The sequence below is a fragment of the Phyllobates terribilis genome, unplaced genomic scaffold, assembly GCF_046119375.1.
Source record: "Phyllobates terribilis strain yellow unplaced genomic scaffold, ASM4611937v1 Scaffold_3__8_contigs__length_932513732, whole genome shotgun sequence".
Lineage (NCBI taxonomy): Eukaryota > Metazoa > Chordata > Amphibia > Anura > Dendrobatidae > Phyllobates > Phyllobates terribilis.
Genome location: NW_027362763.1, coordinates 278,993,666 through 279,137,844, shown reverse-complemented (window position 1 = coordinate 279,137,844; position 144,179 = coordinate 278,993,666).

Below are 144,179 nucleotides of genomic sequence, written 5' to 3'. Positions count from 1 at the left end.
TATGCCCCTGAGATGGGCACGACAGTCCCTGTCCCTGGCTGGAGTGGGGGGAGGGAACACTGAGGAAGGGGAACCCTGTAGTGCAGGAGCAGGGAGGAAGCAGTTCCTGGGTGCATTGAGAAGGGAGTATAAAAGGTGGGCACCATCTTAGTTCAGTGCAGAGAAGTCTGAGCAGAAGTGGCAGGGAGCAGGGGCTCTGCATGAGCTCTGCTCCGGAGGCGGGCCTAGTAACAGAGGCCCAGGCCTGCAAGAGGGAGAAGGAAGGAAGAGGAGCGGAGAAGGCTCCAGGAATGAGGAATGAAGGGATCCCAGGGGTGCGGACGGGCGAGTCGCCACCGCACGCCCGAATCCACCTGCGTGGAGGGGTCAGGCCAAAGGGGGAGACCGGTCCCCGAACTAGTGGAGGCAGGAAACGACCCTCAGCTAGAAACCGGAGGCTCTGACATTTTATGTGGCGCAGCCCCTTGCTCCACCCGCTAGGAAGGCACCACATAGGGTCAGGGAAACTGGCGCCAAGTTTACCAAGAGGAGGCCCGAGGCAGCCGGACAGAAGTGTTGGTAAGAAAGGCCAGACAAAGGACACACAAAGGGGGTCCTGTGAAGCGCTCCAAAGTTATCTGGGAGTTGTCTGAGCCCCTCACCTCGTGAGCACAGTACGACGTGGGCAGCCGTTACCTGCAGACGTGGTCTGGATAATAAGAACTGTGAGTAAAGGCCCTGAACTGCATCACTGACTCCGTGTCGTTACTGCTGCTGCCCTGCACCATCACCCCCATCCTCCGCATACACTGCCCTGAGGCTATACTCCTCCCGTGGGGAGTTATGCTACGCTCTGCTGCACCCACAACACCAGCCTTAGCGGTCTGCCCTGTAGCGGCGGTTCACTCTGACCGCAATCCACGGGTGGCGTAGTCGGACATTTAAACATCAAAACCACATAAATAGTTCCGCCACTGGTTTGACTGCCCTGAGCCACGGAACCGGATCGCCGCCACGAAGACTACAACCACCAGCATCCACCAAAAAGGGTCCGGCTCCGGGTGTCCCAAGGCCCAGGGGGTGCGTCAGAACATTTTCATCACCTTTCACAATCACCAATGGGACAAGGCAGGGATGTCCTCTGTCCCCTCTCTTATACATCCTAGTGACGGAGCACCTTCTCTCATCAATTCGCCATAACCCCAATATTAGGTGGATTGAGGTGGGAGGCACCGAGTACAAGTGCTCTCTATTTGCTGATGATGTCCTAGTATATATCACTCAATCACATATATCCATCCCTGCTGTTATGGCTGAAATAGATCACTTTGTTACATGGTAAAATTTTAAAATCAATGCAGCGAAGTCTGAGGCCCTCGATGTCTCCCTCCCTAAATCCATATAGGATTCCATCCAGTCCAACTTTCCCTTTGCCTGGCCCTCACAGGGTATCAAATACTTAGGAATTCCTATTCATAGAGACCTCTCCCATCTATGTTATCTTAATTTTGGGCCCTTTATTGAACAATTCCATACAGACCACGGTTGGCAAGTTAGAACTGTAAGATTCACTACGTGAACCACTGGTGTTTTGTGGAAAAGCACATGTACACCGCGTTCCAAATTATTATGCAAAAAGTGTTTAGGAGTGATAAGGGAAGAATTTGTTTGTTTGTCAGTTAAACTCATTGATGGTGATGTGTGTCAGGGCTCTTTATATCACTGTAAGCAATTGCAGACACCTGTGCTAATTAGTTTGGCAGGTGTGTCCAATGAAAGGCAAGACTACTTAAGAAGGCTCTCTCACATTATTAAGCAGCTTACATTTTCTGCCAAAATGGGAAAGAAAAAGGATGTGTTGGCTGCTGAGAAGCAACAAATTGTGGAGTGTTTAGGTCAAGGCATGACTACAATCAACATTGTGCGATGGTCAGGATGAAGTGTCTTGGCAATCAAGAAGTATGTAGCTGATTCACAGTACACACGTGTGCGTGCTGATAAGGGCAAATTGAGGACTCTTTCCTACAGGCAATTACGTCAGGTTGAAAGAGCAGCGGCAAAAAAGCCTTGTCATAGCAGCAGACAAGTTTTTGAAGCTGCTTGTGCCTCCAACGTCCCCCGAACAACAAGATGCAGGGTCCTTCAGAGGTTTGCAGCTGTGCATACGCCATCCTGTCGACCTCCTCTATCCACTTCACACAAGCAGAAACGGCTCCAGTGGGCCAAACATTACATGAAGACTGATTTCAAAACTGTTTTGTTCACGGATGAGTGCCGTGCAGCGCTCGATGGTCCAGATGAATGGAGTGGAGGATGGCTGGTTGATGGACACCCCACGCAAACACGGCTACAGCGCCAACAAGGAGGAGGTGGAGTAATGTTTTGGGCTGGAATCATGGGGAGAGAGATTGTCGGCCCCTTTAGGATCCCTGAAGGCGCTAAAGATGAACTCCATAATGTATGTGGATTTTCTCAAACAGCACTTCCTGCCATGGTTCAAGAAGAAGAACCGTGTATTTCACAGCAAGATCATTTTTCTGCATGATAATGCACCATCTCATGCTGCACATAAAACATCTGCATCTCTGGCTGATATGGGCATAAAAGGGGACAAACTTATGGTGTGACCCCCATGCTCCCCTGACCTCTACCCCATTCAGAACCTTTGGAGCATCATTAAAAGGAGTGTCTATGATGGCGGGAGGCAGTTCACATCTAAGCAACAGCTCTGGGAGGGTATTCTGTCCTCATGCAAAACAATTGAAGCAGAAACCATCCAAAACCTGACAAATTCAATGGACGAGAGAGTTCAGAAGCTCCTTTCGAACAAGGGGTCCTATGTGAAAATGTAACATCACCTAGAATAAAGTTTTGAGTTGAAAACTGTTTGATTTCAGTTTCTAACAACCTGCTAATGCTTATAATTTCAAAAATGACCATTTTTTTGGTCTTTATTAAAATGAAAAGGTTGATCGAAAAGTTTGGGGGATCTAAGAGTGTGGCAACCCAGTAGTCATGATTACTTCGAATTCTGACAATATGAGGGTCATGCTGCAGGTAGTGCAGCAAGAAGGCACTTATGTGTCTTGCGCATCTCGGAGCCCCAAAATTATTTTCCGGGCTAGATGCAGCTAAAAATTATTTTTAATTTTAAATCTTATGAAGCTTATTATAGATGGCCTAATAGGATCAGTGCTGCACACTGCTACAAAGCCCAAATTATTTTCCAGTCAAGATACAGATAAACATGATTAGTAATTTGAAAGCTTAAAACGGTTGGTAGGGTGATTTTAACCAATCATCAAGCTTTTACTCTCCCCAGGATGACACAGGGGTAGAAAAGTCATTTCGGATCCATGATTTGTTCATCTTTATGAACGTGAGTCTGTCTACATTATCAGTGGAGAGCCGCGTGCGCTTATCTGTCAGCACACCACCAGCAGCGCTGAACACACGTTCAGACAGAGCGCTGGCTGCGGGGCATGACAAGATCTCCAAGGCGTAAGTGGCTAGCTCCGGCCATTTATCCAGATTGGAAGCCCAAAAAGAGCAAGGGTCCAGTGACACAGTCGTGGCTTCAATGTTTACTTGGAGATACTCCTGTACCATCGTCTCTAGGCGTTGACTATGTGTCAGACTTCTTGTCTCCTGTGGCCTTGCAAAGGATGGGCTAAAAAAGTGGTGAAATGATTCCGCAAAATTGATGTTACCAGCAGATACTGTGGTTCTGTTACGGTCTGAGTGCTGAACACTTGACGGTCCCACGGTTGGCAAGTTGGAACTGTGAGATTCACTACGTGCACCACTGGTATTTTGTGGAAAAGCACATGTAAGATTCTGCAACAGTCTCTGCTGATACTCCTGCATGCGTGCATCCCTTTCTATGGCAGGAATAATTTCTGCAAATTTACTTTTGTACCGGGGATCTAACAGTGTGGCAACCCAGTAGTCAGGATTATTTCTAATTCTCACAATTCGAGGGTCATGTTGCAGGTAGTGCAGCAAGAAGGCACTCATGTGTGTTGCGCATCCAGGAGCACCAAGTCCCTGTTGTGTTGGTGGCGAGGTAACAATCATGCTTCCTTCCTCTGTCCTCTCCCCCCAACCTCGCACAACAGAAATGTGATCAAGGTCTCCCTCATCTGATGAGTCTTCCATCAGTTCGTCCTCCACTTCTTCCTGGGCTCCTGCACCTTCCTCACTAGTTTGGCTGCTACCATGCGCCCTGGTAAAATCATCTCCCCCACCCTCACATGCCTGCCGCCTTGGTGCTGCCGACCGTCTGGACCTTGCAGATGTTAGCCCTTCCGCATACAACTCCTCCTCCTCTACTTCCTCCACCTCCTCTTGTGCCACCACCTGACTCCGAATTCTGTTTAACATGTGCTCCAGCATGTAAATCACCGGAATAGTCATGCTGTTAATGGCATCATCAGCGCTAAACATCTTCGTCGCCATTTCAAAACTGTGCAGAAGGGTGCATAGGTCCCTGATCTGAGACCACTCCTCCAGCGTGATTTGCCCCACCTCTGAATCTCGTTGGCCCAGGCTATACGTCAGAACGTATTGCACCAGGGCTTGTCGGTGCTGCCACAGTCGCTGCAACATGTGCAGAGTTGAATTCCACCGGGTAGGCACATCGCATTTTAGCCGGTGAAGTGGCAGGCCCAACGACTTCTGTAGAGATGTAAGTCGCTGAGCTGCGGGATGCGAACGTCGGAAGTGAGCACACAGCGACCGTGCCCTCTGCAGAAGGCCATCTAGTCTGGGATAGTGGGCTAAAAATTGCTGGACAACCAGGTTCAACACGTGAGCCATACAAGGCACGTGTGTGACATTGCCCCGGCGAAGGGCCGCACCCAGGCTTGCAGCATTGTCGCACACGGCCTTCCCTGGTTTCAGGTCCAGTGGAGACAACCATTCGTGAAATTGGTTCTCCAGAGCTGACCACAACTCCTCAGCTGTGTGACTCACATTTCCCAGACATTTCAATGTAAAAACCGCCTGATGACGTTGAGCCCTACTGCCAGCATAGTAAGGAGGTGTGCAGGATCCCTTCTGCGCAGTTAGAAAGCTTGTGGCATGACCAGACAGGCTTTGGGTGCAGGTGGAAGACCGAGAGGAGGTTGAGGAGGCAGAAGCAGTGGAGGAACTTTGACATAAAGAGGATTGACGCACAACTCGTGGGGACGGCAAGACTTGGACAGCAGCCCCTTGTCCTGCTGTCACCATAGTTACCCAGTGCCCAGTCAGCGACATGTAACGCCCCTGTCCATGCCTACTCGTCCAAGTGTCTGTGGTGAAATGCACCCTGTCACACACAGAGTTTCTCAAAGAAGCGGTGATGTTGTGTGCGACATGCTGGTGGAGCGCAGGCACACCTTTCTTTGAGAAGTAGTGCCGACTGGGCATCTGGTACTGGGGCACTGCGACGGACATAAGGTCTCGAAAATCCTCTGTGTCCACCAGTCAGAAAGGCAGCATTTCTGTAGCCAAGAGCTTGCAGATGGTGAAATTCAACCTCTTAGCTTTCTCATGGCTAGGAGGAAATGGTCTTTTACTTGTCCACATCTGAGGGACCGAGGGCTGGCTATTGTGCTTAGACGGGGTTGATAAGGGTGTCCCCGGCAAACTGCCGGTCTGTGAGGAAGATGCAGGCGGACATGTTAGGTTGCCTTGATCCAAAGGTGGTGCTATCGATGTCGGACAGCGCTCAAGACCAGCTGGTGTTACCACCTCCAAAGAAAATGATGACCTGGCAATCACGCTGGCTGTTGCGGGTAAAGAGGTGGCAGGTCTGCGCCCCAAAACAGGTGTGACTGCTGTCCCCCCAGTCACAGAGGATGAAGAGGCCGCGGATGCACAAGATATGGCAGACGGTGGTTGGCCCGGCCGGCTAGGCCGCATTGTAGCACACTGAGTTTCCCACTGCAACTTATGCTTCATGTCCATGTGCCGGTTCATGCATGAAGTACTCAAACTATGTATTTTTTGGCCTCTACTTAGCTTTTGCTGACAAATGTTACAGATAACACGAGTTGGGTCATCTTTATCGATCTGAAAAAATGCCCAGGCTATGCAAGGCTTAGCACCCATGCGACCTGAAGAGCCACCACGACTTGTGGTGAGAGGCAGAGTTGTGTTTGAGGATGCAGTTGTTGACGTGCTTCCAGTACTACGTCTCTGTCCAGGAACGCGCAACCTGACCTCGTCGTCACTAGCATCTTCCTCCACCTCCTCTGCTGACCTCATCTCTTGGCTGACTGTGGGTTGACAGTAAGTGGGATCTCCGACCTCATCATCATCACCCTGTGCGTTATCACACCCGTCGTCCTCAGAGCCAACCTGTTCCTGCCCTGACAAAAAACTAAAGTTGTCGCTCCAATCAGGTATTTGAGTCTTATCATCGTCTTCCTCATTGTCTCCACCAACAGGAGTTACAGTTTGGGAATGAGGGTCTACATTATGGTCAGAACCTTCTGCGTCTGGTCCTGGATCCGACTCATAAAGATTCTGGGCATCAGTGCAGATCATTTCCTCGTCTGGATTCACAGAAGCGCTGGAGTCGACCTCTGATTCCCAGGCTATAGTATGAGTAAAAGGCTCTGCAGACTCAACCATCTGTTCTACCTCATACTCAGACGGGCAGCTGGAGATTTGGGAGCTGTCAGGAAGCAAGTGCGATTTGGGTGACACCTTTGAGGACTGGAGTATTTGTGATGTTGAAGTTGATGTGGAGGAGAGCCCACTTAAAGGAGCACTTGATATCCGTTGAAGCACCTGCTGTTTTTGTGCCTCATCTGGAATTTGTAGCGATTGGCGTGGCCGTAAGAAAGGGATCTTATCACATTGTCCGCTAAAAGAAGTAGACATTTTAGTTTGGCTGGAAGATGGTCTTTCTTCTGCACCTACCCCACGGACACAACCTTTTTTCCCCTTCCCAACACGCCTATTCCCCTTTCCACCAGCAGCAGGCCTTTTTCCACTCATTTTGGTGGTTAACTAATTCACAACTCTGGAGTTGTTTGCACAAAAAAACAATGGATGGTAACCGAGCAGAGCTGAGTGGCCAAACTGTGGTATTAGGCCAAAACTATTGGCTGGGTTAGATGCAGAAAAAAATTATTTTTAATTTGCAACCTGATGGAGGTCAGTATAGATGGACTAATAGACCAAGTACCACACACCGCTAGAAGCCCAAATATTTTTTCAGAGCTAGATGCAGAAAAAAATTATATTCAATTTGCAACCTGCTGGAGGTCAGTATAGAAGGACTAATAGAACAAGTCCCACACACTGCTAGAAGCCCAAATATTTTTTCAGAGCTAAATGAAGAAAAAAATTATTTTTAATTTGCAACCTGATGGAGGTCAGTATAGATGGACTAATAGATAAAGTCCCACACACTGCTAGAAGCCCAAATATTTTTTCAGAGCTAGATGCAGAAAAAAAATATTTTTAATTTGCAACCTGATGGAGGTCAGTATAGATGGACTAATAGAACAAGTCCCACACGCTGCTAGAAGCCCAAATATTTTTTCAGAGATAAATGAAGAAAAAAATTATTTTTAATTTGCAACCTGATGGAGGTCAGTATAGATGGACTAATAGACCAAGTCCCACACACTGCTAGAAGCCCAAATATTTTTTCAGAGCTAGATGCAGAAAAAAATTATTTTTAATTTGCAACCTGATGGAGGTCAGTATAGATGGACTAATAGACCAAGTCCCACACACCGCTAGAAGCCCAAATATTTTTTCAGAGCTAGATGCAGAAAATTTTTTTATTCAATTTGCAACCTGATGGAGGTCAGTATAGATGGACTAATAGACCAAGTCCCACACACTGCTAGAAGCCCAAATATTTTTTCAGAGCTAGATGCAGAAAAAAATTATTTTTAATTTGCAACCTGATGGAGGTCAGTATAGATGGACTAATAGACCAAGTCCCACACACTGCTAGAAGCCCAAATATTTTTTCAGAGCTAGATGCAGAAAAAAATTATTTTTAATTTGCAACCTGATGGAGGTCAGTATAGATGGACTAATAGACCAAGTCCCACACACTGCTAGAAGCCCAAATATTTTTTCAGAGCTAGATGCAGAAAAAAATTATTTTTAATTTGCAACCTGATGGAGGTCAGTATAGATGGACTAATAGACCAAGTCCCACACACTGCTAGAAGCCCAAATATTTTTTCAGAGCTAGATGCAGAAAAAAATTATATTCAGTTTGCAACCTGATGGAGGTCAGTATAGATGGACTAATAGAATGATGCTATGCCCAAAAGATTTTACTTCACTAGGTGCAGTAAAAAAATTGGTATTCTATACACAGGTGGTATATCTTGCAACACAGATAGGCTACTCCACTGACTAACACACTCTGCAATAGGCCAAAAAGGATTAGCTTTGCTAGATTCAGCCAAATGCTGTGAAAAAAACTTGCACAGCACTGGCACAGACCTGCCTGGCAAAAACTGATAGGAACTGAAGTAACCTAGTCCTGAAAAGGACTCCAATTACAATTAGTCTTTACTCCCACAATCTATCTATTTAAGAGCACAGACCTGCTTGATAAAAGTCGTAGGAAATGCTGTAACCTAGTCCTTAAAAGGACTGCAATCACAACTATTCCCTACTCCCAAGCTATCTGTATATTTGTGCGAAAATTGGCTTGAAATTAACAAGGTATAGCGCACACAGCAACAGCGGTGCCGTCTAACATGCAGCTGCAGCAGTGAGAAAATGGTGGCGACAGGGAAAATGGCTTGGTCTTATAGGGCAAGGACATGTGACATACACTGCCAATCACACATGCCCTTGCTTGTGTGAAAAAAAGCACTTCGCTCCGTGTGTGCGCTGCTGATAGGCTGACAGATTGCACCTCCCCACTGCAAATGCGGGAAAGAGAAAAAAAAATGGAGATCTTCATTGTTCCTGCAGAGATCCATCCCCTGCCCCTCCCCCCGCCCCGCTGTACACTCAAACTGCGTATTAACATTAATTTTCATCATTACTGAGAAAAAATCCAGTTACGATTTTGGTGCACGAACAGTTATCGAACATAACCTCGAACAGCCGAATTTTTCTCAAATTGTTCGTGTTCGCCGACCGGCTCGAACACCGCCCAAAACAGCTCGAATTTGAGATTGGCGAACAGTTCGAGTAGAACAACGCTCATCTCTAGTCTGAACTTCAACTGCATCTGAATTGTTTCGTTTAAAATTCATTGTGGTAATGTCTAGAACCAAAATTAGAAAAATGTTGTCTCTGTCCAAATATATATGGACCTAACTGTATATATATATATATTGTGGAATACCTATACTAACTATAAACAAGCAAATCTCTCCCTGACTCAGCAGCACCTCTCCCTACTTTACATGTTTCCGGGTAGACTGTGGTGAGCATAGCGGCACCCGGTCTTGTTTAGACCTGATGATGCTGTACGGCCAGGCAATCACTGTAATGCCCACAAACAACATGGCTATGGCATTACAGTGCGTGTCGGTAATCCCTGCATGTTCATTGTCTCTCTAAAAAGTGCAAACTTGCAGGAAGCATGCCTGAGTAACCCAGAAATTCTCGTCGAGCTTGTCGAGCACCGTGATGCTCGAGCAGCGGCGAGCACGTTCGCTCATCAATAATGGTAATCAATACGGATAGTGCATGTATAATGTCATTTGTGATTATGAAAGCTTGATACTTATCATTTTGTATCTTAAAAGCATTATATATAAACCATAGCTCCCAATGCGTTTCTCACTCTATTTCAAGTGGTTCATCAGGTGAAAGGTTTCAAATACATAGACCAAACGACCAATATAGCTTAGGTCCCACTGGATAGTCGATACTTCAGTATAACCTAAATATAGATTACCAGGGGTAAATCTGAAGCCAGTCTCAGAAAGTAATCCACGTTACTAATTGCAGGGTGTAAAGTGCAATTCCTTATTGCTCAGTACTCACTCAGTGGTCCTGTATGCACACTCTCATATTGCGCTCAATGCTGATGCACATATGACCAGAAGTCGCCAGTCACGTGTTTAAGAAGGTCCTAATGGACCGCATATGCGTTCCACCATGCGTTCCACCACTCGCTGCGCTGGAAGTAATGGCGGACGTGTGACCGGATGAATCCGATCACATTATCAAAGGTCCTTTACATAGCAAACATAGAAAATATCCTAAAGCTTATTCATTTGGAACACAATTGCGCCTCAAGTGCGCTGATAATGAGGCTGCTCCCTCAGTATCTAAGCAATATGTATCACAAGGGTTATTATTTTGGGGGGCAAATAAAAGAGAATTAGATAGAGAATATGGCATTATATACCCAATTATATCCAGCCTATAATGCCACAAGAATAATAATAACATAGAAGATGGAAGAAATTAATGTATGAACCAGATACCTGTGTAGTTAGGAAACCTATACACCAAGGCTACAACACTCTCTAAAAACCTGAGTTAATAGACATAGATAAGGGTTACAGAAAGCTGATGAAACATCCACCTTGCCTCATGTTGTAGGATCCTTCTATCCAAGTTACCCACTCTCACTGAAGGGGGGATAACCTCATTGATTTTAAAAGAGATCTCATTAACGTTAACCCCTTCATGACGGGAGCATATTCCGTTTTTGCGTTTTCATTTTTTTGCTCCCCTTCTTCCCAGAACCATAGCCTTTATATTTTTCATTCAATATGGCCATGTGAGGGCTTATTTTTTGCAGGACAAGTTGTACTTTTAAACGCCATCATTGGTTTTATCATATCATGTACTGGAAAACGGGAAAAAAATTCCAAGTGCTGTGAAATTTCAAAAAAAATGCAATTTCACGGTTGTTTTTTGTTTTCTTTTCTTACCACATTCACTGAATGCTAAAACAGACCTGCCATTATTATTCTCCAGGTCAATACAAGTTTGTAGACACCAAACATGTATAGGTTCTTTTTTATTTAAGTGGTGAAAAAAAAATCCAAACTTTGATGCAAAAAAAAGGCGCTATTTTCCGAAACCCGTAGCGTCTCCATTTTTCGGGATCTGGGGCCAAGTGAGAGCTTATTTTTTGCATGTCGAGCTGACATTTTTATTCATACTATTTTGGGGCAGATGAGATGTTTTGATCGCCCGTAATTGCATTTTATTTCAATGTTGCGACGACCAAAAAAACGTAAATCTGGTGTTTAGAATTTTTTTCTCATTACGCCGTTTGCCGATCGGATTAATTCTTTTTTTATATTGATAGATCGGGCGATTCTGAATGTGACCATACCAAATATGTGTATGTGTTTTTTTTTTTTATTATTTTATTTTGATTGGGGCGAAAGGAGGGTGATTTAAACTTTTATATTTTTTTTATTTTTTTCATTTTTTTTAAAAACATTTTTTTTTCCACTTTCTGCATGCTTCAATAGTCTTCATAGGAGACTAGAAGCTGCAGTTGCCTGATTGGCTCTGTTACACAGACGAGATGAGCAGATCGCCTCTGTGTAGCAGAATGCTCATGTGCTATGGGCGCCGACCACTAGGTGGCGCTCATAGCAAATGAGACATGACAACCACAGAGGTCTGCTGCAGACCCAGGGTTGTCATGCCAACCCATCGGTGATCCGCAATCACGAGACGGGGTCACCGATGGGCGGGGCTAATGCCTCGCTACCGGAGAAGTGATGTACCGTACCTGCCAACAAGCACTTGTCCATGTGTCCGTGGTTAGGTGGACTTTCCCAGTAACTGCATTGTTGAGGGCACGGCTAATGTTGTGGGACACGTGGTTGTGTAATGCTTGGACGGCACACCGGGAGAAATAGTGGCAGCTGAGGACCGAGTACCGAGGGACGGCCGCCGCCATCAGATTGCGGAAAGCATCCGTCTCCATGATCCTAAAAGACAACATTTTGATTGCAAGCATTCGCAAAATGTGTGAATTTAGTAGTGTTGCCTGTGTGGCGTTAGCTGCGTATTTGTGCTTGCGTTCCAAGGACTGGGTTAGGCACAACTGAACGGTGCGCTGGGACAAGGACGTGGACGTGCTTGCTGATGGTGCTAGTTGAGAGTGTTCAATGACAGGTGCAGGGGAGTGGGAGGCATCTTGGCATGTGCCATGGACAGGGGATTGGCATGCACGCACAACAGCAGAACAAGCAGTGGTGTCACCCGCAGACACTGTTACTGGACCCTGGGGTTCGGCCCACTTAGTCGGGTGCTTTGCTGTCATGTGCCTGATCATGCTGGTGGTGGTCAGACTGCCAGTTTTGCTACCCCTGCTGATGCTGGCCTGGCAGGTGGTGCAATTGGCCTTTTTGAGGTATTCGGCAGAGTCTTTAAAAAACAAACACACTTGGGAAGACCTAACAGTTGTACTTGCAACTTCCGTCGTGTTGATGTTACAGGGAACGGTTGCCCGTCTTCTGTCTGTGACCAACTCACTTCTTGTTCTTGCCTGTTGTGGTGCTACGTCTCACTCCCCCCGTGTGCTGCTGTCTTCGCTCTGCATGTCACCTTGCCAATTTGGGTCAGTGACTTCATCGTCCACCACCTCATCTTCCACTCCCGCACCCTGGTCCTCGTCCTGACTTTCTGGCAATTGAGTTTCATCATCATCCACCTCTTGTACAGTTTCCCACCGTCACCTTTGTGTGACCGTGGCTGCTCAAATGTTTGGGCATCACTACATGCGATCTCCCTTTGCCCTACTTCAAGTGGACCGGGCAAGAGGACCGAATCCTTAAATGGAAAAGTGAACAGCTCTTCAGAGTGTCCAAGTGTGGGATCAGTTGTCTCTGGGCACTGGGCATGGTGGGAGGAAGAAGGATTAGGGTAAGGAATATGAAGTCCAGATTCACGGCTACTGAGTAGAGATGAGCGGTGTTCGACTAGAACTGTTCGCCAATCTCAAATTTGAGCTTTTTTGGGCGGTGTTCGAGTTGTTCGACGAACCCGAACGATTTGCAAAACATTCGGCTGTTCGAGGTTATGTTCGATAACTGTTCGTGCACCAAATCGTGTCCTGCATGTCTGGTGCTATTTAGAGGACCAATCATGCAGGGATTGTCTGTCACTCACTGTAATGCCACAGCCATGGTGGTTGTGGCATTAGAGTGATTGCCCAAATCGATGGGAACTGTGCTCACAGTGAAACATGAAAAGACGGCAATTCAGCAGCGGCGTACACCGGTACCCGACAATTTAGAACCGAAAGAATAGAGCTTCACACATAGATTAGATAGATAGAAACATGTCAGTCACATATATAAGAAGTACAGTGACAGTGTTGCTTACTGTACTTGTCATTTAGTGTAAAGGATTTATTAAAAAAATATATTAGTGTTTTCATGCACCGTCTCTTTAAAAAAGCCGGCCGGCAATTCAGCAGCGGTACCCAACAATTTAGAATGGAAGGAATAGAGCATCACACATAGATTAGATAGATAGAAACATGTCAGTCACATATATAATAAGTACAGTGATAGTGTAGGTTACTGTACTTGTCATTTAGTGTTAAAATAAAGGATTTATTTAAAAAAAAATTGGCGTGGGGTTCCCCGTAATTTTAGGCTCTAGCGGAGGTTAAGCAGACGGCTGGGGCAGATGTTTGAAGCCTGGGAAGGGGGTAATACCCACGGAGCTTCCCAGGCTACTAATATCAGCCCCCAGCTGAATACCTAGCCTTTACTAGCTATTAAAATGGGGGACCCCCCAAAAAAATGACGTGGGGTCCCCCCTATTTTAATAGCTAGCAAAGGCTAGGCAGACAGTTGGGGGCTGATATTAATAGCCCAGGAAGGGTGCCATGAATATTGGCCCCCTCCCAGGCTAGAAACACCAGCCGTCAGCCGCCCCAGAAATGGCGCATACATAGGTTGTGCCAATTCTGGCACTTAGCCTCGCTCTTCCCACTGCCCTGTAGCGGTGGCAGTGGGGTATTTGGGCTGGGGTTGATGTCAGCTTATAATGCCAGCTGACATCAAGCCCAGGTTAGTAATGGAGAGGCGTCTATAAGACACCCCCATTACTAACCCCGTAGTCAAAGTTAAAAAAAAACACAAACACCCAGAATAAAGTCCTTTAATTGAAATAAAGACACAATTCTTTATTGTTCTAAATTAAACCAGACTTACAATCACGCCCTTTCCAGCTGAAGCCAACGATCCCCTGCAATAAAAGAAAAATAATAAAGCAACATAATCCTTACCTTTCCATGGTTCCCACGACAGCTTCAGCTCTGCTACATCGAGATGACAGGCTGGACCGCAGCAGAAAGCTGCCATCCAGACTGTCATCCCGCAGACACTGAGAAGCGCAGGCTTGCTTGCGCTCCTCAGCGTCTCTCTGTGACGGCATCCAGATGAGCCGAGTTCATGTCCAATGAACTCGGCACACCTCATGCACGTCACTGACAGCGTGGGATAATTCTCACGCTGAAGCGCTGAGTGCAGGAGAATTCTCCCACGCTGTCAGTGATGTGCATGAGGTGAGCTCATGTCCAATGAACACAGTTCACCTCATGCACGTCACTGACAGCGTGGGAAAATTCTAATGCACTCAGCGCTTCAGCGTGAGAATTCTCCCACGCTGAAGCGCTGAGTGCAGGAGAATTTTCCCACGCTGTCAGTGACGTGCATGAGGTGAGCCGAGTTCATTGGACATTAACTCGGCTCATCTGGATGCCCTCACAGAGAGACACTGTGGAGCGCAAGCAAGCCTGCGCTTCTCAGTGTCTTCGGGATGACAGGCTGAATGGCAGCGTTCTGCTGCGGTCCAGCCTGTCATCTCGATGTAGCAGAGCTGAAGCTGTCATGGGAACCATGGAAAGGTAAGGATGAGGTTGCTTTATTATTTTTCTTTTATTTCAGGAGATCGTTGGCTTCAGCTGGAATGGGCGTGACGGTAAGTATGGTTTAATTTAGAACAATAAAGAATTGTGTGTTTATTTCAATTAAAGGACTTTTTTCTTGGTGTTGTGTTTTTTTTAAATACTTTACTAGAAATTCATGGTGGTCATGTCTAATATTGGCGTGACCCCATGAATTTTGGGCTTAGGGCCAGTTGATAATGCCAAGCTGGCCCTAACCCCTTTATTAATCAGTGAGCCACCGCACCAGGGCCCTGGATGAGTTGGGTACAGCGCCAGAAGATGGCGCTTCTATGAACGCGCCATTTTCCGGGGTGGCTGCGGACTGCAATTTGCAGCGGGGGTGGCCCAGAAAGCTTGGTCCTCCCTGCGCTGCGGATTCCAGCCCCCAGCTGCCTAGTTGTACCTGGCTGGACACAAAAACAGGGCAAAGCCCCACGTCAATTTTCTTTAAATTATTTCATGAAATAATTAAGAAAAAAAGGGCTTCCCTACATTGTTGTGTCCGGCCAGGTACAAATAGGCAGCTGTTGGTTGGGGGCAGCCCGTTTCTGCCTGCTGTACCTGGCTGGACCCAAATATAGTGCGAAGCCCCACGTCAATTTTTTTTTAATTATTTCATGAAATAATTAAAAAAAAAAGGTCTTCCCTATATTGTTGTGTCCGGCCAGGTACAAATAAGCAACCGGTGGTTGGGGGCAGCCCGTTCCTGGCTGCTGCACCTGACTGGACACAAGTATAGTGCGAAGCCCCACGTCAATTTTTTTTTAATTATTTCATGAATTTCCTGAAGTAATTTAAAAAAATTGAAGTGGGGCTTCGCACTATATTTGTGTCCAGCCAGGTACAGCAGGCAGGAACGGGCTGCCCCCAACCACCAGCTGCCTATTTGTACCTGGCCGGACACAACAATATAGGGAAGGCCTTTTTTTCTTAATTATTTCATGAATTTCCTGAAATAATTAAAAAAAATTTAAGTGGGGCTTCGCACTACATTTGTGTCCAGCCAGGTACAGCAGGCAGGAACGGGCTGCCCCCAACCACCAGCTGCCTCTTTGTACCTGGCCGGACACAACAATATAGAGAAGGCCTTTTTTTCTTAATTATTTCATGAATTTCATGAAATAATAAAAAAAAAAATACGTGGGGCTTCGCCCTATTTTTGTGTCCAGCCAGGTACAACTAGGCAGATGGGGGCTGGAATCTGCAGCGCAGGGAGGCCCAAGCTTTCTGGGCCCCCCCCCGCTGCAAATTGCAGTCCGCAGCCACCCCGGAAAATGGCGCGTTCATAGAAGCGCCATCTTCTGGCGCTGTACCCAACTCATCCAGGGCCCTGGTGCGGTGGCTCACTGGGTAATAAAGGGGTTAGGGCCAGCTTGGTATTATCAGCTGGCCCTAAGCCCAAAATTCATGGGGTCACGCCAGTATTAGACATGACCGCCATGAATTTCTAGTAAAGTATTTTAAAAAAACACAACACCCAGAATAAAGTCCTTTAATTGAAATAAACACACAATTCTTTATTGTTCTAAATTAAACCATACTTACCATCACGCCCATTCCAGCTGAAGCCAACGACCTCCTGAAATAAAAGAAAAATAATAAACCAACATCATCCTTACCTTTCCATGGTTCCCATGACAGCTTCAGCTCTGCTACATCGAGATGACTGGCTGGACCGCAGCAGAACGCTGCCATCCAGCCTGTCATCCCGCAGACACTGAGAAGCGCTGGCATGCTTGCGCTCCTCAGTGTCTCGCTGTGACGGCATCCAGATGAGCCGAGGTCATGTCCAATGAACTCGGCTCACCTCATGCACGTCACTGACAGCGTGGGAAAATTCTCCTGCACTCAGCGCTTCAGCGTGAGAATTCTCCCACGCTGTAAGTGACGTGCATGAGGTGAGCTGAGATCATTGGACATGAACTCACCTCATGCACGTCACTGACAGCGTGGGAAAATTCTCACGCTGAAGCTCTGAGTGCAGGAGAATTTTCCCACGCTGTCAGTGACGTGCATGAGGTGAGCTGAGTTCATTGGACATGAGCTCACCTCATGCACGTCACTGACAGCGTGGGAGAATTCTCCTGCACTCAGCGCTTCAGCGTGAGAATTTCCCCACGCTGTCAGTGACGTGCATGAGGTGAGTTCATGTCCAATGATCTCAGCTCACCTCATGCACGTCACTGACAGCGTGGGAAAATTCTCCTGCACTCAGCGCTTCAGCGTGAGAATTCTCCCACGCTGAAGCGCTGAGTGCAGGAGAATTTTCCCACGCTGTCAGTGACGTGCATGAGGTGAGCCCAGTTCATTGGACATGACCTCGGCTCATCTGGATGCCGTCACAGCGAGACACTGAGGAGCGAAGCAAGCCTGCTCTTCTCAGTGTCTGCGGGTTGACAGGCTGGATGGCAGCGTTCTGCTGCGGTCCAACCTGTCATCTCGATGTAGCAGAGCTGGAGCTGTCCTGGGAACCATCGAAAGGTAAGGATGATGTTGGTTTATTATTTTATTTTTATTGCAGGAGATCGTTGGCTTCAGCTGGAATGGGCGTGACGGTAAGTATGGTTTAATTTAGAACAATAAAGAATTGTGTGTTTATTTCAATTAAAGGACTTTATTCTGGGTGTTTGTGTTTTTTTTAACTTTCACTATGGGGTTAGTAATGGGAGTGTCTTATAGACGCCTCTCCATTTCTAACCTGGGCTTGATGTCAGCTGGCATTATAAGCTGACATCAACCCCAGCCCTATTACCCCACTGCCACCGCTACAGGCAGTGGGAAGAGCGAGGCTCAGTGCCAGAATTGGCGCATCCTATGGATGCGCCATTTCTGGGGCGGCTGACGGCTGGTGTTTCTAGCCTGGGAGGGGGCCAATATTCATGGCACCCTTCCTGGGCTATTAATATCAGCCCGCAGCTGTCTGCCTAGCCTTTGCTAGCTATTAAATTAGGGGGGACCCCAGGTCATTTTTTTGGGGGTCCCCCATTTTAATAGCTAGTAAAGGCTAGGTATTCAGCTGGGGGCTGATATTAGTAGCCTGGGAAGCTCCGTGGGTATTACCCCCTTCCCAGGCTTCAAACATCTGCCCCAGCCGTCTGCTTAACCTCCGCTAGAGACTAAAATTACGGGGAACCCCACGCTAATTTTTTTTTTAATAAATCCTTTATTTTAACACTAAATGACAAGTACAGTAAGCAACACTGTCACTGTACTTATTATATACAGTACAGACCAATAGTTTGGACACACCTTCTCATTTGAAGATTTTTCTGTATTTTCATGACTATGAAAATTGTACATTCACACTGAAGGCATCAAAACTATGAATTAACACATGTGGAATTATATACTTAACAAAAATGTGTGAAACAACTGAAAATATGACTTATATTCTAGGTTCTTCAAAGTAGCCACCTTTTGCTTTGATGACTGCTTTGCACACTCTTAGCATTCTCTTGATAAACTTCAAGAGGTAGTCACCGGAAATGGTCTTCCAACAATCTTGAAGGAGTTCCCAGAGATGCTTAGCACTTGTTGGCCCTTTTGCCTTCACTTTGCGGTCCAGCTCACCCCAAACCATAGCGATTGGGTTCAGGTCTGGTGACTGTGGAGGCCAGATCATCTGGCGTAGCACCCCAATAGCCCTTACACAGCCTGGAGGTGTGTTTGGGGTCATTCCGGATGGAATAGCATGCCGCTGCAAGATGCTGTGGTAGCCATGCTGGTTCAGTATGCCTTCAATTTTTAATAAATCCCCAACAGTGTCACCAGCAAAGCACCCCCACACCATCACACCTCCTCCTCCATGCTTCACGGTGAGAACCAGGCATGTAGAGTCCATCCGTTCACCTTTTCTGCGTCGCACAAAGACACGGTGGTTGGAACCAAAGATCTCAAATTTGGACTCATCAGACCAAAGCACAGATTTCCACTGGTCTAATATCCATTCCTTGTGTTCTTTAGCCCAAACAAGTCTCTTCTGCTTGTTGCCTGTCCTTAGCAGTGGTTTCCTAGCAGCTATTTTACCATGAAGGCCTGCTGCACAAAGTCTCCTCTTAACAGCTGTTGAAGAGATGTGTCTGCAGCTAGAACTCTGTGTGGCATTGACCTGGTCTCTAATCTGAGCTGCTGTTAACCTGCAATTTCTGAGGCTGGTGACTCAGATAAACTTATCCTCAGAAGCACAGGTGACTCTTAGTCTTCCTTTTCTGGGGCAGTTCTCATGTGAGCCAGTTTCTTTGTAGCACTTGATGGTTTTTGCAACTGCACTTGGGGACACTTTCAAAGTTTTCCCAATTTTTCGCACTGACTGACCTTCATTTCCTAAAGTAATGATGGCCACTTGTTTTTCTTTACTAAGCTGCTTTTTTCATGCCATAATACAAATTCTAACAGTCTATTCAGTAGGACTATCAGCTGTGTATCCACCAGACTTCTGCACAACACAACTGATGGTCCCAACCCCATTTATAAGGCAAGAAATCCCACTTATTAAACCTGACAGGGCACAGCTGTGAAGTTAAAACCATTTCCGGTGACTACCTCTTGAAGCTCATCAAGAGAATGCCAAGCGTGTGCAAAGCAGTCATCAAAGCAAAAGGTGGCTACTTTGAAGAACCTAGAATATAAGACATATTTTCAGTTGTTTCACACTTTTTTGTTAAGTATATAATTCCACATGTGCTAATTCATAGTTTTGATGCCTTCAGTGTGAATGTACAATTTTCATAGTCATGAAAATACAGAAAAATGTTTAAATGAGAAGGCGTGTCCAAACTTTTGGTCTGTACTGTATGTGACTGACATGCTTCTATCTATCTAATCTATGTGTGAAGCTCTATTCTTTCTGTTCTAAATTGTAGGGTACCGCTGCTGAATTGCCAGCCGGCTTTTTTAAAGAGACGGTGCATGAAAACACTAATATTTTTTTTAATAAATCCTTTACACTAAATGACAAGTGAGGTAACCAACACTGTCACTGTGCTTCTTATATGTGTGACTGACATGTTTCTATCTATCTAATCTATGTGTGATGCTCTATTCCTTCTTGTCTAAATTGTCGGGTACCGGTGTATGCCGCTGCTGAATTTGCCGGCCGGCTTTTTTAAAGAGAGTGTCTTCTGAGCAGTTTGTCAGCTTTTGGACACCTTTGAAGGTGTTTTCTATGTGTTTTTGTTTGCCTGCCATTGGTTTTAACGGTGTTCGACGGTGTTCTAAGGTGTTCGACGAACAGTTCGACGAACAGTTCCTCGAACATCCCGGTGTTCGACGAACCGAACCGAACCCGAACACTATGGCGGTGGCTCAACACTACTACTGAGACTTGACCGTGTGGAAGACAGGGTGGTGGTGGTGGCTAAGTGACTGGAAGCATTATCCAACCAATAACCTTTTCACACTGCTCTGTGTTCAATAGTGGTGTTCTGCGGTCCACTATTAATTGGGACAAGAAGGTTGTGGCACAATTTTAGCCTGCCCACGGCCTCGGCCTCTGCATGCACCATCACCATCACGTCCAGTTCCCCGTCCCTTGCCACGTGCCTTGCCCATTTTAAATGGAGGCCAGAAATGGCTGAATTTGGAGCGAACTTATATGTGATACGTGTGACGGAAAACCACAGTTTTAAATAGCTGGCCTGTAGGTTACTATTTTTCACAGCGACTTTGTGTCATTAACTTCACTGACACACTGCAACAAAATTTAAATGGAGGCCAGAAATGGCTGAATTTGGAACGAACTTATATGTGATACGTTTGATGGAAAACCACACTTTTAAATAGCTGGCCTGTAGGTTACTATTTTTCACAGTGACCTTGTGTCATTAACTTAACTGACACACTGCAACAAAATTTAAATAGAGGCCAGAAATGGCTGAATTTGGAACTAACTTATATGTGATAAGTGAGATCCAAAACCACAGTTTTAAATAGCTTGCCTGTAGGTTACAATTTTTCACAGCGACCTTGTGTCATTAACTTCACTGACACCCAAAAGCAAAATTTAAATGGAGGCCAATATTTTCCACGTTCACTACAAATTTCTGGATTTTTATCACTGTAATATGAAAAGAATCTGGCTGTATTCTGCTGTGGCAACAAGCAAATGGAGCAGAAAAATGGTGTTCTCTGGATTGCTTTTTAAGAAAATAATCAGGATTAAGATCAAAAAAATAATTATCCCTGGCCCCTGATACCTGGGGCTATTTGTAGAGATATCTGTAACAGAAGCAGATAGAACTGGAATAGAGCATCTTGTGCTGTATTATACACTACAGTCTGCCACATAGACTGCCAGCCTGCCTAGCTCTGATATACCGTATATACAGTACAGACCAAAAGTTTGGACACACCTTCTCATTTAAAGATTTTTCTGTATTTTCATGACTTTGAAAATTGTACATTCACACTGAAGGCATCAAAACTATGAATTAACACATGTGGAATAACATACTTAACAAAAAAGTGTGAAACAACTGAAAATAAGTCTCATATTCTAAGTTCTTCAAAGTAGCCACCTTTTTCTATGATCACTGCTTTGCACACTCTTGACATTCTCTTGATGAGCTTCAAGAGGTAGTCACCGTAAATGGTCTTCCAACGATCTTGAAGGAGTTCCCAGAGTTGCTTAGCACTTGTTGGCCCTTTTGCCTTCACTCTGCGGTCCAGCTCACCCCAAACCATCTCGATTGGGTTCAGGTCTGGTGACTGTGGAGGCCAGGTCATCTGGCGTAGCACCCCATCACTCTCTCTCTTGGTCAAATAGCCCTTACACAGCCTGGATGTGTGTTTGGGGTCATTGTCCTGTTGAAAAATAAATGATGGTCCAACTAAACGCAAACCGGATGGAATAGCATGCCGCTGCAAGATGCTGTGGTAGCCATGCTGGCTCAGTATGCCTTCAATTTTGAATAAATCCCCAACAGTGTAACCAGCAAAGCACTCCCACACCATCACACCTCCTCCTCCATGCTTCACGGTGGTAACCAGGCATGTAGAGTCCATCCGTTCACCTTTTCTGCGTCGCACAAAGACACGGTGGTTGAAACCAAAGATCTCAAATTTGGACTCATAAGACCAAAGCACAGATTTCCACTGGCCTAATGTCCATTCCTTGTGTTCTTTAGCCCAAACAAGTCTCTTCTGCTTTTTGCCTGTCCTTAGCAGTGGTTTCCTAGCACCTATTTTACCATGAAGGCCTGCTGTTCAAAGTCTCCTCTTAACAGTTGTTGGAGAGATATCTGCTGCTAGAACTCTGTGTGGCATTGACCTGGTCTCTTATCTGATCTGCTGTTAACCTGCGATTTCTGAGGCTGGTGACTCGGATAAACTTATCCTCAGAAGCAGAGGTGACTCTTGGTCTTCCTTTCCTGGGGTGGTCCTCATGTGAGCCAGTTTCTTTGCTTGATGGTTTTTGCTACTGCACTTGGGAACACTTTCAAAGTTTTCCCAATTTTTCGGACTGACTGATCTTCATTTCTTAAAGTAATGATGGCCACTCGTTTTTCTTTACTTAGCTGCTTTTTTTTTGCCATAATACACAGTCTATTCAGTAGGACTATCAGCTGTGTATCCACCTGACTTCTGCGCAACACAACTGATGGTCCCAACCCCATTTATAAGGCAAGAAATCCCACTTATTAAACCTGACAGGGCACACCTGTGAAGTGAAAACCATTTACGGTGACTACCTCTTGAAGCTCATCAAGAGAATGCCAAGAGTGTGCAATGCAGTCATCAAAGCAAAAGGTGGCTACTTTGAAGAACCTAGAATATAAGACATATTTTCAGTTGTTTCACACTTTTTTGCTAAGTATATAATTCCACATGTGTTAATTCATAGTTTTGATGCCTTCAGTGTGAATGTACAATTTTCAAAGACATGAATATACAGAAAAATCTTTAAATGAGAGTATATATATATACTGTATGTTGTGGAATACCTAGACTAATGGGATATTCAATGGACCCTCTTGCTATATGCACTCCAGTCTGCCACATACGCCGCCTGCCTGCCTAATTCCTGCTATCACCACTGATTATATGCAGCTCGATTAGTCCTCAGAAGTAGTGTTGGGCAACCCCTGTAGTGTTCGAGTTCGGTTTGGTTCGTCGAACACCCGTATGTTCGCTGAACTGTTCGTCTAATTGTTCGTCGAACACCTTCGAACACCGTTAAAACCAATGGCAGGCAAACAAAAACACATAGAAACACAGAGAAAACACATAGAAAACACTTCAAAGGTGTCCAAAAGCTGAAAAACTGCTCAGAAGACACAACTAACTCATGGAAAAGTGACAAGTACATATAGTCATGCGAAAAGAAAAGAGGTGGAGAAGTAAAAGGAGGGGGAGACACAGATATAGGCATGTCATGCCCTTCTAAAACCAAAAATGTGCGAAGTCGACACGGCCAGTCCATTCCTGCCCGTGCGACCTCCATGATGCCGGGTTTGTGCCAGAGCTGCGGTGAAACCTGACGGCCAGCCCCCCTCTCCCAATACTGGTGCATGTCTGCTGGTGGGTCGAGCAAGCCCCCCTGCGGTGGAGGCAGGTCTAATCTATTTAATTTAAATTGTCTCTCTAATTTGAATGAGTACACTTTAAATCCTTTTACAAGGATCTATTGGAGGGCAAGTCTCATGCCAGCAGCCGTAGTAATTCCAACTCCAGTAGCGTCCACTAAAGCTGCTGCAGTTAAAAAGGTTTTATAAGGATCGAGCTTGGTGGTCCACCGCAACGCGTCCTACCGCCAGTCCCAGCCCCTGTGCTTTGGGGTCTCTCCCCGATGCTCTTCACTGAATGTCCCGGGGGCCCGCAACCATTTCCTTTGAAAAAATAAAGTGCCCAAACTACAGGTGGTGTAGCTTGCTTAACAGCTGGGTTAATCCGCTGACTAGCAGATACTGCTACTAGGCCCAAAGTATTGCTTGATCTACATGCAGTTAAAATTTGTAATTAGATACTCTCTTTGGATGCTGAGAAAGCATTTCATAGAGTCTCCTGGCACGCCATATATTATTCTCTTAAAAAGCTTGGGGTAGGGGACCCTTTTATAGCCAAAATCATGGCCCTGTATCGCAATCCGTCAGCTAGGCTGATGATAAATAGAACATTATCATCACCTTTCATAATCACCAATGGGACAAGGCAGGGATGTCCTCTCCCCTCTCTTATACATCCTAGTGATGGAGCACCTGCTTTCATCAATTCACAATAACCACAATATTACGGGGATTGAGGTGGGAGGCACCGAGTACAAGTGCTCTGCATTTGCTGATGATGTCCTAGTATATATCACTCAACCACATATATCCATTACTGCTGTTATGGCTGAAATAGATCACTTTGGTACATGGTCAAATTTTAAAATCAATGCAGCGAAGTCTGAGGCCCTTGATGTCTCCCTCCCCAAATCCATACAGGATTCCATCCAGTTCAACTTTCCCTTTGCCTGGCCCTCACAGGGTATCAAATACTTAGGAATTCGTATTCATAGAGACCTCTCCTGTCTATTTTATCTTAATTTTGGGCCCTTTATTGAACAACTCCATAGAGATCTTTCTTCTTGGCCGGTGAAGGATTTTTCCTGGTTCGGCAGAATAAATATACTAAAAATTAACGTCCTACCTAAACTCTTATACCTCTTCCAAACCATTCCCGTGGTAATTCCCTCAATTTTTTGGAAAAGTAGCTTTTGCAGATTTATCTGGGCAATTGGGCGTCCACGCATTCGGGGGAACGTTCTGATCAGACACAAACAAAAGGGGGGCCTTAGCCTTCCGGATTGTAGAAGGTATTACATGGCAGCAGTACACACTAGAATCCTGAACTTCTTCCATCATTCGGAGGGGAAATTGTGGGTCAAAATAGCTCAATCCATTTGTCCTAAAGCTCTTACCATTCTCCCATGGTGCGGCCATTTAATTTTCCCCTCTCTTGGACTCATGTCATATAGTACTTATGCCACTGCTTGGGCTTTGAGATCCCCCAAAAAAAGCTTATCCTCAATCGACCCCCAGGGCCCCTTGCTCCCGATTTCAGATAATCCAGATTTCCCAATAGGACTATCTGCAAATAGATTTCTCGGTTCAAATAAATCCCATAAGATATTATTTTCTCATGTCATCTCCAATACTTCGCTGCTCCCCCTCAATGACTTGTTACAGGGAAGAGCCTCTTCCCCGAAGGCTAATTTTGAATATAGCCAGTTACAACACTTCTATTCAACTGTGAAGAAGTGCACACATCTTCATAGAGATCTCACAAACTTTGAAAAATTGAGCCTATCATTGTCACCCCCTACACACTCCATCTCCCTACTGTATAATCTCCTCATTGCCCAGGTAACTGACAATAGGCCATTATTCTGCGGTGCATGGGAAAGGGAACTGGGGAAGTCCTTCTCTGACTCACAATGGGATAAATGTTTCTTCCTAATGCATAAAACCTCAATAGGGTCCAAAGCTCAGGAAACCACCTTCAAAATTATCTCTAGATGGTACCGGGTACCAGCAGTCCTTCATAGATGGTATCCAGTGGTCTCAGATAGATGTTAGAGATGTGGGGAGGGGGAAGGGACAATGTCACACATATGGTGGGTATGCCCTATAATAAATGCATTTTGGGCAAAGGTGGTTCCCATGATTGAGAAAATAACTGGTTTGACTATCCCTAATACGCCAGAAGCCCTCCTTTTATCAATGTTACCAATAAGTAAACGTAGTTATAAAAGGTCATCAATAGGCTACCTAATACAGGCGGCTAAGAATGTCATTCCACGACACTGGAAAAGCAGAGACCCACCCACTGTGGAGGAATGGTTTGCGGAGATCTCCCTCCTTAATAGGATGGAGCATCTGATTGCCATCTCACCGGCTGATGTTGATAGATACTGTGTGATTTGGAGGGATTGGATTGATTTGCAAAACTCTGACGCCTACCATCTAGCCCCCAACTAAAGTTATCCGTGATGTCGGCATAACAATGATCATATTCGCACTCTATTGATTGGTGGTCTGCCGTGGTCCGCTCCCTCTCTCTCTATCTTTCATATGGAAAAATACATGCTTGATCTGGATATTGATGGAAAACCCTCCCTGTACCCCCCAATGTACTGTCGCTATGCATAGATTTATAGTTATACTACCCCTTTTACTATGTATATTGTATTTTCTTGTACTTTTTCAACCCAAAAATAAAAAAACACTTGAATTTGAAAAAAAAAATTGTAATTAGATCTACAGGTGGTGGCTACTCCGCTGACTAGCAGACACTGAAGCTTTGGAGCAGACCTCTGATTCCTAGGCTATAGTATGAGTAAACAGCTCTTCAGACTCAACCATCTGTGTTACCCCAGTGTATGTCGTTTCTTACGGTTAAAAGGGGAGGGGGAGACCCGACCCACCTGGAATTGACGATGGCAACGTCATGTAAAACACAGCAAGGGGACTCCAAAAAGAGTCTCCATTTTTTCCCAAAATTGTGGCACAGACACCACTTAAGTGGCATCAATTGTCCCAGAGTTGCTTAAAATAGTTGGTGTGGTGATTTTCCAAAATCCTCAAGCTTTTAGTCTCCCCAGAATGACACAGGTGGGGCAGATGGAGGTTGTCCCAGCGCGCTAGGCCGCATTGTAGCACAGTGAGCTTTGCACTGCAACTTATGCTTCATATCCGTGTGACGGTTCATGCATGAAGTACTTAAACTATGGATTTTTTGGCCTCTACTTAGCTTTTGGTGACAAATGTTACAGATAACACGAGTTGGGTCATCCTTATTTACCTGAAAAAATGCACAGGCTATGCAAGGTTTAGAGCCCATGCGACTCTGCTACTAGCAATACTATCAAATGATTTGCTGGGTTAGATGCAGAGCGTCTGGGTTTGGTTGTGGGTCCCCACTGTCTGCCTAGGCTAGATGCAGTTAAAAATTATTATTAGATACACAGGCGGTGCAGCTTGCTTCGCAGCTGGGCTAATACGCCCAAAGTATTGGTAGACTCTATACAAAATAAGGAAGGATTCACTGACTGTGGTGTCCCCTCCGTGGGCCGTGGCGAATGGTGGAGATTTGGTGGATGATTATAGGAGAAAGCTCCTTAATAGAGAAAGTTGGTGGATTTATACTTTAAATACACGTATACCAGCGGGTTTAAACATCAGACATGATTTGATGTATCATTATGAATGATCATTTATAGATTATTATTACATATATGTTCCTTTTTTCTTCTTTTCTTTTTCTTTTGGATTATTTACATTTATATGCATTGTTTCTATGCTATACGATTTTAACATGGTATGTGTTTTTAAATTTCTGATTAACTCAGCCTTGAACAGGTCAATAGGAGGACATGACATATAAATTCCACTTCCTTGCTGTTTTTTTGCTATGCAATGATTAAGAACCTTTAGTTCGAAACGCGTTTGCTGTTCTTCTTCAAGGTGGACTTTTAAAATATTTTTTGTATGACCAAATAAAAAGTGGATTTTAGAAGATTTGTTCAGCTGGATCTTCCTGATTCCTCATGTTCGTCTGGTAGCACTCCTTGCTCCGTGCTTTTGATCTTCTAGGTGGGTGAGCTGATTTTTTACTTTCTTTTTATGCCATGTGGCGATTGGTCATCCACTTTCACTGCCCCTTACTCAACGAATTCACAAACATCTCCCGTCGGTTTGGAGTCCCATTATGCCCAACCAAAAGCATAGGCCCCACAACTAAAAAAAATCGTTCTTAGGCATCGAAATCGACACCACTGCAAGGTTGTTCCTCCTCCCATGGGAAAAAATACCAAAACATTACACCTGATCTAGGTTTTTTGCGCAGTATGGAAAGTAACACAACAGCAGATGCAAGTATTAATAGGTCTCCTCGTGTTTGCGAGTCGGGTGATGCCAGTCGGAAGGGTTTTTTCTCTTCATTTATCGCCTGCAACAAAAGGGGCATCTAAACTGAGTCATACAATCAGAATCAGCAGGCAGCTACGGGCGGACTTAGAGGTGTGGAAAACCTTCTTATAATCATTCAACGGTCACACGTTATTTATGTCAGCAGAACAGTCCAACATTCAACTAAGATTATTCACCGGGGCGGCAGAATCAGGCGGATATGCAGCGATACTAAATAACCAATGGTGCACAAGCTTATGGCCTCCGTATTGGGCAGAACAAGTGCTGACAAAAAAACAGACAGTCCTGGAACTGTTTCCAATAGTGGTAGCAATAGAAATAAGGGGGGGCGTGCCTGGCTAACAAAAATATACTCTTCATAAGAAAAAACACCAGCCTAGCGCACTGCATTAATAATATGGCATCATCGTCTCTCCCAGTGCTAGGCCTACTACGCCGGCTAGCATTCCTGTGCCTAAAACACAATGTATGGGTCCACGCTAGCCACGATGTTGAGGGGTCTAACGCTGCTGTTAACGCTTTATCACAAGTCAATTGGCAGATTTTCACAGAGCTCCTCCCCAACGCCCACCCATCGGGCAACAGTTGCCCAGCCTCCCTATGGGATATAGTGGAGAATAGTTGATGCCATTAATCAGAGCGTCAGTTGCCCCGTCGATGTGGCAAGCATACGGTAAGGCATGGGAACAGTGGACTCGACTAACAGCAGGCAGACGGGTTGACCAATGTGAACAAGCCAGATTACAAGTCACCATAGAATTTCTCCACCAGCTAATGATGAGGGGCATAGCAGGGGCGTCAGCGCAGCCGTGGCAGACCAGAGTAGCATTTCACTTCCAACTACTGAATTGGGGACATGTGACAAAGAGATTCATCATCAGACAATCCATAAAAGGGTGTAAAAGGGGTCAGCCAAGTCAGGAGTGTAGACGTCCCGTCCCGTGTCACTAAAACTGATTTCTCACATCATATCCCTAACACCATTAACATGATACTCACAATTTGAAGGAACACTACTGTCTACTGTATTTGCGATCGCCTTCTTCGGGGCACTATGCATAAGCAAATTAGTCCCTCAATCCAAAATTAACACCAGTGGAGGCTTATTACACCAGGACGTAGTCATAGCCAATAATGCAATACATCTATGCATACGCAAATCGAAAACGGTTCCAGAGGGCAGGGGCACTTGGGTACTTCTACAACCGACAAATGGTACGCTGAGTCGAGTAATAAAGGAAAAAACATATATAACCATCCGATCACAAAGTAATTTCTTCCTATCACACATTGATAGGAACGCCATTATCAAGATACCAGTTCCAAGCTATATTTAATAAATGCATAACATCGGCAGGGAACCACCCCAAAGATTATGGGACACACTCAATCCGCATAGGCGCGGCCATGAAAGCAGCAAGAGCAGGACTGTCACAAACGGAAGTTCAGAGGATAGGGAGATGGCGATCCATGTGTTTGACGAGATACATAAGACCGGACTTGTCATCCTAACGTGGTTTGTTTTTTTACAGGTGACGCTAAACCAACAGTGTGGGTGATAGGCCACTCGTATATATATTGTGCAGAAAAAAGGGCGAAAGTCCGCCCATGCGGGAGGAAATTTGAGTTTCATAACACATATTTCAATTGGAGAAGTATTAGAGGCCTGCAATGGCCACAGGTACTAATGGAGGTAATCAATCAAGAGAGGCAAGAGGTCCGGTCATCTTAGTTATACAGGCTGGGGGAAATGACCTAGGTTATCACAAGAGCGCATAACTAATGGCAATATTGAAACTAGACACTGAGCGCTTCAAAGAATTTTTCACAAAAATAGAGATTGTGCCGAGCGCGGTATGGCAAGGTGCCCGAGACATCATGGCCTTCGAACGGACAAGGCGGCTAATAAATATTTGGATGCCAAAATTTATAAGAGACAGAGGCGGACAACTGGAAGGAGATAAAGCAGGCCTCATACGGCCCGACGGTGTTCACTTAATGGATATTGGACTGGACATATTCCTGTCAGGACTCCAGGACGGAGTGGAACAAGCGTTAAGAGTGATGGATGGGAGTCAGAGTCCTGCATACGAGTACGCAGGATCCTCCGTGGCCTGGAAATAGAAAGGACATGTGTTATGTTCTGCTACCAGAGCTAAGGAAAGAGAGGAGATCTGTCCCTACGATAGAACTCAGCTTGATCCCTACGATGTAACAGGGAACCTGATCCTGCGATCAGACCTGCTAAAGTCCTCAGCTAGTCTGTACGGAGACCTATAGATGTGGGGGAGGAATCCCTACAAGTACTAGGGACTGGGAGCAAAATGGACACCTCCTAACAGAAATAGTAGCAGACAGACGAACAAACAAACAATATAGAACACAGAGGTCCGAAGACCAAGCAAACTAACAGAGTTAGATACTGAGCAATGGCTAGCTAAAGAGTAGTAATACAATGAAGTCCAGCAAAGCCAGAAGGGCGGAGCAAGACTAAATAGGCCAACAAGGTCATGTGACCAGCAATAGAAAAAACCTAAGAGCAAGGTTCTAACAGTACCCCCCCCTTCTAAGAGGATCCTCCGGATCCCCTAGGACCAGGCTTATCAGGAAATCTCCTGAGAAACGCTCTGATAAGTCTGGACGCGGAAACATCCTCCGACCTCACCCATGAGTTATCCTCGGGTCCGAAACCTTTCCAGGCCACGAGATACTGCAAACTACCTCAATACCGTCTAGAATTAAGGATGCGAGAAATTTCATATTCCCCGTCCTCCACCACCGGAGGAACAGAGGCAGAGGCGTCACAATCCGACACAACAGCTTTTTTCAACAGAGAGACATGAAACACCGGATTAATTCTCCAGGAGGTAGGAACCTCCAACTTAACAGCAGATTGGTTGACAACCTGAAGCACCTTAAAGGGCCCTACAAACTTGGGACCCAATTTCTTAGAAGGAATCCTCAACCGCAGATTCCTAGAGGACAACCAAACCATGTCACCAACAGCGAACAAAACCTCCTGTCATTTCCTATCAAAGTAGGCTTTAGATTTTCTGTTAGCCTCCTGAAGATTACCACGTACATACGTCCAAACTCTCTCCAAATCGCCGGAAAAATTCTCCTCCTCAGGCACGGCAGATACCAACTTGGAGAACGACCCAAACGACGGATGTCTCCCAGAACAACAAAAAAAAGGCGAACAACCAGCAGAAGAAGATGTATGATTGTTCAGAGCAAATTCAGCAAGTGGCAGAAACTCAGACCACCCCTCTTGATTGTCTGCCACAAAACAACGCAAGAACTGCTCAACATCCTGGTTTTTCCTTTCTGTCTGGCCATTAGATTCAGGATGATATCCGGATGAGAACGACAAATGAACTCCCAACCTGTCACAAAAGGCGCGCCAAAAACGAGCCACGAACTGAGGTCCCCTATCAGAAACAATGTCAGTAGGAACGCCATGAAGTCTGACAATTTCCTTGACAAAGGCCTTAGCGAGAGTCTTAGCGCAGGGCAGTTTGACGAAGGGAACCAAGTGACACATCTTGCTAAAACGGTCCACGACCACCCAGATGACAGTAAAACCCTCAGAGGGGGGAAGGTCAGTTATAAAGTCCATAGCCAAATGTGTCCAAGGAGCACTGGGAACCTCCAGAGGGCAAAGTAACCCCGCAGCAGGAGTACAGTTATATGAAAAAGTTTGGGCACCCCTATTAATCTTAAGCTTATTGTTTTATAAAAATTGGTGTTTTTGCAACAGCTATTTCAGTTTGATATATGTAATAACTGTTGGACACAGTAATGTTTCTGCCTTGAAATGAGGTTTATTGTACTAACAGAAAATGTGCAATCTGCATTCAAACAAAATTTGACAGGTGCATAAGTATGGGCACCTCGCCAGAAAAGTGACATTAATATTTCGTAGATCCTCCTTTTGCAAAAATAACAGCCTCTAGTCGCTTCCTTTAGCTTTTAATGAGTTCCTGGATCAAGGATGAAGGTATTTTTGACCATTCCTCTTTACAAAACAATTCCAGTTGAGTTAAGTTTGATGGTCGCCGAGCATGGACAGCCCTCTTCAAATGATCCCACAGATGATCAATGATATTCAGGTCTGGGGACTGGGATGGCCATTCCAGAACATTGTAATTGTTCCTCTGCATGAATGCCTGAGTAGATTGGGAGCGGTGTTTTGGATCATTGTCTTGCTGAAAGATCCATCCCCTGCGTAACTTCAACTTTATCACTGATTCTTGAACATTATTGTCAAGAATCTGCTGATACTGAGTGGAATCCATGCGTCCCTCAACTTTAACAAGATTCCCGGTGCCGGCATTGGCCACACAGCCCCAAAGCATGATGGAACCTCCACCAAATTTTACTGTGGGTAGCAAGTGTTTTTCTTGGAATGCTGTGTTTTTTTGCCGCCATGCATAACGCCTTTTTGTATGACCAAACAACTGAATCTTGGTTTCATCAGTCCACAGAACCTTCTTCCAAAAAGAAATTGGCTTCTCCAAATGTGCTTTTGCATACCTCAGCCGACTCTGTTTGTGGCGTGCTTGCAGAAACGGCTTCTTTCGCATCACTCTCCCATACAGCTTCTCCTTGTGCAAAGTGCGTTGTATAGTTGACCGATGCACAGTGACACCATCTGCAGCAAGTTGATGCTGCAGCTCTCTGGAGGTGGTCTGAGGATTGTCCTTGACTGATCTCACCATTCTTCTTCTCTGCCTTTCTGATGTTTTTCTTGGCCTGCCACTTCTGGCCTTAACAAGAACTGTCCCTGTGTTCTTCCATTTCCTTACTATGTTCCTCACAGTGGAAACTGACAGGTTAAATCTCTGAGACAGCTTTTTGTATCCTTCCCCTGAACAACTATGTTGAATAATCTTTGTTTTCAGATCATTTGACAGTTGTTTTGAGGAGCCCATGATGCCACTCTTCAGAGGAGATTCAAACAGGAGAACAACTTGCAAGTGGCCACTTTAAGTAGCTTTTCTCATGATTGCATACACCAGGCTATGAAGTTCAAAGCTCAATGAGGTTACAAAACCCAAAAAAGTGCTTTAGTAAGTCAGTAAAATGTAGGTAGGAGTATTTAAAAAAAGAAAATGATAAGGGTGCCCATACTTATGCACCTGTCAAATTTTGTTTGAATGCAGATTGCATATTTTCTGTTAGTACAATAAACCTCATTTCAAGGCAGAAACATTACTGTGTCCAACAGTTATTACATATATCAAACTGAAATAGCTGTTGCAAAAACACAAATTTTTATAAAACATTAAGCTTAAGATTAATAGGGGTGCCCAAACTTTTCATATAACTGTATGTGAGGACTTAGATCTAGCACATATAGTACATTGACGCACCCACTTAATGACTTCCTTCTGCCATCCAGGCCACCAAAAACTGCGACCCACCAGTCTCTTGGTCTCAGAGATTCCGGGATGACCTGCCAACCGAGATTTGTGACACTCAACAAACAAATCTCTCCTAAAGGTCCCAGGCACAAACAACCTCCCATGGGGAGTGTTAGATGAGGCATTCTCCTGTGCTTTAAGAATCTCATCTTCCAAAACGGAGTCCAAAGCAGCTATCACAACACCTTCTTGTAAAATGTTCTCCTCTTTCTCAGCACCGACTATGGGAGAAAAACTGCGAGACAAGGCATCCGCATTAACATTCTTAGTACCTGGGATGTAAGTAACGGAAAAATTAAACCGCGAGAAAAACAGTGCCCACCTAGCCTGACGGGCATTCAGGCTCTTGGCAGCATCAAGATATATCAGATTTTTATGATCCGTAAAAACCTGAACGGGAAATTCAGCACCTTCCAAGAGGTGGCGCCAGTGTTCAAATGCGAGTTTAATAGCCAATAATTCCCGATTACCAATATCGTAATTCAGTTCAGTCTCCGAAAATTTTTTTGAAAAAAAGGCACAGGGATGTACTCCATCCCCGTTATCCTGAGACAATACTGCGCCAACCCCCACAGAGGAAGCATCAACCTCAACCAAAAACGGCTTAGTCACATCAGGCTGCATAAGGATGGGAGTAGAGGTGAACCTCTCCTTGAGATACACAAAAGCTTCAATGGCCTCAGAAGTCCACTGAACCGCATCAGCACCTTTCCTGGTGAGATCGGTCAGAGGTTTGACAATAATAGAAAAATTTTTAATGAATTTTCTATAATAATTGGCGAAACCCAAAAACCTCTGTATCGATTTCAAACCAATAGGCCTAGGCCATTCCTGCACAGCTTGAACTTTAACCGGGTCCATCTCAAAACCTTCACTGGAGATAATGTAGCCCAAAAAACTAATTCTCTGTACAGCAAACTCACATTTCTCCAGCTTAGCAAAAAGCGAATTGTCAATTAATAACTGTAATACTTCACGTACGCTCCGCCAATGAGACTCCAGATCCGGCGAATGAATCAAAATGTCATCCAAATACACAACCACATTTTTGCCGATCAAAGGTCTAAGGATGTCATTAATAAGATTCTGAAAAAATGCAGGAGCATTAGTAAGACCAAAAGGCATAACCAAATTCTCAAAATGACCCACAGGAGTGTTAAAAGCAGTCTTCCATTCATCACCCTCCTTCATGCGCAACAGATTGTATGCCCCCCGAAGGTCAATTTTAGAGAACCACTTGACCCCCACTAACTGGTTAAACATATCAGGAATCAATGGCAGTGGGTAAGGATTGCGTACAGTAATTTTGTTAATCTCACGAAAATCCAGACAAGGACGTAAACCGCCGTCCTTTTTTTTTACAAAAAAAAAAAATCCAACCGCCACAGGAGACTTAGAGGGCCTAATGTGACCGGCGGCCGAACTTGTCTGTAAGTATTCCTCCAAAGCCTTTCTCTCAGGAATAGTAAGGTTAAATAAACAACTTTTAGGAAGAGTCACTCCAGGGACAAATTCAATAGTACAATCATAGTCTCTATGGGGAGGCAAAACCTGCGATTCCTTCTCAGAAAAAACTCTCCAAAAATCCTGAATAGGAACAGGCAATTCCCCCCCTATCCACAGCTGCAATACGCCCGTTACAACACTTGTCATAACATTTATGGCTCCAGGATTTAATTTCATTGGTAGACCAATCCAGTACAGGATTGTGCAATTTTAACCAGGGCAATCCCAACACCACCGGAGAAGGCAAGTTATTCAAAACTACCAAATCCAATTTCTCATGGTGAACACCATTAATAGTGAGGGGAAACTCACAGACCCTGAGAGTAACATTCTTCAAAGGGGAGCCATCCACAGAAACCACAGCAATGGGGGATGACAAAGGTTCGGGTTTTAAATTGAGTTTTTCCAAGAATCCCCCATCAATTACATTCAGAGTAGACCCACAATCGACAAACACCCGAAATTCCATTAATTTTTCCTGAGCAATAGTGGAAGCAGCTAAAAATACACCCTTGGAATTTAAACAGGCAATACGGGCATGACTGACCATTTTTTTTTCTTTCTTCATACGAAGCACACAGCTTTTAATGAAATGACCAGAATTTCCGCAATAGAAACACAAACCTTCAGAAAATCTGCGGTCCTTTTCTTGAGAGCGAGGTGCCATCGCTCCAATCTCCATCGGCTCTCCACTGTCAGTACACACATTCTCATGAACAGAAACTGACATAGCAGAGGATTTGCTCTCATTAACCCTTGCACGCAGTCTCCTATCCACCCGTATAGCTAATTGCATAGCCTGTTGCAAATCTTCAGGTGTGGGATAAGCAATTAGCAGGTCTTTAACCCTTTCACTAAGCCAGGCAAGAAACAGACTCTTCAGAGCAGAATCGTTCCACCCTATTTGAGTAGACCACCGACAGAAATGAGTACAATATTTTTCCACATTACCTGATCCCTGTCTCAAACGTCTCAACTCAGTCTCAGCAGATGAGACACGGTCAGGATCATCATATAATAGCCCCAAAGCAGAAAAAAAACTATCCACTGATCTAAAGCATGTATCACTAGGTTGCAAAGAAAAGGCCCACTCTTGAGGCTCTTTGCGCAAAAGTGACATTATGAACCCTACGCGCTGGGATTCATCCCCAGAGGACCTGGGTCTCAAACGAAAATACAATAAGCACGCATTTTTAAATGAAAAAATTCTTGGTGTTCACCAAAAAATAAATCAGGCAAACATACCTTAGGCTCCAAGAAATGTGCTCCAGGACAGTTACTCACGTGCTGACGGAGCTCGGCCACCTCCAGAGAGAGTCCCTGCAGGCGTTGAGCCAAATCCTGAACCGACACCATGATGGAACAGAAAAATCTTTCCTTAGAGAATTTGCAGGCTGGACTTACTGTTATGTTCTGCTACCAGAGCTAAGGAAAGAGAGGAGATCTGTCCCTACGATAGAACTCAGCTTGATCCCTACGATATAACAGGGAACCTGATCCTGCGATCAGACCTGCTAAAGTCCTCAGCTAGTCTGTACGGAGACCTATAGATGTGGGGGAGGAATCCCTACAAGTACTAGGGACTGGGAGCAAAATGGACACCTCCTAACAGAAATAGTAGCAGACAGACGAACAAACAAACAATATAGAACACAGAGGTCTGAAGACCAAGCAAACTAACAGAGTTAGATACTGAGCACTGGCTAGCTAAAGAGTAGTAATACAATGAAGTCCAGCAAAGCCAGAAGGGCGGAGCAAGACTAAATAGGCCAACAAGGTCATGTGACCAGCAATAGAAAAAACCTAAGAGCAAGGTTCTAACAACATGTTGGAGAGTTACACTTGTTGGCCAACTTGCGGTTGTGGAGACTGGAGACACAGGGCATGCTGCAACAAGCTGAATTATTTTCGAAATAAAATGTCTTTCTAATGTAATGAGTATAAACAGTTAATAAAGCTGTGACCGATCCTCACCCATCCAGTTGTAAGAGTTACATGATTGTATTGTCATTGAAAGGGGAGCTGTAGGGGGCTGAGCGTCAGGGTTTGGTTGGGGTCACCACAGTCTACCTAGGCTAGATGCAGTTAAAAATCATTATTAGATACACAGGCGGTGCAGTTTGCTTCGCAGCTGGGTTAATGCGCTGACTAGCAGACACTGAAGCTTTGGAGCAGACCTCTTAGTAAACAGCTCTTCAGACTCAACCATCTGTGTTACCCCAAGCCATAGTGTATGTAGTTTCTTACGGTTAAAAAGGGGGGAGGGAAAGACCCAACCCACCTGTAATTGACAATGCCAACGTCACGTAAAACACAGCAAGGGGACTCCAAAAAGAGTCTCCATTTTATCCAAAAATTTGGGGCACAGACACCACTTAAGTGGCATCAATTGCCCCAGAGTTGCTTAAAGCGGTTGGTGAGGTGATTTTAACAAATCCTCAAGCTTTAACTTTTCCCAGGATGACACAGGGATAGAAAAGTCCTTGCGGATCCATGATTTGTTCATCTTTATGAACGTGAGTCTGTCTACATTGCCAGTGGACAGCCGCGTGTGCATATCTGTCAGCACACCACCAGCAGCGCTGAACACACGTTCAGAGAGAGCAAAAATTATTATTAATTTGAAAGCTGGTGGAGCCTAGTATAGATGGCCCACTAGCATGAGTACCACACACTGCTACTATGCCCAAAATTATTTTCCAGACAAGATGCAGTTAAAAATTATTAGTAATTTGAAAGCTGGTGGAGCTTGGTATAGATGGCCTAATAGAATGAATACCACACACTGTTACTATGCCAAAAATTATTTTCCAGACAAGATGCAGCTAAAAATTATTAGTAATTTGAAAGCTGGTGGAGCTTAGTATAGATGGCCTAATAGAATGAATACCACACACTGCTACAGGCCCAAAATTAATTTCTGGGCTAGATGCAGCTAAAAATTATTATTAATTTGAAAGCTTAAAATGGTTGGTTAGGTGATTTTAACACATCCTCAAGCTTTTACTCTCCCCAGGATGACGCAGGGGTAGAAAAGTCCTTGCGGATCCATGATTTGTTCATCTTTATGAACGTGAGTCTGTCTGTATTGTCAGTGGACAGCCGTGTGCGCTTATCTGTCAGCACACCACCAGCAGCGCTGAACACACGTTCAGAGAGAACGCTGGCTGCAGGGTATGACATGATCTCCAAGGCGTGAGTGGCGATCTCCAGCCATTTATCCAGATTGGAAGCCCAAAAAGAGCAAGGGTCCAGTGACACAATCATGGCTTCGAAGTTCACTTGGAGATACTCCTGTACCATCGTCTGTAGGCGTTGACTATGTGTCTGACTTCTTGTCTCCTGTGGCCTTGCAAAGGATGGGCTAAAAAAGTGGTGAAAGAATTCCGCAAAATTGCTGTTACCAGCAGATACTGTGTTTCTGCTACGGTTTGAGTGCTGAAGACTCGACAGTCCCACGGTTGGCAAGTTAGAAATGTGAGATTCACTATGTGCACCACTGGTGTTTTGTGGAAGAGCACTTATAAGATTCTGCAACAGTCTCTGCTGATACTCCTGCATGCGTGAATCCCTTTCTATGGCAGGAATTATTTCGGCAAATTTACTTTTGTACCGGGGATCTAAGAGTGTGGCAACCCAGTAGTCAGGATTATTTCGAATTCTGACAATTCGAGGGTCATGTTGCAGGTAGTGCAGCAAGAAGGCACTCATGTGTCTTACGCATCCAAGAGCACCAAGTCCATGTTGTGTTGGTGGCGACTTAAGAATCATGCTTCCTTCCTCTGCCCTCTCCCCCTAACCACGCACAACAGAAATGTGATCAAGGTCTCCCTCATCTGATGAGTCTTCCATGCCCGTCGCCAGTTCGTCCTCCACTTCTTCCTGGGCTCCTGCACCTTCCTCACTAGTTTAGCTGCTACCATGCGCCCTGGTTAATCCCTCTCCCCCACCCTCCCATGCCTGCCACCTTGGTGCTGCCGACCGTCTGGACCTTGCAGATGTTAGCCCTTCCGCATACAACTCCTCCTCCTCTACTCTCCTCCACCTCCTCTTGTCCCACCACCTGACTCCGAATTCTGTTTAACATGTGTAAATCACCGGAATAGTCATGCTGATAATGGCATCGTCAGCACTACACATCTTCGTCGCCATTTCAAAACTGTGCAGAAGGGTGCATAGGTTCCTGATCGGAGACCACTCCTCCAGCGTGATTTGTCCCATCTCTGGATCTCGTTGGCCCAGGCAATAAGTCAGAACGTATTGCACCAGGGCTTGTCGGTGCTGCCACAGTCGCTGCAACTGTTAGAACCCTCCTGCATCGTAGGGAATCAGCTTAGTCCTATTGTAGGGACAGTTTACCTTTCTTTCCTTAGTTCTTGTAGCAGATCATAACAGTAAGTCCAGCCCAATACAAAAGAAATTCTAAGGATAGAAATCCGGAGATCAGCATGGTGTCTGTTCAGGAATTGGCTCAACGCCAGCAGGGATTGTCTCTTGAGGTGGCCAATATCCAGGAACACGTGAGTAGCTGTCCTGGAGCGCATTTTGTGGAACCGAAGGTAGGACTGCCTGATTTTCTCTATGGTAAACAACAATTTTTTTTTCATCTAAAAATGCTTGTTTATTATATTTTCATTTGAAACCCAGGTCCTCTGGGAATGAATCACAGCGCATTGGGTTTATCTTGTCACTTTTGCGCAAGGAACCACAGGGATGGGCCTTTAGATCAGTGGAGGATTTTTTTTCTGCTATGGGGTTGTTGTGTGACGATCCTGATCGAGTCTCATCTGCTGAGACAGAACTGAGACGTTTGAAGCAGGGGTCAGGTGATGTTGAAAATTATTGCACACACTTCAGAAGGTGGTCTTCTGAAGTGGAATGGAATGAATCGGCGTTAAAATGTTCGTTTCTTGCTGGTCTAAGTGAAAGGGTTAAGGATCTGCTGATTGCTTTTCCTGCACCTGGAATCTTGCAAGAAGCCATGCAATTAGCTATACGTGTGGACAGGAGACTGCGTGTCAGGGTTAATGAGGAGAAAACTCCTGCTATAGCATCTCCTAGTCAACAGAGGGTCTGCTCGGACGACGGAGAACCGATGGAGATTGGGGCGATGTCACTCAGCTCTCAGGAAAAGACCGCAGGTTTTCCAAGGGATTGTGTTTTTATTGTGGTAAATCTGAACATTTTATTAAGAACTGTGAGCTTCGGTTAAACAAAGAAAAAACAAAGGTCAGTTACGCCCGTATTGCTTGTTTAAACTCTAAGGGAGTATTTCTTTCAGGGAGTACCTCAGTGCAGGAGGAGGTGATTGAATTTCAGGTATTTGTGGATTGTGGTTCAACACTGAATGTGATTGATAAGGGATTTTTGGAAAAACTTAAATTAGAATCCAAACCTTTGTCTTCTCCTATTTCTGTGGTTGCTGTTAATAACACTCTTTTGAAATGTATTACTCACAAGGTTGCTGAATTTCCCCTCACTATTAATGGTATACACCAAGAGAATTTGGATTTGGTGGTATTGGATAATTTACCTTCTCCAGTAGTTTTAGGTTTGCCTTGGTTAAAACTGCACAATCCTTTACTAGACTGGTCTACTAATGAGATTAAGTCTTTGAGTCCTAAGAGTTATGATAAATGTTGTAACGGTCGCATTGCTGCTGTGGAAAAAGGGGAATTACCTGTACTCATTCAGGATTTTTGGAAGGCTTTTTCAGGGGAGGAGTTGCAATTCTTACCTCCTCATAGGGATTATGATTGCACCATTGAGTTTATTCCGGGAGCTACTCTTCCCAAGAGTCATTTATTTAATCTGACTATCCCTGAAAGAAAGGCCTTGGAGGAATACATAAAGGCAAGCTTGGCTGCTGGTCACGTTAGACCTTCTAAGTCACCTGTGGCTGCTGGATTTTTTTTTGTAAAAAAAAAGGACGGCGGTTTACGTCCATGTCTGGACTTTCGCGAAATTAATAAAATTACCGTATGCAATTCCTACCCACTGCCGTTAATTCCTGACTTGTTTAACCAGTTAGTGGGGGCCAAGTGGTTCTCTAAATAGATCTCCGGGGCGCATACAATTTGTTGCGTATGAAGGAGGGTGATGAATGGACAACTGCTTTTAACATTCCGGTGGGTCATTGTGAGAATCTGGTTATGCCTTTTGGTCTTACCAATGCACCAGCATTTTATCAGAACCTTATTAATGACATCCTGAGACCTTTGATTGGTAAGAATGTGGTTGTGTATTTGGATGACATTTTGATTTATTCGCCGGATCTGGGGTCTCATTGGCAGAGCGTACGTGAGTTATTGCAGTTATTAAGTGACAATTCAGTTTTTGCTAAGCTGGAGAAATGCGAGTTCGCTGTGCAGAGAATTAGTTTTTTGGGCTACATTATCTCCAGCGAGGGGTTTGAGATGGACCCGGTGAAGGTTCAGGCTGTGCAGGAATGGCCTAGGCCTATTGGTTTGAAATCGATACAGAGATTTTTGGGTTTCGCCAATTATTACAGAAAATTCATTAAGAATTTTTCTTTAATTGTTAAGCCACTGACCGATCTCACCAGGAAAGGTGCGAATACGGTCCAGTGAACTACTGAGGCCATTGAAGCTTTTGTGTATCTCAAGAAGAGGTTCAGTTCTGCCCCCATCCTTATGCTGCCTGATGAGACCAAGCCTTTTTAGGTCGAGGTTGATGCTTCTTCGGTGGGGGTCGGTGCGGTTTTGTTTCAGGAGAACAAGGATGGAGTTCTTCCCTGTGACTTTTTTTCGAAAAATTTTTCTGAACCGAACTTAATTACGATGTTGGTAATCGGGAATTGCTGGCTATAAACCTCGCATTTGAACATTGGCGTCATTTCTTGGAAGGTGCTAAATTTCCCAATCAGGTTTTCACTGATCATAAGAATCTGATCTATCTAGATGCTGCCAAGCGCTTGAATGCCCGTCAGGCTAGGTTGGCACTTTTTTTTTTGCGGTTTAATTTTTCTGTGACTTACATCCCGGGTACTTAGAATGTTAAAGCCGATACTTTATCTTGCAGCTTTTCTCCCATGGTTGGTACGGAGGAGGAGGAGAGCATTTTACAGGAAGGAGTTATGATAGCAGCATTGGACTCCGTTTTGGAAGATGGGATTCTGAAAGCCCAGGAGGATGCCCCATCTAACACTCCCCATGGAAGGTTCTTTGTGCCTAGAACCTTTAGGAGAGATTTGTTTGTTGAGTATCCTGAGTCTTTGTTGGCAGGTCATCCAGGAATTTCTGAGACTAAGAGACTTGTAGGTCGCAGTTTTTGGTGGCCTGGGTGGCAGAAGGAAGTCATTAAGTGGGTGCGTCAATGTACTGTGTGTGCTAGATCAAAGGCTTCACATGCTCCTGCTGCGGGGTTGCTTTGCCCTCTGGAGGTTCCTAGTGCTCCTTAGACGCATCTTGAAATGGATTTTATTACTGTCCTTCCTGTGTCCGAGGGTTTTACTATCATCTGGGTGGTCGTGGTCCGTTTTAGCAAGATGTGTCACTTGGTTCCGTTCAATAAACTACCCTGCGCTAAGACACTCGCTAAGGCTTTTGTTAAGGAAATTGTCAGGCTCCATGGCGTTCCCACCGACATTGTTTCTGATAGGGGACCTCAGTTTGTGGCTCGTTTTTGGCGTGCCTTTTGTGACAGGTTGGGAGACCATTTGTCATTTTCATCTGGGTATCATCCTGAGTCTAATGGACAAAAAGAAAGGATGTTGAACAGTTTTTGCGTTGTTTTGTGGCAGACAATCAAGAGGGGTGGTCTGAGTTTCTGCCACTTGCTGAATTTGCTCTTAACAACCATATATCCTCTTCTGCTGGGTGTTCTCCATTTTTTGTTGTACTGGGAGACATCCGTTGTTTGGTTCGTTCTCCAAATTGGTGTTGGCTGTGCCGGAGGAGGAGAATTTTTCCGGTGATTTGGAGAGAGTTTGGACTGATGTACATTGTAACCTTCAAGAGGCTAACAAAAAGTCCAAGAAGTATTATAACAGGAAACGTCAAGAGGTTTTGTTTACGGTTGGTTACATGGTTTGGTTGTCCTCAAAGAATCTGCGGTTGAGGATTCCTTCTAAGAAATTGGGTCCGATGTTTGTGGGACCATTTAAGGTGCTTCAGGTGGTGAACCTGTCTGCTGTTAGGTTGGAGGTTCCCACATCCTGGAAGATTAATCCGGTGTTTCATGTTTCCTTGTTGAAAAAAGCTGATGTATCGGATAGGGATGCCACTGTCACAGTTCCTCCGGTGGTGGAAGACGGTGAATACGAAATTTCTGGTATCCTGAATTCCAGAAGGCATAGAGGGAGATTGCAGTGTCTTGTTGCTTGGAAAGGTTTCGGTTCTGAGGATAACTCCTGGGTAAGGGCGGATGATGTCTCTGCTCCTAAACTTATCAGAGTGTTTCACAGGAGGTTTCCTGATAGGCCTGGGCCTGGATGATCCAGAGGATCCTCATAGAAGAGGGGGTACAGTTAGAACCCTCCTGTTAGTTGTTTTCTATTTTGTGGTCACGTGACCTGCCGCCTATTTATTCCAGCTCCGCCCTCCTGGCTTTGCTGGACTTCAGTGTTACTTTGACTCTTAATCTAGCCTGGTGCTTTGTACCTATTTCTTTAGTTTGCTTGGTCCTTGGACCTCTAAGTACTTTTTGTCTGTTTGTCTTTTTGCTCCGCTACAACTTCTGATAGGAGGTGTCCAATTTTGTCCCAGTCCTTAGTACTTTTAGGGACCCCTCCCTTATAGCTATAGGTCTGCGTTCAGACTAGCTGAGGACGATGGCGGGTCTGTTCACAAGGAACAGGTTGCCCTCTGCATCGTAGGGAATCAGCTTAGTCCTATTGTAGGGACAGTTTTCCTTTCTTTCCTTAGTTCTTGTAGCAGATCATAACAGAAACATGTGCAGAGTTGAATTCCACCGTGTTGGCACATCGCATTTTAGCCGGTGAAGTGGCAGGCCCAACGACTTCTGTAGAGATGTAAGTCGCTGAGCTGTGGGATGCGAACCGCTGAAGTGAGCACACAGAGACCGTGCCCTCTGCAGAAGGCCATCTAGTCTGGGATAGTGGGCTATAAATTGCTGGACAACCAGGTTCAACACGTGAGCCATACAAGGCACGTGTGTGACATTGCCCCGGCGAAGGGCCGCACCCAGGTTTGCAGCATTGTCGCACACGGCCTTCCCTGGTTTCAGGTCCAGTGGAGACAACCATTCATGAAACTGGTTCTACAGAGCTGACCACAACTCCTCAGCTGTGTGACTCACATTTCCAAGACATTTCAAAGTAAAAACTGCCTGATGACATTGAGCCGTGCTGTCAGCATAGTAAGGAGGTTTGCAGGATCCCTTCTGCACAGTTAGAAAGTGGGTGGCATGACCAGACAGGCATTGAGTGCAAGTGGAGGACCGATAGGAGGTTGAGGAGGCAGAAGCAGTGGAGGAACTTTGAGATAAAGAGGATTGATGCACAACTTGTGGTGACGGCAAGACTGGGACAGCAGCCCCTTGTCCTGCTGTCACCATAGTTAACCTGTGCCCAGTCAGCGACATGTAACGCCCCTGTCCTTGCCTACTCGTCCAATTGTCTGTGGTGAAATGCACCCTGTCACACACAGAGTTTCTCAAAGAAGCGGTGATGTTGTGTGCGACATGCTGGTGGAGCACAGGCACACCTTTCTTTGAGAAGTAGTGCTGACTGGGCATCTGGTACTGGGGCACTGCGATGGACATAAGGTCTCAAAAATCCTCTGTGTACACCAGGCTGAAAGGCAGCATTTCTGTAGTCAAGAGCTTGCAGATGGTGAAATTCAACCTCTTAGCTTTGTCATGGCTAGGAGGAAATGGTCAATTACTTGTCCACATCTGAGGGACCGAGGGCTGGCTGTTGTGCTTAGACGGGGTTGAGTAGGGTGTCTCCCGCAAACTGACGGTCTGTGAGGAAGATGCAAGCGGAAAAGTTTGGTTGCCTTGATCCAAAGGTGGTGCTCTCGATGTCGGAGAGCACTCAACACCACCTGTTGTTTCCACTTCCAAATGAAATGATGACCTGCCAATCACATTGGCTGTTGCGGGTAAAGAGGTGGCAGGTCTGCGTCTCAAAACAGGTGTGACTGCTGTCCCCCCAATCACAGAGGATGAAGAGGCCACGGATGCACAAGATGGGGCAGACGGTGGTTAGCCCGGCCCGATAGGCCACATTGTAGCACAGTGAGCCTCCCACTGCAAGTTATGCTTCATATCCATGTGACGGTTCATGCATGAAGTACTCAGACTATGGATTTTTTGGCCTCTACTTAGCTTCTGGTACCAAATGTTACAGATAACATGAGTTGGGTCATCTTTATCGATCTGAAAAAATGCCCAGGCTATGCCAGGCTTAGAACCCATGCGACCCTGAAGAGCCACCACGACTTGTGGTCAGAGGCAGAGTTGTGTTTGAGGATGCAGTTGTTGACGTACCTCCAGTACTACGTCTCTGTCCAGGAAGGCGCAACCTGACCTCGTCGTCACTAGAATCCTCCTCCACCTCCTCTGCTGTCCTCATCGACTGGCTGACTGTGGGTTGACAGTAAGTGGGATCTGTAACCTTGTCATCATCACCCTGTGTGTTCTCACAACCGTCGTCCTCAGAGCCAACCTCTTCCTGCCCTGACAAAAAACTCAAGTTGTCGCTTCAATCAGGTATTTGAGTCTCATCATCGTCTTCCTCATTGTCTCCACCAACAGGAGTTACAGTTTGGGAACGAGGGTCTACATTATGCTCAGAACCTTCTTCATCTGGTCCTGGATCCGATTCATAAAGATTCTGGGCATCAGTGCAGATCATTTCCTCGTCTGGATTCACAGAAGCTCTGCAGCCAACCTCTGATTCCCATGCTATAGTATGAGTAAACAGCTCTGCAGACTCAACCATCTGTTCTACCCCATAATCAGACATGAGCTGGAGACTTGGGAGCTGTGAGGAAGCAAGTGCGCTTGGGGTGACACCTCTGAGGACTGGAGTATTTGTGATGTTGAAGTTGATGTGGAGGAGAGCCCACTTAAAGGAGCACTTGATGTCCGTTGAAGCACCTGCTGTTTTTGTGCCTCATCTGGTATTTGTAGTGATGGGCGTGGCTGTTAGAAAGGGATCGTATCAGATTGTCCACTAGAAGAAGTAGACTTCTTAGTTTGGCTGGAAGATGGTCTTTCTTCTGCAGATGTTACTGTTGCTTTAACACCTACCCCACGGACACAACCTCTTTTTATCTTCCCAACATGCCTATTCCCCTTTCCACCAGCAGCAGGCCTTTTGCCACTCATTTTGGTGGTTAACTAACTGACCACTCTGGAGTTGTTTGCACAAAAAACGATGGATGGAAACCGAGCAGAGCTGAGTGGCCAAATTGTGGTACTAGCACAAAAGTATTGACTGCTTTAGAGCAGTAAAATAATTTTATTAGATACACAGGTGGTGGAGCTTGGTAAAGATGCCCTAATAGAATGAGTACCACACACTGCTACTATGCCCAAAATTATTTTCCGGGCAAGATGCAGCTAAAAATTATTAGTAATTTGAAAGCTGGTGGAGCTTAGTATAGATGGCCAAATAGAATGAGTACCACACACTGCTAATATGTCCAAAATTATTTTACAGGCAAGACGCAGCTAAAAATTATTATTAATTTCAAAAATGGTGGAGCTTGGTATTGATGGCCTAATACAATGAGTACCACACACTGCTACTAAGCCCAATATTTTTTTCCAGACTAGATGCAGCTAAAAATTATTATTAATTTCAAATCTGGTGGAGCTTGGTGTAGATGACCTAATACAATGAGTACCACACACTGTTACTAAGCCCAAAATTATTTTCCGGGCTAGATGCAGCTCAAAATTATTATTAATTTCAAAGCTGGTGGAGCTTAGTATAGATGGCCTAATAGAATGAGTACCATACACTGCTACTTAGCCCAAAATTATTTTCAGGGCTAGATGCAGCTAAAAATTATTATTAATTTAAAAGCTGTTGGAGCTTAGTATAGATGGCCTAATACAATGTGTACCACACACTGCTACTATGCCCAAAATTATTTTCCGGGCTTGATGCAGCTAAAAATTATTATTAATTTCAATGCTGGTGGAGCTTGGTATAGATGGCCTAATAGAATGGGTACCACACACTGCTAATATGCCCAAAATTATTTTACAGGCAAGATGCAGCTAAAAATTATTATTAATTTCAAAGCTGGTGGAGCTTGGTATAGATGGCCTAATACAATGAGTACCACACACTGCTACTTTGCCAAAAATTATTTTCCGAGCTAGATGCAGATAAATATTATTAGCAATTTGAAAGCAGGTGGAGCTTATTTTAGACGGCCTAATAGAATGAGTAACACACACTGCTAATATGCCCAAAATTATTTTACAGACAGGATGCAGCTAAAAATTATTAATAATTTCAAAGCTGGTGGAGCTTGGTATAGATGGCCTAATACAATGAGTACCACACACTGCTTCTTTGCCCAAAATTATTTTCCGGGCTAGATGCAGCTAAAAATTATTATTAATTTCAAATCTGGTGGAGCTTGGTTTAGGTGGCCTAATACAATGAGTACCACACACTGCTACTATGCCCAAAATTATTTTCCAGGCTAGATGCAGCAAAAAATTATTAGTAATTTGAAAGATGGTGGAGCTTAGTATAGATGGCCTAATAGAATGAGTACCACACACTGCTAATATGCCCAAAATTATTTTACAGGCAAGATGCAGCTAAAAATTATTATTAATTTCAAAGCTGGTGGAGCTTGGTATAGATGGCCTAATACAATGAGTACCACACACTGCTACTATGCCCAAATTTATTTTCTGGGCTAGATGCAGCTAAAAATTATTATTAATTTCAAAGCTGGTGGAGCTTGGTATAGATGGCCTTATACAATGAGTACCACACACTGCTACTTTGCCCAAATTTATTTTCTGGGCTAGATGCAGCTAAAAATTATTATTAATTTCAAAGCTGGTGGAGCTTGGTATAGATGGCTTAATACAATGAGTACCACACACTGCTACTATGCCCAAAAGGTTTTACTTGGCTAGGTGCAGTAAAAAATTTGTATTACATACACAGGTGGTGTAGCTTGCATCACAGATAGGCTACTCCACTGACTAACACACACTGCAATAGGCCCAAAAGTATTTGCTTAGCTAGATTTAGCCAAATGCTGTGAAAAACTCATGCACAGCACTAAAACAGATCGCCTGGCAAAAAGTGATAGGAACTGATGTAACCTAGCCCTCAAAAGGGCTGGAATTACTACTAGTCACTACTCACAACCTATCTGTCTATTTAAGAGCACAGACCTGCCTGCTAAAAGTGTTAGGAACTGCTGTAAACTAGCCCTCAAAAGGGCTGCAATTACAAACTAGTGCCTACTCCCTAAACCTTTCTGTCTATTTAAGAGAAAATTCGCTTGCAATTCAGTTACACAATATAGCGCTAACAGCAGCAGCAGTGCCATCTAACACTCAGCTGCAGCAGTGAGAAAATGGTGGTGATGGGGAAAATGCCTCAGTCTTATAGGGCAAGGACATGTGACATACACAGCCAATGACACATGCCCTTGCTTGTGTGAAAAAAAGCACTTGGCTCCGTGTGTGCGCTGCTGATAGGCTGACAGACTGCACCTCCCCACTGTAAATGCGGGAAAGAGAAAAAAAAATGGAGATCTTCAATATTTCTGCAGAGATCCATCCCATGCCCCTCCCCCCGCCCCGCTGTAAACTCAAACTGTGTATTAACATTGATTATCAGCATTACTGTGAAAAAATCCAGTTACGATTTTGGCGCACGAACAGTTATTGAACAAAACCTCGAACAGCCGGATTTTTTTCAAATCGTTCGGGTTCGTCGAACGTCTCGAACACCGCCCAAAACAGCTCTAATTTGAGATTGGCGAACAGTTTGATTCGAACACCGCTCATCTCTACTCAGAAGGACTGTAAGTTCAGATGGATATTATATATATATGTTGTGGAATACCTATACTAACTCTTAACAAGCAAATCTCTCCCAGACTCAGCAGCACCTTTCCCTACTCTGCCTGATTCCGGGGTAGACTGTGACGAACATGGTGGCGCCCGGTCTTATACACACCTGATGATGCTGTGCGGCCAGCCAATCAATGTAATGCCACAACCAACATGGCTATGGCATTGCAGTGTGTGGTAGGCAATCCCTGCATGTTTATTTCTCTCTAAAGAGCGCCAAACATGCAGAGAGGGGACCCGAGCTCCCACCCTAGCAACCAGGAAATACTTGAAGAGCACCGAGAATCTCGAGAAGTGAGATGTTTTGGCGAGTACTGAGGAGTGGCGAGCATGTTCGCTCATCACTAATACCTACCTTTCAAGTGTGTCATATTTTATACTTTTTAGGAACGATTGAATAATTTGGATTAAAATGATTGACAAAACTTGAATTAGTTAATAAAAGTAAAAGTGGCATTGTTAAGGGGAGTGAAAAAGAAAAACCACACTGCTAAGGCTGACTATGTAGGTGCTGCTAGCAGCTAGAGATGAGCGTTGTTCTACTCGAACTGTTCGCCAATCTCAAATTCGAGCTGTTTTGGGCGGTGTTCGAGCCGGTCGGCGAACACGAACAATTTGAGAAAAATTCGGCTGTTCGAGGTTATGTTCGATAACTGTTCGTGCACCAAAATCATAACTGGATTTTTTCTCAGTAATGATGAAAATTAATGTTAATACGCAGTTTGAGTGTACAGCGGGGCGGGGGGAGGGGCAGGGGATGGATCTCTGCAGGAACAATGAAGATCTCCATTTTTTTTTCTCTTTCCCGCATTTGCAGTGGGGAGGTGCAATCTGTCAGCCTATCAGCAGCGCACACACGGAGCGAAGTGCTTTTTTTCACACAAGCAAGGGCATGTGTGATTGGCAGTGTATGTCACATGTCCTTGCCCTATAAGACCAAGCCATTTTCCCCGTCGCCACCATTTTCTCACTGCTGCAGCTGCGTGTTAGACGGCACCGCTGTTGCTGTGTGCGCTATACCTTGTTAATTTCAAGCCAATTTTCGCACAAATATACAGATAGCTTGGGAGTAGGGAATAGTTGTGATTGCAGTCCTTTTAAGGACTAGGTTACAGCATTTCCTACGACTTTTATCAGGCAGGTCTGTGCTCTTAAATAGATAGATTGTGGGAGGAAAGACTAATTGTAATTGGAGTCCTTTTCAGGACTAGGTTACATCAGTTCCTATCAGTTATTGCCAGGCAGGTCTGTGCCAGTGCTGTGCAAGTTTTTTTCACAGCATTTGGCTGAATCTAGCAAAGCTAATCCTTTTTGGCCTATTGCAGAGTGTGTTAGTCAGTGGAGTAGCCTATCTGTGTTGCAAGATATACCACCTGTGTATAGAATACCAATTTTTTTACTGCACCTAGTGAAGTAAAATCTTTTGGGCATAGCATCATTCTATTAGTCCATCTATACTGACCTCCATCAGGTTGCAAACTGAATATAATTTTTTTCTGCATCTAGCTCTGAAAAAATATTTGGGCTTCTAGCGGTGTGTGGGACTTGGTCTATTAGTCCATCTATACTGACCTCCATCAGGTTGCAAATTAAAAATAATTTTTTTCTGCATCTAGCTCTGAAAAAATATTTGGGCTTCTAGCAGTGTGTGGGACTTGCTCTATTAGTCCATCTATACTGACCTCCATCAGGTTGCAAATTAAAAATAATTTTTTTCTGCATCTAGCTCTGAAAAAATATTTGGGCTTCTAGCAGTGTGTGGGACTTGGTCAATTAGTCCATCTATACTGACCTCCATCAGGTTGCAAATTAAAAATAATTTTTTTCTTCATTTATCTCTGAAAAAATATTTGGGCTTCTAGCAGCGTGTGAGACTTGTTCTATTAGTCCATCTATACTGACCTCCATCAGGTTGCAAATTAAAAATAATTTTTTTCTGCATCTAGCTCTGAAAAAATATTTGGGCTTCTAGCAGTGTGTGGGACTTGGTCTATTAGACCATCTATACTGACCTCCATCAGGTTGCAAATTAAAAATAATTTTTTTCTGCATCTAGCTCTGAAAAAATATTTGGGCTTCTAGCAGTGTGTGGGACTTGGTCTATTAGTCCATCTATACTGACCTCCATCAGGTTGCAAATTAAAAATAATTTTTTTCTGCATCTAGCTCTGAAAAAATATTTGGGCTTCTAGCAGTGTGTGGGACTTGGTCTATTAGTCCATCTATACTGACCTCCATCAGGTTGCAAATTGAATAAAAAAAATTTCTGAATCTAGCTCTGAAAAAATATTTGGGCTTCTAGCGGTGTGTGGGACTTGGTCTATTAGTCCATCTATACTGACCTCCATCAGGTTGCAAATTAAAAATATTTTTTTTCTGCATCTAGCTCTGAAAAAATATTTGGGCTTCTAGCAGTGTGTGGGACTTGGTCTATTAGTCCATCTATACTGACCTCCATCAGGTTGCAAATTAAAAATAATTTTTTTCTGCATCTAGCTCTGAAAAAATATTTGGGCTTCTAGCAGTGTGTGGGACTTGGTCTATTAGTCCATCTATACTGACCTCCATCAGGTTGCAAATTAAAAATAATTTTTTTCTTCATTTATCTCTGAAAAAATATTTGGGCTTCTAGCAGCGTGTGGGACTTGTTCTATTAGTCCATCTATACTGACCTCCATCAGGTTGCAAATTAAAAATAATTTTTTTCTGCATCTAGCTCTGAAAAAATATTTGGGCTTCTAGCAGTGTGTGGGACTTGGTCTATTAGTCCATCTATACTGACCTCCATCAGGTTGCAAATTAAAAATAATTTTTTTCTGCATCTAGCTCTGAAAAAATATTTGGGCTTCTAGCGGTGTGTGGGACTTGGTCTATTAGTCCATCTATACTGACCTCCATCAGGTTGCAAATTAAAAATAATTTTTTTCTGCATCTAGCTCTGAAAAAATATTTGGGCTTCTAGCAGTGTGTGGGACTTGGTCTATTAGTCCATCTATACTGACCTCCATCAGGTTGCAAATTAAAAATAATTTTTTTCTGCATCTAGCTCTGAAAAAATATTTGGGCTTCTAGCAGTGTGTGGGACTTTGTCTATTAGTCCATCTATACTGACCTCCATCAGGTTGCAAATTAAAAATAATTTTTTTCTTCATTTATCTCTGAAAAAATATTTGGGCTTCTAACAGCGTGTGGGACTTGTTCTATTAGTCCATCTATACTGACCTCCATCAGGTTGCAAATTAAAAATAATTTTTTTCTGCATCTAGCCCAGCCAATAGTTTTGGCCTAATACCACAGTTTGGCCACTCAGCTCTGCTCGGTTACCATCCATTGTTTTTTTGTGCAAACAACTCCAGAGTTGTGAATTAGTTAACCACCAAAATGAGTGGAAAAAGGCCTGCTGCTGGTGGAAAGGGGAATAGGCGTGTTGGGAAGGGGAAAAAAGGTTGTGTCCGTGGGGTAGGTGCAGAAGAAAGACCATCTTCCAGCCAAACTAAAATGTCTACTTCTTTTAGCGGACAATGTGATAAGATCCCTTTCTTACGGCCACGCCAATCGCTACAAATTCCAGATGAGGCACAAAAACAGCAGGTGCTTCAACGGATATCAAGTGCTCCTTTAAGTGGGCTCTCCTCCACATCAACTTCAACATCACAAATACTCCAGTCCTCAAAGGTGTCACCCAAATCGCACTTGCTTCCTCACAGCTCCCAAATCTCCAGCTGCCCGTCTGAGTATGAGGTAGAACAGATGGTTGAGTCTGCAGGGCTGTTTACTCATACTATAGCCTGGGAATCAGAGGTCGACTCCAGCGCTTCTGTGAATCCAGACGAGGAAATGATCTGCACTGATGCCCAGAATCTTTATGAGTCGGATCCAGGACCAGACGCAGAAGGTTCTGACCATAATGTAGACCCTCATTCCCAAACTGTAACTCCTGTTGGTGGAGACAATGAGGAAGACGATGATAAGACTCAAATACCTGATTGGAGCGACAACTTTAGTTTTTTGTCAGGGCAGGAACAGGTTGGCTCTGAGGACGACGGGTGTGATAACGCACAGGGTGATGATGATGAGGTCGGAGATCCCACTTACTGTCAACCCACAGTCAGCCAAGAGATGAGGTCAGCAGAGGAGGTGGAGGAAGATGCTAGTGACGACGAGGTCAGGTTGCGCCTTCCTGGACAGAGACGTAGTACTAGAAGCACGTCAACAACTGCATCCTCAAACACAACTCTGCCTCTCACCACAAGTCGTGGTGGCTCTTCAGGTCGCATGGGTGCTAAGCCTTGCATAGCCTGGGCATTTTTTCAGATCGATAAAGATGACCCAACTCGTGTTATCTGTAACATTTGTCAGCAAAAGCTAAGTAGAGGCCAAAAAATACATAGTTTGAGTACTTCATGCATGAACCGGCACATGGACATGAAGCATAAGTTGCAGTGGGAAGCTCAGTGTGCTACAATGCGGCCTAGCCGGCCGGGCCAATCACCGTCTGCCATATCTTGTGCATCCGCGGCCTCTTCATCCTCTGTGACTGGGGGGACAGCAGTCACACCTGTTTTGGGGCGCAGACCTGCCACCTCTTTACCCGCAACAGCCAGCGTGATTGGCAGGTCATCATTTTCTTTGGAGGTGCATCCGCAGCTCAGCGACTTACATCTCTACAGAAGTCGTTGGGCCTGCCACTTCACCGGCTAAAATGCGATGTGCCTACCCGGTGGAATTCAACTCTGCACATGTTGCAGCGACTGTGGCAGCACCGACAAGCCCTGGTGCAATACGTTCTGACGTATAGCCTGGGCCAACGAGATTCAGAGGTGGGGCAAATCACGCTGGAGGAGTGGTCTCAGATCAGGAACCTATGCACCCTTCTGCACAGTTTTGAAATGGCGACGAAGATGTTTAGTGCTGACGATGCCATTATCAGCATGACTATTCCGGTGATTTACATGCTGGAGCACATGTTAAACAGAATTCGGAGTCAGGTGGTGGCACAAGAGGAGGTGGAGGAAGTAGAGGAGGAGTTGTATGCGGAAGGGCTAACATCTGCAAGGTCCAGACGGTCGGCAGCACCAAGGCGGCAGGCATGTGAGGGTGGGGGAGATGGTTTTACCAGGGCGCATGGTAGCAGCCAAACTAGTGAGGAAGGTGCAGGAGCCCAGGAAGAAGTGGAGGACGAACTGATGGAAGACTCATCAGATGAGGGAGACCTTGATCACATTTCTGTTGTGCGAGGTTGGGGGGAGAGGACAGAGGAAGGAAGCATGATTGTTACCTCACCACCAACACAACAGGGACTTGGTGCTCCTGGATGCGCAACACACATGAGTGCCTTCTTGCTGCACTACCTGCAACATGACCCTCGAATTGTGAGAATTAGAAATAATCCTGACTACTGGGTTGCCACACTGTTAGATCCCCGGTACAAAAGTAAATTTGCAGAAATTATTCCTGCCATAGAAAGGGATGCACGCATGCATGAGTATCAGCAGAGACTGTTGCAGAATCTTACATGTGCTTTTCCACAAAATACCAGTGGTGCACGTAGTGAATCTCACAGTTCCAACTTGCCAACCGTGGGACCGTCAAGTGTTCAGCACTCAAACCGTAACAGAACCACAGTATCTGCTGGTAACATCAATTTTGCGGAATCATTTCACCACTTTTTTAGCCCATCCTTTGCAAGGCCACAGGAGACAAGAAGTCTGACACATAGTCAACGCCTAGAGACGATGGTACAGGAGTATCTCCAAGTAAACATTGAAGCCACGACTGTGTCACTGGACCCTTGCTCTTTTTGGGCTTCCAATCTGGATAAATGGCCGGAGCTAGCCACTTACGCCTTGGAGATCTTGTCATGCCCCGCAGCCAGCGTTCTGTCTGAACGTGTGTTCAGCGCTGCTGGTGGTGTGCTGACAGATAAGCGCACGCGGCTCTCCACTGATAATGTAGACAGACTCACGTTCATAAAGATGAACAAATCATGGATCCGAAACGACTTTTCTACCCCTGTGTCATCCTGGGGAGAGTAAAAGCTTGATGATTGGTTAAAATCACCCTACCAACCGTTTTAAGCTTTCAAATTACTAATCATGTTTATCTGTATCTTGACTGGAAAATAATTTGGGCTTTGTAGCAGTGTGCAGCACTGATCCTATTAGGCCATCTATAATAAGCTTCACCAGATTTAAAATTAAAAATAATTTTTAGCTGCATCTAGCCCGGAAAATAATTTTGGGGCTCCGAGATGCGCAAGACACATAAGTGCCTTCTTGCTGCACTACCTGCAGCATGACCCTCATATTGTCAGAATTCGAAGTAATCATGACTACTGGGTTGCCACACTCTTAGATCCCCCAAACTTTTCGATCAACCTTTTCATTTTAATAAAGACCAAAAAAATGGTCATTTTTGAAATTATAAGCATTAGCAGGTTGTTAGAAACTGAAATCAAACAGTTTTCAACTCAAAACTTTATTCTAGGTGATGTTACATTTTCACATAGGACCCCTTGTTCGAAAGGAGCTTCTGAACTCTCTCGTCCATTGAATTTGTCAGGTTTTGGATGGTTTCTGCTTCAATTGTTTTGCATGAGGACAGAATACCCTCCCAGAGCTGTTGCTTAGATGTGAACTGCCTCCCGCCATCATAGACACTCCTTTTAATGATGCTCCAAAGGTTCTGAATGGGGTAGAGGTCAGGGGAGCATGGGGGTCACACCATAAGTTTGTCCCCTTTTATGCCCATATCAGCCAGAGATGCAGATGTTTTATGTGCAGCATGAGATGGTGCATTATCATGCAGAAAAATGATCTTGCTGTGAAATACACGGTTCTTCTTCTTGAACCATGGCAGGAAGTGCTGTTTGAGAAAATCCACATACATTATGGAGTTCATCTTTAGCGCCTTCAGGGATCCTAAAGGGGCCGACAATCTCTCTCCCCATGATTCCAGCCCAAAACATTACTCCACCTCCTCCTTGTTGGCGCTGTAGCCGTGTTTGCGTGGGGTGTCCATCAACCAGCCATCCTCCACTCCATTCATTTGGACCATCGAGCGCTGCACGGCACTCATCCGTGAACAAAACAGTTTTGAAATCAGTCTTCATGTAATGTTTGGCCCACTGGAGCCGTTTCTGCTTGTGTGAAGTGGATAGAGGAGGTCGACAGGATGGCATATGCACAGCTGCAAACCTCTGAAGGACCCTGCATCTTGTTGTTCGGGGGACGTTGGAGGCACAAGCAGCTTCAAAAACTTGTCTGCTGCTATGACAAGGCTTTTTTGCCGCTGCTGTTTCAACCTGACGTAATTGCCTGTAGGAAAGAGTCCTCAATTTGCCCTTATCAGCACGCACACGTGTGTACTGTGAATCAGCTACATACTTCTTGATTGCCAAGACACTTCATCCTGATCATCGCACAATGTTGATTGTAGTCATGCCTTGACCTAAACACTCCACAATTTGTTGCTTCTCAGCAGCCGACACATCCTTTTTCTTTCCCATTTTGGCAGAAAATGTAGGCTGCTTAATAATGTGAGAGAGCCTTCTTAAGTAGTCTTGCCTTTCATTGGACACACCTGCCAAACTAATTAGCACAGGTGTCTGCAATTGCTTACAGTGATATAAAGAGCCCTGACACACATCACCATCAATGAGTTTAACTGACAAACAAACAAATTCTTCCCTTATCACTCCTAAACACTTTTTGCATAATAATTTGGAACGCGGTGTACATGTGCTTTTCCACAAAACACCAGTGGTTCACGTAGTGAATCTTACAGTTCTAACTTGCCAAACGTGGTCTGTATGGAATTCTTCAATAAAGGGCCCAAAATTAAGATAACATAGATGGGAGAGGTCTCTATGAATAGGAATTCCTAAGTATTTGATACCCTGTGAGGGCCAGGCAAAGGGAAAGTTGGACTGGATGGAATCCTATATGGATTTAGGGAGGGAGACATCGAGGGCCTCAGACTTCGCTGCATTGATTTTAAAATTTTACCATGTAACAAAGTGATCTATTTCAGCCATAACAGCAGGGATGGATATATGTGATTGAGTGATATATACTAGGACATCATCAGCAAATAGAGAGCACTTGTACTCGGTGCCTCCCACCTCAATCCACCTAATATTGGGGTTATGGCGAATTGATGAGAGCAGGTGCTCCGTCACTAGGATGTATAAGAGAGGGGACAGAGGACATCCCTGCCTTGTCCCATTGGTGATTGTGAAAGGTGATGAAAATGTTCTGACGCACCCCCTGGGCCTTGGGACACCCGGAGCCGGACCCTTTTTGGTGGATGCTGGTGGTTGTAGTCTTCGTGGCGGCGATCCGGTTCCGTGGCTCAGGGCGGTCAAACCAGTGGCGGAACTATTTATGTGGTTTTGATGTTTAAATGTCCGACTACGCCACCCGTGGATTGCGGTCAGAGTGAACCGCCGCTACAGGGCAGACCGCTAAGGCTGGTGTTGTGGGTGCAGCAGAGCGTAGCATAACTCCCCACGGGAGGAGTATAGCCTCAGGGCAGTGTATGCGGAGGATGGGGGTGATGGTGCAGGGCAGCAGCAGTAACGACACGGAGTCAGTGATGCAGTTCAGGGCCTTTACTCACAGTTCTTATTATCCAGACCACGTCTGCAGGTAACGGCTGCCCACGTCGTACTGTGCTCACCAGGTGAGGGGCTCAGACAACTCCCAGATAACTTTGGAGCGCTTCACAGGACCCCCTTTGTGTGTCCTTTGTCTGGCCTTTCTTACCAACACTTCTGTCCGTCTGCCTCGGGCCTCCTCTTGGTAAACTTGGCGCCAGTTTCCCTGACCCTATGTGGTGCCTTCCTAGCGGGTGGAGCAAGGGGCTGCGCCACATAAAATGTCAGAGCCTCCGGTTTCTAGCTGAGGGTCGTTTCCTGCCTCCACTAGTTCGGGGACCGGTCTCCCCCTTTGGCCTGACCCCTCCACGCAGGTGGATTCGGGCGTGCGGTGGCGACTCGCCCGTCCGCACCCCTGGGATCCCTTCATTCCTCGTTCCTGGAGCCTTCTCCGCTCCTCTTCCTTCCTTCTCCCTCTTGCAGGCCTGGGCCTCTGTTACTAGGCCCGCCTCCGGAGCAGAGCTCATGCAGAGCCCCTGCTCCCTGCCACTTCTGCTCAGACTTCTCTGCACTGAACTAAGATGGTGCCCACCTTTTATACTCCCTTCTCAATGCACCCAGGAACTGCTTCCTCCCTGCTCCTGCACTGCAGGGTTCCCCTTCCTCAGTGTTCCCTCCCCCCACTCCAGCCAGGGACAGGGACTGTCGTGCCCATCTCAGGGGCATATTGGTCGCCCTGCCCCACGGCAATGTGGTGTAATGCATGCAGGTGTCGGGTCCTGATCCACACTCCATCCTTATCTGAGAGTGAGATATCACACCTCTGGGTGAGGTGCAATACGTCTGTAGCAACCGAGCCCTCGGTGCTACAGTTCCATTTATCTTCAGCCTAGGTGACGTATTGTGATACAGGGCCGTGATTTTGGCTATAAAAGGGTCCCCTAGACCCCTACCCCAAGCTTTTTAAGAGAATCATATATGGCGTGCCAGGAGACTCTATGGAATGCTTTCTCAGCATCCAACGAGAGTATCTACTTACAAATTTTTAACTGCATCTAGCCCAGGAAATACTTTGTGCCTAGTAGCAGTGTCTGCTAGTCAGCGGATTATCCCGGCTGTTAAGCAAGCTACACCACCTGTAGTTTGGACACTTAATTTTTTCAAAGGAAATGCTTCGGGACCACGGGATACTTAGTGAAGAGCATCAGGAGGCACTCCAAGGCATAGGGGCTGGGACTGGCACTAGGATGCCTTGCGGTGGACAGCCGAGCTCGATCCTTATAAAAGCTTTTTAACTGCAGCAGCTTTAGTGGACGCTACTGGAGCTGGAATTACGCGGCTGCTGGCATGAGACTTGCCCTCCAATACATCCTTGTAAATGGATTTAAAGTGTATTCATTCAAATTAGAGGGACAATTTAAATTAAAAAGCTTAGAGCTGCCTCCACCACAGGGGGGCTCTCTCGACCCACCAGCGGACAGGCACCAGTATTGGGAGAGGGGGGCTGGCCGTCAGGGTTCACCGCGGCTCTGGCACAAACCCGGCGACACGGAGGTGGCACGGGCAGGAGCGGACTGGCCGTCTCGGCTTCTCACTTTTTGGATTTTAGAAGGGCATGACATGCCTATATCTGTGTCTCCCCCTCCTTTTACTCCTCCACCTCTTTTCTTTTCGCATGACTATATGTACTTGTCACTTTTCCATGTGTTAGTTGTGTCTTCTGAGCAGTTTGTCAGCTTTTGGACACCTTTGAAGGTGTTTTCTATGTGTTTCTATGTGTTTTTGTTTGCCTGCCATTGGTTTTAACGGTGTTCGAAGGTGTTCGACGAACAGTTCGACGAACAGTTCGGCGAACACACGGGTGTTCGACGAACCGAACCGAACTCGAACACTACGGGGGTGGCTCAACACTACTAGCAGCATCAGCTCACCACCACTGACACCAGCCATTTGAGCAGTACTACCAAACACAAAATCTCAATTACCTTTCTTTGCCTCTGGCAAGACTAATAGTAGACAGGGATCAGAGGACATTATGGAATATATGGCACATCATCCATCTTAGTCACAGCAGGATGATAATACTTTTGAAAGCGACATCTGTTTGAGTCACTGTTCTTCACAGTTGTCCTTTGGTGCCATAACTTTTAACCTTTTACATTAACGAATTTCAATTTTTAGAAGGACACCTCAATATGATGTCCCAAAACCACAGCCCTCTGAAGGCTGAGAAAGATATTTAAACGCAATAACATCTTACTGTTGGTTTAAAAGATGAGATAATCAGTAAGTTTTTGTACTAAGATGATATGGGTTTGGAGAATACGTAGTTGTGTTGAGACAACTGTCAGCCGAGTCAAGGATAATGCTGACCATGATGATGATGATTAACTAGGAAGTATAGCTCCTCCTCAACACATAAAGTGGCTTCACTTGCTATTTCAGGAAAATAAAACTGTCCACCATTGTGTTGTCAGGTAGCCATATGTGTGCTCATGAAATGGTATGCCGTCATGTTTGTGTCAAAAACTGAACACCAACATGTCCAAATTTGTGTTCTCCAGAATATAGATATTTTGTAACATAAAGGTCAAGTCAAATTGTTAAAAAAATAGTAATAATAATACTCACCTCACCACTCACCTGTCCCAGAGATCTCACTGCTTATTTGAGATAGACCAGGAAGTTTCCTCATGCCTCTTGCTCCCGGAAAAATTGCTGCACTGTCTGAGCAGACCGATCACCGCCACTCCACCAGCATTGAGTATATTATCACACTTGCCCTGTCAGCAGCTTCATTATCTATCACTATCATACTGGTCTTTGCTATTTTAAAGTAAAAAATGTAGGGGTAAATTTTGTTGATAAGTACTCTTTAAGTCCCCTTCACCACTCTAGATGGTTTACTATAAATAAATGTGACAAACTCTCATTTAAGATGCTTATATAAATCTAAACTTATGAGAGATAAGCGAACCCCCTGAATTTCATTTTGAGTAGATTTGCTTGATTCGTCTGGCAGGCTCAATTTGGTCTGAATAAAATTGGTCCTAATGCAAATTTCCCCAAAAGACATTTAATATGCTCTGAAGTATCTCCATACCATAAAGCATAATAAACATAGGGGAGGCAAGGAGTCAAAAAATAGCATTTCATACACTCATCTCTCTTAGGCTCGTCCTTGATCTGCCTTTACACAGCCAAAGTTCCTAAGTATTCCATACCTGTCTTCCAGTCTCCCTTCGTGCACTAGACAGGTGTGGGAAAACAGACAACATTGACATCAATGACTTGTGTTACACTACAGTCTTGTAGGGGGCCATGCGCATCATTGATGTTAATGATGCCAGCTAGCTGCTATTTTATTACATTCTTGAGAACTGAATCCCAAAAGTTTTGGATTTTAAAACCACTTCGGTCACTACACAAGGGAATCCCAGTGTTATCCTTTATTAATGCTAATAAATGTGCATGATCTCCACCTACTACTCTATATAACAATTAGTTTTTGACTTAGCTTTAACTGTAGAGATCATAACAATGTATCCTACTCATGAAAGACACTTTATATCTTAAGTTTTTCAGTTGGACTGGTGAAACCATCTGTGCAGTAGACAGATGTGATCAAACATGGTCCCAAGTGTCATGGAGTTACTGATGTTACTTCTGTTACTATTATTACAGCTGCATCCTAGGTTTGTCTGCTATTCTAGGACAAATGACAAGTATTTTGTGTGACATGAAACATGCTGTCAAAACTTCATACTGATTTAAGAGATTCCCGGAGATTCCTTACTTACATTGATGCAGTTTATCACTTTACAATAAAGAGGATCACACTTAAAGCGACAGAATATCTTCATCAACATATGCTTATTTTTCTAAATGTTACCAAAGCCATCTGTCATTGCAGAAGTCACATTTAGCTGTGAAAAAAAAAGAGATATGAGCTTTAATTCAGCCGGCTGCCTGTATTGAAATGATAGTGTCTCCACTAAAATGTACTTAGACACAAAAAATAAAGATACAGAGTATTTTCTGATGACAGTTTGCATTCATGCCCTCAGATGTTTTCCAGTTTAAGCCTCTTATCTCCATGGTAAATAATTAGAGATTCTGTTGATTGATTGAAAAGTCTCCAATATCCATCAGCATTATATGAATTCAACTAGCTGAAAACGAAGATGCAGCAGAAGACGGAAGACTAGCCTGCACTTCCTATGGCATACATTAATATATTAACGTAAAGAAATAGTATTGTCTCTAGAAATAGTCGAAGATCCTAAACTTCTCAATTTTTAAAACATTTTTGTGTAAGAAGAAAAGCAAAATCGATATGGATTATTATGATACATATACAGTAGTAATGACAGCCTAATTACTGCTTATGTATAATAATAATTATAATGATAAAAATTGTAAAAATGTAGATACTATAACTAGATAGAAGAGATGAGCAAATATTTTGAATTCTAATTCACCAGCTTTGCAGATTATTTCCATAAAATTTGATTTACGGCAAATTGATTTGTCATGAATCGTAAGTATTGGAAACCTTCTGATTTCCCTGGAAAGTTGTGTGCACAACTCTGTGGAAACTTAGAACTCTCTTAAACCCTTTTCAAGCTTTTTTTTTTTTTGTCTCAAAGTGGCCTCATCACATAAAGAGACTGCAGCTAATAGTAACTAATAGCCCATTGAAAACACGACACAGATTTTTGATGCTTAAAATTAAAAAACAGTGCAGTTTTTGTTGTCATCAGGTAAACTGATCTGTCGTTTATTATAATTTAAGGGGAACAACTAAAATTTCCTGCACAGCGGCCTGCTATGAATTAATCTGCCAAGGCTTTTGGTCCATATTAAGCCAGATTTGATCATGCATTGTTATAAATGATGCATGCAGGGGCCAGGACAAGAGGATGACAATTCATTTTTGGTAGATACAATTTTGGAAGGAACATTTGTGACGAATATATTCGACTTGAATCTCATTGCTGATTGTTCTCTGGCAAAAACCTGTACAATGTAGGACTCTATTATACCCCTTTTGTGTTCTTTAATACAAACTTACCCTTATTAAACCCTTTTGGACTTCTGCTATACATGTACAGTAAAGGCCCCGTCACACTAAGCGATATCGCTAGCGAGATCGCTGCTGTGTCACGGTTTTGGTGACTCACCAACGACCTCACCAGCGATGTCGCTATGTGTGACACTTTGCAACGATCAGGCCCCTGCTGTGAGGTCGCTGATCGTTGCAAAGTGTCCTGGACCATTTTTTGGTCGTTGGCCTCCCGCTGGCCAGCACACATCGCTGTGTGTGACCAGCGGGACCAACGATCTGGCTGGTAACCATGGTAAATATCGTGTTACTAGGGGCACGCGCGCACTTAGTAACCCGCTGTTTACCATAGATACCACTCTGCTACGGTGAGCGGAGGCTTCAGCGCACCGTAGCAGAGTGGTATCCATGGTAAACAGCGGGTTACTAGGGGCACACGCGCACTTAGTAACCCGATATTTACCATAGTTACCAGCCTGCTCCTGCTTAAGCAGCAGGCTGGTAACGGGAGCAGGACATCGTGGAACGATTCTTTCCACGATATCGCTGCTCCCCTCATCGCTGGTGAGCCTGCCTGTTTGACAGCTCACCAGCGATGTATTAGCGATGCAGCAACGATCCCTGACAGGTTGTATCATTGTCGGGATCGCTGCTGCATCGCTTAGTGTGACGGGGCCTTAAGGCACAAATCAGGAGCTGGTGTATGGAGCTGGCTCACAGGCTGAGCCCATGCTATACCAGGCAAATAATGGCTGCATGTCACATCCAGTATCTGTTTCTAACAGCATGAGGTGGAGCAGAGTTCCACCCACAACTGTTAACCTGTTAAATGCCACTGACAATCTCTAACAGCATTATTAACAGTGCATCGGGATGGAGCATGTCATTCTGTGTGACCATTAACTACCCCGAGACCAATGAGTTGATATGTTAGATGGGAGATTTTTGCTTGCCATCACTGAATTGCGTTGAAACCAAGACTGTGGCTGGCTTTCAAACTAGATCATTATTTTTAATATATTCAGCAATACTGCAGTATAACTGTATATAGTACAAGCTGTCGAATAACCACAGCTTCAAATCCCCTAAAAAACTAACAAATACAATAAAAAGTTTATTAAAATAAATGTAAAAAAAATCTGTAAAATAAAATAACATAAAAATTTTAATCAGCTCCTTTTTGACCCATTAAAAATAAAGATATTACAAAATTAGTACACAAATTTGGTATTTCTGCATTGATTAAACTCGGATATATCAAAATCTAAAAATAATGAACCCGATTGGTAAACACTGAAAGAACAGAAGCATTTTAAAAATAGCAAAATTGTGATTTTTATTTTGGTCACTGGAAAAATTTAGTTAGAAGCCATCAAAATTTCATATCTACCCCAACATGGTATCAATAAAAACATCGGCACACCCCACAAAAATCAAGGCCACTAACAGCTCCATCGATTGAAATCTAAAAATGTTACATGTCTCAAAAAATGTCAGTAAGATATCATACCTGTCTACAGGAAAACAGATGGCAACCAGTGGTAACCAATATCCTATTTACAGTATAATTCTTTTTAGACTACTTAAGTTGCAAAAAAAAACAATAGAAGCATATCCCTTTTTGGTAGCAGATCCATGCCTTGCTGTTTCATACACAATCAGTGCAAATAGAAAAAGCTGTGGATTTTTTAAGCAGGGTGTTGCAAAAATTATCTATATTTAGGAAGTATCAGCAGCTTTGCACAAAGGAAGCAATAGCTTTTCACAAGCTTTCCAAAACTGACTCCTATGTTTAGGGAGAAAATAAAGGTGTGCAGTTCTTAAAGTGGAGAATGTCTTCTCAAATAGAAGTGAAAAAAATTATACCTTTTTGGGGATCCACTACAGGTTTTTCAAAATGATTAAGCAATTCTGAAGTATTTTTATCAAGGTGTACAAAAACTATCCCCTTTTTTATGGTGCAAGGATAGGCCAGCTGATTTCCAAATAAAGAATCAATGGCTTATGAAGCCTTTCAAAAAGTTATTCATATTTAAGAATAGTTTCACAATTGTGCACCATCAATAAAATACAGCTGGATTGGCTGTGTAGTGGCAAAGTCAGTGGCAGCAGCTGCACTTTAACACTTTAACAAAATAATAAGAGGCAATTAAGGAAAGGTCTGTCAGTTCATGGCCAACATCAGCAGCAATGGCAGCAGCAGTACTATATAATAGATTACATATATGACAAGGAATACAGTAGATGCCCAGATGAGCGTTGGCCATTGGCACTGGCTGCAGCACAATATTGTAGATGTCAGACAATGGACAGTGAAGCAAGAAGATGGTATGGCCAATTTAATCATTGGCATCATCCGTAGGTAAATTAAAGGCTACACTGATTGATACTTAATTAATTTTGACAAATGTTAGGTTTTCCATGTTTGTGGTGGATAACCTGGACTGGTTGGTATGATAAAACCACTGACTGTGCTGAATATCTTTCAGAGATTACACTGGAGGCTGAAAGGATTTCAAAAGCAAACTGAGGCAGTTGATGACACTGGTCTAATATGCTGACCCAGCGAACCTTGCTATCGGGGCTCAGGGTATCAGCCTGAGGAAGGACAGAGCTAAGGATGACTAGCCTGGTTGTTCAGCTGGTGTGTCAATCTCCTTATTGTTGCCTTAATGCAAGCAGAGTTGGTGGAGCATTGTCTGCGGGATCATAGAGGTTCTGCTAGTCATTGGTTTAGGCAGCAGTTATCCCCTTGGCATAAGCTTCCCAGAACATTTAACAGAGCCTATCAAGATAATAAGCCAATTTTGACTCCCTTTCATAAGACATAGAAAAATTCTCAATTTTGCTTTCATAGTCTTGGTCTAAATGCATATATTATATTCATCCCTTTTCATGATGGTAACAATACACTTGTCATCCAGATTTCCGAGCTGACCAGCATGACTGAGGGTACCATTTGTTCATTTTCATTCCCCCACTGTGATGTTGGGTTGTTATTGCAGGCATCATTGATATTGGCATTTCCACTATGACTGTCAGCCTCATCCCCTTAATTATGCTAACTCTGTTTCCCTCCACATTCACCTGCTGCTCCTCCTCCCTCTCATATTCCTCCTCCTTCAAATCCTGCAGCAAGTAACATGGACCTTCAGGATTCACAGCAAACATAGGGTAGCGATGAACATGTGCAAGTTCTGTTCATTCTTCATTTCGATTTGCATTCTAGTGAATTTTTTATGCCAGTATAAATATGAGAGGGATTACATAATCCATTTTAATATTGTCCCTATTGACAAATTTTGAGGCTTTTTAAATAGGTGACACACATATCTCTTCAGCTAAAATTTGGCTGGTGCATGATATAGTCCATCTCTGTTTTAGGTTGCTAGTACAGTATTTCAGCAGGTTGCAATATCACTAACCAAGTGGTATCCTGTCAAACAAGTCTGATTTTGCAAAGTTAGGAGTGCAGGCTTTTCCTTGTAAAAATGGCTGAAATTATTATTATTATTATTATTATTATTATAGCGCCATTAATTCCATGCTGCTTTACATGTGAAAAAGGGGTATACATAGCAAACAACAAGTATAATAGTTTGAACAAAAACAAGTCACCGACTGGTATAGGAGGACAGAAGACCCTGCCCGCGAGGGCTCACAATCTACAAGGGATGGATGGGGACTTGGTAGGTGAGGGTAGAGCTGGTCATGCTGCGATATGCTGCAGCGAGGGTTAATGGAGGTTGTATACTTGTCAGAATAGGTAGGTCTTCAGATTCCTTTTGAAGGTTTCCATGGTAGGCGAGAGTCTGACATGTTGGGGTAAAGAGTTCCAGAGTAGGGGAGATGCACGGGAGAAATCTTGTATGCGATTATGGGAAGAGGAGATAAGAGGGGAATAGAGAAGGAGGTCTTGTGAGGATCGGAGTTTGTGTGCAGGTAAGTAAAGAAAAGCTAGGTCACAGATGTATGGAGGAGACAAGTGGTGGATATCTTTGTATGCTGAGGTTAGAGTCTTGAACTGGAGTCTCTGGGCAATGGGGAGCCAGTGCAGGGATTGAAAGAGGGGAGAGGCAGGGGAATAGCGGGGGGACAGGTGGATTAGTCAGGCAACAGAGTTTAGAATAGATTGGAGGGGTGTGAGAGTGGTAGTAGGGATGCCACAGAGCAGGAGGTTGCAGTAGTCGAGGTGAGAGATGATGAGAGCGTGCACTGGTGTTTTTGCAGATTCGTGGCTGATGAATGTGCGGATCCGGGAAATATTTTTGAGTTGGAGTCAGCAGGAAGTGGAAAGGGCTTGGATATGAGGTTTGAAGGAGAGATCAGAGTCAAGAGTTACCCCAAGGCAGCTCGCTTGCGAGACTGGGGAGAGTTGACAGCCATTGACTTTGATAGGTTAGGTGAGGGGGTTGAGTGAGATGGGGGAAATATGATGAATTCGGTTTTATCGATATTAAGTTTTAGGAATCTAGCAGAGAAGAAAGATGAAATAGCGGATAGACATTGTGGGATTCTGGTTAGTAGGTGGTAATATCAGGTCCAGAGAGGTAGATCTGTGTGTCATCAGCATACAGGTGATACTGAAAGCCGTGAGACTCTATGAGCTGCCCCGGCCAAAGGTATAGAGTAAGAAGAGCAGGGGTCCTAGAACTGAACATTGGGGGACACCGACAGAAAGGGGTCGAGATGAGGAGGTGGTATGAGAGTGGGAGACGCTGAATGTCCGGTCTGTTAGGTATGAGGAGATCCAAGTTAGGGCCAAGTCCATGATACTGAGGGATGAGAGAGTCTTTAGTAATAAGGAATGGTCCACTATGTTGAAGGCAGATGACAGGTCCAGGAGGGGGAGGACAGAGTAGTGTTGCTTGGATTTGGTGGTTAGTAGGTTGTTGATGACTTTGGTCAGGGCAGTTTCAGTGGAGTGATGTGGTCAGCAGCCAGATTGTAAGCGGTCAAAGAGGGAGCAGGAGGAGAGGTGTGAGGACAATTCAAAATGGACATGTTGTTCCAGTAGTTTGGAGGCTTAGGAGAGAAGTGATATGGCGTGATAGCTAGACAGAGAGGATAGGTCAAGTGAGGGCTTTTTGAGGATGGGTGTGATAGAGGCATGTTTGAAGCATGAGGGGAAGACGCCAGTTGTCAGTGACAGGTTGAAGATGTGGGTTATGGTTGGGATGAGGACTGCGGTAAGGTTTGTGATGAGGTGGGACGAGATTGGGTCAATTTCACAGGTGGTGAGATGTGACTTGGAGAGTGAGGAGGAAGGTTAATCTTTCATGATGGCGGCAAAGCTAGTTTTGGAGGACGAGAGTTGAGTAGCTATGAGAAAGGGCTGTTGGGGCTTATGGCCAAAGCTTTGCCTTATGTTGTCAATATTCTGCTTGAAGAATGAGGCAAAGTTTTCAGCTCAGATGAGTGGAGAGAAAGGGGGAGCTGGGGGACGAAGGAGAGAATTGAAAGTACTGAATAGCTGTTTAGGGTTGTGTGACAGGGAGGATATGAGAGATGAGTAGTAGGTATGTTTTGCTGCAGTGAGTGTGGACTTGAAAGTAGTGAAGGACTGTTTGAATGCCATGAAGTGCTCGTTGGAGTGGGACCTTTTCCATCTCCGTTCAGCAACCCTAGAAGCCAGCCTCAGTTCTTTAGTCATGCTGGTGTGCAAGAGTTGCCTGTTGATTGTGGAAGCTTTGGTATGTGTGAGGGGGGCAACCGATTCAAGAGCTGCAGCTGTTGAAGTGTTATATAAAATGGCAGCAGCATCTGCATCATGTAAGAAATTTATGTCTGTGAGAGGGAGAAGGGATTCTGCGAGTGAGTGTAGGTCGAAGTGTTTGAGATTTCTGCGAGGGTATGCAAGTTTCTGAATGGGAGACTGTGGAGATGGAGATGAGAGAGAAGAGAATGTAAGTACGTTGTGGTCAGAAAGAGGGAGAGGTGAGCTAGAGAGGTTGTATAGGGAACAGAGGCAGGTGAAGATGAGGTCAAGTGTGTGGCCATCTTTGTGAGTGGCTGCAGAAGACCATTGAGCAAGTTCGAAGGAGGAAGTGAGAGATAGAAATTTAGATACAGATGAGTAGGAAGTGTCAATGGAGATGTTGAAATCACCCATGATGATAGTGCGGATGTCATTGGAAAGGAAGTGAAGTAGCCAGGTGGTGAAGTAGTCTAAGAAGGTGGTGACTGTCCCTGGGGGGCAGTAAATGACAGCCGGTTGGAGGGGGAGTAGATGCACACAAAGTGCACCTCAAAAGAGGGGAGGGTAATGGAGGGTGGCAGTGGGATATGTGAGAAGGAGCAGTTATCTGACAGGAGAAAGCCAACTCCTCCACCATGCTTGCCGCTGGGGTGGGGAGTGAGGGAAAGAAGGAATCCACCATAAGAAAGTACAGCTGGAGAGGCTGTGTCAGAAGGGGTGAGCCAGGTTTCGGTAATGGCAAAGAAATGAGCTGATCCTTTTTTTGCCACAGCCAACACTTTATTAAAGCGTGGAGCGATGCGGTGCCCATGTGACTATTGGTGCATTTGGAGCAACACCTAATTTTAAAGGTATTTATCATTAATTTATTATATGTACCAATATCCTGCACATCTATCCCACTTTACTATGCATGCATTATGGCATCCTATTGGCTGACTTGCACCATTTCCATTGCTGCACTTGTTTTTGTGGTTTCATACTACTTTATAGGCAGTCTCCCCATCCCTTTCAGTGAGGCACTAGTGTTTTAACATTCTTATTTCAATTTCTGTATTTAATGTATACTAATAGACCTTTATTATTTTGGATTCTTTGATTCACTTATTTTCTTTAGGGAACTTTGCTTCATTCACTTGAATATGGTCATATATATAGTGCTTGGCGTGCTATCCTTTATAGCTATATTACATCTTTAGGGACAATTTTTGTATGTAGGGGTCTGAGGGCTGCCAAGGTCAAAGGGTTCAAGAGGTACATCTCATGCCATTGTCTGTTGGAGGTGTCATGTCCCTGATCATATACCAGCTTATTGTTCGATGTTCTCAGAAAAAATATACTGCAGCATAGACCGGCGCTACTCATACCTTGCCTTACATGCCTGCAGTGCTGTTCCTCATCCTGGCGTGGAGCCTTGGGCATGCCAGGTGATTGTGAACAGTGTCCAAGTGAGGAGACTCCTAGACTCAGGGATTTTGGCGACCATCGTAAGGGTGTCACTTCTGCGTGTGCTAGTCCTTAGGAATGAGGTGAGGATAAGGTATATCCATGGAGATGCCAAGAACTGTCCCATGGCCAAGATCAACATACTAACAGACTGTGGTTATATAGGTTCTGTGTGTTGGCAGATGGTGCCCAGCCCCGGATTTGGGCAGAGGGGAGGATATATAGAAAAGTCAGATAGTACAGGGTTAAAATCTAGCACTGTAGGTCATGATTACCTACACATGGCTAGTTATGTCTAGAGCCAGGCTCTGTGTTCATTATTAGTCATCTGGGGGAAGCTGAGCAGTCTGTGTTGGAGCTGGTGAGTGACCAGCAAATTGTGAGCTGTCTATAAAGTGAACACTTCTGTTTGGTACTGGAGCTGAAGAGAAGCCAGTGTTGATTTACACACTGTGCCTAGTACAACTAGTGCCCGTGCTGGTTGTGAGTATAACCATGTTAATTTACTGTGCTTACCCTGTCAAAAGGATTGTGTGTGTTATTATACATTTTGGGCTGAAGAAAAGCACTTATGTTTTGATTTTCTTATGCTAGAGAAATCATTTTCATTTGGAGTGAAGAAAAGCGCAATAAACATTTACTTATTTTGCACCAAGACCTGTTCCTAGGTTAAGTGAGGGCCTACTGCTGTTACGATACTGGCATAGTACTGCTGAAAACCAGTGGCCAAAGGAGCACAAGCAGGAACAGCAAGCGGTACTAGAAGTTCTTGTAGTTAGCAAAAGGAGTTGTAGGAAACAATCTGTAGATACTAGATAGGTGAAAACAATCTAGGTAAGAAAGTTCAGGAGCTTGGAGACAGTAAACTAGGCTATCAGCTAGACACAATATTCAAGCAATGAGTGAGAGTTCTAAGCGGCTTTAAGTAGGCCCAACCAGGAAACAAGATGAATCCCTCAAGTTCAGAATCTGCCATCTTAGTAAAGGGCAATTACAGAAGAGCAGCCTCTAGTGGTAAGAAGTGGGATTTCAGTACAATTATTAAGGAGAACAATAGCAGCCACTAGTGGTCAAACTTTAGAAGCACAACTGGAATTCTGACATTACTCCCCTGTTATGATACTGGCCAAAACAGGAAACAAGATGGATCCCTCAGGTTCAGAATCTGCTATCTTAGTAGTAAAGGGCAATTGCCGAACACAACAGCAGCCTCCAGTGGTAAGGAGTGGGATTGCAGCACAATTATTAAAGTGAACAATAGCAGCCACTAGTGGTCAAACTGTAGAAGGACAACTGAAATTCTGACAACTGCTGTGCGTGAATCCTTACATACATATATCTATGATGTCTTGTTTTTAGCCTGTTGAAGGAAAACAGAGCCTCAAAATGCGTATCCGTTTAAGACAATGCATCTTTTACCTTATCTGTAAACCAATGATAACATTCTGTTGGAGTGAGAGCGCCAAGTATAGCTTATTTTTTCTACTATATACGTGGCTACTATAGCGTGAGGAGAAGTCCAAAGAGGACAGCTTAAGCCTTGCTGATATTGTTCGTCTTCTTGCTTTTTCCTCATGATCACATTATGTCTCTTCATTTTCTGATGCAAAGCTCTAGTTTTTAGTCTATCCGAGTCATGATATCCACCATATATTTTCCTTCTGAAGAGCCTACACATTGCAAAAATTCATCGACTGGCAACATGGAAAATTATTGCCACTTGTAAGATGCCCACGCATAGGAATCTCCACCATTACAATTGTGAACATCAAAAGGAGACATCACCTGCTACCCGAATGGCAACAATAAAAGCAAATCTTATACCTTAAGATCTTTCACTGGCTCTGTTCTTTATCGCCCACGTCAACACCCTTTTTTTATGATGAAATCACTTCGTTGTCAATCATGTCTCCTCAATACAATTATCGTTATCTCAGACTTGGCTAAGAGTTTTCAGAATGTTGGAAATGACGTGAAATTCCCTTTCCTACCTCTTAATTTGACTTGACACAGAGTGTCATTACAACCATGGCTGCCACTGCCAGTGCCCTTACAACTACAAGTAACAAAATCATCAAAATAGCCAAGCATTTAAATCATGTTTATTGATGAGCGAGCATACTCGCAAGTACTCGGTACTCGCCCGAGCATCTCAGTACTCGAGATGCTCGGAGCTCGCCGAGTACTTGCGAGAAGCTCGGGCAGATGCTTGGGTCCCCTCCCTGATTGTTTGGCACTCTTTAGAGCGCCAATTAACATGCAGGGATTGCCAGACATATTTGTTGTGGCATTACAGTGATTGACTGGCCGCACAGCGTTATCAGGTCTATATCAGATCTGGCGCCGCTGTGCTCGTCAGTCTACTCCGCAATCAGGCAGTGTAGGGAGAGGTGGTGCTGAGCTAGGGAGAGATTTGGTTGTGTATTAGGTAGTGTAGGGAGAAAACAAGTACATTACACATCCATCTCAATAAACAGTCCTTCTGAGGACTAATCCATCTCCAGAGATATCAGGCAGGCAGTGTATATAGGAACAATAAACCCAAAAACATGATTGATGGGGACACGTCAATTCCTATGGGTACCTATGGGTACGCACGTGTCGTGCCAGCAGCATAGCTCCAAGATATACATGACAACAGAAGACAAAAATAGCTTTTAAATGCAATTAAGGAAATACTTTATTAATTATATTAATATAGTAAAAAATTCATATAGAGTCCATAAAAGGATTTTGTTAAACTATGTGTTCAGAAGAAGAGCAGACACCCCATCAGAGTAATCAGCCCACAGTATGGAGTGCAGGATAAAAGGAGATTATAATAATGCACAACCAAAAGTCAGCACATTAACCACCTGGCCAAATGAAGGCTTAAGAGACAGGGAAGCAGACAATGCTTCTAAAATACCCCACAATAAATCAAAACCAAAAAGACAAGGGGTACCAGGTAGTAGTCATATTGAAAAACTATGCTGAAAATGGAGCATGGAAACAAAGGGTAACAGAGCACTTACCCAAGGGCTGAGAACCCCCCCAATGGAGATGAAAGGGTGCTTGGACACCTAGCCAACGCGCGTTTCGTGTGGACAATGCATTGCCTTCTCAGTGGATATAGCAGACTGCTGTACATATAGCACAAAAGGCTCCATTCCAGTTCTGCCTTCTGCTGCTGTTAGACATTTCTAAACAAAGGCCCAGGTCTCAGGTGCCAGTAATAATTTTTTGGGGATCTTAATCTATGGTTTGTCTGTCACACGGATCACATTCAATTGCGCTGAAAATACTGCAATTTTTGGCCTCCATTGAAATGTTTTTTCAATGCGTCAGCAAAGTTTTTGACACCGGTTTGCTGTTCAAAATAGTTATCTACAGGCCAAGTATTTAAAGCTGTGGTTTGTCCACCATACGGATCACATATAATTCTGCTGAAAATACTGCCATTTTTGGCCTCCATTCTAATTTTTTTTCAGTGTGTCAGCAAAGTTTTTGACACCGATTTGCTGTTCAAAATAGTTACCTACAGGCCAGGTATTTAAAACTGTGGTTTGTCCGTCACACGGATCACATATATACGATTTCTGAAAATTCAGCCATTTCTGGCCTCCATTCTAATTTTTTTTCAATGTGTCAGCAAAGTTTTTGACACCGGTTTGCTGTTCAAAATAGTAACCTACAGGCCATGTATTTAAAACTGTGGTTTGTCCGTCATACGGATCACATATAATTGTGCTGAAAATACTGCCATTTTTGGCCTCCATTCTAATTTTTTTTCAGTGTGTCAGCAAAGTTTTTGACACCGGTTTTCTGTTCAAAATAGTTACCTACAGGCCAGGTATTTAAAACTGTGGTTTGTGCGTCACACGGATCACATATAACTTCTCTCCAGATTCAGCCATTTGTAGTGAGTGTGGAAGATATTGTCCTCCATTTAAAATGGGCAAGGTGCGTGGCAAGGGACGGGGAACTGGACGTGATGGTGATGGTGCATGCCAAGGTCGAGGCAAGCTGAAATTGTGCCACAACAAACACCCACATCCTCTAGCCCGACCTTCCTTTCCCAAATAAATGGAGACCACAGAACACCACTCTTGAACACAGAGCAATGTGAAAAGTTTATTGGTTAGATAGCAGATAATGCTTCCAGTCACTTAGCCACCACCACCACCACCTTGTCTTCCACACGGTCAAGTCTCAGTAGCTGTGAGTCTGGACCGCATATTCCTCACCCTTACCCACCTTCCTGCCCGGAGACAACTGATCCCACACTTGGACACTCAGAAGAGCTGTTCACTTTTCCATTTATAGATTCGGGCCTCTCACCCGGTCCACTTGAAGCGGGGCAAGAGGAGTTCGCAAGTAACAATGCTCAAATATTTTAGCAGCAACGGTCATACGAAGGCGATGGTGGGAAAGGGTCACAAGAGGTGAACGATGATGAGACACAATTGACAGAAAGTCAGGGTGCGGAAGTAGAAGATAGGGTGGTAGATGATATAGTAACTGACCCAAATTGGCAGGAGGACATGCAGAGCAAAGACAGAAGCACTCAAGGGGAGGGAGGCAGAGCACCCCAACAGGCAAGAAGAAGCAGTGTGGTGGCCGCAGACAGAAGGCAGGCAACCGTTCCTCTTTATACCAACACAAAGGAAGTTGCCAGTACAACTGTTTGGTCTTCCCGAGTCTGGTTGTTTTTTAAAGACTCTGCCGATAAACCCCAAAAAGGCCTTTTGCACCAGCTGCCATGCCATCATCAGCAGGGGTGGCAAAACTAGCAGCCTGACGACCACCAGCATGATCAGGCACAAGTCAGCAAAGCACCCGACTTTGCGAACCGAACCCCAGGGCCCAGGAACAGTGTCTGCGGGTGGCACCACTGCTTCTTCCGCTGTTGTGCATACAAGCCAATCCCCTGTCCATGGTGCATGTGAAGATGCCTCCTGCCCTGCACCTGTCATTGCACACTCTCAATTAGCAGCATCAGGAAGCACGTCCATGTGCTTGTCCCAGCATAGCGTTCAGTTGTCCATACCCCAGTCCTTGGAATGCAAGCGCAAATAAGCAGCCAATGCTCCACAGGCCACACTACTAAATTCCCAAATTTCACAACTGCTTGTGCTCGAAATACTGCCTTTCAGGCTTGTGGAGACAGAAGAATTCTGCAGCCTGATAGCGCTGGCCGTCCCTTGGTACTCGGTCCTCGGTCCCCAGCAACCAGCCACCACTATTTCTCCCGGGGTGCCGTCCCCGCATTACACCAGCACGTGTCCCAAAAATTAACCATGCCGTCACCAACTCAGTTACCGGGAAAGTCCACCTAACCATAGACACGTGGACAAGTGCTTGTGGGCAGGGAGGGTACATCTCGCTGACTACACACTGTGTTAACATAGCGGATGCCGGGACCAAGTTGGACCTTCGTACGGAACACGTCCTCCCGACGCTAAGTATTGTGGGCCCTCGGTCAATCAGGGTTGCCCCCACAGTCTAGAGCTCCTGCACCTCAGTCTCCTCAGCCTCCTCCTCCTCTACAGCTGCCATCTCCAAAATGACCACATCAGTCACAAGCTGGAGGCACTGCAGCACTGCCACGGCCAAGTGGCAGCAGGCTGTACTGAAGCTAATATGCTTAGGTGACAAACCACACAATGCTGAAGAGTTGTGGACAGCTCTGAAAGAGTAGGAAGATCTGTGGCTCACACCGCTGAACCTACAGCCAGGCATGGTCATGTATAACAATGGCCGGAACCTGGTGGTGGCTTTGAGGCGAGGCAAGCTCACACACGTTCCATGCCTAGCCCATGTGCTTAACCTCGTGGTTCAGTGATTTCTCAAATCCTACCCAGAGCTGCCGGTTCTGCTTGTTAAAGTACACTGTGTTCCAAATTGTTATGCAAATAATATATTCTCAGGTTTTCCCAAATTACCTATATGAATTGCAGTCATTGTAATTTTCCAGTCAAATAACTATTAGAGTACAATTGACAGGTTTTTGTACAAACTGCCTATGATAACAGCATATCTTTTAAAAAATAAAACACTCAAACTGCACTCAAAATGCATGTTCCAAATTATTATGCACAGCAGAGTTTTCAACGTTTTCATTTTAATAATGAACAAAAAAATGGTCATTTTTGAAATGATAAGCATTAGCAGGTTATTACAAACTGAAATTAAACAGTTTTCGACTCAAAACTTTAATCTAGGTGATGTAACATTTGCACATAGGACCCCTTGTTCGAAAGGAGATTCTGAACTCTCTCATTCTTTGAATTTGTCAGGTTTTGGATGGTTTCTGCTTCAATTGTTTTGCATGAGGACAGAATACCCTCCCAGAGCTGTTGCTTAGATGTGAACTGCCTCCCGCCATCATAGACACTCCATTTGATGATGCTCCAGAGGTACTCAATGGGGTTGAGGTCAGGGGAGCATGGGGGCCACACCATAAGTTTGTCCCCTTTAATGCCCACAGCAGCCAGAGATGCAGATGTGTTATGTGCAGCATGAGATGGGGCATTATCATGCAAGAAATAATCTCGATGGTCTAGATGGATGGAGTGGAGGATGGCTGGTTGATGGACACCCCATGCAAACACAGCTATGGCGCCAACAAGGAGGAGGTGGAGTAATGTTTTGGGCTGGAATCATGGGGAGAGAGATTGTCAGCCCTTTTAGGATCCCTGAAGGGGTAAAGATGAACTCCATAATGTATGTTGAGTTTCTCAAACAACACTTCCTGCCATGGTTCAAGAAGAAGAACCGTGCATTCCGCAGCAAGATCATTTTCATGCATGATAATGCACCGTCTCATGCTGCACATAACAAATCTGCATCTCTGGCTGCTGTGGGCATTAAAGGGGACAAACTTATGGCGTGGCCCCCATGCTCCCCTGACCTCAACCCCATTCAGAACCTCTGGAGCATCATCAAAAGGAGTGTCTATGATGGCGGGAGGCAGTTCACATCTAAGCAACAGCTCTGGGAGGGTATTCTGTCCTCATGCAAAACAATTGAAGCAGAAACCATCCAAAACCTGGCAAATTCAATGAATGAGAGAGTTCAGAAGCTCCTTTCGTACAAAGGTTCCTATGTGCAAATGTTACATCACCTAGAATAAAGTTTTGAGTTGAAAACTGTTTGATTTCAGTTTGTAATAACCTGCTAAGGCTTATAATTTGAAAAATGACCATTTTTTTGTTCTTTATTAAAATGAAAAGGTTGAAAACTCTGCTGTGCATAATAATTTGGAACATGCATTTGAGTGCAGTTTGAGTGTTTTATTTTTTAAAAATATATTGTTATCATAGGCAGTTTGTACAAAAACCTTTCAATTGTACTCTAATAGTTATTTGACTGGAAAATTACGATGACTGCAATTCATATGGGTAATTTTGGGAAAATCTGAGAAAATATTATTTACATAATAATTTGGAACACAGTGTACACTGCCTGTTTACCCATTTTAGAGAGTCACGTACAGCTTCCGCAGCCCTTGCCGTGTTTCAGCAGCGTTTGCAGCTTCCGGCTCACAGACTGGTGTGTGATATCCCCACACGTTGGAACTCTATGCTGCAGATGTTGGGAAGGATTTGTAAGTAGAAGAGGGCAGTTGTTGAGTACCAGCATCAACAAGGCCGTAGGTATTCAGTTCAGACTCCACACATAAGACCTCAGGAGTGGACATGGATGTCAGACATATGTACCATCCTTCAAAACTTTGAGGACTCCACCAAGATGGTGAGCGGTGATGACACCATAATTAGCATCACCATCCCGCTTCTCTGTCTTATGAAACGCTCTCTGCTCACAATCAAAGAGGATGCATTGCGGGCGGTGCTTGATGAGATCGAGCAAGGAACCATACAGGGTGATAACACACAGCCCAGCCTCATCTCATCCCAACGTGGATTGGGTGACAACGAGGAGGAGGAGGAGGAAGAACAGGAGCTAGTTTCATGCGCTATAAATGGTTCTACCTGCACAACTGTCATACCGTCTGTTCAGCGTGGATGGCCTAAGGACAGAGAGGAGGAGGAGAGAATGGTCATTCATCCTCTTAATGAGGACACGGAAGTCTTGCCTGTTAGCAGTCTGGCACGCATGGCTGAGTTTATGTTACGCTGCCTTTCAAATGACCCTCGCGTTCTCAAAATTTTGGGTGACAGTTATTACTGATTGGTGACACTTCTAGACCTACGCTACAAGGAGAACTTTATATCTCTTATTCCTGAGGCGGACAGGTCTAAAAAAATGGGGCAGTACCAGAAGGCCCTTGTTGTGCAACAATTAAAAAAATTACCATCTGAAAACGCTGGCAGCAGAGGTCACAGTTCATTGAACAACCAAGGAGTAGAGGCTAGAGAGACAACTTCAATCCAGCCATGGCAGGGGAACACTGTCAAAGTTCTGGGAGAATTTTATCAGCTCCTCCCATTGCACAGGCCCTGAGGCACGGAGTACTCTTACAAGGAGTGCAAAGTTTGGGAAGATGCTAAGGGAGTACCTTGCCAACTGTACCAACGTCCTCCCTGTTTCCTCTGTGCCTTAAAATTATTGGGTATCCAAGCTGGATACGTGGAATGAACTGGCTCCCTACGCCTTGGAGGTCCGGGCCTGCCCTGCCGCTAGCGTTTTATCAGAGCGGGTTCTTAGTACCGCTGGTGGAATTATTACTGATAAGAGAATCCGCCTGTCAACTGAAAATGCTGACACGCTGACTCTTATAAAAATGAACAAGGGTTGGATTGGGCCAGACTTCTCAACACCACCGAATCATAGCAGCGTAACATAAACTCAAATCCAGTGTCTTTTTTTGGGAGGTTTATTCCCATGCACTGCTTCACACCCACACATGTGTATATGCTTTCTGATTTTGTCTATTTGCTCTTGTCCTCCTCCATCTCCTCATCCTCCACCACCATATCATCAGGGTGACCGTGGTCCGTGATGCAACACCCACATAATTTTTTAAAGGGTGTTTATGATGCACGTAAAAAATTTTGTTTATATAGTATGTTCATGTATACCCCCAGGGTTAAATGTTAGTCAGCGCATACACTTAGTGCATGGGCATTGTAAGTATTGGAGCCCGCTCCTTTCTAATGGGAACATTTTTTTTATGAGGCCCTCCTCCATGTCTCTTCTAAGGGGCATTGGAATGCCTCCCAATTTTTGGCAACCCTTGCATTCACTGTGTAGGCCAACACTATGGGAGACCCACTTCCTAATAATGGGAAAAAAAATTTCAGGAGGCCCTCCTCTACGTCTCTTCCAAGGAGCATTGGAGTGCCTCCAAATTTTTGGCAACCCTTGCATTCAGTGCATTGGCAAACACAATGGGAGACCCACTTCCTAATAATGGGAACATTGTTTTCAGGAGGCCCTCTGACCTTCACGTCTCTTCCAAGGGGAATTGGAGTGCCTTCAAATTTTTGGCAACCCTTGCATTCACTGCATAGGGAAACACAATGGGAGACATACTTCCTAATAATGGGAACATTGTTTTCAGGAGGCACTCCTCTAAGTCTCTTCAAAGGGGTATTGGGGTGTGTCCAAATTTTGGGCATCCCTGCCACTCACTGCATATGCAATAACTGAATTGGAGACCTACTTTTTAGTAATGGGAACAATAAAACTTAGCAGGCTGATGGCTCTCTAAGAATAGTGAGGGCCGATGGCTGGCTTTTTAAGAATACTAAAGGCCGCCTGATGGTCCTATAAAAATAGGCTTTGTGACTTTCAGAGTCCCTGTGTAGCATTGGCGTCTCTATCTCCTGCCGGGCAGAGATGCCGTTCCCCTCACCGCTGCCGTCCCGGTCAGGCATCTTCCTGCTTCCCTGCCGCTGTTGTAGCGCGCACAGCACGCAGATTCCCGCGCACTGTGCTTAGGGCGCGGGTGCTCTCCCTCCCTCTTAAAGGGGCCGCGCGTTCCGTCCTAAATAGTCCCCGGACAATGGCCGGAGAACTCCCCTTTATAAGGCACCTCCTCCAAAATGGAGGTGCCTGTGCAAGGTTGTTGTTTCGTGTGTTAACACTTTCCTCTGCCCTCAGGTACCGCTGCCTGTCAGTCCTGCCCACCAGTTTGTCTAACAGTCCAGCCCGCACGTCTGTCTACAGTCCAGCCCACCAGTCTGTCTACAGTCCAGCCCGCCAGTCTGTCTACAGTCCAGTCCGCCAGTCTGTTAAACATTCCTGCCCACCAGTCTGCCAGTTACCTGCCGCGCCCGCCAGCCTGCCTACATGCAGCATCTGCCTGTCACCTGCCGTGCGCTCCAGCCTGCCTACCCAGAGCACCTGACAGTTACCTGCCGTGCCCACCAGCCTGCCTACCTGGAGCACCTGCCAAGTAACCTGCCATGACCGCCAGCTTGCCTACCTGGAGCACCTGTCTGGCTATCCACCCTACCCGCCTGTTTGCCTACCTGGAGCACACGTCTGGCTATCAGCCATAACTGCCTGCTTATCTACCTGGACCACCCACCAGCCTTCCTGCCGTGCTCTTCCGCTGTACCGGTCAGCTCCTGTCATCTGACCCATTGGAGTCACCTGCTCTCACACAAGGTCAGTCCCAGAGTGGCACATGGTTCACCTGCCCGGTCCCTCCCTAGCTCACGGAGTCGATTAAGCCGCCGTGGGACCTGGGTCAGTCCGAGTAGGCACTTACTCACGCCCCTCTGATCCCTCCTTGCACCGAAGCACAGAGGTTCCACCACCCGGACCTGTAACAGTTTGCACAGGCCATGGAACCCGGTGGCTCCCAGGTTCCTTCGCTCTCAGACCTGTATCATGAGGTCTCTCGCCAGAGATTCCAACTGGATACTATCCAGTCCTATCTGCGGACAGTCAACTCTCGCCTGGACGTGCTTTCCACCCCGACTGTTTCCGTCTCTAACCGAGCGGCACCCATTCCAGCGGCACCTCAACCCAGAGGCGCTGTGGCACCCGGCTTTGGACCCCGGCTCTCTGCACCTCCACGTTTTGGTGGTGATACCGTCTTATGTCGAGGCTTCATAAATCAGTGCACGCTGCACTTTGAACTCCTGGCACCCAAGCCTGGCATGGCTAAACCCTCTGTGGGAAAGAGGGGATTCCCTGATGTCCAATCTTCTGGCTGTCCTCGCTGCCTTCTGGAAGGTCTTCGATGAGCCCAGACGAAAATCTTCTACTGCCTCCTCATTTCTCCGTCTCTGCCAAGGGAGTCTCACTGTGGGCAGTGTGCCATAGTTTTCCAGACCCTCGCATCTGAACTTGCCTGGAACAATGAGGCCCTGGTGTCCACCTTTTGGAAGGGTCTTTCCGTCCGGATCAAGGATGAGCTAGCTGGTCGTGACATCCCTTCCACCCTGGACGACCTGGTGTCAATCGCTACGCGATTGACATCCGTTTTCTGGAACGTGATGAGGAGGAGACCCGAGAGAGAAGATTTCCAGGTCTCGCTCCAACATTCCAAAGGTCAATCCCGCAACCAGCAATTCGCCGGATATGTTTGTCAGAGCCTATGAAAATTGACCAAACCAAGATGGTCAAGTCTCGCATGGAGATAAGGCGAGCCGAGGGGAGTTGCTTCTACTGTGGCAGTATTGAGCATCTGATCCGTTCCTGCCCAGTGAGGCCGGGAAGCTCCAGTGTCTAGGACCGAACGGAGAGGTCGTCCTAGGCAAGAGTAAATCCTCTCGGTCCTTGACTCTGTCTGTTTCTATTTTCCTGTGGTAAGACCCGCTTCTTTGAGACTGCCCATCTGGATTCTGGAGCCACTGGGAACCTCATTCAGTAGGCTGTTTTGGAGCGGTATCAGATTCCTACCATACGTATGGCTGAAGGTTGCCTCCATGGATGGGAGGCTTCATCCGGAAACCATCTTGCTTGTCACAGAGCCTGTAACCCTTCAGGTGGGAATGCTGCACTCGGAGAAGATCTCCTTTCATGTGCTGTCCGGTCTCTCTCACTCCCTCTTGCTTGGTCTACCCTGGTTACAAAGACATGAGCCAGTCCTGAATTGGAGATCTAGTGAAGTGCTCCATTGGGGTCAGGAATGTCATGAGTGCTGTCTGGATCCGGTTCATCCTGCTCGACTCCCATCTACTCCGGCTAATCTACCTGGTCTGCCGGCACCCTACTGGTCCTATGCGGACGTCTTTGACAAGAAGGAAGCGGAGACACTACCACCTCATAGGCCATATGATTGCCCCATCTACCTGGCACCAGGTGCTTCTCCTCCCCGCAGGCGAATCTACCCCTTGTCGCTGGCTGAGACCCGGGCCATGTCTGAGTACATAGAGGAGAATCTTGCTAGGGGATTTATCCAGAAATCCACCTCTCCAGCTGGAGCAGGATTCTTCTTCGTCAAGAAGAAAGACGGCTATCTATGTCCCTGTATCAATTACAGGGGCCTAAACCAGATTACCATCAAAATAAGTTCCCCCTTCCTCTCATCTCGGACCTGTTTGACCGCCTTAATGGCGCGAAGATCTTCACCAAGCTCGATCTTCGTGGGGCGTACAATTTGGTCCAGATCCGCCAGGGAGACGAATGGGAGATGACATTCAACACCCGGGACAGTCACTACGAATACCGGGTGATGCCCTTTGGTCTCTATAATACTACAGCCGTCTTCCAGGTGGTGGTGTGCCTGAATGATATCTTGATCTTCTCTCCGGATCTGCCCTCACACCGGAGGGATGTTTGTTAGGTTCAGCTAAGGCTCCGGAAGAATCGCCTATTCGCTAAATACGAGAAATGCCTCTTTGAGCAGACCTCTCTGCCATTCCTGGGCTATATTATCTCCGAGACTCGTCTGTGGATGGATCCCGAGAAGGTGTCTGCCATGGCCCCGACTGGAGGGGTTGAAGGCAATTCAGCAATTCCTGGGCTTCGCAAACTATTACCGCCACTTCATTCCTCATTTCTCCTCCCGGACTGCACCCATCTCCGCGCCCACCCGTAAAGGAGCAAATCCCAGGGAATGGACTTCCGAAGCGGAGAAGGCCTTCATCTCCCTTAAACAAGCCTTCTCCTCTGCTCCTGTGCTACACCGTCTGGATAACAACAAGCAGTTCTTCCTGGAGGTTGATGCATCCTCCTCCGGAGCGGTGCTCACCCAGAAATCCTCATCCGGGAGAATGGTAACCTGCGGCTTCTTCTCCAAGCTCTTATCCTTGTACGAGCGCAACTACGCTAGAGGAGATCGTGAGCTGCTGGCCATCAAATTAGCACTGGAGGAGTGGTGCTACTTGCTGGAGGGGGCTCTGCACCCGGTGGTCATCTACACTGACCACAAAAACCCTGCTTATTTGCAGAACACCCAAAGACTAAATCCGCATCAGTCCAGGTGGTCTCTGTTTGCCCGATTCTGCTTCACTCTGCACTACCGCCCGGCGGACAAGAACATTAAAGCTTACGCTCAATCCCACTCATTCCTGTCTTCCGACCAAGAGGAGGAGCCTCTACATATCATTGATCCCTCCAAAGTAATGACTGTTGCTCCGTTTAATTTATCTCATCTTCCACCCGCTAAGACCTGTGTAGCGGTTCCAGATCAGAAGAAGGTTCTACTCTAGGGCCATTCATCTAAACTAGCCGGTCATGCTGGCCAGAGGAAGACCTTTCTGCTTATTGCCCCGACATTACTGGTGGCCTTCCCTGCGCAAAGGATGTTGCAGACTTTGTCTCGGCTTGTTCTTCTTGTGCCCATAACAAGGTTCTCAGGCAGCTTCCTGCCGACCGTCTTCTTCCTCTTCCCGTGCTATCTGTTCTGTGGCAACACATCGCAATGGACCTCATCATGGATCCCCCTGTTTCTGCCGGTTGTACTGTCATTTGGGTGGTTGCTGACCTCTTTCCTAAGATGTCCCACTTCATCCCTCTGCCTGGTCTTCTGTCTGCATCTGTGCTGGCTAAGGATTTCATCCATCACATCTTCCGTCTTCACGGCCTACCCCTCCACATTGTCTCGGATCGCGGAGTTCAATTCACTTTGCGCTTCTGGAGAGCCACATGCAAGCTGCTGGATGTCTCTTTGGATTTCTCCTCTTCTTATCATCCTCAGTCCAATGGTCAAGTGGAAGGTATCAACCAGATCCTTACCAGCTTTCTTCGCCACTTTGTCAGCGCTCACCTTAGCGATTGGGTTGATCTCCTGCCCTGGGCCGAGCTTTCCTATAACAACCATGAGAGCGAGTCTTCTACTTAATCCCAATTTTTTGTGGTCTACGGTCGACACCCCCGGATTCCGTTTCTCAGCTCCTCTTCTGTGGACAATCCTGCAATGGAGTCTCTCGTCAGCGAATTTTCGGCTATTTGGGAAAACACTAGAGCTGCGCTTCTTCAGTCTTCCGAGCGGATGAAGAAACATGCTGATAAGAGACGTCTGGATCCATCTCAATTCTATCCGGGAGACAAGGTCTGGCTTTTCTCCAAATATGTCCATCTCAAGATACCTTCTTATAAGTTGGGTTCGCAGTTCATTGGTCCGTTTGAGGTTCTGAACCAAATTAATCCCGTGGCTTACAAACGGATCCCCAACTCCTTTCATGTATCTCTCCTCAAAGCAGTTGTCCTTATTTCTTTCTCTGATGATCCAGGTGCCACCTCAGCTCCAGTCTTCGCAGAGGACATCTTTGAGGTAGAAAACATTTTGGCCACCAAGAGGGTAAGAGGAAAGACCTTCTTTCTTATGCATTGGAAGGGGTTGGCCCAGAGGAGAGGTCTTGGCTAGAGATGAGCGGTGTTCAACTCGAAATGTTCGCCAATCTCAAATTTGAGCTGTTTTGGGCGGTGTTCGAGCCGTTTGGCGAACCCGAACGATTTGAAAAAAATTCGGCTGTTCGAGGTTATGTTCGATAACTGTTCGTGCACCAAAATCATAACTGGATTTTTCTCAGTAATGCTGAAAATTAATGTTAATACGCAGTTTGAGTGTACAGCGGGGCGGAGGGAGGGGCAGGGGATGGATCTCTGCAGAAATAATGTAGATCTCCATTTTTTTTTCTCTTTCCCGCATTTACAGTGGGGAGGTGCAATCTGTCTGCCTATCAGCAGTGCACACACAGAGCGAACTGATTTTTTTCACACAAGCAAGGGCATGTGTCATTGGCAGTGTATGTCACATGTCCTTGCCCTATAAGACCAAACGATTTTCCCCGTCGCCACCATTTTCTCACTGCTGCAGCTGCGTGTTAGACGGCACCGCTGTTGCTGTGTGCTCTATACTTTGTTAATTTCAAGCCAATTTTCACACAAATCTACAGATAGCTTGGGAGTAGGAAATAGTTGTGATTGCAGTCCTTTTAAGGACTAGGTTACATCATTTCCTATGACTTTTATCAGGCAGGTCTGTGCTCTTAAATAGATAGGTTGGGAGTAAAGACTAATTGTAATTCCAGTCCGTTTCAGGGCTAGGTTACATCAGTTCCTATCACTTTTATCAGGCAGGTCTGTGCTCTTAAATAGATAGGTTGGGAGAAAAGACTAATTGTAATTGAAGTCCTTTTCAGGGCTAGGTTACATCAGTTCCTATCACTTTTCACCAGTCAGGTCTGTGCCAGTGCTGTGCAAGTTTTTTTCACAGCATTTGGCTAAATCTAGCAAAGCAAATGCTTTTTTGTCCTCTTGCAGTGTGTGTTAGTCAGTGGAGAAGTCTATCTGTGTTGCAAGCTACACCACCTGTGTATAGAATACAATTTTATTTACTGCACCTAGTGAAGTAAAACCTTTTGGGCAAAGCATCATTCTATTAGTCCATCTATACTAACCTCCACCAGGTTGCAAATTCAAAATAATTTTTATCTGCATATAGCTCTGAAAAAATATTTGGGCTTCGGCTTGTAATAGTGTGTGGGACTTGTTATATTAGTCCATCTATACTAACCTCCACCAGGTTGCAAATTCAAAATATTTTTATCTGCATCTAGCTCTGAAAAAATATTTGGGCTTTGGCTTGTAGCAGTGTGTGGGACTTGTTCTATTAGTCCATCTATACTAACCTCCAGCAGGTTGCAAATTCAATATAATTTTTTTCCTCATCTAGCTCGGAAAAAATATTTCGGCTTGTAGCAGTGTGTGGGACTTGTTCTATTAATCCATCTATACTAACCTCCAGCAGGTTGCAAATTCAAAATAATTTTTATCTGCATCTAGCTCTGAAAAAATATTTGGGCTTCGGCTTGCAGCAGTGTGTGGGACTTGTTCTATTAGTCCATCTATACTAACCTCCATCAGGTTGCAAATTCAATATAATTTTTTTCTGCATCTAGCTCTGAAAAAATATTTCGGCTTGTAGCAGTGTGTGGGACTTGTTCTATTAGTCCATCTATACTAACCTCCAGCAGGTTGCAAATTCAAAATAATTTTTATCTGCATCTAGCTCTGAAAAAATAGTTTGGCTTCGGCTTGTAGCAGTGTGTGGGACTTGTTGTATTAGTCCATCTATACTAACCTCCAACAGGTTGCAAATTCAATCTAATTTTTTTCTGCATCTAGCTCTGAAAAAATATTTCGGCTTGTAGCAGTGTGTGGGACTTGTTCTATTGGTCCATCTATACTAACCTCCAGCAGGTTGCAAATTCAATATCATTTTTTTCCTCATGTAGCTCTGAAAAAATATTTTGGCTTGTAGCAGTGTGTGGGACTTCTTCTATTAGTCCATCTTTACTAACCTCCATCAGGTTGCAAATTCAATATAATTTTTTTCTGCATCTAGCTCTGAAAAAATATTTCAGCTTGTAGCAATGTGTGGGACTTGTTCTATTAGTCCATCTATACTAACCTCCATCAGGTTGCAAATTCAATCTAATTTTTTTCTGCATCTAGCTCTGAAAAAATATTTCGGCTTGTAGCAGAGTGTGGGACTTGTTCTATTAGTCCATCTATACTAACCTCCATCAGGTTGCAAATTCAATATAATTTTTTTCAGCATCTAGCTCTGAAAAAATATTTCGGCTTGTAGCAGTGTGTGGGACTTGTTCTATTAGTCCATCTATACTAACCTCCAGCAGGTTGCAAATTCAAAATAATTTTTATCTGCATCTAGCTCTGAAAAAATATTTTGGCTTCGGCTTGTAGCAGTGTGTGGGACTTGTTGTATTATTCCATCTATACTAACCTCCACCAGGTTGCAAATTCAATCTAATTTTTTTCTGCATCTAGCTCTGAAAAAATATTTTGGCTTGTAGCAGTGTGTGGGACTTGTTCTATTAGTCCATCTATACTAACCTCCAGCAGGTTGCAAATTCAAAATAATTTTTATCTGCATCTAGCTCTGAAAAAATATTTGGGCTTCGGCTAGTAGCAGTGTGTGGGACTTGTTCTAATAGTCCGTCTATACTAACCTCCATCAGGTTGCAAATTTAATATAATTTTTTTCTGGATCTAGCTCTGAAAAAATATTTTGGCTTGTAGCAGTGTGTGGGACTTGTTCTATTAGTCCATCTATACTAACCTCCACTAGGTTGCAAATTCAATGAAATTTTTTTCTGCATATAGCTCTGAAAAAATATTTTGGCTTGTAGCACTGTGTGGGACTTGTTCTATTAGTCCATCTATACTAACCTCTACCAGGTTGCAAATTCAATCTAATTTTTTTCTGCATCTAGCTCTGAAAAAATATTTCGGCTTGTAGCAGTGTGTGGGACTTCTTCTATTAGTCCATCTATACTAACCTCCACCCGTTTGGCCACTCAGCTCTGCTCGGTTCCCATCCATTGTTTTTTGTGCAAACAACTCCAGAGTTGTGAATTAGTTAACCACCAAAATGAGTGGAAAAAAGCCTGCTGCTGGTGGAAAGGGGAATATGCATGTTGGGAAGGGAAAAAAAGCTAGTGTCCATGGGGTAGGTGTTAAAGCAACAGTAACATCTTCAGAAGAAAACCATCTTCCAGCCACCTAAGATGTCTACTTCTTTTAGCGGACAATGTGATAAGATCCCTTTCTTACGGCGACGCCAATCGCTACAAATTCCAGATGAGGCAGAAAAACAGAAGGTGCTTCAATGGATATCAAGTGCTCCTTTAAGTGGGCTCTCCTCCACCTCAACTTCAACATCACAAATACTCCAGTCCTCAGAGGTGTCACCCCAATCGCATTTGCTTCCTCACAGCTCCCAAGTCTCCAGCTGCCCGTCTGAGTATAGGGTACAATAGATGGTTGAGTCTGCAGAGCTGTTTACTCATACTATAGTCTGGGAATCAGAGGTCGGCTCCAGAGCTTCTGTGAATCCAGACGAGGAAATAATCTGCATTGATGCCCAGAATCTTTATGAATCGGATCCAGGACCAGACGCAGAAGGTTCTGACCATAATGTAGACCCTCGTTCCCAAACTGTGACTCATGTTGGTGGAGACAATGAGGAAGTTGATGATGAGGCTCAAATACTGGATTTGAGTGACAAATTTAGTTTTTTGTCAGGGCAGGAAGAGGTTGGCTCTGAGGACGACGGGTGTGATAACACACAGGGTGATGATGACGAGGTTGGAGATCCCACTTACTGTCAACCCACAGTCAGCCAAGAGATGAGGTGAGCAGAGGAGGTGGAGGAGGATGCAAGTGACGACGAGGTCAGGTTGCGCCTTCCTGGACAGAGACGTAGTACTGGAAGCACGTCAACAACTGCATCCTCAAACACAACTCTGCCTCTGACCACAAGTCATGGTGGCTCTTCAGGTCGCATGGGTGCTAAGCCTTGCATAGCCTGGGCATTTTTTCAGATTAATAAAGATGACCCAACTCATGTTATCTGAAACGTTTGTCAGCAAAAGCTAAGTAGAGGCCAAAAAATACATAGTTTGAGTACTTCATGCTTGAACCGGCTCATGGATATGAAGCATAAGTTGCAGTGGGAAGCTCACTGTGCTGCAATGGGGCCTAGCCGGCCGGGCCAACCGCCGTCTGCCACATCTTGTGCATCCGCAGCCTCTTCATCCTCTGTGACTGGGGGGATAGCAGTCACACCTGTTTTGGGATGCAGACCTGCCACCTCTTTACCCGCAACAGCCAGCGTGATTGGCAGGTCATCATTTTCTTTTGAGGTGGAAACACCAGCTGGTGTTCAGCGCTGTCCGACATCGATAGCACCACCTTTGGATCAAGGCAACCAAACATGTCTGCATGCATCTTCCTCACAGACCGGCAGTTTGCTGGGGACACTCTTCTCAACCCCGTCTAAGCACAACAGCCAGCCCTCGGTCCCTCAGATGTGGACAAGTAAATGACCATTTCCTCCTAGCCATGAGAAAGCTAAGAGGTTGAATTTCACCATCTGCAAGCTCTTGGCTACAGAAATGCTTCCTTTCCGCCTGGTGGACACAGAGGATTTTCGAGACCTTATGTCCATCGCAGTGCCCCAGTACAAGATGCCCAGTCGGCACTGCTTCTCAAAGAAAGGTGTGCCTGCGCTCCACCAGCATGTCGCACACAACATCACCGCTTCTTTCAGAAACTCTGTGTGTGACAGGGTGCATTTCACCACAGACACTCGGACGAGTAGGCATGGACAGGGGCATTACATGTCGCTGACTGGGCACTGGGTAACTATGGTGACAGCAGGACAAGGGGCTGCTGTCCCAGTCTTGCCGTCCCCATGAGTTGTGCGTCAATCCTCTTTATCTCAAAGTTGCTCCACTGCTTCTGCCTCCTCAACCCCCTCTCGGTCCTCCACCTGCACCCAAAGCCTGTCTGGTCATGCCACAAGCTTTCTAACTGCGCTGAAGGGATCCTGCACACATCCTTACTATGCTGGCAGCAGGGCTCAACGTCATCAGGCAGTTTTTACATTGAAATGTCTGGGAAATGTGAGTCACACAGCTGAGGAGTTGTGGTCAGCTCTGGAGAAACAGTTTCATGAATGGTTGTCTCCACTGGACCTGAAACCAGGGAAGGCCGTATGCGACAATGCTGCAAACCTCTGTGCGGCCCTTCACCGGGGCAATGTCACACACGTGCCTTGTATGGCTCACTTGTTGAACCTGGTTGTCCAGCAATTTTTAGCCCACTATTCCAGACTAGATGGCCCTCTGCAGAGGGCGTGGTCGCTGTGTGCTCACTTCCGCCGTTCGCATCCCGCAGCTCAGCGACTTACATCTCTACCGAAGTCGTTGGGCCTGCCACTTCACCGGTTAAAATTCGATGAGCCTACCCGGTGGAATTCAACTCTGCACATGTTGAAGCGACTGTGGCAGCACCGACAAGCCCTGGTGCAATACGTTGTGACGTATAGCCTGGGCCAACGAGATCCAGAGGTGGGGCAAATCACGCTGGAGGAGTGGTCTCAGATCAGGGACCTATGCACCCTTTTGAACAGTTTTGAAATGGCAACGAAGATGTTTAGTGCTGACGATGCCATTATCAACATGACTATTCTGGTGATTTACATGCTGGAGCACATGTTAAACAGAATTCGAAGTCAGGTGGTAGCACAAGAGGAGGTGGAGGAAGTAGAGGAGGAGGAGTTGTATGCGGAAGGGCTAACATCTGCAAGGGCCAGACGGTCGGCAGCACTAAGGCGGCAGGCATGTGAGGGTGGGGGAGATGGTTTTACTAGGGCGCATGGTAGCAGCCAAACTAGTGAGGAAGGTGCAGGAGCCCAGTAAGAAGAGGAGGACGAACTGATGGAAGACTCATCAGATGAGGGAGACCTTGATCACATTTCTGTTGTGCGAGGTTGGGGGGAGAGGGCAGAGGAAGGAAGCATGAGTGTTACCTCGCCACCAACACAACAGGGACTTGGTGCTCCTGGATGCGGTAGACACATGAGTGCCTTCTTGCTGCACTACATGCAACATGACCCTCGAATTGTGAGAATTAGAAATAATCCTGACTACTGGGTTGCCACACTGTTAGATCCTCAGTACAAAAGTAAATTTGCAGAAATTATTCCTGCCATAGAAAGAGATGCACGCATGCAGGAGTATCAGCAGAGACTGTTGCAGAATCTTACATGTGCTTTTCCCCAAAACACTAGTGGTGCACGTAGTGAATCTCACAATTCCAACTTGCCAACTGTGGGACCGTCGCGTGTTCAGCACTCAAAATGTAACAGAAACACAGTATCTGCTGGTAACATCAATTTTGCGGAATCATTTCATCACTTTTTTAGCCCATCCTTTGCAAGGCCACAGGAGACAAGAAGTCTGACACAAAGTCAACGCCTAGAGACGATGGTACAGGAGTATCTCCAAGTAAACATTGAAGCCATGACTGTGTCACTAGACCCTTGCTCTTTTTGGGCTTCCAATCTGGAAAAATGGCCGGAGCTCGCCACTTACGCCTTGGAGATCTTGTCATGCCCCGCAGCCAGCGTTCTGTCTGTAGGTGTGTTCAGCACTACTGGTGTTGTGCTGACAGATAAGCGCACGCGGCTCTCCACTGACAATGTAGACAGACTCACGTTCATAAAGATGAACAAATCATGGATCCGAAACAACTTTTCTACCCCTGTCATCCTGGAGAGAGTAAAAGCTTGATGATTTGTTAAAATTACCTCACCAACCGTTTTAAGCTTTCAAATTACTAATAATGTTTATCTGTATCTTGGCTGGAAAATAATTTGGGCTTGTAGCAGTGTTCAGTACTGATTCTATTAGGCCATATATACTAAACTCCACCAGATTTAAAATTACTAATCATGTTTATCTGTATCTTGGCTGGAAAATAATTTGGGCTTTGTAGCAGTTTGCTGTACTGATTCTATAAGGAAATCTATACTAAGCTCCACCAGCTTTCAAATTAATAATAATTTTTAACTGCATCTAGGCTGGAAAATAATTTTGGGGCTCCTAGATGTGAAAGACACATGAGTGCCTTCTTGCTGCACTACCTGCAACATGACCCTCAGATTGTCAGAATTCGAAGTAATCCTGACTACTGGGTTTCCACACTCTTAGATCACCCACACTCTTCGATCAACCTTTTCATTTTATTAAAGAGCAAAAAATGGTCATTTTTGAAATAATAAGCATTAGCAGGTTATTAGAAACTGAAATCAACCAGTTTTCAACTCAAAACTTTATTCTAGGTGATGTTACATTTGCACATAGGACCCCTTGTTCGAAATGAGCTTCTGAACTCTCTCGTCCATTGAATTTGTCAGGTTTTGGATGGCTTCTTCTTCAATTGTTTTGAATGAGGACAGAATACCCTCCCAGAGCTGTTGCTTAGATTGAACTGCCTCCGGCCATCATAGACACTCCTTTTGATGATGCTCCAGAGGTTCTGAATGGGGCTGAGGTCAGGGGAGCATGGGGGTCACAACATAAGTTTGTCCCCTTTTATGCCCTTATCAGCCAGAGATGCAGATGTGTTATGTGCAGCATGAGACGGTGCACTATCATGCATGAAAATGATCTTGCTGTGGAACACAAGGTTCTTCTTCTTGAACCATGGCAGGAAGTGCTGTTTGAGAAACTCCACATACATTATGGAGTTCATCTTTACCCCTTCAGGGATCCTAAAGGGGCCGACAATCTCTCTTCCCATGATTCCAGCCCAAAACATTACTCCACCTCCTCCTTGTTGGCGCCGTAGACATGTTTTCGTGGGGTGTCCATCAACCAGCCATCCTCCACTCCATCCATCTGGACCATCGAGCATTGCATGGCACTCATCGGTGAACAAAACAGTTTTGAAGTCAGTCTTCATGTATTGTTTGGCCCACTGGAGCCGTTTCTGCTTGTGTGCAGTGGATAGAGGAGGTCGACAGGATGGCTTACACACCGCTGCAAACCTCTGAAGGACTCTGCATCTTGTTGTTCGGGGGACGTTGGAGGCACCAGCAGCTTCAAAAACTTGTCTGCTGCTATGACAAGGCTTTTTTGCCGTTGCTCTTTTAACCTGACGTAATTGCCTGTAGGAAAGAGTCCTCAATTTTCCATTATCAGCACACACACATGGGTACTGTGAATTAGCTACATACTTTTTGATTGTGCGATGATCAGGATGAAATGTCTTGGCAATGTTGATTGTAGTCATGCCTTGACCTAAATACTCCAAAATGTGTTGCTTCTCAGCAACCGACACATCGTTTTTCTTTCCCATTTTGGCAAAAAATGTAGGCTGCTTAATAATGTGGGACAGCCTTCTTAAGCAGTCTTGCCTTTCATTGGACACACCTGCCAAACTAATTAGTAGTGTTGAGCCACCCCCGTAGTGTTCGAGTTCGGTTCGGTTCGTCGAACACCCGTATGTTCGCCGAATTCTTCGTCGAACTGTTCGTTGAACACCTTCGAACACTGTTAAAACCAATGGCAGGCAAACAAAAACACATAGAAACACATAGAAAACACCTTCAAAGGTGTCCAAAAGCTGACAAACTGCTCAGAAGACATAACTAACACATGGAAAAGTGACAAGTACAAATAGTCATGCGAAAAGAAAAGAGGTGGAGGAGTAAAAGGAGGGGGAGAAACAGATATAGGCAAGTCATGCCCTTCTAAAATCCAAAAAGTGAGAAGCCGACACGGCCAGTCCGTTCCTGCCCGTGTCACCTCCGTGACGCCGGGATTGTTCCAGAGCAGCGGTGGACCCTGACGGCAAGCCCCCCTCTCCCAATACTTGTGCCTCTCCGCTGGTGGGTTGAGCGAGACCCCTGTTGTGGAGGCAGCTCTAAGCTTTTTAATTTAAATAGTCTCTCTAATTTGAATGAATACACTTTAAATCCTTTTACAAGGATCTATTGGAGGGCAAGTCTCATGCAAGCAGCCGCGTAATTCCAGCTCCAGTAGCATCCACTAAATCTGCTGCAGTTAAAAAGCTTTTATAAGGATCGAGCTCGGCTGTCCACCGCAAGGCATCCTACCGCCAGTCCCAGCCCCTATGCCTTGGGGTGCCTCCTGATGCTCTTCACTGAGTATCCCGTGGTCCCGAAGCATTTCCTTTGAAAAAATTAAGTGTCCAAACTACAGGTGGTGTAGCTTGCTTAACATCTGGGATAATCCGCTGACTAGCAGACACTGCTACTAGGCACAAAGTATTTCCTGGGCTAGATGCAGTTAAAAATTTGCAATTAGATACTCTCGTTGGATGCAGAGAAAGCATTCCATAGAATCTCCAGGCACGCCATATATTATTCTCTTAAAAAGCTTGGGGTAGTGGTCTAAGGGACCCTTTTATAGCCAAAATCACGGCCCTGTGTCACCTAGGCTGAAGATAAATGGAACTGTAGCACCCTGAGGGCTCGGTTGCTACAGAGGTATTGCACCTCAACCAGAGGTGTGATATCTCACTCTCAGGTAAGGATGGAGTGTGGATAAGGACCCGACACCTGCATGCATTACACCACATTGCCGTGGGGCAGGGCGACCAATATGCCCCTGATATGGGCACGACAGTCCCTGTCCCAGGCTGGAGTGGGGGGAGGGAACACTGAGGAAGGGGAACCCTGTAGTGCAGGAGCAGGGAGGAAGCAGTTCCTGGGTGCATTGAGAAGGGAGTATAAAAGGTGGGCACCACCTTAGTTCAGTGCATAGAAGTTTGAGCAGAAGTGACAGGGAGCAGGGGCTCTGCATGAGCTCTGCTCCGGAGGCGGGCCTAGTAACAGAGGCCCAGGCCTGGAAGAGGGAGAAGGAAGGAAGAGGAGCGGACAAGGCTCCAGGAACGAGGAACAAAGGGATCCCAGGGATGTGGACGGGCGAGTCGCCACCGCACGCCCGAATCCACCTGCGTGGAGGGGTCAGGCCAAAGGGGGAGACTGGTCCCCGAAACTAGTGGAGGCGGGAAATGACCCTCAGCTAGAAACCGGAGGCTGTGACATTTTATGTGGCGCAGCCCCTCGCTACACCCGCTAGGAAGGCACCACATAGGGTCAGGGAAACTGGCGCAAAGTTTATCAAGAGGAGGCCCGAGGCAGCCGGACAGAAGGGTTGGTAAGAAAGGCCAGACAAAGGACGCACAAAGGGGGTCCTGTGAAGCGCTCCAAAGTTATCTGGGAGTTGTCTGAGCCCCTCACCTGGTGAGCACAGTACGACGTGGGCAGCCGTTACCTGCAGAAGTGGTCTGGATAAAAAGAACTGTGAGTAAAGGCCCTGGACTGCATCACTGACTCCGTGTCGTTACTTCTGCTGCCCTGCACCATCACCCCCATCCTCAGCATACACTGCCCTGAGGCTATACTCCTCCCGTGGGGAGTTATGCTACGCTCTGCTGCACCCACAACACCAGCCTCAGCGGTCTGCCCTGCAGCGGTGGTTCACTCTGACCGCAATCCACGGGTGGCGTAGTCAGACGTTTAAACATCAAAACCACATAAATAGTTCCACCACTGGTTTGACCGCCCTGAGCCACGGAACCAGGTCGCCGCCACGGAGACTACAACCTCCAGCATCCACCAAAAAGGGTCCGGCTCCGGGTGTCCCAAGGCCCAGGGGGCACCTCAGAACATTTTCATCACCTTTCATAATCACCAATGGGACAAGGCAGGGATGTCCTCTGTCCCTTCTCTTATACATCCTAGTGACGGAGCACCTGCTCTCATCAATTCGCCGTAACCCCAATATTAGGTGGATTGAGGTTGGAGGCACCGAGTACAAGTGCTCTCTATTTGCTGATGATGTCCTAGTATATATCACTCAATCACATATATCCATCCCTGCTGTTATGGCTGAAATAGATCACTTTGTTACATGGTCAAATTTTAAAATCAATGCAGCGAAGTCTGAGGCCCTCGATGTCTCCCTCCCCAAATCCATACAGGATTCCATCCAGTCCAACTTTCCCTTTGCCTGGCCCTCACAGGGTATCAAATCCTTAGGAATTCCAATTCATAGAGACCTCTCCCGTTTATGTTATCTTAATTTTGGGCCCTTTATTGAACAACTCCATACAGACCACGGTTGGCAAGTTAGAACTGTAAGATTCACTACGTGAACCACTGGTGTTTTGTGGAAAAGCACATGTACACTGTGCTCCAAATTATTATGCAAAAAGTGTTTAGGAGTGATAAGGGAAGAATTTGTTTGTTTGTCAGTTAAACTCATTGATGGTGATGTGTGTCAGGGCTCTTTATATCACTGTAAGCAATTGCAGACACCTGTGCTAATTAGTTTGGCAGGTGTGTCAAATGAAAGGCAAGACTACTTAAAAAGGCTGTCCCACATTATTAAGCAGCCTACATTTTCTGCCAAAATGGGAAAGAAAAAGGATGTGTTGGCTGCTGAGAAGTAACAAATTGTGGAGTGTTTAGGTCAAGGCATGACTACAATCAACATTGTGCGATGATCAGGATGAAGTGTCTTGGCAATCAAGAAGTATGTAGCTGATTCACAGTACACACTTGTGCGTGCTGATAAGGGCAAATTGAGGACTCTTTCCTACAGGCAATTACGTCAGGTTAAAAGAGCAGCGGCAAAAAAGCCTTGTCATAGCAGCAGACAAGTTTTTGAAGCTGCTGGTGCCTCCAACATCCCCCGAACAACAAGATGCAGGGTCCTTCAGAGGTTTGCAGCTGTGCGTACGCCATCCTGTCGACCTCCTCTATCCACTGCACACAAGCAGAAACGGCTCCAGTGGGCCAAACATTACATGAAGACTGATTTCAAAACTGTTTTGTTCACGGATGAGTGCCGTGCAATGCTCGATGGTCCAGATGGATGGAGTTGAGGATGGCTGGTTGATGGACACCCCACGCAAACACGGCTACAGCTCCAACAAGGAGGAGGTGGAGTAATGTTTTGGGCTGGAATCATGGGGAGAGAGATTGTCAGCCCCTTTAGGATCCCTGAAGGGGCAAAGATGAACTCGATAATATATGTGGAGTTTCTCAAACAGCACTTCCTGCCATGGTTCAAGAAGAAGAACCGTGTATTCCACAGCAAGATCATTTTCATGCATGATAATGCACCGTCTCATGCTGCATATAACACATCTGCATCTCTGGCTGATATGGGCATAAAAGGGGACAAACTTATGGTGTGACCCCCATGCTCACCTGACCTCTACCCCATTCAGAACCTCTGGAGCATCATCAAAAGGAGTGTCTATGATGGCGGGAGGCAGTTCACATCTAAGCAACAGCTCTGGGAGGGTATTCTGTCCTCATGCAAAACAAATGAAGCAGTAACCATCCAAAACCTGACAAATTCAATGGACGAGAGAGTTCAGAAGCTCCTTTCGAACAAGGGGTCCTATGTGCAAATGTAACATCACCTAGAATAAAGTTTTGAGTTGAAAACTGTTTGATTTCAGATTGTAATAACCTGCTAATGCTTATAATTTCAAAAATGACCATTGTTTTGGTCTTTATTAAAATGAAAAGGTTGATCGAAGAGTGTGGGGGATCTAGGAGTGTGGCAACCCAGTATTCAGGATTACTTCGAATTCTGAGGGTCATGTTGCAGGTAATGCAGCGAGAAGGCACTTATGTGTCTTGCGCATCTCGGAGCCCCAAAATTATTTTCCAGGCTAGATGCAGCTAAAAATTATTATTAATTTTAAATCTGGTGCAGCTTAGTATAGATGACCTAATAAAATGAGTACTGCACACTGCTACAAAGCCCAAATTATTTTCCAGCCAAGATACTGATAAACATGATTAGTAATTTTAAATCTGGTGGAGCTTAGTATAGATGGCCTAATAGAATCAGTGCTGCACACTGCTACAAAGCCCAAATTATTTTCCAGCCAAGATACAGATAAACATGATTAGTAATTTTACATCTGGTGGAGCTTAGTATAGATTGCCCAATAGAATCAGTACTGCACACTGCTACAAAGCCCAAATTATTTTCCAGCCAAGATAAAAATAAACATGATTAGTAATTTTAAATCGGGTGGAGCTTAGTATAGATGGCCTAATAGAATCAGTACTGCACACTGCTACAAAGCCCAAATTATTTTCCAGCCAAGATCAGATAAACATGATTATTAATTTGAAAGCTTAAAACGGTTGGTGAGGTGATTTTAACCAATCATCAAGCTTTTACTCTCCCCAGGATGACACAGGGGTAGAAAATTCATTTTAGATCCATGATTTGTTCATCTTTATGAACGTGAGTCTGTCTACATCATCAGTGGAGAGCCGCGTGTGCTTATCTGTCAGCACACCACCAGCAGCGCTGAACAAACGTTGAGACAGAACGCTGACTGCGGGGCATGACAAGATCTCCAAGGCGTAAGTGGCTAGCTCCGGCCATTTATCCAGATTGGAAGCCCAAAAAGAGCAAGGGTCCAGTGACACAGTCATGGCTTCAATGTTTACTTGGAGATACTCCTGTACCATCGTCTTTAGGCGTTGACTATGTGTCAGACTTCTTGTCTCCTGTGGCCTTGCAAAGGATGGGCTAAAAAAGTGGTGAAATGATTCCGCAAAATTGATGTTACCAGCAGATACTGTGTTTCTGTTACTGTTTGAGTGCTGAACACTCGACGGTTCCACGGTTGGCAAGTTGGAACTGTGAGATTCACTACGTGCACCACTGATGTTTTGTGGAAAAGCACATGTAAGATTCTGCAACAGTCTCTGCTGATACTCCTGCATGCGTGCATCCCTTTCTATGGCAGGAATAATTGCTGCAAATTTACTTTTGTACCGGGGATCTAACATTGTGGCAAAACAGTAGTCAGGATTATTTCTAATTCTCACAATTCGAGGGTCATGTTGCAGGTAGTGCAGCAAGAAGGCACTCATGTGTCTTGCGCATCCAGGAGCACCAAGTTGATGTTGTGTTGGTGGCGAGGTAACAATCATGCTTCCTTCCTCTGTCCTCTCCCCCCAACCTCGCACAACAGAAATGTGATCAAGGTCTCCCTTATCTGATAAGTCTTCCATCAGTTCGTCCTCCACTTCTTCCTGGGCTCCTGCACCTTCTTCACTAGTTTGGCTGCTACCATGCGCCCTGGTAAAACCATCACCCCCACCCTCACATGCCTGCCGCCTTGGTGCTGCCGACCGTCTGGACCTTTCAGATGTTAGCACTTCTGCATACAACTCTTCCTCCTCTACTTCCTCCACGTCCTCTTGTGCCACCACCTGACTCCGAATTCTGTTTAACATGTGCTCCAGCATGTAAATCACCGGAATAGTCATGCTGATAATGGAATCGTCAACACTAAACATCTTCGTCGCCATTTCAAAACTGTGCAGAAGGGTGCATAGGTCCCTGATCTGAGACCACTCCTCCAGCGTGATTTGCCCCACCTCTGGATCTCGTTGGCCCAGGCTATACATCAGAACGTATTGCACCAGGGCTTGTCGGTGCTGCCAAAGTCGCTGCAACATGTGCTGAGTTGAATTCCACAGGGTAGGCACATCGCATTTTAGCCGGTGAAGTGGCAGGCCCAACGACTTCTGTAGAGATGTAAGTCGCTGAGCTGCGGGATGCGAACGGCGGAAGTGAGCACACAGCGACCGTGCCCTCTGCAGAAGGCCATCTAGTCCGGTATAGTGGGCTAATAATTGCTTGACAACCAGGTTCAACACGTGAGCCATACAAGGCACGTGTGTGACATTGCCCCGGCGAAGGGCCACACCCAGGTTTGCAGCATTGTCGCACACGGCCTTCCCTGGTTTCAGGTCCAGTGGGACAGCCATTCATGAGATTGGTTCTCCAGAGCTGACCACAACTCCTCAGCTGTGTGACTCACATTTCCCAGACATTTCAAAGTAAAAACCGCCTGATGACGTTGAGCCCTACTGCCAGCATAGTAAGGCTGTGTGCAGGATCCCTTCGGCGCAGTTAGAAAGCTTGTGGCATGACCAGACAGGCTTTGGGTGCAGGTGAAGGACCGAGAGGAGGTTGAGGAGGCAGAAGCAGTGGAGGAACTTTGAGATAAAGAGGATTGACGCACAACTCGTGGGGACGGCAAGACTTGTACAACAGCCCCTTGTCCTGCTGTCACCATAGTTACCCTGTGCCCAGTCAGCGACATGTAACGCCCCTGTCCATGCCTACTCGTCCAAGTGTCTGTGGTGAAATGCACCCTGTCACACACAGAGTTTCTCAAAGAAGCGGTGATGTTTTGTGCGACATGCTGGTGGATCGCAGGCACACCTTTCTTTGAGAAGTAGTGCCGACTGGGCATCTGGTACTGGGGCACTGCGACGGACATAAGGTCTCGAAAATCCTCTGTGTCCACCAGGCGGAAAGGAAGCATTTCTGTAGCCAAGAGCTTGCAGATGGTGAAATTCAACCTCTTAGCTTTCTCATGGCTAGGAGGAAATGGTCTTTTACTTGTCCACATCTGAGGGACCGAGGGCTGGCTGTTGTGCTTAGACGGGGTTGATAAGGGTGTCCCCGGCAAACTACCGGTCTGTGAGGAAAATGCGGGCGGACATGTTAGGTTGCCTTGATCCAAAGGTGGTGCTATCGATGTCGGACAGCGCTCAACACCAGCTGGTGTTACCACCTCCAAAGAAAATGATGACCTGCCAATCACGCTGGCTGTTGCGGGTAAAGAGGTGGCAGGTCTGCGTCCCAAAACAGGTGTGACTGCTGTCCCCCCAGTCACAGAGGATGAAGAGGCCGCGGATGCACAAGATGTGGCAGACGGAGGTTGGCCCGGATGGCTAGGCCGCATAGTAGCACAGTGAGCTTCCCACTGCAACTTATGCTTCATGTCCATGTGCTGGTTCATGCATGAAGTACTCAAGCTATGTATTTTTTGGCCTCTACTTAGCTTTTGCTCACAAATGTTACAGATAACACGAGTTGGGTCATCTTTATCGATCTGAAAAAATGCCCAGGCTATGCAAGGCTTAGCACCCATGCGACCTGAAGAGCCACCACGACTTGTGGTGAGAGGCAGAGTTGTGTTTGAGGATGCAGTTGTTGACGTGCTTCCAGTACTATGTCTCTGTCCAGGAAGGCGCAACCTGATCTCGTCATCGCTAGCATTCTCCTCCATCTCCTCTGCTGACCTCATCTCTTGGCTGACTGTGGGTTGACAGTAAGTGGGATCTCCAACCATATCATCATCACCCTGTGTGTTATCACACCCGTCGTCCTCAGAGCCAACCTGTTCCTGCCCTGACAAAAAACTAAAGTTGTCGCTCCAATGAGGTATTTGAGTCTCATCATCGTCTTCCTCATGGTCTCCACCAACAGGAGTTAAAGTTTGGGAATGAAGGTCTACATTATGGTCAGAACCTTCTGTGTCTGGTCCTGGATCCGACTCATAAAGATTCTGGGCATCAGTGCAGATCATTTCCTCGTCTGGATTCACAAAAGCGCTGGAGCCGACCTCTGATTCCCAGGCTATAGTATGAGAAAACAGCTCTGTAGACTCAACCATCTGTTCTACCTCATACTCAGACGGGCAGCTGGAGATTTGGGAGCTGTGAGGAAGCAAGAGCGATTGGGGTGACACATCTGAGGACTGGAGTATTTGTGATGTTGAAGTTGATGTGGAGGAGAGCCCACTTAAAGGAGCACTTGATATCCGTTGAAGCACCTGCTGTTTTGTGCCTCATCTGGAATTTGTAGCGATTGGCGTGGCCGTAAGAAAGGGATCTTATCACATTGTCTGCTAAAAGAAGTAGACATTTTAGTTTGCCTGGAAGATGGTCTTTCCTCTGCAGATGTTACTGTTGCTTTAACACCTACCCCACGGACACATCCTTTTTTCCCCTTTCCAACATGCCTATTCCCCTTTCCACCAGAAGCAGGCCTTTTTCCATTCATTTTGGTGGTTAACTAATTCACAACTCTGGAGTTGTTTGCACAAAAAACAATGGATGGGAACCGAGCAGAGCTGAGTGGCCAAACTGTGGTATTAGGCCAAAGCTATTGGCTGGGTTAGATGCCGAAAAAAATTATATTCAATTTGCAACCTGATGGAGGTCAGTATAGATGGACTAATAGAACAAGTCCCACACACTGCTAGTAGCCCAAATATTTTTTCAGAGTTAGATGCAGAAAAAAATTATATTCAATTTGCAACCTAATGGAGGTCAGTATAGATGGATTAATAGACCAAGTCCCACGCACTGCTAGAAGCCCAAATATTTTTTCAGAGCTAGATGCAGAAAAAAATTGTATTCAATTTGCAACCTGATGGAGGTCAATATAGATGGACTAATAGACCAAGTCCCACACACTGCTAGAAGCCCAAATATTTTTTCAGAGCTAGATGAAGAAAAAAAATATTTTTAATTTGCAACCTGATGGAGGTCAGTATAGATGGACTAATAGACCAAGTCCCACACACTGCTAGAAGCCCAAATATTTTTTCAGAGCTAGATGCAGAAAAAAATTATATTTAATTTGCAACCTGATGGAGGTCAGTATAGATGGACTAATAGAACAAGTCCCACACACTGCTAGAAGCCGAAATATTTTTTCAGAGCTAGATGCAGAAAAAAAATATTTTTAATTTGCAACCTGATAGAGTCAGTATAAATGGACTAATAGACCAAGTCCCACACACTGCTAGAAGCCCAAAAATTTTTTCAGACCTAGATACAGAAAAAAGTTATATTCAATTTGCAACCTGATGGAGGTCAGTATAGATGGACTAATAGACCAAGTCCCACACACTGCTAGAAGCCCAAATATTTTTTCAGACCTAGATGCAGAAAAAAATTATATTCAATTTGCAACCAGATGGAGGTCAGTATAGATGGACTAATAGACCAAGTCCCACACACTGCTAGAAGCCCAAATATTTTTTCAGAGCTAGATGAAGAAAAAAATTATTTTTAATTTGCAACCTGATGGAGGTCAGTATAGATGGACTAATAGACCAAGTCCCACACACTGCTAGAAGCCCAAATATTTTTTCAGAGCTAGATGCAGAAAAAAATTATATTCAATTTGCAACCTGATGGAGGTCAGTATAGATGGACTAATAGACCAAGTCCCACACACTGCTAGAAGCCCAAATATTTTTTCAGAGCTAGATGCAGAAAAAAATTATATTCAATTTGCAACCTGATGGAGGTCAGATAGATGGACTATTAGAACAAGTCCCACACACTGCTAGAAGCCCAAATATTTTTTCAGAGCTAGATGCAGAAAAAAATTATATTCAATTTGCAACCTGATGGAGGTCAGTATAGATGGACTAATAGACCAAGTCCCACACACTGCTAGAAGCCCAAATATTTTTTCAGAGCTAGATGCAGAAAAAAAATATATTCAATTTGCAACCTGATGGAGGTCAGTATAGATGGACTAATAGAATGATGCTATGCCCAAAAGGTTTTACTTCTCTAGGTGCATTAAAAAAATTGGTATTCTATACACAGGTGGTGTAGCTTGCAACACAGATAGGCTACTTCACTGACTAACACACTCTGCAATAGGCCAAAAAGGATTAGCTTTGCTAGATTTAGCCAAATGCTGTGAAAAAAACTTGCACAGCACTGGCACAGACCTGCCTGGCAAAACTGATAGGAACTGATGTAACTTAGTCCTGAAATGGACTGCAATTACAATTAGTCTTTACTCCCAACCTATCTATTTTAGAGCACAGACCTGCCTAATAAAAGTCGTAGGAAATGTTGTAACCTAGTCCTTAAAAGGACTGCAATCACAACTATTCCCTACTCCCAAGCTATCTGTAGATTTGTGCGAAAATTGGCTTGAAATTAACAAGGTATAGCGCACACTGCAACAGCGGTGCCGTCTAACACGCAGCTGCAGTAGTGAGAAAATGGTGGCGCGGGGAAAATGGCTGGGTCTTAAAGGGCAAGGACATGTGACATACACTGCCAATGACACATGCCCTTGCTTGTGTGAAAAAAAGCACTTCGCTCCGTGTGTGCGCTGCTGATAGGCTGACAGATTGCACCTCCCCACTGTAAATGCGGGAAAGAGAAAAAAAAATGCAGATCTTCATTATTCCTGCAGAGATCCATCCCCTGCCCCTCCCTCCACCCCGCTGTAAACTCAAAATGCGTATTAACATAAATTTTCAACATTACTGAGAAAAAATCCAGTTATGATTTTGGTGCACGAACAGTTATCGAACATAACCTCGAACAGCCGGATTTTTATTCAAATCGTTTGTGTTCGCCGAATGGCTCGAACACTGCCCAGAACAGCTCAAATTTGAGATTGGCGAACAGTTCGAGTCGAACAACGCTCATCTCTACTAATTAGCACAGGTGTCTCCAATTGCTTACAGTGATATAAAGAGCCCTGACACACATCACCATCAATGAGTTTAACTGACAAACAAAAAAATTCTTACCTTATCACTCCTAAACACTTTTTGCATAATAATTTGGAACACAGTGTACATGTGCTTTTTCACAAAACACCAGAGGTTCACGTAGTGAATCTTAAAGTTCTAACTTGCCAACCATGGTCTGTTTGGAGTTGTTCAATAAAGGGCCCAAAATTAAGATAGCATAGATGGGAGAGGTCTCTATGAATACGAATTCCTAAGTATTTGATACCCTGTGAGGGCCAGGCAAAGGGAAAGTTGGACTGGATGGAATCCCATATGGATATGGGGAGGGAGACATCGAGGGCCTCAGACTTCGCTGCATTGATTTTAAAATTTGACCATGTAACAAAGTGATCTATGTCAGCCATAACAGCAGGGATGCATATATGTGATTGAGTGATATATACTAGAACATCATCAGCAAATGCAGAGCACTTGTACTCGGTGCCTCCAACCTCAATCCATCTAATATTGGGGTTATGGCGAATTGATGAGAGCATGTGCTGCGTCACTAGGATGTATAAGAGAGGGGACAGAGGACATCCTTGCCTTGTCCCATTGGTGATTATGAAAGGTGATGAAAATGTTTCATTTATCTTCAGCCTAGGTGACGTATTGCGATACAGGGCCGTGATTTTGCCTATAAAAGGGTCCCCTAGGCCCCTACCCCAAGCTTTTTAAGAGAATAATATATGGCGTGCAAGAAAACTCTATGGAATTCTTTCTCATCATCCAACGAGAAAATCTAATTACAAATTTTTAACTGCATCTAGCCCAGGAAATACTTTGTGCCTAGTAGCAGTGTCTGCTAGTCAGTGGATTATCCCCGCTGTTAAGAAAGCTACACCACCTGTAGTTTGGACACTTAATTTTTTCAAAGGAAATGGTTCGGGCCCCCGGGACACTCAGTGAAGAGCATCGGGGAGGCACCCAAAGGCATAGGGGCTATGACTGGCGGTAGGACGCCTTGCGGTGGACCGCCGAGCTCGATCCTTATAAAAGCTTTTTAACTGCAGTAGCTTTAGTGAACGCTACTGGAGCTGGAATTATGCGGCTGCTGGCATGAGACTTGCCCTCCAATAGATCCTTGTAAAAGGATTTAAAGTGTACTCATTCAAATTAGAGAGACAATTTAAATTAAAAAGATTATACCTGCCTCCACCGCAGGGGGGCTCGCTCGACCCACCAGCGGACAGGCACCAGTATTGGGAGAGGGGGGCTGGCCGTCAGGGTCCACCGCGGCTCTGGCACAAACCCGGCGACACGGAGGACGCACGGGCAGGAACGGACTGGCCGAGTCGGCTTCGCACTTTTTTGGTTTTGGAAGGGCATGACATGCCTATATCTGTGTGTCCCCCTCCTTTTACTCCTCCACCTCTTTTCTTTTCGCATGACTATATGTACTTGTCACTTTTCCACGTGTTAGCTGTGTCTTCTGAGCAGTTTGTCAGCTTTTGGACACCTTTGAAGGTGTTTTCTATGTGTTTCTATGTGTTTTTATTTGCCTGCCATTGGTTTTAACGGTGTTCGAAGGTGTTCAACGAGCAGCTCGACGAACAGTTCGGCGAACATACGGGTGTTCGACGAACCGAACCGAACTCGAACACTACGGGGGTGACTCAACACTAGTCTTGGGAACCAAGGGAGAACATTCATGCCCCTCATCTTCTTAAAAAAGTTTTTGCGGGCCTAAAGAAGAGGGGGCGTAAAGGGGGGGGGGCACTGTAGAATCGGCGTCTCTGCCTCCTGCCGGGCAAAGATGCCATTCCCCTCACCGCCGTGGTCCCGGTCTGGCGTCTTCCTTCTCCCCTGCTGCTGCTGTGGAACGCACTGCGCGCAGCTTCCCGGGCACTGTGCTTAGGGATCGTGCGCAGCCCCTTTAAGAGTCCCCTGTCAATGGCCAGAGGACTTCCCCTTTATAATGGCACCTCCCCCAAAATGGAGGTGCCTGTGCAAGATTGTTGTTTTGAGTATTAACACTTTCCTCAGTCCTCAGGTACCGCTGCCTGTCAGTCCTGCCCTCCAGTCTGTCTAACAGTCCAGCCCGCCAGTCTGTCTACAGTCCAGCCCACCAGTCTGTCTACAGTCCAGCCCGTCAGTCTGTCTAATAGTCCTGCCCGCCAGTCTGCCAGTTACCTGCCGGGCCTGCCAGCCTGCCTACCTGGAGCACCTGCCAAGTAACCTGTGGTGTCTGCCAGCTTGCCTACCCGGAGCACCTGTCTGGCTATCCGCTCTCCCCGCCTGCTTACCTACCCGGAGCTTCTGTCGGGCTATCAGTCATACCTGCCAGCTTATCTTCCCGGACAACCCACCAGCCTTCCTGCCGTGCTCATCCTCTGTACCGGTCAGCTCCTGTCATCTGACCCGTGGAAGTCACGTGCTCTCACACAAGGTCAGTCCCAGAGTGGCACCTGGTTCACCTGCCCGGGCCCTCCCTGGTTCACTGAGTCGATTAAGCCGACATGTGACCTGGGTTGGTCTGACTAGGCACATAGTCATGCCCCTCTGGTCCCTCCTTGCACCGAAGCACAGAGGTTCCACCACCCGGACCCGTAACACCCTCCTTTGTAAATGAAATACGATGTGTCTGATGATATCTCACACATCACATGGCCAGATAAGGTTGTAAAATGTTAAAATGACATTTCATAGTGAATGCATTTGTCACGGTTGAAAGCAATGCAAAAGTGCAAAAACGCATCAAAAACGCTAAATGTGAACCTGGTTCAAGGTGTGGAGGAGTATTTTTGTTTTTGGTCATATATTTTGCTTTATATACAAATCATTACCTTGGAAAGGATTTTCCTTAACATATTTCCCAGGAAAATCCATTTTGTTTTTGTTTTTGTATGTTTTATTGTGAGTCCGTAAAAGTGGCGTAATACCTCTGACAACGTTGTTGACAGAAGTGACATGGGAGTCAGAAATGCTTCCAGGGGTCTTCCCCATGCTGTTCCCATGTAATTTGAGCACTGTTTCCATCGATTTGGGCAATTTTTAGGTTCTCCGCAGACCGCCGGGTGAAGCCGCCTGAAAAATGCTCGAGTTTCCCATAGACTTACATTGGGCTCATTGCTCACCCATCACTAATCATGTTCTCTATTTCCTCCACTCCCAATTCATCCAATCATCAGTCAATTAATAGACTGTTTAGTTGGCAGACCGCATTTAACAATGCACACTGAGCAATCTATAATAATCTGTTTACTGTTTCTTGGAATGTTAGTTTACGATAGTACACGCATATTTAGACAGTTGTAATTAAATGTCAAAATTTTTAATTTATGTAAGTACAGGTGCTTCTCACAAAATTAGAATATCATTAAAAAGTTAATTTATTTCAGTTCTTCAATACAAAAAGCAAAACTCATATATTATATAGTCATTACAAACAGAGTGATCTATTTCAAGTGTTTATTTCTGTTAATGTTGATGATTATGACTTACAGCCAATGAAAACACAAAAGTCATTATCTCAGTAAATTAGAATACTTTATGACACCTGCTTAAAAAATGATTTTAAAATCTGAAATGTTGGCCTACTGAAATGTATGTTCAGTAGAAGCACTCAATACTTGGTCGGGGCTCCTTTTGCATCAACTACTGCATCAATGCGGAGTGGCATGGAGGCGATCAGCCTGTGGCACTGCTGAGGTGTTATGGAAGCCCAGGTTGCTTTGATATTAGCCTTCAGCTCATTTGCATTGTTGGGTCTGGTGTCTCTCATCTTCCTCTTGACAATAGACCATAGATTCTCTATGGGGTTAAGGTCAGGTTAGTTTGCTGGCCTATCAAGCACAGTGATACTGTTGTTTTTAAACCAGGTATTGGTACTTTTGGCAGTGTGGACAGGTGCCAAGTCCTGCTGGAGAATGAAATTTCCATCTCCAAAAAGCTTGTGGGCAGAGGGAAGCATGAAGAGCTCTAAAATTTCCTGGTAGACAGCTGCACTGACTTTGGTCTTGATGAAACATAGTTGGCCTACACCAATAGATGACATGGCTCCCCAAACCATCACTGATTGGAGAAACTTCACACTAGACCTGAAGAAGCTTGGATTGTGTGCCTCTTTACTCTTCCTCCAGACTCTGGGACCTTGATTTCCAAATGAAATGCAGAATTTACTTTCATCTGAAAACAACACCTTGGCCCACTGATCAACAGTCCAGGTCTTTTTCTCCTTGGCCAAGGTAAGACGCTTCTTGCCTATTGGTCATGAGTGGCTTGACACAAGGAATGCAACACTTATAGCCCATGTCCTGAATACGTCTGTGTGTGGTGGCTCTTGAAGCAATGACACCAGCAGCAGTCCACTCCTTGTGAATCTCCCACAAATTTATGAATGGCCTTTTCTTAACAATCTTTTCAAAGCTGCGGTTATTCCGGGTGCTTGTGCACTTCTTTCTACTACACTTTTTCTTTCCACTCAACTTTCCATTAATATGCTTGGATTGGATACAGCACTCTGTGAACAGACAGCTTCTATAGCAATGACCTTTTGTGGCTTACCCTCCTTGTGGAGTGTGTCAATGACTGCCTTCTGGACATCTGTCAAGTCAATAGTCTTACCCATGATGTGGAGCCTACTGAAACAGACTAAGGGACCTTTTTAAATGTGTAAGGAAGCCTTTACAGGTGGTTTTTGTTAATTATTTTAATTTACTGAGATAATGACTTTTGTGTTTTCATTGGCTGTAAGCCATAATCATCAACATTAACAGAAATAAACACTTGGAATAGATCACTCTGTTTGTATTGACTCTATATAATATAGGAGTTTCGCATTTTATAATGAAGAACTGCAATAAATTAACTTTTTGATGATATTCTAATTTTGTGAGAAGCACCTCTACATAAATTTCTTAATTAAAACACTTAAAAAATGTATCCAATACAACAGCTTGTCTGGCTAGACAGCAGTAAGTAGTCAACACATAGGATAAAATACAAAAAAATACAGTCTCCCACAACTTTTTCTTAAATCCTTGCGGCCTGTTAGCCAGTGGGTCATAGCAACAACCAGTTAGTCCTCTAACAATTGAAAAGGAGATAGTGGTATCCAAGCCGAGGAGCACTCCGACCAGCAGCACTTACTCAGCTGAACAACTATGCGTTCCAAGAAGACTTCAACTGTGCGTTCCACAGGCGAGTTTCGGGAGGCAGTTCTAGGTGATATTACCAAGTAGTTATAGGTCAGGAGATGGACTGACTGCTGCAGTTGTACAACACATTGTTTGTATTATTTTTCCAATGACTTACGGCCATGTGATGTTATAGCTGAAAGGCATTATGAGGCAGCCTGCCAGGCCATGCTCGTGGTCAAGTGAGCTATCATTGGCTGATGCAGCCCTTAGCAATGTGTGTGCCATGCATTTTTAACTATTCATGTGAATCTAATCACAAATTGTTTTAACTTGCCAAGTCCAGAGAATTTCCAATAATTTGCCACAAATTTGACTTGAATCAAATTGATTTATTTATTGGAAAGAAAATGTAACATAGATGCAATGTTTTCTCATCTTTAAAACGTTTCCTTTGCATTCTTTTGACACTATAACATTTTCTCATGAATTGCTTTGTAAAACAATAGTATAATTAATTAGAAGCAGAACATTTTTAATGAAGTATATTTATTTAAGAAAAACTCTAAAAAAGAAAACCGCGTAAGCCTCTGAGAAAGACTTTCATACCTAGACATTTATAAATCACATGCTTATATACAACAAATGAAGACTATTTGCTCATATCTGTCTTGAATATTGTACTGTACACTGGAACAAGAAATGGTAATGACTTTTTCTTCAAGTATGTCTTCCAGTATTTTACAATAAGTAAAGCAGGATCCCAGAAGGTAGGTGAAATTCTTCGAATGATCTATGACTAAACTGAAGATAGCTTAGAAATTAGTCATTTGGATGTGGCAGCTAGGTATTTGCTTCTGTAGTATACTAGATAAAATATAAAAAACATTGCCTTCAATTACTACATCCAGGCAAAAAAATGCAGGGTATAAATACTTCACTTTCAGGTAAGACAATTCAATATAGCAACAAACTATAACATGTATAAGAATGTAGTGCTAATTCCCTAAATGAATACAGTACTCTGCTAAAGTTTTAGGTGTGGAAAAAATGCTGCAAAATAACAATGTTTTCAAAAATAGAAGTGTTAATAGTTTATTTTTAGCAGTTAATAAAAGCAAAGTGTATGATAAAAAAAAATCTCTAAACCAATTAAATCAAAGAGGTGATAATGGTCATCATTTTCATATGTAGATTAAATCACAGTCATTAACTGAAATAGAAACAGCTGTGTAGGAGACATAAACTGGGTGAAGAATGGCCAAACTCTGCTACAAATGTGAGGTTGTAGACAGTCTCATCACAGGTATTACAATATAGCAAGATTGAGCAAGAAGAAAAAAGTAGTTTTACTGCATCAGCAAGGTCTCCTTCAGGTAGAGATTTCAAAGCCGACTGGGAATTTAAGATGTGCTGCTCAAGCTCTTTTGGAGATGCAGTAGGAAATTGGCAACATTGAAGAACATATACACATTTTTCGGCCAAGGTAATAGTGCAGTAGATAGTTGTTAAGACTTAGAAATATATATAACTAGCTATTGAACCACCCGATCTACGCTCGGGTGGCGAGCATTTTTATTGGTATATGGTCTCCCATGCTGGTATGTGCTGCCCCCATCCTGTCCCCACCATCCAATCCCGGTATGCGTGGCTCCCCTCATCCCCGATCCCGGTATGCGTGGCTCCCCTCATCCCCGATCCCGGTATGCGTGGCTCCCCTCATCCCCGATCCCGGTATGCATGGCTCCCCTCATCCTCGATCCCGTTATGCGTGGCTCCCCTCATCCCCGATCCCGGTATGCGTGGCCCCCCTCATCCCCATTTCAGGTATGCGTGGCTCCCCTCATCCCCATTTCCTGTATGCGTGGCTCCCCTCATCCCCATTTCTGGTATGCATGGCTCCCCTCATCCCCATTTCCGGTATGCGTGGCTCCCCTCATCCCCATTTCCGGTATGCGTGGCTCCCCTCATCCCCATTTCCGGTATGTGTGGCTCCCCTCATCCCCATTTCCGGTATTCGTGGCTCCCCTCATCCCCATTTCCGGTATGTGTGGCTCCCCTCATCCCCATTTCCGGTATGCGTGGCTCCCCTCATCCCCATTTCCGGTATGCGTGGCTCCCTCATCCCCATTTCCGGTATGCGTGGCTCCCCTCATCCCCATTTCCGGTTTGCGTGGCTCCCCTCATCCCCATTTCCGGTATGCGTGGCTCCGTTCATCCCCTTTTCCGGTATGCGTGGCTCCGCTCATCCCCATTTCCGGTATGCGTGGCTCCCCTCATCCCCATTTCCGGTATGCGTGGCTCCCCTCATCCCCATTTCTGGTATGCGTGGCTCCCCTCATCCCCATTTCCGGTATGCGTGGCTCCCCTCATCCCCATTTCCGGTATGCGTGGCTCCCTCATCCCCATTTCCGGTATGCGTGGCTCACCTCATCCCCAATCCTGGTATACGTGGCACCCCTCATCCCTATCCTGGTGTGCATGGTATCCCTCATCCTGGTATGCATGGCACCCTATCCCTCACTCCCAATCCCGGTATGCGTGGCACCCATCACCCCCAAACCCGGTATGCGTGGCACCCCTCACCCCCCAAATCCTGGTATGTGTTGCCTCCTCACCCCCCAATCCTGGTATGTGAGGCCTCCTCAATCCCCCATTCCTGGTATGTGTGGCCTCCACAATCCCCCATTCCTGTTATGTGTGGCCTCCACAATCCTCCTTTCCTGGTATGTGTGGCCCCCTAAATCCCCTAATCCCAGGTATGTGTGGCTTCCTCATCCCCCATTCCTGGTATGTGTGGCCTCCTCAATCCCCCATCCCTGGTATGTGTGGCCTCCTCAATCCCCCATCCCTGGTATGTGTGGCCTCCTCAATCCCCCATCCCTGTCGGATCACACTCGGACCAAAAATAAGGTTGCCTGTACCTGCTCTACTAGTTTCTCTCTTGCTCAGACTTACAAATACTCACAAAAAGTACAAATAGAGCTTAACCACAAGCTTGCCTTTTGGTGCATTTTAGATGCAACTTTTTGCTAGCATTTAGTGGCATTTCCTACAGAACCCATGAGTATGTTGCAGAGCAGGGGGAGCTGAGGAGTTTTATTACACTATAACATTATTTATTTACTAAAATCACTACATAATTTGCACCTATGAGTCCACTGGGTGGTTGGTGTGAGTGCACATATAGTGATAGCTGTCAAATATTGAGTAGATTAAATAGTAACTTATATTGGAACTTTTCCAACAAATCTATAAATCAATCTGCTCAGCTCCCCCTGCTTTGTAATATACTGTTAGCAATTTGAACTGCTTTAAAAAGAAAAAACAAACTTGACATTTTCTTTTTAAACAGCCAATATGATAACATTTCATGTTTTAAATTTGGTATAGATGGAGAAAAAGCCTTAATTATTATTAACCCCTTCACCCCCGAGGGTGGTTTGCACGTTAATGACCAGGCCAATTTTTACAATTCTGACCACTGTCATTTTATGAGGTAATTACTCTGGAACGCTTCAATGGATCCCCCTGATTCTGAGAATGTTTTTTCATGACATATTGTACTTCATAATTGTGGTAAAATTTCTTCGATATCACTTGCGTTTATCTGTGAATAAAACGGAAATTTGACGAAAATTTTGAAAATTTTGCAATTTTCAAAATTTTAATTTTTATGCCATTAAATCAGAGACATATGTCACACAAAATAGTTAATAAATAACATTTCCCACATGTTTAATTTACATCAGCACAATTTTGGAACCAAATTTTTTTATTGTTTAGGGGGCTATAAGGGTTAAAAATTGACCAGCGATTTCTCATTTTTCCAACAAAATTTACAAAACCATTTTTTTAGGGACCACATCACATTTGAAGTCACTTTGAGAGGTCTTTATGACAGAAAATACCCAAAAGTGACACCATTCTAAAAACTGCACCCCTCAAGGTGCTCAAAACCACATTCAAGAACTTTTGTTAACCCTTCAGGTGCTTCACAAGAATTTTTGGAATGTGGAAGAAAAAAATGAACGTTTAACTCTTTTCACAAAAATGTTATTTTGGACCCAATTTTTTTTATTTTCGGAGGAGTAACAAGAAAAAATGGAACGTAAATTTGTTGAGCAATTTCCCCTGGGTACGCAGATACCCCATATGTGGGGAAAAACCACTGTTGGGCGCACAGCAGGGCTAGGAAGGGAAGGAGCGCAATTTGACTTTTTGATTGTAAAATTTGTTTGAATAATTAGCGGAAGTCATGTTGCGTTTGGAGAGCCCCTGTGTGCCTAAACATTGGAGCTCCCCACAAGAGACCCCATTTTGGAAACTAGAACCCACAATGCACCTATCTAGATGCATAGTGAACACCTGGAACACCCAAGGGCTTCAAAAATTGATTCGTAAAAATGAAAAAGTGGAAAAGAACACACCTTTTTTTTATTACGGATTAATTTGTGAAGCACCTCGGGGTTCCAAGTGCTCACTATGCATCTAGATAGGTGCCTTGGGGGGTCTAGTTTCCAAAATGGGGTCACTCGTGGGGGAGCTCCAATGTTTAGGCACACAGGGGTTTTCCAAACACAACAAGGTGTCTGCTAACAATTTGAGCTGATTTTCCATTCAATTTGTTAGCGGACACCATGTCGCGTTTGGAGAGCCCCTGTGTGCCTAAACATTGGCGCTCCCCCACACTGGTATTTGTGTGGCCTCCTCAATCCCCCATCCCTGGTATGTGTGGCCTCCTCAATCCCCCATCCCTGGTATGTGTGGCCTCCTCAATCCCCCATTCCTGGTATGTGTGGCCTCCTCAATCCCCCATTCCTGGTATGTGTGGCCTCCTCAATCCCCCATCCCTGGTATGTGTGGCTTCCTCAATCCCCCATCCCTGGTATGTGTGGCCTCCTCAATCCCCCGTTCCTGGTATGTGTGGCCTCCTCAATCCCCCATTCCTGGTATGGGTGGCCTCCTCAATCCCCCATCTCTGGTATGTGTGGCCTCCTAAATCCCCCATCCCTGGTATGTGTGGCCTCCTCAATCCCCCAATCCTGGTATGTGTGGCTTCCTCAATCCCCCATCCCTGGTATCTGTGGCCTCCTCAATCCCCCATCCCTGGTATGTGTTGCCTCCTCATCCCCCCCAATCACTGCACACATAAAACAATAAACACTTATACTCTCCTTCCTTCCTCACCTCTGCTCCAGTGCTGTGTCCTGTCTGCAACAGCTGCTGCCGGCACATTCACGCTTCTCCATGCAGGGACTATGGGTGTGGAGAAGCGGAATATGCTTTCTCTTTAGCGGCGGCCACTGAGAGCAGGAGCCGGGGCTCAGCGCTCCTCCGTGGCCGCTACTAAAGAGAATGAATATTCTGTCTTCTCCACGCCCATGGGAGTGGCCTCAGAGGAAATATTCATGTCCCTTTAGCAGCGGGCACACGTGGTAGTGTGCTCCGCTCCTCCACTGCTGCAACCCGCTCCTCTGTCGCCGCCACCTCCTACTCACCTATCCTCCTCGTTCCCACGCTGCTTGGGGCCCTCACGGGCCCCCTCCAGCCACGGGCCCGGGCCCCATAGCATTGGCTGTCTTACCTGTAATGGCTGGATGCGGTCTTCTGTCTGGAGCCAGACTGCGCGTCACGCATGCGCAGTCTATCGAGGCTTTGGACAGAGACACGCTTCTGCCGTTATATTATAGATTGTGTATTATTCATTAACGAACTTAAAACTGGCTGTTGCTAAGAATTGTGCTTAAGAGGAACCTGTCTTGTAAAATAAAGCTATTAACTTGCAGATAATGAGTTAATCTGTGGGTCAATTGTGTTCTAACACCATGTGGTGCTTGCACTGAGAGCCCCACTCCAAGGAGGAAATTAATTTTATTCCCCCAGGCAGCGTCACTCTTTCAGTCATAGGGGTGGTGCCGTCACGATTTCAGTCACTGCTCTGTGTATAGAAAGAGGCAACTGTAACCGCACCCCTGGTATTAACTGACAGCATGCTCAGCATTAGAGTCAGTCAGTGCCGAGGGGTTGCGGTTTTAGCCACCGCTCTCTATGTACAGTGCGGTGACTGAAACTGCGCTAGAAATGACGGCTCAGGGGTAAAGGTATGGTCACTTTACTGAGGCTAGGCTTATTGAGGTGTATCACAGGGCCTGGTGGTTCCTTGTTTTTCTTCTACACCTTGCAACATCTATTGCTGTTGCCACTGTGCTTACATGGCAAAAGGAGAAGCAGTAGCTGATGCATTTTTTATGAGTTCTTAGAGTTGTGCCTGTTATAAGTGCCTCTTGCTAAGGTGAGCAGTTCAGCTTAATCTCAGAGTCACTACATTTACCCAAAACCTCTATACTTTAAACATTGCTTTTTGTCTTTTTATTTTAGATTCTTAATAAATTTGGCAGATCTGGAATATTACATTTGCACCCATATATTGCATTTTTTTATTTTTTATAAATACCTTTGATATAATTTCACATTCACACGGCTGTATTTTAGTCAGAATTTTGCATAAGTATTCGCCATTCAAGAGCTGCGAGTATGTGCAATACGCAGAACAGGTGCAAATCTTTCTATTAGGTGCAGATGACCATTGATTCTCTCATCTGAGAAAATCAGTTTGATTATGCAAATGACACACCATTCAAAATATGATCAGATTGTAATCAGAGTGTGATCAGAGTGTGATCCAATTCTCTTGGGCGAGAAGATAGAGAAAAAATGTCTCCATCTTCTCCATTCTGTCAGTCCATGGAAATCTGACTCCACTCAGATGTCATCCAAGAACAGTCCGATGGTTTCTACATACTTATTGACTTGCGTGACTGAGTGCGAATTGAATATGAAATGCAAATCATGCATGCTGTGATTTTTTTTCAATGGAAATGTGCACAGCTCCATAGACTAACATTGATCCAAGTGAGATCCAATGTTTTGTCGGATCACACTCGGACCAAAAATTAGGTTGCCTGTACCTGCCCTACTAGTTTCTCTCTTGCTCAGACTTACAAATACTCACAAAAAGTACAAATAGAGCTTTACCACAAGCTTGCCTTTTGGTGCATTTTAGATGCAACTTTTTGCTAGCATTTAGTGGAATTTCCAACAGAACCCATGAGTATGTTGCAGAGCAGGGGGAGCAGAGGAGTTTTATTACAGTATAACATTATTTATTTACAAAAATCACTACATAATTTGCACCTATGAGTCCACTGGGTGGTTGGTGTGAGTGCATATATAGTGATAGCTGTCAAATATTGAGTAGATTAAATAGTAACTTATATTGGAACTTTTCCAACAAATCTATAAATCAATCTGCTCAGCTCTCCCTGCTTTGTAATATACTGTTAGCTATTTGAACTGCTTTAAAAAGAAAAAACAAACTTGACATTTTCTTTTTAAACAGCCAATATGAGAATATTTCATGTTTTAAATTTGGTATAGATGGAGAAAAAGCCTTAATTATTATTAACCCCTTCACCCCCGAGGGTGGTTTGCACGTTAATGACTAGGCCAATTTTTACAATTCTGACCACTGTCATTTTATGAGGTAATTACTCTGGAACGCTTCAATGGATCCCCCTGATTCTGTGATTGTTTTTTCGTGACATATTGTACTTCATAATTGTGTTAAAATTTCTTCGATATCACTTGCGTTTATTTGTGAATAAAACGGAAATTTGACGAAAATTTTGAAAATTTTGCAATTTTCAAAATTTGAATTTTTATGCCATTAAATCAGAGAGATATGTCACACAAAATAGCTAATAAATAACATTTCCCACATGTTTAATTTACATCAGCACAATTTTGGAACCAAATTTTTTTTTTGTTAGGGAGCTATAAGGGTTAAAAATTGACCAGCGATTTCTCATTTTTCCAACAAAATTTACAAAACCATTTTTTTAGGGACCACATCACATTTGAAGTCACTTTGAGAGGTCTTTATGACAGAAAATACCCAAAAGTGACACCATTCTAAAAACTGCACCCCTCAAGGTGCTCAAAATCACATTCAAGAACTTTTGTTAACCCTTCAGGTGCTTCACAAGAATTTTTGGAATGTGGAAGAAAAAAATGAACATTTAACTCTTTTCACAAAAATGTTATTTTAGACCCATTTTTTTTATTTTCGCAGGGGTAACAAGAAAAAATGGACCGTAAATTTGTTGAGCAATTTCCTCTGGGTACGCAGATACCCCATATGTGGGGAAAAAACACTGTTGGGCGCACGGCAGGGCTAGGAAGGGAAGGAGCGCAATTTGACTTTTTGATTGTAAAATTTGTTTGAATAATTAACAGAAGCCATGTTGCGTTTGGAGAGCCCCTGTGTGCCTAAACATTGGAGCTCCCCATAAGTGACCCCATTTTGGAAACTAGACCCCACAAGGCACCTATCTAGATGCATAGTGAGCACCTGGAACCCCCAGGTGCTTCAAAAATTGATTCGTAAAATTGAAAAAGTGGAAAAGAACACACCTTTTTTTTATTACGGATTAATTTGTGAAGCACCTCGGGGTTCCAAGTGCTCACTATGCATCTAGATAGGTGCCTTGGGGGGTCTAGTTTCCAAAATGGGGTCACTCGTGGGGGAGCTACAATGTTTAGGCACACAGGGGTTTTCCAAACGCAACATGGTGTCTGCTAACAATTTGAGCTGATTTTCCATTCAATTTGTTAGCGGACACCATGTCGCGTTTGGAGAGCCCCTGTGTGCCTAAACATTGGAGCTCCCCCACAAGTGACCCCATTTTGGAAACGAAACCCGCCAAGGCACCTATCTAGAATCATAGTGAACACTTGGAACCCCCAGGTGCTTCACAAATTAATCCATAAAAATAAAAAAGTGTTTTTTCCACTTTTTCATTTTTACGAATCAATTTGTGAAGCACCTGGGGGTTCCAAGTGCTTACTATGCATCGAGATAGGTGCCTTGGGCCATCTAGTTTCCAAAATGGGGTCACGTGTGGGGGAGCTCCAATGTTTAGGCACACAGGGGCACTCCAAACACGACATGGTGTCCGCTGAAAAATTGAATGAAAAATTGTCTCAAATTTTTAGCGGACACCATGTTGCGTTTGGAGAGCCCCTGTGTGCCTAAATATTGGAGCGCCCCACAAGTGACTGCATTTTGGAAACTAGACCCCCCAAGGCACCTATCTAGATGCATAGTGAGCACTTGGAACCCCCAGGTGCTACACAAAGTAATCCGTAAAAATAAAAACGTGTTTTTTTTTCCACTTTTTCATTTTTATGAATCAATTTGTGTAGCACCTTGGGGTTCCAAGTGCTCACTAGGCATCTAGATAGGTGCCTTGGGGGGTCTAGTTTCCAAAATGGGGTCATTTGTGGGGGAGCTCCAATGTTTAGGCACACAGGTGCTCTCCAAATGCGACATGGTGTCCGCTAAAAAATTGAATGGAAAATCGGCTCAAATTGTTAGCAGACACCATGTTGCGTTTGGAGAGCCCTTGTTTGCCTAGACATTGGAGCTCCCCCACAAGTGACCCCATTTTTGAAACTAGACCCACCACAGCACCTATCTAGATGCATAGTGAGCACTTGGAAGCCCTTGGCGCTTCACAAATTAATCCGAAATAATAAAAAAGTTTTTTTTTTCCACTTTTTCATTTAAAATTAATTTGTGAAGCACCCATGGGTTCCAAGTGCTCCCTATGCATCTATATGGGTGCCTTGGGGGGTTTAGTTTCCAAAATGGGTCATTTGTGGGGGAGCTCCAATGTTTAGGCACACAGGTTCTCTCCAAATGCGACATGGTGTCCGCTAACAAATTGAATGGAAAATCGGCTCAAATTGTTAACAGACACCATGTTGCGTTTGGAGAGCCCCTGTGTGCCTAAACATTGGAGCTCCCCCACAAGTGACTCCATTTTGGAAACTAGACCCACCACAGCACCTATCTAGATGCATAGTGAGCACGTGGAAGCCCTAGGTGCTTCACAAATTAATCCGAAATAATAAAAAAGTTTTTTTTTTTCCACATTTTCATTTCACGAATTAATTTGTGAAGCACCTGGGGGTTCCAAGTGCTCCATATGCATCTATATAGGTGCCGTGGGGGGTCTAGTTTCCAAAATGTGGTCACTTGTGGGGGAGCTCCAATGTTTAGGCACACAGGGGCTCTTCAAACGCGAAATGGTGTCCGCTAACAAATTGAGCCGATATTTCATTCAATTTGTTAGCGGACGCCATGATGCATTTGGATAGCCCCTGTTTGCCTAAAAATTAGAGCTCCCCCACAAGTGACACCATTTTGGAAACTAGACCCCCCAAGGCAAGTATCTAGAGGCATAGTGAGCACTTGGAACCCCCAGGTGCTTCACAAATGATTCCGTAAAAATAAAAAAGTGATTTTTTTTCCACTTTTTCGTATTAGCGAATCAATTTATGTAGCACCTGGGGTTTCCAAGTGCTCAGTATGCATTTATTTAGGTGCATTGGGGGATCCAGTTTCCAAAATGGGGTCACTTGTGTTTGATTTTCAATGTTTAGGCACACAGGGGCTCTCCAAACGCAACAATGTGTCCTCTAACAAATTGGAACCATGTTGGATTTGGAGAGCCCCTGTGTGCCTAAACATTGGATTGCCCCCACAAGTGACCCCATTTTGGAAACTAGGCCCCCCAAGTCACCTATCTAGATGCATAGTGAGCACTTAAAAGCCCCAGGTGCTTCAGAAATGAATCCGTAAAAATAACAAGGTGTTTTTTTTCTCCACTGTTTCATTTTTACGAATCAATTTCTGAAGCACCTGGGGGTTCCAAGTGCTCACTATGCATCTCGATAGGTGCATTGGGGGGTCTAGTTTCCAAAATGGGGTCACTTGTGAGGGAGCCCCAATGTTTAGGCACACAGGGGTTTTCCAAACGCAACATGGTGTCTGCTAACAATTTGAGCCCATTTTCCATACAATTTGTTAGCGGACACCATGTCACATTTGGAGAGCCCCTGTGTGCCTAAACATTGGAGCTCCCCCACAAGTGACCCCATTTTGGAAACTAGAACCCCATGGCACCTATCTAGATGGATAGTGAGCACTTGGAACCCCCAGGTGCTTCACAAATTGATTCGTAAAAATGAAAAAGTGGAAAAAAAACCACTTTTATTTTCATGGTTTAATTTGTGAAGCACCTGGGGGTTCCAAGTGCTCACTATGCATCTCGATAGGTGCATTGGGGGTCTAGTTTTCAAAATGGGGTCACTTTGGGGGAGCTCCAATGTTTAGGCACACAGGGGCTCTCCAAACGCGACATGGTGTCCGCTGACAAATTGGAACCATCTTGCGTTTGGAGAGCCCCTGTGTTCCTAAACATTGGAGCTCCCCCACAAATGACCCCATTTTGGAAAATAGACCCCCCAAAGGCACCTATCTAGAATCATAGTGAGCACTTGGAACCCCCCAGGTGCTTCACAAATGAATCCGTAAAAATTAAAAACTGTTTTTTTTCAACTTTTTTATTTTTACAAATTCATTTGAGAAGCACCTGGGGTTTCCAAGTGCTCACTATGCATCTAGATAGGTGCCTTAGGGGGGTCTAGTTTCCAAAATGCGGTCACGTGTGGTGGAGCTCCAATGTTTAGGCACACAGGGTCTCTCAAAACGCAACATGGTGTCCGCTAACAAATTGAATGAAAAATTGTCTCAAATTTTTAGCGGACACCATGTTGCGTTTGGAGAGCCTCTGTGTGCCTAAACATTGGAGCGCCCCCACATGTGAATGCATTTTGGAAACTAGACCCCCCAAGGCACCTATCTAGATGCATATTTAGCACTTGCAACCCCCAGGTGCTACACAAAGTAATCTGTAAAAATAAAAAAGTGTTTTTTTTTCCACTTTTTCATTTTTACGAATCAATTTGTTAAGCACCTGGGGGTTCCAAGTGCTCACTATGCATCTAGATAGGTGCCTTGGGGGGTCTAGTTTCCAAAATGGGGTCAATTGTGGGGGAGCTCCAATGCTTAGGTACACATGGGCTCTCCAAACGCGACACGGTGTCCGCTGACAAATTGGAACCATGTTGCGTTTGGAGAGCACCTGTGTGCCTAAACATTGGAGCTCCCCCACAAATGACCCCATTTTGGAAAATAGACCCCCAAGACACCTATCTAGATGCATAGTGAGCACTAGGAACCGCCAGGAGCTTCACAAATTAATCCGTAAAAATAAAAAAGTGTTGTTGTTTTTTCTACTTTTTCATTTTTACTAATCAATTTGTGAAGCACCTGGGTTTTTCAAGTGCTCACTATGCATTTAGGTAGGTGCCTTGGGGGGTCTAATTTCCAAAATGAGGTCACTTGTGGGGGAGCTCCAATGTTTGGGCACACAGGGGCTCTCCAAACGAGACTTGGTGTCCGCCAACAAATTGAATGGAAAAACAGGTCAAATTGTTAGCGGACACGTATGTTGCGTTTGGAGAGCCCCTGTGTGCCTAAACATTGGAGCACCCCCACAAGTGACCCCATTTTGGAAACTAGGCCCCCCAAGGCACCTATCTATTTGCATAGTGAGCACTTGGAACCCCCAGGTGCTTCACAAAGTAATCCGTAAAAGTAAAAAAGTGTTTTTTTTTCCACTGTTTCATTTTTACGATTCAATTTGTGAAGCACCTGGGGGTTCCAAGTGCTCACTATGCATCTAGATAGGTGCCTTGGGGGGTCTAGTTTCCAAAATTGGGTCACTTGTGGTGGAGCTCCAATGTTTAGGCACACAGGGGCTCTCTAAATGCCACATGGTGTCCGCTAACAAATTGGATGAAAAATCAGCTCAAATTGTTAGCAGTTACGATGTCGCGTTAGGAGAGCCCCTGTGTGCCTAAACTTTGGAGCTCCCCCACAAGTGACCCCATGTTGGAAACTAGACCCCCCAAGGCACCTATCTAGATCCATAGTGAGCACTTGGAACCCTCAGGTGCTTCACAAATGAATCCGTAAAAATAAAAAAGTGTTTTTTTTCAACTTTTTTATTTTTACGAATTCATTTGTGAAGCACCTGGGTGTTCCAAGTGCTCACTATGCATCTAGATAGGTGCCTTGGGGGGTCTAGTTTCCAAAATGGGGTCACTTGTGGGGGAGCCCCAATGTTTAGGCACACAGGGGAATTCCAAACGCAACATGGTGTCTGCTAACAATTTGAGCCCATTTTCCAAACAATTTGTTAGCGGACACCATGTCACGTTTGGAGAGCCCCTGTGTGCCCAAACATTGGAGCTCCCCCACAATAGACCCCATTTTGGAAACTAGAACCCCATGGCACCTATCTAGATGCATAGTGAGCACTTGGAACCCCCAGGTGCTTCACAAATTGATTCGTAAAAATGAAAAAGTGGAAAAAAAAACACTTTTTTATTTTCACGGATTAATTTGTGAAGCACCTCAGGGTTCCAAGTGCTCACTATGCATCTAGAGAGGTGCCTTGGGGGGGTCTAGTTTCCAAAATGGGGTAACTTGTGGGGGAGCTCCAATGTTTAGGCACACAGGGGCTCTCCAAACGCGACATGGTGTCTGCTGACAAATTGGAACCATGTTGCGTTTGGAGAGCCCCTGTGTGCCTAAACATTGCAGTTCCCCCACAAGTGACCCCATTTTGGAAACTAGACCCCCCAAGGCACCTACCTAGATGCATAGTGAGCACTTAAAACCCCCAGTTGCTTCAGAAATGAATCCGTAAAAATAACAAAGTGTTTTTTTTTCCACTGTTTCATTTTTACGAATCAATTTCTGAAGCACCTGGGGGTTCCAAGTGCTCACTATGCATCTCGATAGGTGCCTTGGGGGGTCTAGTTTCCAAAATGGGGTCACTTGTAGGGGAGCCCCAATGTTTAGGCACACAGGGATTTTCCAAACGCAATATGGTGTCTGCTAACAATTTGAGCCCATTTTCCATACAATTTGTTAGCGGACACCATGTCACGTTTGGAGAGCCCCTGTGTGCCTAAACATTGGAGCTCCCCCACAAGTGACCCCATGTTGGAAACTAGACCCCCCATGGCACCTATCTAGATCCATAGTGAGCACTTGGAACCCTCGGGTGCTTCACAAATGAATCCGTAAAAATAAAAAAGTGTTTCTTTTCAACTTTTTTATTTTTACGAATTCATTTGTGAAGCATCTGGGGTTTCCACGTGCTCACTATGCATCTAGATAGGTTCCTTAGGTGGGTCTAGTTTCCAAAATGGGGTCACTTGTGGGGGAGCTCCAATGTTTAGGTACACAGGGCTCTCCAAACGCGACATGGTGTCCGCTGACAAATTGGAACCATGTTGCGTTTGGAGAGCCCCTGTGTGCCTAAACATTGGAGCTCCCCCACAAATGACCCCATTTTGGAAAATAGATCCCCCAAGACACCTATCTAGATGCATAGTGAGCACTAGGAACCCCCAGGAGCTTCACAAATTAATCCGTAAAAATAAAAAAGTGTTGTTGTTTTTTCTACTTTTTCATTTTTACTAATCAATTTGTGAAGCACCTGGGTTTTTCAAGTGCTCACTATGCATCTAGGTAGGTGCCTTGGGGGGTCTAATTTCCAAAATGAGGTCACTTGTGGGGGAGCTCCAATGTTTGGGCACACAGGGGCTCTCCAAACGAGACTTGGTGTCCGCCAACAAATTGAATGGAAAAACAGGTCAAATTGTTAGCGGACACGTATGTTGCGTTTGGAGAGCCCCTGTGTGCCTAAACATTGGAGCACCCCCACAAGTGACCCCATTTTGGAAACTAGACCCCCCAAGGCACCTATCTATTTGCATAGTGAGCACTTGGAACCCCCAGGTGCTTCACAAAGTAATCCGTAAAAGTAAAAAAGTGTTTTTTTTTTCCACTGTTTCATTTTTACGATTCAATTTGTGAAGCACCTGGGGGTTCCAAGTGCTCACTATGCATCTAGATAGGTGCCTTGGGGGGTCTAGTTTCCAAAATTGGGTCACTTGTGGTGGAGCTCCAATGTTTAGGCACACAGGGGCTCTCTAAATGCCACATGGTGTCCGCTAACAAATTGGATGAAAAATCAGCTCAAATTGTTAGCAGTTACGATGTCGCGTTAGGAGAGCCCCTGTGTGCCTAAACTTTGGAGCTCCCCCACAAGTGACCCCATGTTGGAAACTAGACCCCCCAAGGCACCTATCTAGATCCATAGTGAGCACTTGGAACCCTCAGGTGCTTCACAAATGAATCCGTAAAAATAAAAAAGTGTTTTTTTTCAACTTTTTAATTTTTACGAATTCATTTGTGAAGCACCTGGGTGTTCCAAGTGCTCACTATGCATCTAGATAGGTGCCTTGGGGGGTCTAGTTTCCAAAATGGGGTCACTTGTGGGGGAGCCCCAATGTTTAGGCACACAGGGGAATTCCAAACGCAACATGGTGTCTGCTAACAATTTGAGCCCATTTTCCATACAATTTGTTAGCGGACACCATGTCACGTTTGGAGAGCCCCTGTGTGCCTAAACATTGGAGCTCCCCCACAATAGACCCCATTTTGGAAACTAGAACCCCATGGCACCTATCTAGATGCATAGTGAGCACTTGGAACCCCCAGGTGCTTCACAAATTGATTCGTAAAAATGAAAAAGTGGAAAAAAAAACACTTTTTTATTTTCACGGATTAATTTGTGAAGCACCTCAGGGTTCCAAGTGCTCACTATGCATCTAGAGAGGTGCCTTGGGGGGGTCTAGTTTCCAAAATGGGGTAACTTGTGGGGGAGCTCCAATGTTTAGGCACACAGGGGCTCTCCAAACGCGACATGGTGTCTGCTGACAAATTGGAACCATGTTGCGTTTGGAGAGCCCCTGTGTGCCTAAACATTGGAGTGCCCCCACAAGTGACCCCATTTTGGAAACTAGACCCCCCAAGGCACCTACCTAGATGCATAGTGAGCACTTAAAACCCCCAGTTGCTTCAGAAATGAATCCGTAAAAATAACAAAGTGTTTTTTTTTCCACTGTTTCATTTTTACGAATCAATTTCTGAAGCACCTGGGGGTTCCAAGTGCTCACTATGCATCTCGATAGGTGCCTTGGGGGGTCTAGTTTCCAAAATGGGGTCACTTGTAGGGGAGCCCCAATGTTTAGGCACACAGGGATTTTCCAAACGCAATATGGTGTCTGCTAACAATTTGAGCCCATTTTCCATACAATTTGTTAGCGGACACCATGTCACGTTTGGAGAGCCCCTGTGTGCCTAAACATTGGAGCTCCCCCACAAGTGACCCCATGTTGGAAACTAGACCCCCCATGGCACCTATCTAGATCCATAGTGAGCATTTGGAACCCTCGGGTGCTTCACAAATGAATCCGTAAAAATAAAAAAGTGTTTTTTTTCAACTTTTTTATTTTTACGAATTCATTTGTGAAGCATCTGGGGTTTCCACGTGCTCACTATGCATCTAGATAGGTTCCTTAGGTGGGTCTAGTTTCCAAAATGGGGTCACTTGTGGGGGAGCTCCAATGTTTAGGTACACAGGGGCTCTCCAAACGCGACATGGTGTCCGCTGACAAATTGGAACCATGTTGCGTTTGGAGAGCCCCTGTGTGCCTAAACATTGGAGCTCCCCCACAAATGACCCCATTTTGGAAAATAGATCCCCCAAGACACCTATCTAGATGCATAGTGAGCACTAGGAACCCCCAGGAGCTTCACAAATTAATCCGTAAAAATAAAAAAGTGTTGTTTTTTTTTCTACTTTTTCATTTTTACTAATCAATTTGTGAAGCACCTGGGTTTTTCAAGTGCTCACTATGCATCTAGGTAGGTGCCTTGGGGGGTCTAATTTCCAAAATGAGGTCACTTGTGGGGGAGCTCCAATGTTTGGGCACACAGGGGCTCTCCAAACGAGACTTGTTGTCCGCCAACAAATTGAATGGAAAAACAGGTCAAATTGTTAGCGGACACCATGTTGCGTTTGGAGAGCCCCTGTGTGCCTAAACATTGGAGCACACCCACAAGTGACCCCATTTTGGAAACTAGACCCCCCAAGGCACCTATCTATTTGCATAGTGAGCATTTGGAACCCCCAGGTGCTTCACAAAGTAATCCGTAAAAGTAAAAAAGTGTTTTTTTTTTCCACTGTTTCATTTTTACGAATCAATTTGTGTAGCACCTGGGTGTTCCAAGTGCTCACTATGCATCTAGATATGTGCCTTGGGGGGTATAGTTTCGAAAATTGAGTCACTTGTGGGGGAGCTCCAATGTTTAGGCACACAGGGGCTCTCCAAATGCCACATGTTGTCCGCTAACAAATTGAATGAAAAATCGGCTCAAATTGTTAGCTTTCACGATGTCGCGTTAGGAGAGCCCATGTGTGCTTAAACATTGGAGCTCCCCCACAAGTGACACCATGTTGGAAACTAGATCCCCCATGGCACCTATCTAGATTCATAGTGAGCACTTGGAACCCTCAGGTGCTTCACAAATGAATCCGTAAAAATAAAAAAGTGTTTTTTTAAACTTTTTTATTTTTACTAATTCATTTGTGAAGCACCTGGGGATTCCAAGTGCTCACTATGCATCTAGATAGGTGCCTTAGGGGGGTCTAGTTTCCAAAATGGGGTCACTTGTGGAGGAGCTCCAATGTTTAGGCACACAGGGGCTCTCCAAATGCAAAATGGTGTCCGCTGACAAATTGAAACCATGTTGCGTTTGGAGAACCCCTGTGTGCCTAAACATTGGAGTGCCTCCACAAGTGAGCCCATTTTGTAAACTAGACCCCCCAAGGCACCTACCTAGATGCATAGTGAGCACTTAAAACCCCCAGTTGCTTCAGAAATGAATCCATAAAAATAACAAAGTGTTTTTTTTTCTACTGTTTCATTTTTACGAATCAATTTCTGAAGCACCTGGGAGGTCCAAGGGCTCACTATGCATCTAGATAGGTGCCTTGGGGGGTATAGTTTCCAAAATTGGGTCACTTGTGGGGGAGCTCCAATATTTAGCCACACAGGGGCTCTCCAAATGCCACATGTTGTCCGCTAACAAATTGAATGAAAAATCGGCTCAAATTGTTAGCTTTCACAATGTCGCGTTAGGAGAGCCCCTGTGTGCCTAAACATTGGAGCTCCCCCACAAGTGACCCCATGTTGGAAACTAGATCCCCCAGGGCACCTATCTAGTTTCATAGTGAGCACTTGGAACTCTCAGGTGCTTCACAAATGAATCCGTAAAAATAAAAAAGTGTTTTTTTTCAACTTTTTTATTTTTACTAATTCATTTGTGAAGCACCTGGGGATTCCAAGTGCTCACTATGCATCTATATAGGTGCCTTAGGATGGTCTAGTTTCCAAAATGGGGTCACTTGTAGTGTAGCCCCAATGTTTAGGCACACAGGGGTTTTCCAAACGCAACATGGTGTCTGCTAACAATTTGAGCTAATTTTCCATACAATTTGTTAGCGGACACCATGTCACGTTTGGAGAGCCCCTGTGTGCCTAAACATTGGAGCTCCCCCACAAGTGACTCCAATTTGGAAACTAGAACCCCATGGCACCTATCTAGATGCATAGTGAGCACTTGGAACCCCCAGGGGCTTCACAAATTGATTCGTAAAAATGAAAAAGTGGAAAAAAAAACACTTTTTTTTTTCACAGATTAATTTGTGAAGCACCTCGGGGTTCCAAGTGCTCACTATGCATCTAGAGAGGTGCCTTGGGGGGTCTAGTTTCCAAAATGGGGTCACTTGTGGGGGAGCTCCAATGTTTAGGCACACAGGGGCTCTCCAAACGCGACATGGTGTCCGCTGACAAATTGGAACCATGTTGCGTTTGGAGAGCCCCTGTGTGCCTAAACATTGGAGCTCCCCCACAAATGACCCCATTTTGGAAAATAGACCGCCCCAAGGCACCTATCTAGATTCATAGTGAGCACTTGGAACCCCAAGGTGCTTCACAAATGAATCCGCAAAAATTAAAAAGTGTTTTTTTTCAACTTTTTTATTTTTACAAATTCATTTGAGAAGCACCTGGGGTTTCCAAGTGCTCACTATGCATCTAGATAGGTGCCTTAGGGGGGTCTAGTTTCCAAAATGGGGTCACTTATGGGGGAGCTCCAATGTTTAGGCACACAGGGGCTCTCCAAACGCGACATGGTGTCCGCTGACAAATTGGAACCATGTTGCGTTTGGAGAACCCCTGTGTGCCTAAACATTGGAGTGCCTCCACAAGTGAGCCCATTTTGTAAACTAGACCCCCCAAGGCACCTACCTAGATGCATAGTGAGCACTTAAAACCCCCAGTTGCTTCAGAAATGAATCCATAAAAATAACAAAGTGTTTTTTTTTCCACTGTTTCATTTTTACGAATCAATTTCTGAAGCACCTGGGAGGTCCAAGGGCTCACTATGCATCTAGATAGGTGCCTTGGGGGGTATAGTTTCCAAAATTGGGTCACTTGTGGGGGAGCTCCAATGTTTAGCCACACAGGGGCTCTCCAAATGCCACATGTTGTCCGCTAACAAATTGAATGAAAAATCGGCTCAAATTGTTAGCTTTCACAATGTCGCGTTAGGAGAGCCCCTGTGTGCCTAAACATTGGAGCTCCCCCACAAGTGACCCCATGTTGGAAACTAGATCCCCCAAGGCACCTATCTAGATTCATAGTGAGCACTTGGAACCCTCAGGTGCTTCACAAATGAATCCGTAAAAATAAAAAAGTGTTTTTTTTCAACTTTTTTATTTTTACTAATTCATTTGTGAAGCACCTGGGGATTCCAAGTGCTCACTATGCATCTATATAGGTGCCTTAGGATGGTCTAGTTTCCAAAATGGGGTCACTTGTAGTGTAGCCCCAATGTTTAGGCACACAGGGGTTTTCCAAACGCAACATGGTGTCTGCTAACAATTTGAGCTAATTTTCCATACAATTTGTTAGCGGACACCATGTCACGTTTGGAGAGCCCCTGTGTGCCTAAACATTGGAGCTCCCCCACAAGTGACTCCATTTTGGAAACTAGAACCCCATGGCACCTATCTAGATGCATAGTGAGCACTTGGAACCCCCAGGGGCTTCACAAATTGATTCGTAAAAATGAAAAAGTGGAAAAAAAACCACTTTTTTTTTTCACAGATTAATTTGTGAAGCACCTCGGGGTTCCAAGTGCTCACTATGCATCTAGAGAGGTGCCTTTGGGGGTCTAGTTTCCAAAATGGGGTCACTTGTGGGGGAGCTCCATTGTTTAGGCACACAGGGGCTCTCCAAACGCGACATGGTGTCCGCTGACAAATTGGAACCATGTTGCGTTTGGAGAGCCCCTGTGTGCCTAAACATTGGAGCTCCCCCACAAATGACCCCATTTTGGAAAATAGACCCCCCCAAGGCACCTATCTAGATTCATAGTGAGCACTTGGAACCCCAAGGTGCTTCACAAATGAATCCGCAAAAATTAAAAAGTGTTTTTTTTCAACTTTTTTATTTTTACAAATTCATTTGAGAAGCACCTGGGGTTTCCAAGTGCTCACTATGCATCTAGATAGGTGCCTTAGGGGGGTCTAGTTTCCAAAATGGGGTCACTTATGGGGGAGCTCCAATGTTTAGGCACACAGGGGCTCTCCAAACGCGACATGGTGTCCGCTGACAAATTGGAACCATGTTGCGTTTGGTGAGCCCCTGTGTGCCTAAACATTGGCGCTCCCCCACACGTGACCCCATTTTGGAAGCTAGATCTCCCAAGGCACCTATCTAGATGCATATTGAGTACTTGGAACCCCCAGGTGCTTCAAAAATTAATCCATAAAAATAAAAAAGTGTTTTTTTTTTCCACTTTTTCATTTTTACGAATCAATTTGTGAAGCACCTGGGGGTTCCAAGTGCTCACTATGCATCTAGATAGGTGCCTTGGGTGATAGAGTTTCCAAAATGGGGTCACGTGTGGTGGAGCTCCAATGTTTAGGCACACAGGGCTCTCAAAACGAGACATGGTGTCCGCTAACAAATTGAATGAAAAACTGTCTCAAATTTTTAGCGGACACCATGTTGCATTTGGAGAGCACCTGTGTGCCTAAACATTTGAGCGCCCACACAAGTGAACACATTTTGGAAACTAGACCCCCCCAAGGCACCTATCTAGATGCATAGTGAGCACTTGGAACCCCCAGGTGCTACACAAAGTAATCCGTAAAAATAAAAAAGTGTTTTTTTTCCACTTTTTCATTTTTACGAATCAATTTGTGAAGCAGCTGGGGGTTCCAAGTGCTCACTATGCATCTAGATAGGTGCATGGGGGGGTCTAGTTTCCAAAATGGGGTCACTTGTGGGGGAGCTCCAATGTTTAGGTACACAGGGGCTCTCCAAACGCGACATGGTGTCCGCTGACAAATTGGAACCATGTTGCGTTTGGAGAGCCCCTGTGTGCCTAAACATTGGAGCTCCCTCACAAATGACCCCATTTTGGAAAATAGACCCCCTAATACACCTATCTAGATGCATAGTGAGCACTAGGAACCCGCAGGAGCTTCACAAATTAATCCGTAAAAATAAAAAAGTGTTTTTTTTTCTACTTTTTCATTTTTACGAATCAATTTGTGAAGCACCTGGGTTTTTCAAGTGCTCACTATGCATCTAGGTAGGTGCCTTGGGGGGTCTAATTTCGAAAATAGAGTCACTTGTGGGGGAGCTCCAATGTTTGGGCACACAGGGGCTCTACAAATGCCACATGGTGTCCGCTAACAAATTGAATGAAAAATCGGCTCAAATTGTTAGCGGTCACGATGTCGCGTTAGGAGTGCCCCTGTGTGCCTAAACATTGGAGCTCCCCCACAAGTGACGCCATGTTTAAAACTAGACCCCCCAAGGCACCTCTCTAGATTCATAGTGAGCCCTTGGAACCCTCAGGTGCTTCACAAATGAATCCGTAAAAATAAAAAAGTGTTTTTTTCAACTTTTTTATTTTTACTAATTCATTTGTGAAGCACCTGGGGTTTCCAAGTGCTCACTATGCATCTAGATAGGTGCCTTAGGGGGGTCTAGTTTCCAAAATGGGGTCACTTGTGGGGGAGCTCCAATGTTTAGGCACACAGGGGCTCTCCAAACGCGACATGGTGTCCGCTGACAAATTGGAACCATGTTGCGTTTGGAGAGCCCCTGTGTGCCTAAACATTGGAGCCCCCCCACAAGTGACCCCATTTTGGAAGCTAGATCCCCCAAGACACCTATATAGATGCATAGTGAGCACTTGGATCCCCTAGGTGTTTCACAAATTAATCCATAAAAATACAAAAGTGTTTTTTTTCCACTTTTTCATTTTTACAAATCAATTTGTGAAGCTCCTAGGGGTTCCAAGTGCTCACTATGCATCTAGATAGGTGCCTTGGGCGATAGAGTTTCCAAAATGGGGTCACGTGTGGTGGATCTCCAATGTTTAGGCACACAGGGGCTTTCCAAACGCGACATGGTGTCCGCTAACAAATTAAATGAAAAATTGTCTCAAATTTTTAGCGGACACCATGTTGCGTTTGGAGAGCCACTGTGTGCCTAAACATTGGAGTGCCACCACAAGTGAACGCATTTTGGAAACTAGACCCCCCAAGGCACCTATCTAGATGCATAGTGAGCACTTGGAACCCCCAGGTGCTACACAAAGTAATCCGTAAAAATAAAAAAGTGTTCTTTTTTCAACTTTTTCATTTTTACGAATCAATTTGTGAAGCACCTGGTGGTTCCAAGTGCTCACTATGCATGTAGATAAGTGCCTTGGGGGGTCTAGTTTCCAAAATGGAGTCACTTGTTGGGTCACTCCAATGTTTAGGCACACAGGGGCTCTCCAAACCCAACATGGTTCCAATTTGTTAACGGACACCATGTCGCGTTTGGAGAGCCCCTGTGTGCCTAAACGTTGGAGATCCCCCACAAGTGACCCCATTTTGAAACTAGATCCCCCAAAGCTCCTATAATGATGCATAGTGAGCACTTTGAACCTCCAGGTGCTGCACAAATTGATTCGTTATTATGAAAAAGTGGAAAAAAAATCACTTTTTTATTTTTTGAGATTCATTTGTGAAGCACCTGGGGGTTCCAAGTGCTCACTATTCATCTAGACAGGTGCGTTGGGGGTCTAGTTTCCTAAATGGGGTCACTTGTGGGGGGGCTCTATTTTTAAGGCATACAGGGGCTCTCCAAACGCAACATGGCGTCCGCTAACAAATTGAATGAAAAATCGGCTCAAATTGAAAGGTGCCTTAGGGGGAACCATGTTGAGTTTGGAGAGCCCCTGTGTGCCTAAACATTGTAGCTCCCCCACAAATGACCCCATTTTGGAAAATAGACCCCTCCAAGGCACCTATCTAGATTCATAGTGAGCACTTGGAACCCCAAGGTGCTTCACAAATGAATCCGCAAAAATTAAAAAGTGTTTTTTTTCAACTTTTTAATTTTTACAAATTCATTTGAGAAGCACCTGGGGTTTCCAAGTGCTAACTATGCATCTAGATAGGTGACTTAGGGGGGTCTAGTTTCCAAAATGGGGTCACTTATGGGGGAGCTCCAATGTTTAGGCACACAGGGGCTCTCCAAACGCGACATGGTGTCCGCTGACAAATTGGAACCATGTTGCGTTTGGTGAGCCCCTGTGTGCCTAAACATTGGCGCTCCCCCACACGTGACCCCATTTTGGAAGCTAGATCTCCCAAGGCACCTATCTAGATGCATATTGAGTACTTGGAACCCCCAGGTGCTTCAAAAATTAATCCATAAAAATAAAAAAGTGTTTTTTTTTTCCACTTTTTCATTTTTACGAATCAATTTGTGAAGCACCTGGGGGTTCCAAGTGCTCACTATGCATCTAGATAGGTGCCTTGGGTGATAGAGTTTCCAAAATGGGGTCACGTGTGGTGGAGCTCCAATGTTTAGGCACACAGGGGCTCTCAAAACGAGACATGGTGTCCGCTAACAAATTGAATGAAAAACTGTCTCAAATTTTTAGCGGACACCATGTTGCATTTGGAGAGCACCTGTGTGCCTAAACATTTGAGCGCCCCCACAAGTGAACACATTTTGGAAACTAGACCCCCCAAGGCACCTATCTAGATGCATAGTGAGCACTTTGAACCCCCAGGTGCTACACAAAGTAATCCGTAAAAATAAAAAAGTGTTTTTTTTCCACTTTTTCATTTTTACGAATCAATTTGTGAAGCAGCTGGGGTTTCCAAGTGCTCACTATGCATCTAGATAGGTGCATGGGGGGGTCTAGTTTCCAAAATGGGGTCACTTGTGGGGGAGCTCCAATGTTTAGGTACACAGGGGCTCTCCAAACTCGACATGGTGTCCGCTGACAAATTGGAACCATGTTGCGTTTGGAGAGCCCCTGTGTGCCTAAACATTGGAGCTCCCTCACAAATGACCCCATTTTGGAAAATAGACCCCCTAATACACCTATCTAGATGCATAGTGAGCACTAGGAACCCGCAGGAGCTTCACAAATTAATCCGTAAAAATGAAAAAGTGGAAAAAAAAATCACTTTTTTATTTTTAGAGATTCATTTGTGAAGCACCTGGGGGTTCCAAGTGCTCACTATTCATCTAGACAGGTGCCTTGGGGGTCTAGTTTCCTAAATGGGGTCACTTGTGGGGGGGCTCTATTTTTAAGGCATACAGGGGCTCTCCAAACGCAACATGGCGTCCGCTAACAAATTGAATGAAAAATCGGCTCAAATTGTTAGCGGACACCATGTCGCATTTGGAGAGCCCCTGTGTGCCTAAACATTGGAGCTCCCCCACAAGTGACCCCATTTTGGAAACTATACCCCCCTAATACACCTATCTAGATGCATAGTTAGCACTTGGAACCCCCAGGTGTTTCACAAATGAATCTCTAAAAATAAAAAAGTGATTTTTTTTCCACTTTTTCATATTAACGAATCAATTTGTGTAGCACTTGGGGGTTCAAAGTGCTCACTATGCATCATTATAGGTGCTTTGGGGGATCTAGTTTCCAAAATGGGGTCACTTGTGGTAGATGTCCAATGTTTAGGCACACAGGGGCTCTCCAAACGTGACATGGTGTCCGCTAACAAATTGGAACCATGTTGGGTTTGGAGAGCCCCTGTGTGCCTAAACATTGGAGTGACCCAACAAGTGACCCCATTTTGGAAACTAGATCCCCCAAGGCACCTATCTACATGCATAGTGAGCACTTAAAACTCCCTGGTGCTTCACAAATTTTTCCGTAAAAATAACAAAGTGTTTTTTTTTCCACTGCTTCATTTTTACGACTCAATTTCTGAAGCAACTGGGGGTTCCAAGTGCTCACTATGCATCTAGATAGGTGCCGTGGGGGGTCTAGTTTTCAAAATGGGGTCACTTGTGGGGGAGCTCCAATATTTGGGCACACAGGGGCTCTCCAAACGCGACTTGGTGTCTGCCAACAAATTGAATGAAAAAACAGCTCAAATTGTTAGCGGACACCATGTTGCGTTTGGAGAGCCCCTGGGTGCCTAAACATTGGAGCTCCCCCACAAGTGACCCCATTTTGGAAACTAGACCCCCCCAAGGCACCTATCTAGTTGCATAGTGAGCACTTGGAACCCCCAGGTGCTTCAGAAAGTAATCCGTAAAAATAAAAAAGTGTTTTTTTTCACACTTTTTCATTTTTACGAATCAATTTGTGCAGCACCTGGGGGTTCCAAGTACTCACTATGCATCTAGATAGGTGCCTTGGGGGGTCTAGTTTCCAAAATGGGGTCACTTGTGGGGGAGCTCCAATGTTTAGGCACACAGGGGCTCTCCAAATGCCACATGGTGTCCGCTAACAAATTGAATGGAAAATCGGCTCAAATTGTTAGCGGGCATGATGTCGCATGAGGAGAGCCCCTGTGTGCCTAAACATTGGAGCTTTCCCACAAGTGACCGCATTTTGGAAACTAGACCCCCCAAGGCATCTATCTAGAAGGATAGTGAGCACTTGTAACCCCCAGGTGCTTCACAAATGAATCCGTAAAAATAAAAAAGCGTTTTTTTTCAACTTTTTTATTTTTACGAATTAATTTGTGAAGCACCTGGGGTGTCCAATTGATAACTATTCATATTGATAGGTGCCTTGGGGGGTCTAGTTTCCAAAATGGCATCACTTGTTGGGGAGATCCAATGTTTAGGCACACAGGGGCTCTCCAAATGCGACATGGTGTTCGCTAACAAATTGGAATCATGTCGGGTTTGGAGAGCCCCTGTGTGCCTTAACATTGGAGCTCCCGCACAAGTGACCCCATTTTGGAAACTAGACCCCCCAAGGCACCTACCTACATGCATAGTGAGCTGTTGGATCCCCCAGGTGTTTCACAAATTAATCCGTAAAAATAAAAAAGTTTTTTTTTTTCCACTTTTTCATTTTACGAATAAATTTGTGTAGCACCTGGGTGTTCCAAGTGCTCACTATGCATCTAGATATGTGCCTTGGGGGGTCTAGTTTCCAAAATGGGGTAACTTGTGGGGGAGCTCCAATGTTTAGGCACACAGGGGCTTTCCAAACGCGACATGGTGTCCGCTAACAAATTGAATGAAAAATCATCTCAAATTGTTAGCGGACGCCATGTTGCGTTTGGAGAGCCCCTGTGTGCCTATACATTGGAGCTCCTGCACAAGTGACCCCATTTTGGAAGCTAGACCCCTCAAGGCACCTATTTAGATGCATAGGGAGCACTTGGAACCCCCAGGTGCTTTACAAATGAATCCGTAATAATAAAAAAGTGTTTTTTTTTCCACTTTTTCATTTTTACAAATCAATTTGTGAAGCACCTGGGGGTTCCAAGTGCTCACTATGCATCTAGATAGGTGCCTTGGGGGTCTAGTTTCCAAAGTGGTGTCACTTGTGGGGGAGCTCCAATGATTAGGCACACAGGGGCTCTCCAAACGCGACATGCTTCCAATTTGTTAGCTGACACCATGTCGCATTTTGGAATCTAGACCACTCAGGGAACTTATCTAGGTGTGTGGTGAGCACTTTGAACCCTGAAGTGTTTTGCAAAGGTTCATGACGTAGAACCGTGAAAAAAAAAATCATTTTTTTCCACAAAAACGCTCTTTTAGCCCCAATTTTTTTATTTTCACGAGGGTGCTAGGAGAAATTGGACCCCAAAAGTTGTTGTGCAATTTCTCCTGAGTACGCTGATACCCCATGTGTTGGAGAAAACTACTGTTTTGGCGCATGTCAGGGCTTGGAAGGGAAGGAGTGACGATTTGGAATGCAGACTTTGATGGAATGGTCTGCGGCCGTCATGTCACGTTCTCAGAGCCCCTGATGTGCCTAAACAGTGGAAATGCCCAACAAGTGCCCCTTTTTTGGAACGGATACCTGATTTGTCAATTTTATATTGTAGTGTTATACGCCAGTTGTGTAGGACAACCTGACAAACTCTACCCAACTGAAGTATGACAACCTGACGAACACTACGTCAGCTGTGTAGTGTTCGTAAGGTTGTCATACGTCAGAAATTAATTCAATAGTCCATGGTAGTATGGTACCTTTTGAAGCAGTCTTTCATGCAGAGGCCAGGTTTGTCTGGGCAGGTGTCACATTGGTAAATGGTGTCCTTGCGTATTACCCATCGGTAACACACTCGGCACTTCTTTTGTGACTTACCTTTTTTTCTGCTGTGAGATATTTGCCCTGGGAAATGCTGGCCTGGTACAATTCGAGGTCCTTCAGTTCCAGAAGTAGTGGGGCCCATGCGCCACCACTGCCAAATATCAGGGCCATGATAACTGTCTCCTGAAAGTGAAGATACGACGCAGAAGTCTGGCCTGCACATTTTGACAGAAGGAAAGTGTTGGGCATTGCCATCTGAACAATGTGCACGGCCAGCTTCTTATACCATACCTTGGCCTTTCTCAAAGCACTGTACGGCTGGAGGACTTGATCGGAGAGATCAACTCCCCCATGTACTTGTTGTACCCCACTACACAGTCTGGTTTGGCGACCTGTGTAGTGGAACCTCTTACAATGCTGAGGGTGCTGTCATCACCATATATGGTGGTCAAGAGAAGGACATCCCTCTTGTCCTTGTACTTGACCACCAACAGGTGGTTGCTACATTGGGCTCTGCTCTCACCCCTTCTGAGCAGCTGCCCAATTAGCGTCTTTGGGAGGCCTCTCTGATTTTTGCGGACAGTACCGCAAGCTGCGGTATGTCGCACAGAGAGGGACTTGAAGAGCGAGATACTTGTATAAACATTATCCACATACAGGTGATAACCTTTATCCAGCAGTGGGTGCACCAAGTCCCACACAATTTTCCCACTCACTCCCAGAACAGGGGGGCATTCAGGGGGTTCAATCCGGGAGTCCTTCCCTTCATAAGCTCTAAACTTGTGAGTGTACCCTGAGGTACTCTCACAAAGTTTATACAACTTGATCCCGTACCTGGACCTTTTACTGGGCAGGTACTGCCGGAATCCAAGCCACCCCTTAAAAGAAATTAAGGACTCATCCATGCAGATGTCCCTTTGGGGCACGTACACTTCACCAAACTGGTAGTTGAAGTGCTCGATGACCGGCCGAACTTTGAAAAGACGATCAAAGTTCGGGTCATCGCGTGCAGGACACCTTGCATTATCGTCGTAATGCAAGAACTTGTGGATGGCCTCAAAACGAGTCCTGGTCATGACCATTCGGAACACTGGAATGTTATACAAAACGTCAACACTCCAGTATTGCCGAACCTCTGTTATTTTCAGGATCCCCATATGAAGGACCAGGCCCCAAAATGTCATCATTTCTTCTGCGTCTACAGGAGACCAGTTAGAAAATGATGAAGAGGGGTTTTGTTCCAAAAATTGATGAGCATACAAATTAGTTTGGCCCACCATTATAAAATCCTCAGAGAAAAAGACTTTGAAAAAGTCTATTTCTGTGAGGCCAGTGGTGTCAAACTCGATACCTGATTCCGCCACGAAATCAGGAATCAGTGGCTCAAAATTTTCAGGGGGCAAGGTCCATACAGGATCAGTAGTGGGGGGCGCTGGAACATCTTCTCTTCTGCGACGACTGCGGGGCGGTCCAGCAGCACCTGAGGAGGAAGAGGAGGAAGAAGAGGAGGAAGAGGAGGACGATGAGGTGTCAGAAAAGTAAAGAAATGTGGGATCCTCGCCCTCGCTGTCAGTCTCAGTGTCGGAGGCAACAATAGCGTATGCCTCCTCCACTGTATAGCGAGTTTGGGATGAGCCGGACATTTTTTTTTTCTCGTGTATGTGGTGTGTGTGTGTCAGTACTTTATTTAGAGTGTGTGTGTGTCAGTGTGCTTGGTATGAACTTTTTTTTCAGAAAAAAAAGAGAAAAAAGGGAACTACAGTAGGTGGTGCAAACAGCGAGCACGAGTGCGGATCGGTGAACTATGTCACCAATCAACTCTCGGCAGCTGCTTGGTGTGTGCGCGGATGTGGTGTAAAGGTAGGGGGGGAGAATTGACAGGGACAAGAAAAAGTTGTGAAAAGCAGCGAGTACGGACGTTGATCAATGACGTAGACACTGCTCAGTGCTCGGCCACTGCAGGATGCAGGAAAAAAAAAAAACTGGGGGGGAGGAGGATTAGGGGTAAAAGAAGGGGGGAGAGGAGGAGGGGGGGAAAGGGGTGGATGAGGGGAGAACAGAGATGGACTTACCAAAGTCTTCTCTGTTCTTCTTTCAGCAGGATCAGCAGCAGGTTCTGGAAGAGGCTCTGGAGCAGGATCCGCAGCAGCAGGATAAGGAGCTGGAGACCCAGGACCCTGGAGACAGCAGCAGGAAGCCGAAGCTGAAGACCCAGCAACCTGGAGACAGCAGCAGGATGCCAGAGCAGGAGATACAGGACCCTGGAGACTGCAGCAGGATGCCAGAGCAGCAGCAGTGACTGGAGCACCTGGGAGAAAGGTCTTGTAGTGTAACAGAAGATTCTGTGGCACTACAAGGCCCAGCACAGCGCAGATCAGATGTGACCGCTCTGTAGAAATCCTCACCAAGTGTGAGGATCTGCAGGGCGGTCACAGGGGGGTAACAGGGTGGTGACAGGCAGGTCACAGGCCGATCACCACCTGGTCACCTCCCGGTCAGGTACTGACATCGATCGCACCAATCAGAGATGGCTGGGGCCTGGGCACACACCACAAGGGGTCACAGAGCGGTGACAGGCAGGTCACAAGATGGTCACCGCCCTGTGACTGCCCTGTCACCTGTGTTCAGGTACTCTGATTGGAGCGATCGATGTCATCATGTATAGCTCCAATCAGAGCAGGCTGGGGTCTGGCTGGGGTATCTATGACATCACAGGGGGTCATGGGGAGGTGACAGGTAGGTCACAAGCCGGTCACCGCCCCGTGACCGCCCAGTTACTGCGCGGTCCCGCTGTGATCGGTGTGATCGATTTGATCGGCGATCGCACCGATCCTAGCAGTTAGGGGAGAGGGTTGGGGTTCCTAGGAAACAGCCTAGGATCGGTGCTCTTAGGAGCACCGATCCTAGGCTGCACATCACTGTTTCCGGCAATCAGATTTCAGGAAACAGTGAGAAATGCTGTGATTGGCTGTTCAGAATTGAACAGCCTATCACAGCGATCGTGGGTGTGAAGGGACAGCGACACCCCTCGAGATGCCGGCGCCATCTACCCTAAGGTAAGATGGCACCGGAATTTTAATGCTATCACCGCGACTTTGGTCGCGGTGCCGCAATAAATATAGGGCGTATAAATATGTATCTGGTCCATAAGGCCCAGGGCACAAATACGTATTAATACGCCCTATGTCGTAAAGGGGTTAATATTAAATGCACTGCAGGATTCAGCAGGCCCCCACGATAAAGGCAGAGGTAGCACAGGTGAAAATACTATTAAAATAAACACTCATAAACCTACCATTTATGAAGGGCGTGGTTTACTAGTATGACAAATGTACACAGATAAGGCTTTTATAGGATAACAGTTACACAGATCAGTGTAGTGCACAGTGTCTGGCTTACTGCTATTAGTGATTCTCATATTATTAGATCAGATGGGCTGCCTAGCACTATGTAAGTGCACTCCATGAGGACAAACACCCCAATTCCATAAGCTATTATTAAAGGGCTTGGCTGCATCCTGTAAAAGATGAAAAATGTGCAATAAAAAAGATGAAAAGGGATGTATAAAATACATGAGTTATTGGTTAATATTTTGTACAAAATAAGCAAGCTTGCAACCCACGTCAAGTGTTCTCATTGTCTTTCAAATCCTTAAACTAAAGAACAAACCAAATCAGTGAAAAGTGCATAAAATTCACAAAACATCGCAGAAAAAAATCAGCCATGTTTACGAACACTAACGCATAATATTAAAAGCACTACAAGATTCAGCAGGCTCCCATTATAAAGGTGGAGGCAGTGACGCACCCACTGGGCCGTGGGGTACTCGGTGCTGGGCTGGTCGGTGCTGGTGATGTCACAGTGGCAGTGACGCGGTCCGTGACCCAGTGCGGTCAATAAAAGGGGATTTATAGTTTTATAGTTTAATGTTCGCGACGCCACCTGTAGTGTGCGGCTATATGGGGCCGCCGCTGCGGCGCAGGTCCTCTGGAGCTGATGGTGATGCAGTAGAGTTGGTTCAGCTCTCCACAGGCAGAGCTTAGCTCCAGGGCAGTGTAGATGGTAGACCCCGTTCTATGTGCCTTCCTCAGTCTTCACCCTGCGCTGGCTCTCACCCTCCTGCCCTGCACCTCACAATCAGTGTCCAAAGTTGGTAGCCTCGGATCTTGATGGGTGACCTGCAGTCCCCTGGATCCTATATGGCTACCTTTCTAGCAATGTAGTTGCGGTTGTGAACAGCTGCACCCTGAAAGTACAGAAGCCTCCAGTTTCTAGCTGAGCCTTGTAGTTCTCCACTAGTTAGGGGCCGATCCCCTCTGCGGCCTGATCCCTCCACGTTCCTGCAGAATCACTCACCATGCCTCTGGGTTCCCCTCTGTCTCTGGTGCCTTCCCTCTGTTCCCATCCTCTCTCACTCTCTCTCCTGGGCCTCTCAGACTCGGCCCCACTCCTCTCTCTCTCCTCTCAACTCCTGCTCCAAGCACTGGAGCCAGGAGCCTGGACCTCCTCCACTGCTCTCCTGAGCAGGACTGGCTCTGACTGAACTCCCTCTAGATGGTTCCTTGCCTTCTTAAACTCCTGCTGAAGTGCTCCCCTAAACTACTTCCTCCACCCACACCCACTACATGGTTCCACCCTCCAGCCAGGGACCAGGGACTGTGCTCTCCCTTAGGAGTAATCTTGCCTTTCCCTCTGAAGTGGAGTGTAATGGATGCAAGTGGTGGGTCCCGGGTAGTACTCCATCCTTAGCTGAGAGTGAGATACCACACCTCTGGGTGAGATGCAGTACCTCTGAGGCGACTAACCCCGCAGGGGCGCCACATACCTCCCTGGCAAAACACAGAACGTCCGCGGGCTGGGATAGAGTAAAAGCAAAGTATTTTAGACATACAACATTTTTAGATGCATCACATATAAGAATATTGCACAACTTTTCTTCCCTTTATGTGAGGCACATTTCTTGAACGTTACATGTTACTATATCAGCTTATAAAACATTATGAAACTTTCTTCCAATAAATTCTCTTCACAGCAATAAAACATTTTTCATATCAAACATTTTTCAATAAACTACAGTGAAATCTATAACCGGGTGTCCATTTCACTGACGAAGATGCAAAGTGGGGGGACCCGTCCACAACAAACCCCCAACGTAAGCCCTGGGTGTGGCTGCAGGGCATAGATGATCCAGCTGTTGGACCACGTTTTCGGCCACGCCAAACGGGTTTTTGTTCTGTGGTCTTTGGATATAAAACCAATAAGAAGCACCTTAAGAAGTGCTAACTATGTACAGTTTAAAAGTTTTTGGCTGCTCACAGTCCACAACCTAACAGTTTTTATACCCTTACCGGGTACACTATATAAGTAAGTAAACTTTTTAAACTAACTTAAATGATTATCTCAATACCCTTCTGGGTAACTATTTACAGTTTCTGATTCTTTAAGTGAACAATTCAGTTTTAATAGTGGTGTACCCTCCTGGCAGACATCTGGTTACAGTAGGCTGGCCCAGCCGGGTCATCAGCCTCAACCTGTAGGGGCATGTCCTCCTCCTCCTCCACTACCCGGTGCACACGGAGAGCATTCCAGCCCCGCTCCCCTCTGTGCCAGGTGTAAGTGACTCTGTCACCGGGGTACAAGTCTCGGTCGGGATGTCTCTGTTGGAGGTGGGACTCCACGTCCTGCCGGTTGACTAAAAGGTCGGTGCCAAGTTGGGACTCGCGGATGAACTCCCATCCTCCATCTAAGTCGGCACGAGGCTCGGGCGTGGCCGACTTTGCCTTGTGGGCCCAGGCCTCCTCCATATTTCTGGCCTCCATTCTTTCCCAGCGCACCCGCCAGGTGCGCCGCTCCTTCACCAGCTGGCAATGCTCCTCCCGGCGTGCAGCCCCCTTACGGGTCTCCCGGCGAAAACCCATGAGGTCCCTCCCGGGTTATCCCACAGGAATTGGTCTCCCTCTTCTTAGTGGGTGACTGAGGACTCAGGAGCGGGCAGTAACGGGAGGCTCTGGTCTTCCACCTCCACGGACCAGTCTCAAGGCGTGCGTCCCTACACCCATTTGGGTGAAGGGGCAGGGGGCTCTTGCAGGGGGCCTAGGAGCAGGGTTGCCTCACCAGCACCCGGGGTTGATGGTGCCAGGCCCAGGAGCAGATCTGAGGTGTGAGCACCCAGGGACGGAGACTCCGGCAGGGGGACCAGGGATGGAGAAGCGTCAGCCGGATCCGGGACAGGGGGTCTCTCCTACCTGCTCCCGCGACTGACACCTCCTGGTCTGTGTGCGGCTCTGCCGGGGCCGGGGACACTGCCGGTCACTTGCAATGCTGACTGCTGACGGGTCACCAACTTCTCCATCAGCTCCTCTCTTCAGGCAGCAATCACAGCTTGCTGGGCCTCTTCCATCCTCCTGCCCAGTTCTTGCATCTCATCCTGATAAAGCTGGTGTCCTCCATGGACAATTTTGTTAGCATCCCCTCCACGGTGAGGGGTTCTGCCACGGGCTGCAGACCACAAGACGGAGCTTCAGGCTGACCTCTATCCATCTTGCCCACCGGGTGCGGTCTGTCTAGATTGCTGGAGACTCCGCTATGTCTCCAAGGTTTCTTCTCTCCTCTCCCCTTTCTGGGGCGGTCCCATGGCTGCTTGCTGTTGTCGGACACACATGGGGGCGGCTTCTCCAGAATGATGGACAGATCCAGGTATATGGCCACAGGCGCATGGGGTGGGTTACGCTTTTGGCGCCATTCTGGGACCCGGCCCACGATGGGAGGTTCTTTGTTGTCCTTTATAATGCACATAATGGAGCCCGTTCTTCAGGGGCGGGCGCCACATTCTGTATAGAACACAGTCTCTAGGCGCACAATACCCGGTGACAATGGTTGGGTTCATAATCCTGTTCGTGACGCCAAATATGACACGCCCACTGGCGCATTGTGTACTCGGTGCCGGGCCGGTCGGTGCTGGGGATGTCACAGTGGCAGTGACGCAGTCTGTGACTCAGGGCGGTCAATAAAAGGGGATTTATAGTTTTTATAGTTTAATGTTCGTGACGCTACCTGTGGTATGCGGCTATATGGGGCCACCGCTGCGGTGCAGGTCCTCTGGAGCTGATGGTGATGCAGCAGAGTTGGTTCAGCTCTCCACAGGCAGAGCTTAGCTCCAGGTCAGTGTAGACGGTGATGTTATAGATGTTGCTGTGCAGTGTAGTGCAGGGGATGGAGCAGATAATAATTCCAGGACACAGTGGGGTGCAGTCTTCAAGGTTTACTCACAGTTGTTGAAATCCAGGTTACCAGTACTAGAGTAACCTCCCATGTCGTCCTGCGTTCACCAAGGAAGGGGTTCAGCAATCTCTCAAGTCTCTCAGGAGCATTTAAACGGAACCCCATTCTATGTGCCTTCATCAGTTGTCTTCCTGCGCTGGCTCTCACCCTCCTGCCCTGCACCTCACAATCAGTGTCCCAAGCCGGTAGCCTCGGATCTTGTTGGGCGACCTGCAGTCCCCTGGATCCTATGTGGCTCCCTTTTTAGCAATGTAGTTGCGGTTGTGAGCAGCTGCACCCTGAAAGTAGAGAAGCCTCCAGTTTCTAGCTGAACCTTGTAGTTCTCCACTAGTTAGGGGCCGGTCCCCTCTGCGGCCTGATCACTCCACGTTCGTGCAGATTCGGCTTCCTGCACTCACCATGCCCCTAGGATCCCCTCTGTCTATGGAGCCTTCCCTCTGATCCCGACTTCTCTCACTCTCTCTCCTGGGCCTCTCAGACCAGGCCCCACTCCTCTCTCTCTCCTCTCAACTCCTGCTCCAAGCACTGGAGCCAGGAGCCTGGACCTCCTCCACTGCTCTCCTGAGCATGACTGGCTCTGACTGAACTCCTTCTAGATGGTTCCATGCCTTCTTATACTCATGTTGAAGTGCTCCCCAAACTACTTCCTCCACCCACACCCACTACATGGTTCCACCC